This window comes from Pogona vitticeps, chromosome 3 (assembly GCF_051106095.1).
Source record: "Pogona vitticeps strain Pit_001003342236 chromosome 3, PviZW2.1, whole genome shotgun sequence".
NCBI classification, from domain to species: domain Eukaryota; kingdom Metazoa; phylum Chordata; class Lepidosauria; order Squamata; family Agamidae; genus Pogona; species Pogona vitticeps.
Genome location: NC_135785.1, coordinates 157,463,431 through 157,607,609, shown reverse-complemented (window position 1 = coordinate 157,607,609; position 144,179 = coordinate 157,463,431). Strand labels below are relative to the sequence as shown.

Sequence of the window (144,179 nt, the reverse complement as noted above, 5' to 3'; positions counted from 1 at the left end):
CTATGGCGGATTGCCCAGCTGCGTCCATATCTTGATTGGGGGCCCCTCACTACTCTAGTACATACGCTCATAATCTCGAGATTAGACCATTGTAATGCATTCTGTGTGGGGCTGCCTTTAAGGCTAATGCAGAAACTTCAGATGGTCCAGAACACGGCAGCCAGGTTACTTAGTGGCATGAGAAAACACCAACATATCTCCCCCACTCTGGCTGCACTACACTGGTTGCCCATCCGTTTCCGCGTCGACTTCAAAGTGCTAATGATCACTTATAAAGCCCTAAACGGTTTGGGACATCAATATTTGGCAGACCGTCTTCTTCCACCCAGATCTACCCAAATCACCCGTCATTGCCAGCAGGGACGGATGAGGGGTCTGACGCCGAGAGAGGCTTGGAAGCAAAAAACTAGAAACCGGGCCTTCTCGGCGGTCGCCCCTCGGCTGTGGAATGCCCCTCCAGCAGAAATTTGTCTGGCACCCTCGCTGGGTGTTTTTAAAAAACAGTTAAAAACTTGGCTATTTAAGCAGGCCTTCCCTCCAGTCAGGTAAGTCTTTTATTTTTTCTTTCTCTCTTCTTATTCCATTTTGCTAACTTTTAATCCAATTGTATTAATATATTAATTGTATTTTATGATTATTTATATTTTACATTGTCCCATTTTATGTTGTAAGCCGCCCAGAGTAGACATGGTCTAGAGGGGCGGGGTATAAATTTAATAAATAAATAAAATAAATAAATTCTACTACTACTACTACTTCCAGGATTGGGTTCCAGCTCCCTGAAAGGGCTGCTGATTGTTCTGACCCAGGGACATGACAACAAAAAGGTGTGCTCAAACTTACAGTGCATACATTGGCATTTCCTTTGGTTATATTCCCAGCAAATCTGCCACACAATATTTATTTATTTATTTATTTATTTATTTATTTATTTATTTATTTATTTATTTATTTATTTATTTATTTATTTATTTATATCCTGCCTATCTGGTCAATATTCTTCTTATCCAGCCATCTTATCTACCTATGACCTGCTCTGAATGTGAGGACCTGCCATTACAACCCGGAGTTTATTGTTAATCAGATTCCAGTGGGCTTCATCACTATTCCATGCCCTTTTCATGAACTGATTGATTCACCATAAGCATTAGCCGCCATCTCCCCAGCCAATGTCAATGCCCTATGAGTGTGGTGATTCTCTGAGAGCATCCTTGTTGTCCAGGAAATTAGAGGGCATCAGTGTTATGGTAGCTGGCTGCTCATCAACCCACGCTGGCCTCAAACTGTCCACCTGTCTTCTTCTCCTACTGATAGAACACGTGCATAAGCCCAGGACATGCGTTGCCATCAGCCAATACTTCCCTGAACTGTGCTGCCCCTTGTCCACAAAGAAAAAGACTCGCCTAACCTTTTACTATTGACTTCACTTCTCTGTTGAAGCCTTCATCTGCTCTGATAGCTGGGTTCATTTCCTCATCAGCTGCATCTGCCCTGATCCAGTGCATGTCGCTCCCTGAGTCACTGTAGCCAGCTGATGCTGTTCTTGCTTGCCAGCTCTGCTCCTGGTCCCAATTTGTGCTGCTGATGGGCCTGCAATACTTGCAGTGCCCAGGTGCCCCAGAATTCCACCAAGGATTCAATATTTGTCCACAAGTCCTGCAGCTATGGCTCTACCGGAGGCCTAGGCCTGTTCGGCTGATGCTCAAAGGAACTGTTTCTGGGCTGATATGCTAGTAACTAAACACTGGATTTACAATTCTGTTCCCGAAAGAATGGGTTTCTGGACTATCTTCAATAAAAAAAGGTGGACAAGAGTGAAAATCCCAGGCCAGTCTCCTTCCTGTCTTGGCCAGCATGCCTGTTCCCATTGACTGCTGGCTGGGAGCCACAGAGGAATGCCAGGTAGCTGCAGCAACCACCAGCTTCTATATGTTTGTGAGGAAATCCAAAGCTTTTGTTTTTTTCCTTTGAACTAACCCAGGGGACTCAGGTTTGTTCCAACAACACAGAGTATCAAGGATATGAGGTCCTAGTTTGCTTTAACTAACCATGTTGAGAAGAAACCAGATTTCCCCATAACTTTTTTTAATTATGCATAACTAATACTTTAATTTTTCAAAATGAATAATAATAATAAAAAAACAAGCCCAAACTCAATAGAGGATGGTGACCAGTGAAAACAAAGCAGTGAGAATCTGTGCAATAAGTTACTGAGATTTGAAATTTTTTTGTTAACTTTCCTCAGCTGCGTAGAGGAAGTGCAGGGATTCAGAGAGTCTTATAACTATTAGTTCCCAGATAATCCACACCTTTCTCTCATGTAACTGGCACTTAGAATCCCAACAACTCACCGTGAGATATTACTAGTATAAAGAATAAAAATGTTCTGTATGCATTAAAATGTGAATGTAAATTTATAAACAACATGACTGCTTTTAACAATGACTACTTCTTATGTACTTTAACAGACATTTTGCACCAATCATAATCAGCAGACATTAACAAATCATCTGAGGGAAAATAACTTTCAACGGAGAGGTGGGGGCTGTCTTTGAATTCTGACATATGGAGATAACTACAGTGGAACCTCTACTTATGAACATCCCTAGGTACAAACATTTCAAGATACGAACAGGTCCGGCCACCAAATGTTGCCTTTACTTGCGGCCAGAGCTTCAAGGTACAAATGCAAACAGGCAGGGAAAAGGGGCGGGAAATTCAAAAAAATTCTAACCGTTGGTGGCAAAGAGGCTGCTTCTTTGTAGCTCTTTTGCCCCAACGGTTAGGAAAAGGGAGGCTCAGCCTCCCGGGCTTCCAGCATCGCCGCAATCGGTGGGTCTATTCATGAGCAAGCACCACAAAAGCGTGGGTCTACTCACAAGTAAGCTCCCCCGAAGGCCCTGGGCCGGGCTTGTGGATGGGGCGTAGGGCAGTGGCACAGGAGGAGGAAGGAGAAGGGCGGTCGGGGCAGCTTTGGAAGCCCGGAAAGCAGCTGCAGAGGTTTCGGACTGGTAAAGTGCTTCTTTTTCCTTTTAAAAAAGTTATTCTGGGTGGGTTTTGGAGGGTAGGTTTGGGCTGGGGGGGTATGTTTCTATGTTGTTTTGTTTTTTGGTGATTTTTTTTTTGCAGTCGCAGCAAGGGACTTGCGCCTATGTTTATTTCTGGATTTTTAAAAAACTTTTTAATTTCTTTTTTTTTTTGCAGTCCCAGTGTGGGACTTGCTCTGTTTATTTTCTTTTGTGTGTGTGTGTGTGTGTGTGTGTGTGATTCTTTTCATTGGCCAGTTTTCAATGCATTCCTATGGGAAATGGTGCCTCTACTAATGAACATTTTTACTTACGAACGCCGTTCCAATACGGATTACGTTTGTAAGTAGAGGTTCCACTGTATTGGCTAGTGCAAGACAGATTGGCAATTATTCCTTGCCTAGAAAGGTCCCTCCCAATCAAACAAACTAAAAAGCAGCCTGCAATTTGCAATAAGCTCCAACATAAATTTCAACAGGTGGTGATTAAATCCAGATAATTATCCATTCACTGAGTTGCTGTCTATAACAGTTACAAAGTCTTTAATCTATCTGATAAAAATGTTGGGCAAATAACTTTCCAGTGTTGCAAAATCAATTGTTTAGCCTATCTTAAGGGTATATGGAATACATTTTCATTGACTATTGGTTAATTTCCAAGGAACAGGTATAAAGAAAAGAACCTTTTGGCTGAAGAACTTTGGAGAGTCCTTTGGATGCAAAATACTTTTCTTTAGATGTGTCCTGTATCATGATGACATTTAATCCCCAGAAGGAGAAGGAGAAAAAAGTATCCCTACAAAGTTCAAAGATTGTTCTCCAATACAAAGTTAACATAAACAGTACCCCACTTTTAAAAAAGTGATAAGTGGATACAGTATAAGCAGATAACTATTGCTACATGAGAGTGCAGCAGTGATCTTATGCTGGCAGAGCAAATCAATATTCTACAGGGCAGATTCTAAAAGAATCCAGGCTGCAGGGCGTGACATACTGATCCTCAAAACAAGGCATTTCAAAAGGGAAAAACAGCCAGTTTGTTATAAGACTGAGCATGCCTGGAAGAGGCTAGTCAGCAGGAACTTCATGAAATGAAACATTGTATATATTTTTAGGTTGTGGCAAGATGTGTAGAGAAAAAGATCAGAGAAATTCAAGCAGATTGTTTTGGATTGGGTTTACATGGACATCTTAGCTGCCCAAAAGAGTACAGTGGGCTATTCTAGCTGCACATAGGAAAAACGGACTTCAATTTACCACTGAGTGACAGAGCATCCATTTGGGCAAGCCCCTCTTTGTAGTAGCTAATCTACCTCACAGGTTGGTTGTGAATATAAATTGGAGAACTACATCTGCAGTTTGAGTTGCCTGAAGGAATGGTGGGATATACTGTAAATGTAATAATAGAAGCCATAGTAATGTTCAAAAACCTTAAACTTCATATGCAAACTGGAGAGGGAAAACATTGCAGTGGGATCTGTGAATATAACCTTCATTGTTTATATACCATCAGCTGTAGCTTATGGAAAATTCTGCAAATCTAAGAAATATTGCCCTGGCCATTAAGTTGAAAAATTTCAGGCCTGACTTTTTAAATGTCATGGGTGAAAATTTATTGCCACACAGGAAAGGGCACTGGATCACAGTCCTGTTCAGAGTGAAGGAACTAAATTTATTCTGCAAATATTTACATATAACAATTCACAATTACCTTATACCGTAGGGATTCCAAAGTGGCTGATTATAATGAGATCATTATGGCTTAATATTCCAGCTCTGACCCAGCTACATATACTGGATCTAGCCCAGAAGAGCCTAGAACTAGTTGACACATTTAAGAGGTTCACAAAACAAAAAAATTGTTGAGGGCTGAACTATTTATGGCTGTGTCAGGGATTTCAGGTCTGAATGATGCTCCATATTAAAACAGCAACAACTGCTAGAAGTGATTGCATGTAGAAAAGTAGTTTTTCAGGAAAAGGAATTAAGCATGACTTTTCTTCCTGACATGCTGACTTGATTTGATCCGGAGATTTCAACAGGTGCAAAATGTGGCTGCCAGGCTGGTGGTATGAGGAGGTAAGTTTGACCACCCCAGTTCTGGCCCACCTTCATTGGCTTCCTGTGACATCCTGACTCAAGTTAAAGGCTCTTCTCACTATCTTCTCCTCACTACAACGGGGAACCAAGCTCCTAGCCTCTGGCTCTGCAGCCAGGTACCTAAACCACTGAGCAATCCAGCCAGTGATATTTAGGCAGGACTAGTTTTCATAAGCAATCAGCATGCACAGCAGGTGCCTACAATATTAAACCAGCAGTTGTTATAGTGGTAAATTCCCATGTATTCGTGCGTATAAGATATGTGAGCTACAATCCATGGAAATCCATGCTGTAAATAAACGCATTCACCTTTAAGGTGCCACAGGACTGCCTGTTCCTTTCGCTGCAGCAGACTAACATGGATCCCCACCCACACTGCTGTTTTGAACAGGAAGATCTCAGAAGGAACACAACATGCTCTGCCACGGATGGACTGACCTTTGGCAGCTTTGTGTAAATATCACGGCCTGTATCCAATTATGTCACTGCATTAGACTGCAAGGCCCATTTTGCTACAAGCTATATATTTTTTGTGTTAGCGCAAAAGGAAATCGTTCTTCTTTGCATTGCACAAGACAGAACGTTGTTCAACCCCTTGAACTATTTCATGTACAAATCCAGCCATCCAGTCCACTAGCGTTACGGTGGATTTAGACCTATTCAAATTAATAAACAGGTTGGTAGCATGCAATGAAACATTCGTGCTGGTGCCTTACTTGGTTGCATAACAACTTCTACATCTGATTCTACAGGTGAAGGATGCTGGTGAATGCTAGCTGGTGCAGATAGTTAAAGCAGCATGTAAACAAAAACAAACACAGAAAACAAAAAAGAAAACTCACCTGAAAGTGTATGTAAGAGCTGAGAAATGTACCATCCAAGGTGATCAAGAATACCTAAAATATCAAATGAAATTTTATTTTAAGGTTCCAGGTTCATACAGATTTAAAACTATCTCTCATCTCAACTTACTTGGCAAAGTTTTCCTTGTTTGATTATAAACTGTTGTTTCCCAAAAAACAAAACAAAACAAAAAAACCTTCATCCTAGTATGATTTTTATTCCTGTTACCTGTAGGATAATCTGAGAGCATTTCTCTTGGCAGAGTGCAGCAAGATAGTGCTGGATTTGTAGTAGTTAAACAGGAGTAACTACGTCACAGAGTTGTAGCTGGTGAATGTCCTACTTTGTTGCGTCAAGTGGAAGAAAGGCAGAGGAATGCTTGGGTCTGAGCATGAACTGGTCATATTAAGCCTGAGCTGAGGCTGTCCATTTTCTGTTTCTTTCTACCTGGGGGAAAATGTCTAGAGGTGATACCTGCACATCGGCTGAGTGTGTTTGCTCCCTCTCAGCACAAAAGGTCTGCATCCTTTCAGCAGAAAATGTTTGCACACTCTGAATTTTGGAACTATTGGGGGGTCTGTGTGTGCTGTCAAGTCAATTCTGACTCATGGATATCGTTTCCAGGGTTTTCTGGGTACAGAGTACACAGATGTGGTTTACCATTCCCTCCTACTGGGGTATCCTAGGACTGTGCAACTTGCCCAAGGCCACACAGGTTGGGATGCACAGAGGGGAATTGACCTCCTAACCTCAGGCTCTACATCCAGATACCTAACTCATCTAGCTATTCAGCAAGCTCCTCCTTAATGATGGTTCTGCTACTCTGGAAGCTCATAACTAACTGAAAATAGGAAACTTGCATTTATTCCTCCAGGAAATCCACTCAGTGCCTTAGACTAAGTCCTAATCTTGGTTTAAACCCCTTAAAGCTGGCTTTTATGTGTGCATGTCTATTCAGACTTTTGGGAGAATACATGTGAGTCTGCCTGCACCCGCTTGGAAGGGGTAAGATGTAGGAGGAAAGAAGAGGAAGAAGAAGAAATGAATCTAAGGGTAACCAATCTACACACAGATCTAAAAAAGGTAAGAGTGGGGAACAAACACCCTGCTCCGACCATGGGTTGCCTCTGGCACCTTTCCCCCTATGAGCGAGAGTGTGAGGAGAACTTTAAGGTAGGCAAATACAGAAGCAATTTACAAGTGGGTTGAAAAAACCAGCAGGGTTCCTCCAACAGCCCAAGGGGAACTGAGCTGCTTACTGTCTGCAGAAAAGTCAAGGGGAATGGAAAGCAGGAGCCAGGAAAGAGAATGGAATAAAATGGTGTGTCCTATGAGAAGGAACAGCTGGCTGGCTGGACATCTGAATGGAAGCCATCCACACTAGAACATTTTGTTCCAGTCCCAGCCTGACTTTGAAATCTGAATAAAACACACACAGAGACACACACACACACACACATCCCATGCTCTGGACTACTACAGGTGCACAGGAGCGCAAGACAATTCTGGTGTCTGCTCCTCCCTCTCTGAAAGACCAAAAGAGAACACCATCCTGGGCCAGTGAATGGGAACATTTTTGGAAGGGTCCCCAACCCACCCCCTTTTAATTGCACTTAAGGAAGCTATTTATACGTTCGGCAGAAAATTAATCCTCATCCAGTCATTTGAGCAAGAGCTGTAAAAATATTTTTGCTTAAGGAAGGGTATCAGCATTTTAATCTTGCCTGCCTTGATAAAAGGAGGGGGAGGGGAAGAAACTCCTTTTCACAGCAGGAAGCCGAAGAGAAACAAAGTGTTCTTTGTTTGCAAGAATATTGCACCTGTGTTAACTTCGCTGCTGACATCCTTAGTTGAAATTTGATTTTTTCCCCCTTCTCTTCCCCTCCCACTTTCATTATTTCTCATGCTGTGGAATGTGTGGCATGCGAGCCATCTCTCTTGTCCCTGACAAATTTCTTTCTTCAACTGGGAAGGGGGGAAAGAAAAAGAGAGAACGGCTCTTCCTCACTTGCGCTACCACCAGTGAGCCCTCTCCGGGGTGCACCTGTGCCCTGTAACAATATCCTGTCCTTTGCAGGGGCTTCATAGCTGTCTGACAGACCCAGGGGGATCAATTTCCTCCCTTTCGAAAGCACTGGCTTACAGGCCCACTCGGAGGAAGGAGGAGTATTTGAAGGAGACTTGCAACACAACATGCCCAGCATGTCTCTGTGTGGCTTGGATTGCCCTTAGAAAGATAACTAGGTAGGAGCTCCTGCGGTGAAGTTCTGAAGAAAACACAGCTTCCATTTTATGGAGGGCTGCTGTTTTTCACCTGGTAATTTACACCCAGCAATACAGAAAGCCGCATTAGAACAATCCAGTAAATGTGCAAAGACGTGTTCTGATTGACAACTTTGTCTTTCCTAATGAATCTGTGCTTTTGAGTTGAGCCAAGTTGCATACTTGCTGGGGGTGGCGGGGAAGGAGGTCATGCCTATATAAGGTGGTGTTCCTCAACCAGAGAGTAAAGGGGAAGAAAGGGATTAAACCTTTAATGGAAAAGAATATGCAGCATTCTCCTTTAAGAGAGTGATCATTTGTGGCACTGGCTATCATTCTATTGCAACTGTTCTGCAAGACCATCTATAAATTCTTTTCTCCATTGGTTTGCCAAACTACATTTTTTCAACACAATAATTATAGTTTTATTCCACAGAAATGCATCCAATATGTTGGACTGTAAGGTTCTGCTTCAGGAGATGGAGAACAGCTGATGCCGTTCTGGTAACTTTAGGTGGTCTTGGTTAATGGCTGAACCATCAAATGTTCTACTGTTTGCTGCATTGTTATGCTTGTAGTGTCTGCTTCTGAGAAATATAAATGTGGTCCTTGATTTTGTAATGAGTTATTAGGGTCTAAGCTCTCTCTCTCTCTCTCTCCTCCCTGTCCTTCTCAGTACTTTCACTGGCCAGCCTGTGAATTTGTGTCTTGATTTCCTTGTCTGCTTTAAAAACTGACATTTCATCTTTTGAGGCAACCTTGGCAACTTGTCCTATAGCTGGAAGAAGTTGGGAATATCTAGCAGCCAATTCCTAGGATTCACTCTAAGTTATAATCCTAAATAGAGATGGTCAGTTTGTATTTATTTCCCCGGGAAATGAATATGAATTGCAGCACTTCCAATTTTAGGGAAACATTCTTAGTGTCTCAAGGAGGTTAGGTAGAGAACAAGGTGCAATAGTCAGTCATACCCCCAGAAGGTGCAAGTAGTCATTCCAGGAGAATATTAGGAGGGATTGTCTCATGACAATGTTTTCAAAGTATAAAGTGTTCAGGAAGTGATTTATCATTGCCTTATTTTGCCCAGTACTAACAAGAGTTAGCTTGAATGTCAGTGCTGCTGTCCAGGCATAAGACTTTCGTATTTTTTGCACTGCCAGAATTCTGGGAACTGTGGTCAAGAAAGTCCACTGGGGAGTTTTTCAGAACTCACACATGAACCTTGGTAAGTGACTAGAATGGCCATTTATTGTGAAGATGCAGAAAATGGCTGGGAATAACAGCCTATTGAGCAGAGGGACTACTAGTCCCATAATCCCTTGCAGTGCCCCTTACCACATTCTGTGTATGTCTCTTCCTTGGGAAATTATCAAGGAAGATTATATGTCAATAAGACAAATCTGTACTAGCAATACTACTAAGTTAGTAACCTCCTTGAAGGCCACTTGTAGTAATCCTCCATTCTCATATTGTAGCATCACTGTGACAAACTAAGGCAATCTAAGTCTTAGTCTGTCTATGCAGGTAAGAGACAGCTCAGTGTAGCTTGTCGTATGCAGAGTCTTGACATGTAATGTAAATAGAGAAGTTAAAAGAGGAAAGAGTTTAAGAGTTTCTGTGTTCAACCAAGTATCAGAAAGTAAAGGGAGAACATTGATCAGCCTGTCTTCCTAAGGATTGGGACAAGAAAGCATTGGCAAGGAAGCACTCATTAGTTTAGGGCAGCCATCCATGAAATCTATCCACAACCAATTGAAATCCCAAAGATTTCAGTGGCCCTACTAATAATTCTGTGCCATAATGTCAATTCTGACTGATGGTGACCCTTTCTAGGATTTTCTAGGTAGAGAATACTCAGACATGGTTTGCCTCTCCCTTCTTCTGGGGGCATCTTGGGACTTTGCAGTTTGCAAACTACAGGGAATGAAGCCCCTGACTCCTGGTTCCATAGCCAAGAACTACATCTCACTAAGCTATCATGTGAACAGGACTAAACTGGTGGCCAACTCATGAGTGACATTCCTGTACCATCTGTACATATCACTTCTCCTTTCCTTTTGTTTCAGCTTCTTCATCCTTACTACTGTGGTAAAAGGTAAAGCTTCCCCTTGACAATTTTTGTCCAGTCGTGTTCGACTCTAGGGGGCGGTGATCATCCCCGTTTCCAAGCCATAGAGCCAGCGTTTTGTCCGAAGACAATCTTCCATGGTCACATGGCCAGTGCGACTTTAGACACAGAACGCTGTTACCTTCCCACAGAGGTGGTCCCTATTGATCTACTTGCATTTGCATGCTTTTGAACCACTAGGTTGGCAGGAGCTGGGACAAGCAATGGGAGCTCACTCCGTCGCATGGATTCGATCTTACGACTGCTGGTCTTCTGACCCTGCAGCACAGGCTTCTGCGGTTTAGCCCACAGCGCCACCACCTCCCTCTTACTACTGTGATGCTGATACAAAACCAATCCCAACAGATGCAAATGACAATCTGTAGTATTTCATGTGCCATAAGCCATTAAACTGCGGTGAGGCCTTTTCAATTCAACAGTACTCACTCCAGACAAGTTCGGCATGTTGCACGTTCTTTCAAATCTGTTTGAGATTAGGCCTAAAAATAAACTGAAGTGAAAGGAATGTTTTTGTGTTGATATATTAGGGCCAGCTTGAGCTGGAGACTATCTCTGGCAACTCTTCGGTGGACCTCCCTGATGTTTAAGGAACTGCAAGCTCCATTTCAAATCCCTTTCGGAAATTGCCATTTTGATAGAATAACATTACAGACAACCTCTCAAACTTAGCATGTTTGTTTCATGCTCTGCCAGTCAAGTGCTGGAACAATGACAGAACCTCTAGGGCAGGTCACGGCTTGGAAATCATGGAACAATAGATACAGATTGTAATAAAGATGCTTTCTCCCTTTTGAATAGAAATGGTATCCCTTTTTTTCCAGGGGTAGGGAGCTATTCAAGTGTGGTTTTTTTTAATGTATCTTTCCTGGCAAATGAGTTAGGTGGATTTCAGCAGAGTAGTACTCTTCTTAACAAATCGTTATGATGATCACCAAAGTGGTAAAAATATTTTCCATTGTTTCGCTATCAAAATCCAAATCATGAATTCAATTCAAGTTGGCAAGTAGTAAGATTGTTTCCCCAACACCTCCACCACCTTTTTCTCTCTCCCTTATAAATCATCTCAGGGCTGAATTTGCAAGCTTACGGCTGAAATTGTGAGCATACTTATGTGGGAGTCAGATAGTCACTTTCAGATAGCCCACCATTAGTGGATGGAATTCCTTAAGTGCCTATTGTGTGACTATCACAGTAGGAGCTTTTCCTCCCCTCTCAAAGTCTGCAAATTAAATTCATTTGTTTTATGTCTGCTCTCTAGGACACAAACACATTCCTCATTAACTTGTCTGGTTTCTCAGACATAGGATTCAGCCTGAATCACAACTGCAAAATACTAACGTGATTTCAAATAAGCTGTAACATGTAGTTTGACTCTAAGTGGGCATGCATTGGGTTAAATTGATTGAATGATATTTCCGCAGTAGCACACATCATAAGCAGAACAAGTCCCATTGAATTCAAAGAGTTTTACTCCCAGGTAAATGTGTTTAGATTTTTACTCTTGTAATCCAATCCTACACATGTATCTCTAGAAGAAAGTCCAGTTTCTTTCAACAGGATTTAGTGCTAGTTAACTTTTTGTAAGATTACACCTTGAGGCCCAAGCTAGACAGGATGCCAATCATTTAATTAGCAACAGTTTGACTGACATCTAAAGTAAATATCAGAACAGAGGTAGTTTTGATTTGAATCAAAATCTTTCTGGAGAGGGGAGGGGAATGTGAAAGTTTGTGCTTCACAGTGGTCCTTATCTTGACTGGGATAGGATGTGGCTGTAAGCAATTACCTAGTTGGGCCTTGAATTTGTCTTTGGCTATTTTGTTGCTAACATTGTAAGAACTAAACATTTATTTAATTCTAAGTTTTTGTGGTTCTGCTACAGTATTTTGCTACAATGGATAGTGAAAAAGAGCATGCTAAAATATTCTTTCCATTGGGAAAGTACTTTTGTTTACTGAAAAGGAATTTTATTTCAATACTTCAGCGACTCCCTTTTTAATAATAATATAACTTGGATCCTGCCCCCAACATTGGCAGATATAGCCCTGCAGATTCATTCTAATGCTGTATTTCTATGATTTTCTTTGAACTAACTACGTATTTAAAAAGCCAGGTGACTGATCAACTTTTTAAAAATAAGTATGGTAGCCCTCCATTTAAGAAATGTCTCTTTTGCAAATTTTCTTAACAATGTATAATTCACACAGAAAGCTTCTGCACAGCTGGGAAAATATTTAACAGTGCAATCCTATTAGTGTCTGAGGAAGTAAACCTTATTGTATTGAGTGGTGCTTACTTTCATGTAGGGATAGGTGAATTTGTTTCATTTTCTGTAATCATCACACAATTCCAAGTCCACTTTCTCTCCCCCCCCCCCCTTGCTTCCATTTCCAAATCAAAAATTTAGTATTATAATAAAATAAGTATTTCCTAAAATCAGAAAGGTCGGCAAGACATCACCTTGCCGACAAAGGTCTGCATAGTCAAAACTATGGTTTTTTCAGTAGTGATGTATGGAAGTGAGAGCTGGGCCATAAAGAAGGCTGATTGCTGAAGAATTGATGCTTTTGAATTGTGGTGCTGGAGGAGACTCTTGAGAGTCCCCTGGACTGCAAAGAGAACTAACCTATCCTTTTGAAGGAAATCAACCCTGAATGCTCACTGGAAGGACAGATCCTGAAGCTGAAGCTCCAATACTTTGCCCATCTCATGAGAAGAGAAGACTCCCTGGCAAAGCCCCTGATGTTGAACAAGTGTGAAGGCAAGAGGAGAAGTGAATAACAGAGGATGAGATGGTTGGACAGTGTCATCGAAGTTACCAACATGAGTTTGACCAAACTCTGGGAGGCAATGGAAGACAGGAGGGCCTGGCGTGCTCTGGTCCATATGGTCACGAAGAGTTGGATATGACTTAACGACTAAACAACAACAACAACAAAAATCAGAAAACCAAAACTCAGCAAATAAGAAAACTTGATATATTAAAGGATATTTAAAGATAGAACAGTGTATATAGATAGAACAAATATTGTATATTCATGTGTTTCCCAGCTTTTTAATTTAAAAGTAATTTTAATTTGACAGTAGCTGGAATCCGCTTGGTATTTATGTAAGGTGTGTGTACCTGGTTAATCATAATTCATGACTAATTGATGAGATGCCAAGGTGTATCTCTGTTGTTCAGTCAGGTATATAGCCAGGTGTGCAACTCAGACCCACTCTAACACCTCATCAGTTAAATTTCATTTAGTCATGGCAAGTTACACAACTCTTACGTGAACATCAACAGGATTCTGGCCAAAACTACCAAGAGCTTTGACCTATGAAGCTTTTCCTATTGTTTCCCCTCCTTGTACTCTTATGATCCCCAAAGGTTTCCTCTTTATATTACCTTCCATGATTCACATTTGGATAGCAACGATATGCAGAGATGTTGTCCCAGTAATTACTGAATCCCTGGAGCCTAATGGAGACTAATAATAATAATAATAATAATAATAATAATAATAATAATAATAATAATAATAATAATAATAATAATAATAATAATAATAATAATAATAATAAGCCCTGGACTGCACATTTTTGAGAAGTATCATATATCACTCTTACATACTATGGCCTGTGGACTTGGGATAACTTCATAGGAAGATTAAAAGTTCTTAATATTTTTTCCACATTTCTACTTTTCCAAACATTGAGGAAAAGCACATCCTGAGATTGTGTGTATAAGTCATTTGGACATATTTATCAGCTAAATTTATAGCTTGGCTTTTCCAGTTGCAAACGCAAGGCAGTACACACATGGCTCTCCATCTCTATAACAACCCAGTGAGGTAGACCAGTCCAAGGTCATCAGAAAAATCTCTTGCCTCTTTAGGAATCTGATGCTGAATCTCTGAAGCCTGACACAAAAACTCTAACCACTCCACCATACTGGCTTTCGCCCTATCTCTCCTATGGCATTTGTCATGCTCGAAAGATATGGGAACTATGCTAGGAATGGGACGTGAAGTATGCAGTCAGATACTCAACTTCCGTAATATTCTGATTCTCGTATTACTTTTTTAAAAAGGAAAAACACTTCAATAAGGATAGTTTTTTTAAAAAAAAATATTGAAGCTTGCACACAATGAACTGCTTATTTCAGACACTTAACATACTGCTTTAAATAAGAATGTGCATTGTTCAAAATGAGGTCAAAAGAAAACAGAGATTTCTATAAAAGGTCAGCATGTTAATGGCAGTGTGTTTATTTCTGCGCAGACTTAGAAATAATTGGACTGTATTCATCATCATCATCTTAGAACTTCAGAGCCAGTAAGCACACTATGGACCACCACGTCCAGTCCCTGTCAAGAAAGCAGAATTGAACTCCCAACCTCTGGTTTCACAGCCAGATGCTTAAACCACTGAGCTCCATTAGCTCCTCCCACTGTCAGAACTGGCTTCTGTCAGTGGAAGGGGAAGGAGGCAATTCCCTTTCTGTCCTTAAAATCTCGACACCTCTTCAAAAATCAGTGTAGGCTGCTAATCCTGATCTCATGGGGCAGTGAATCTGCTCCACCTTGTAGTGCAAATCTCACAACAGTTATCCATGGTGCTGAACTATATCACCAGAACAGGCTCCTTTAAAATCTGGACTGAAACCTGAATTCATAGCCTGCACAGAACTGGACTTGTTAGTGTCCACCAGCAACAAGGGCTGGAGATCTGGAGGTATGTGGGACCTCCTGGAGCAGAAGTAAGGTTTGTAGTGGAGGGGGGAAGAGTTGAAGATACTGTTGCATGAGCAGGCATCTGTTTTTACAGTGCTGGATTTTTGTCCTACAATTTATATGGAAACACACCAGATCCCACTGTAGTAGGTCAAGGCTGTGACCAGCTGTTCTGTGTATCTTTATACACTACTGTCCACTGCCTTCTGTTGGTGGTAGATAATTTTATGTCCACTGCTCTTCCTTCGTAGGTACCTAAGAAGGTTTTTCTTTCCTAAATCTTTTAAAAATTATATATATATTAGAATTAGTATTATTTATTAATTCTTATTTCAATTTATTTGTGAAGGCTTTCATGGCCAGGATCTAATGGTTGTTGTGGGTTTTTCGGGCTCTTTGGCCATATTCTGAAGGTTGTTCTTCCTAACATTTCGCCAGTCTCTGTGGCCGGCATCACCAGAGGACAGGAGTAGGAACTCTGTGCTCTGGACAGTGTTACTCCTGTCCTCTGAAGATGCCGGCCACAGAGACTGGTGAAACGTTAGGAAGAACAACCTTCAGAACATGGCCAAAGAGCCCAAAAAACCCACAACAACCTTATTTCAATTATTTATGTATATGACACCTTTCTCCCCATAGGGGACTCAAGACAGCTCACAACAGATAAAACAACACAGCACTATAGAAAGATCACATTTTAAAAAACAATTAAAATAAATAAAGCTTTTAAAAATCAAGTATAAAAAAACAATTCAGAAACATTTAAAAACTTGTAATTTAAAACCAGCATTCATCGCTTGGGTTTTCTGTCAGGAGTTAACTTCCTGCTTAAAGACCTGTCTTAAAAGGAAGGTCTTTGCTTGATGACAGAAGATCAAGATGGAGGGGGGGGGGGTAGGCAATCTGGCTTCTGTCGGTAGTGCGTTCAAAAGTCTGGCAGCAGTCACTGAGAATGCCCTCTCCCGTGTCCATACCAAATGGGCTTGGGAAGTTGGTGGAACTGAGAGAAGGGCTTCCCTGGAAGATCTTGAAAGCTGAGAAGGCTCAGTAAGGTAATACGATCCTTCAAATAGCCTTGACCCAAACCATATAGATTTTTATAGGCAATAGCTAGTATTTTGAATTGGGCCTGGTAACATACTGTCAGCCAGTGAAGCTGTTGTAATAATCAGCATTCTGGCTGCAGCATTTTGAACCAGCTGAAGTTTCCAAACACTCTTCAAAGGCAGCCCCATGCAGAGCGCATCGCAGGAATCCAAATAGGATATAACTAAGACATGTGTCACCATGGCTAGATCAGGCCTCTCAAGCAAAGAAGGCAGCTGGCGTGCCAGCTTTAATTGTGCAGATGCACCCCTGGCCACCACTGAAACCTGTCCATCCAAGCTCACGATTGAGTGCAGGAGCACAATCAAACTGCAGACCTGGCTTTTAAGGGAAAGTGTAACCCCATCCAGTACAGGCTGAATCCCTATTCTCTGATGTGTCTTGTGATTGACCAGGAGTACTTCTGGATTGAGTTTCAGATTATTAATAATATTTTCAGCATATAAAATACTGATAGTTTATCAGTGGTAAAATAATGAGTTATTGGGCCTTTTTTCAAAAAAACCCCCACATATGAACAATGACTAAGAACCAACCAATTGGAATGTGATGATACTATATAAGATGCTATAAGTAATTAAAGTCATCACTACTCATTATTTGGTGTGATGGAGGCATATTAAAATAGATGTATGCAAAAGCTGACCTAGTCCTATGGATGTCTAGGAGGAAATAATTCCTTTGTTGAAAAGATAATGTCAATTATTTTTGCAACAGAGTTCCAGGTTTTTCTACAGAACATACTGATGACCATAGAAAGCTAGAACACAAAGGCAGGAAATAAATCAGAAGAAATTATTCTTGCAAAATTTCACCTAGGACACAGTAACAAAGCAAAAGAGTGACTCACAAAGTGCAGGAAAGCCAACAATGTATGCATTGTAAATAAGTGTATTACAAATGCATGCTTCAGGCAGCTGCACAGACAAATGTAAACATGGATGTCACTGGATGTCAAGCAGATATTAGCTCATCAGGATAAAAGAAGGAAAAGATGGAAACAATATACTGAAGGAAAATGGACTGGCTCAAAAAAAGAGAAAGTGCCGCCTTGAATTTCTGAGATTTGAGTAGGGCTATCACTGATATGAGTTTTTGGGGATCACTAATTCATAGGGTCACTGAAAGTTGGAAGCAACTTGATGACACATAATAGAAAAAAGAACAAGTTGTCCTGTTTTCCACACCTTTGAGTGATCTTAATTTTAGGTAAGTTCCTCCACTAGGACCTTTGTCTGTACCATGCCCCTCCACAATTATCTTGATAGTCCTAGAGCAGACCTGGGCAAAGTGTGGCCTGAGGGCCACATACGGCCCGCAAGCCGCTCCTATCCGGCCCGCCGGTCATCACTTCAGTCCGGTGTTCAAACACTTGTTCAAGCCCAAAACAGACTGGATTTCTCTCACTGAACAAGTTGAACATCAAAACCATTTATAGCTTTTTATCTAAAGTTGATCAGTTGCTTATCTTTAATTTTTAAGTAAAGTTGGTTCGGCCCCCGAACAGAGTTCAGATTTTTCATGTGGCCCCCTATAGAAATTAATTGCCCACCCCTGTCCTAGAGGAGACTGCCACTGAAACACTGCTTCCAGTCAAGCAGATGTGAACTGTGCTTCAAATGTTCATTTCCCTCCATAAAGATGGACCACAAAAGCAGTAAACCCTTCAAATGAATTGTCTGGCCCTTTATTTCAGGCATTATTTGAATTACTACATTCCATTTCTTTCTATGAATAGCCCTGTGGATACACCTGACGATTTTATACACAAGATTAATCACTTCTGGGTCAGTTGGAGCCATTTGCTACTGAACTGTCCTTGCTAGTTTTCTATTTTGACTTTTCCTAAGGTTACTGAGTGTTGTTAGAAGAAATACACTATGTGCTGCTATTCTATGGGCCAAATTATGTGCTACAGATAGATTGTCATTATAATCTGATATCTGTTTCAGATATATGATTCCAGCAGGCTGGGCTGTCCATTTGCAAATGAAGCTCATGATTACCTCTTGATGACCAATTACAAAACAAAGCAAGCTAATTTTGCAGACCAGAGGAGATATGACAAGCTGTTGCAGTGACAATCAGATGCTTTCAGCACTTAAAGAGGCTGCTCTCCTAATGATTTGTAATATCTTTTTTGGTCCTAAGATTGTCAACAGTATACATCAAATTCTTCTTTGGATAAATTGGTGATTGAAATGAATAAAGTAATGGTGCTCTTCCCATTACCTTGAATATAATTTCAGATGAAGCGAAACACCTCCCTTTTCACCCAGTCTTGAGCAGATAAGCTGTTAGCAACAGCCCAAGAGTACCCAGCCATCGTGGCACAATCTTCACGGACCGAAACTTTGCAGCCTCTTGAGAGGTTTTTGAGAATTTACTTTCCACTTGTTTTAACCTAACTGAAGATATTTGGGAGCTGCTGGCTTTCTGCCTGTAATTTCTTTCTCACTGTAGTATCTGTAAAGAGGAAAGATGATAGATAATTTCAAAATACTGTATGCATTTGTATATACATATCATTTAGCACAGGCAACTTCTAGGCAATCTTGTAATCCCTTTTACTCTATTGTTTTAGCAATACATTTCTCTTCTTCTTCTTCTTCTTCTTCTTCTTCTTCTTCTTCTTCTTCTTCTTCTTCTTCTTCTTCTTCCTTCTCCTCCTCTAGCAATGTGTATATGGGCACCCTCTCTACTATCTGACTCCTCCATTCTCTGCATGTGGTAACAGCAGGCTGTCACTTCATTCTCCTAGGAGTAGAAAACACACATACTCTTCGCTATCCTGTGAACCAAATTACATTTTAAAGGAAACATGCATTTACTGCGATTAGAGGTTTCTCTCCCTCCAGAGACAGACTTCCTTCAAAGCTCCACGACTGAGCCATGACATTTACCTACAGTTTTAAGTCCAGGTTTACCTCCTGGTGGGCATTCAGAAAACATAAGCAAGCTAATTAGAACTTGTGGAGTGAGGCAAACTGCCGCTAGAAAAGAACCCTTTAAAAAAAAACTGTATGGGGGCTCTGTTTCTAATGGCTTGCTAGCAATAATGTCTGGTTTGGCCCTTTGTGAGCTGCTGCTATACTACTTCATACTGCACTCTGCAGTAAAGTTTCCGCTAATGTGTTCTGAAAGCCAAATGACACTAGAAAGATGCATAAAGCACAGAAGGAGGAGCGGGATGGGTGGGATGGTGACCAGTTTCATTTTGAGCCTCCCCCTCCTTGCTTCTTTGCTGATTAGCACTGCAAACAAGTGAAGTTAGAATCAATGGGTTCTGCAATGCTCTCATACAAAGCCACACGGCAGGCAGAGCTGTACTGAAATCTTAACATGACTGGAGATACGGGAGGCTAAACCTTTACCATCTCTGTGTGCAGAGATTTGGGGGGGGGGGAAGCTGTTGGAGTTTTAGTATGGTGTACAGGCACTTTGTATGGTGCCTTTAAGAGGTTTGGCCAGGAGGGATTTTTTGAGGCTGGAGCAGCTGTCAAGTAATGCAGCAGTAACCAATTGTTCCCTCTCTGCCTCCGATTTTGAAGAGAGCCATGCCTCTCTACTTATAAGTCTTTTCGTGCTTTTTTCAGTATTCTGCAGTTATATAGTCAGAATGCAGCTATGAGTCAAACTCTGTTCACATAACTAGCCCTTTTCGCCTACAAAATACTAATTATGATCTGTTTAGAACTGTAAGTAAAGGGAGTCTTTTATTCTTTTCCTTACCAAATGTCTCAGGGTGAGTTATTAAAGCTTTAAGAGCCAGTTGGTGAGAATTAAAAGGGGTGGTCTACTCTGGAGAATTTGAAGCTAATTCCACTCTGTAGGTCCCTACAATATCTGCTGCATAGTTAGGGGGGTGGGTGGGTTGAAGCCAAAATTTCACAATCTGCCAAGAAAAGCAGGTGTGCTCCTTTTGTGTTTGTGAGACAGGATGACACAGACAGCACACTGTTAGATGTTTAAAGTGGGTTTGTGATCCACCAGCAACGCAATCCCCTCCGAACATCAGAACAAAAATATTTAGGGGGAAATCCTAAAGTGGTGGCAATGGGCAACAACCAAAAACATCCCAGTGAACACTGGGCATGAAGTACTGACTGTTGTGTCAGCTGGAACAGGGAGTGATGTGAGCACATCTGCCTATAAACTTGGATGGAGGATCATACAGTGTGCCATTTTGTCGCAAGGCCATGCTGTGAGATTCAGTTCCACAACTTGTGATTGCATACGCATTCATGTAGGGTAGATGTGGTCAGCAAGCAGCTCATGTGCTGCTTGTGGCAGCCAGTCATTTTTTTTCTTTTGCAGCATCTCAGATTCCCCAATATTTTTGACATTTTGAAAATTCCTGCTGAAAATCAGCAAGACAGGCTCCCCATCACTTTTCATGCTCTGCGGCACGTTCTTCTTTTTCAGCTTAGCTTGCTTGACTGAACAACACTGCAGAGATTAACTGTATTCTTAGCCTTTCTTAAACAGTGTGAAAAACAAATTATGCCTTAATTGCCTAAGGAAGTCCTAAATGCATTTGCTGTGCTTCCGCAGTGAAGACTTCCTGCCTGCCCAACTGTGGGCTGTCTTCTCATTTCTTCTCATCATGTCTTTTTTTGTCAGGAGACAATCTGTACGTCAGAGAATCCTGGGTGGTAGTGCTGTCATGTCTTTTGTGTCTTAATAATAATCTTCGAACTGCAGAGATGGAAGAGACCCTATAGATCATCAAGCCCAGCCCCTGTCAAGGAGGCACAGGGAGGAATCGAACTCCCAACCTCTGGCTCCACAGCCAGAGACCTAAATCACTGACCTATCCAGCAGTTCTATGTAATAACCTTAGAACTGCTGGGTGGGAAGGGACCCTATAGAGTCTAGACCAGCGATGGTGGACCTATGGGATACTCTCTGTGGGCACACGAGCCAGAGGTTGCTGGATCGTTATCCCTGGCAGCCAAACCTGAGGAGGAGGCTGCAGCTGACAGGCAGTGGGCCAGGATCTGGAGCACCTGGTGGTGGAGGACCGGCCAAGCTATAGGCAGTGGTAGGGTTGGGCACGACTGGAGGTGGATCCGGAGTGGGGTCTGGAGGCACCTCTGTGCCTGGGATTCCCCCTTCTGCCGCCACTTCCGCTGCCACCACTTCTGCCACCACCACCGCCACTTGCTGCCCCCTGCACCCACCCACCCACCCCAGTTTGGGCACTCGGGATCAAAAAGGTCCACCATCACTAGTCTAGACCCTGTCGATAAAGTACAGGGGGAAACCAAACTTCCAACCTCTGGCTCTGCAGCCACCAAGTGTTAGGAATGTAAACAGTACTTTAAAAATAACATGGATAAATATAGCTGTGGATTGTAATGAAATGCAAATCATTTTTAAGATGCAAGTTTATTATAAGCATGTTTGTCATAAGTAGTTAATTAAGTAGCTGGACAAGTAGCTGCCATAGATTCACCATCAAATTTATGATTTCATTGCATGGAAACACCTAAATTTTTTTTAAAATCAGGCAATGAAATAAATAATTTTTTTCCATATTGTAGAATTCTAAGATAAATACTTTGATTGTAACAATTTTTACATTGCTATTATATTAAAAATTAAATTAATCAGTTAAAATATGCAAAGTACTGTAGCCTACTTGACCACCTATTTAGCCACACACTTTTGGGAGCATGGCCCTCAGGCTGCTGGCCAATTTGAAAATTTGCCTTGGGCACCTCTGAAATCACACACCCCTGAGGTAGAGAGAGCAGGATGGCAGCTAGAAGTCCTTTCTTAGATTTGCATTTTTTTTCAACTGGGCTTCAGTTGAAATAAATAATTTTTAAAAAATGGGGAAATGAGTTTTGTTTTCATCCACACCTTTATGTGGAAGATTTGAGAAGTCTTCATATGAAGGCTAAAAGAAGAAACCCTTTTAAACTTATGTTTTCAAAATAAAATATATTTCAATAATAATGACTGTGTACCTTTGTCTGATCATATTTTGCTTTTACCTAAAACATCATCTTTTTTTCTTACAAAGCACACATTTGAGATGCATTACTGTGATTGTGGGAATTACAGTTCTTTTCCTATCAGATAAAAGGCCCTTGTTTCCTTTTCTTTTTTTAAAAAAAAACCCGAATGGCAGCTGTTTTGGCAGCTGCAAAGGAGGGTAAACAAAATACCATTTTCAAGTTTCCACATATTTATCATATTACAGGCACCCAGGGACTGAATCAATAAAACAAAAATCTCAAAGTGGGGTTTGGGATCCATTTGTTATCAAGTAGCTGATATATTGAAATATCTAATTCTGAAAAGCAGAGACGTTCTAACAATTAAATTGCAGTGCAGATACCTTCAGGTAAAACAAACAACCTAGTAAAATACTTTTAAGTACAAATAATATCCATTTTTGCAACAATAATGGCAAAAACATCTACTGGTGAGCCAACATTCATTGGTTAGGGAGTAAACTTGTTTTTCAGGAGAGTTAGGTTTACTTTGCCACTGGACTATGCGACTCACAGGATGAACTTGGGCCAGTTACTCTCTTTGTCTGGTTGACCTACTTCACTGGGTTGCTGTGTGACCCAACAGCTACACACACCACCTAGAAAACATGGCTGGCTGGGTGGGGAAGTAAGAGTACAAATGTAACAAACAAATGAATGAACAAATAATAAAACAAAAGAAAAATGCATAGCTTACGTGCAATGATGACCCATAAGGTAAAGGTTCCCCTGGACAATTTTTGTCCAGTTCTGTTTGACTCTAGGGGGCGGTGCTCATCCCCGTTTCCAAGCCATAGAGCCAGCGTTTGTCGGAAGACAATCTTCCGTAGTCACATGGCCAGTGCGACTTAGACACGGAACGCTGTTACCTTCTCACCGAGGTGGTCCCTATTTATCTACTTGCATTTGCATGCTTTCAAACTGCTAGGAACTGGGACAAACGACGGGCGCTCACTCCATCACGTGGTTACGATCTTACAACTGCTGGTCTTCTGACCCTGCAGCACAGGCTTCTGCTGTTTAGCCCTCAGCGCCACCACGTCCTTATGATGACCCATAGCCCTTTCCTTAATATTAGTCAGTATAACTCAGCCTCACAGAACAAATATTAAAAGATGAATAAAGGATAGTGCTGTGATTGTGCCCTTTGTGTCCAGCTCCATACATATATGGAGGTTTCTGCAGTGTATATATGTGGATGCATGATTAGTATACTGTCAGAGACTGAGTATTAGAATGATTGGTGGATTGGTTGTTTTGGTATGGGCTGGTGTGATCTATCTATCTATCTATCTATCTATCTATCTATCTATCTATCTATCTATCTATCTATCTATCTATCTATCTATCTATCTATCTATCTATCTATCTATCTATCTATCTATCTATCATCTGTCTGTCTGTCTGTCTGTCTGTCTGTCTGTCCAGCTCCTTCCATTATCAATTGAACACTGGGCAGGGAAAGTGATTTTATTTATTTATTTATTTATTTATTTATTTATTTATTTATTTATTTATTTATTTATTTATTTATTTATTTATTTGCATCTACTAGACCATCGCAGATGCACTGGATCACTTAGGTAACATTTTTTAAACATTCTTTCCCTTCTTTGTGGTGCCAGTTGAGAAACTGCTTGCAGTCACAGTTTCAATCTGCACACAAGGGAAAGAAAATATTTTCAAACATTTAATCTAAGTTATCAAGTGCATCAGTGATAGTTTACTACTCTAGCTGACACATGCAAATTTCTACTTCTGTCCCTTCAGTGAGGAGCAGGGAAAGTGTTCATTTTGTTGATGTATTGATTAATATCACTTATTAATTCACTTAACATTACCAGAAATTCAAACTGGAAAGAGCCTTGAGAGCTTTGACAGCTGCAGAGCTCTATTTTGGTCCATTCCAATGAGTGTGTATCCTGGGAACAGACTAAACTAGAGCATACCAAGATGCACCAAAAAACAAAAAACAGAATCCCCTGTCAGGGGCTCAAACATGTATGGGTTGGGTGCCCTGGGGGCAAAGTGGTCTGTTTGTCATGTGGTCACTGGAAAAGAGTGAACCAATCTACTCTTGCAATGCACCAAACAGCAGGAGAAATGTGTTGAAATATGTAGCAACCCAGCATGGACTAATTGCTAATGAAGTTCATCACATGATTCCGATTAGAAGAGAAAATCTCTCTAGGAAAACAAACTTGTTTGTTTACTTGCTCTAACCTTTTAAAAGCTCTCTTCTCTTCCTACCCCTTCTTCACTCTGAGCCACATTGTTTTTCAGTTAGTTCTTGTTGCTTGTCCTCCATCTTGTGAGGCAGACATTATGTTGAGCTCTCTCATCAGCCATGAGTTTGAGAGAGATTAAGAAAGGAGAGTCGAAAAAGAATAATTTTTACGAAATATGGGGCAAATTTTTGGAATATGTGTTAAAGGGTTAAAGGAAAAGCTCCAAATCAAGAATCTATGCAGTTTTGGAGAAGAGAACAATAAAAGAAGAAGAAGAAGAAGAAGAAGAAGAAGAAGAAGAAGAAGAAGAAGAAGAAGAAGAAGAAGAAGAAGAAGAAGAAGAAGAAGAAGAAGAAGAAGGCAAAAGGTCCCGTATATGGTGGTGGGGAACACAGTTATTGTATTTGAGTTTATATGTTTCATGTATATGTTTTTGTTTATGTTATAGGTATAGAAAATAAACAATATTTTAAAAAAGAGAGAGAGAAAAACTATTTTCTACCATTTTAACAGACTAAATTAGAATTGGGCACAAACTGCCGATTTGGTGGTTAATTCCCATTCATTTATTCTTGCAACAGGTGTTTGCCGGATAGGCACCCTGCCCCCACTCGGAAGCAGTGGCCTGACCTCCCTGCCCTGCCTTCTTTGGGCACCGCTTCTGAGTGGGCGCTCACCCAAGGGGTTGGGGAGCCAAACCACTGAACTTCTGTTGCAGTGCTAAATGAACAAGGACAAACTGATGAACTGGGAATTCATGTCCATCTCTAGAGTAAATGATTCCATTTTCCACTACTAATGATCCCATGTCTTCATGTCAAATTTTTCAGCACCTAATTTTGTATGCAAATATTGTTTCTTCTTTTTCCTCTTATCTGACTTATTATTTTTGCTGGTCTACTTGGATAAGGTAAATTCTTGGGGAACTTCCTTATAATTCTGTGCCTGTTTATGTATATATGTACTCTGTGTGTACGTGTTTCTCACTTGTTGCTGTGTAACCACACAAAACTAAATATACTAATGCCCATCTAAACAAGCTCCTAGATGTGTTGAGATTTAGTAGAATGGTCTGAAGTATGTATAGATATAATAAATAAACATAGAATTAGAGTTGTTTTTCTCTTCCATTTTAATACCTCTTACCTTTCTCTTATTTCCATTTAACTATTCATCCCAGATGAGCTGCTTTCATTCTAAATACCACTCTTCCTATTATTTGTTTGAATTATAGTTTTATTAAAGGGTATTTAGCAGTCAGCAAGATAGATTTTAACACCCAAATGTACACAGGATATGCAGAAAGAGAAGAAGAAAAAATATTTTTTTACTAAGTGGGCCTTTTCACTCAACAACTAATCTCTTTCTCCCTACACTCTCTCTCTCTCTCTCTCTCTCTCTCTCTCTCTCTCTTTGGGGGCAAGGTGACACTGACTGAGTAACACAGTTAAAGAGGTTTCGAGCGAATATGCTGGTAAAGTGTGTGTGACTACCTGGGAAGAGTGTAGCTCACTAATGTGATAGTAGTGAGAGGGAAATCTTCCTAGGGACACAATAGTTGCTTTCACAATCAGATTTTAACCAATCTGGGGGAACCATTTAGATTTTCTGCCCAGGCACAAAACATCCTGAATTGTCTCTACAAATTTACTTCCTCTCCTAATTTTTCAATATATAGCATGAAAAGGTACAGGAAGTGAAGTCAATTTTCTGTATCTAGTTGGCCACCATGTATGATCGATAGCTACTTTGGGCTTAGAGAAAGAAGTAAACATGGGAGGCAGGGGGAAGAAATGAACCAAAATGGTGTGAAGAGATTCTAGAAATGTATTCGCGAAGGCTTTCACAACCGGGATCTAATGGTTGTTGTGGGTTTTTCGGGCTCTTTGGCCGTGTTCTGAAGGTTGTTCTTCCTAACGTTTCGCCAGTCTCTGTGGCCGGCATCTTCAGAGGACAGCACTGGCATGACCAGAGCACAGAGTGCTGTCCTTTGAAGATGCCGGCCACAGAGACTGGCAAAACGTTAGGAAGAACAACCTTCAGAACACAGCCAAAGAGCCCGAAAAACCCACAACAACCAAATTCTAGAAAGCTTATTCCATAGCTATGTGTAAAAAAGGAAGGAGAGAAAGAAGAAAATAATAAATAAACTAAATTAAGGAACATCAGAGGCTGTGCTACATCAGATCAGATCATCTGAGGGTTGGCAATCACCGACACCCTCATTGCCATCCCCACCTCCAGACTACTGTACTGTGAAAACCCCTGTAACACAAGCAGAAAATTCATGTTTTAATGGTCATCCTGGTTTGTTGCTAAATTTTGACAGCATGAATTTCAATGACCTGTGAGGGACACTGGGGCTACGAAAGAGTCCTGGGGGGCACATGGAGCTGACATATTGCCTGCCTTTGTTGTACAGCATATGAGGGCCTTGTTATGCAACTCTGCGCACCAGTGTAAACATTCTTCCCCAGGAACTGAAGGGCAATAAAGGGAGGAAATACATTCAGAATTCAAGAAAGTGTAGTCCAAACCTTTAGCAACAGCTTGCTCCACATTAAGGTGAAGGGAGTTCTGGACTTGGAAGAAGGAATTTGGGATTGAATTTTGAACCGGCCATCAATTTTCTGGGTGACCTTGTACAATCATTCTCTGCTGAACTTACCTCAAAGGGGCTGCAGTGAAAATAATAGATTAGGAAGGGAGGTTGGAGAATTATGATACTTGTCGTGTTGTATTGCCCTGGCTTCCACCCATCCCTTTAAATCTCCCCCTTCACACCATAATATTCTGGAAACTTTTGCTGAGAGAGGTATGTGTCTCGGTGTGTTTGCTTTTGAAAGCTGAGATTTCTAATCTGACTCATTCCATGCCTCCGCTGGACCTTAGGAAGGTCTTCCCCAGCTCATCATGTCAATTCTGGTGACTGATCACAACCTTAAGGAAAGCCAGAGTCTATATTTCTCTCCTCTCCTCTTACCACTCCATTCCCACTTCCTGCATCCCACACCGGCATACTTAAAGGCTGGCTCCTGCACTGCCGTTCCTTTGTGGCCGCATCACCCACTCCGCAATAAAGTTTCTGCCAACGTGTTCTAAAATTACATAGTTTATGTCTGAGTGGGAATACTATTTGGTGCTGAAGCTGTAGTGTGTGAGTGGTCAGTCTGTTCATACTTTCCTGTGAGTTGGACTATTTCTTGGTCATCACAACTCCTGCCAACAAAAACATCTCATCTTATAAACACAGCTCGTACAATTTTACTGGGCTAAGGGTGGTGGTGGTGGTGGCAAAAGTTAGCACTTTGCCATTTCAGAGCTGCCCGCTAATAGGTTTCTCCAAATGCTTACAAAGTGAGTCATAGTTGGATTCTGCTAATAATGATTCAGAAATTTATCCCCGTTTATTATACAATTTGGTCAGGTTTGATTAGGTAGCACAGAGTGTCCTGCTGCAGGGAATTCCATCCTTGACGCTTTCCAGGAGACAGCTCATTTTGGCCAGCCTGAAAACTCCTGTTCCTGCTGCTGCTTCTCCTTTTCTGCTGCTTCCTTGCTCCTCTCTCTTCGCATAGAACAGTGGTGGTTCTCAGATATTCTTAAAATGCAGCTCTCATCAACCCCAGCCAGCATAGCAGGTGATGAAGCATCATGGGATCTGCAATCCAATAAACATCTGAGGGGGCATAATTATGCAACCCAGGCAGGAGAGCTCTGGAAAATGTAATTTTAAAAAGCTGTTTTGATTAGACATGGGCAGTTAAGTATTTGTGTCCCTGGGGATATGAATGTGAGGTGTGGCATCAAAATTACCACAGAGGCCCATTCCTTCCCCTCAGAACTGTCTAGTCCATTCACTGGGAACCACACGGCACACACATCTGTTGTCATCTATATCATGCCAATCGCAGAAGTACCCTGGCCATCATTTCCCTGCCTCCTCACACAGCTGAACGCTCCACAGCTGAACGGGGAGACCCTTCATCCTGCCTCCTCGCCAGAGTGGTTGGCCATGCGGGGAAGATTGGCCTGTTCTGGGGGGGAGGGAATGGACCTCTGTGGCACCTGTGGTGCCATGCTTCAACTTCGTCTCCACAGGGATACAAATACAAAGCGCTCATGTCTAGTTTTGATGTTTAGAACCTATTTAACCACTGACTGGTCAGCCCAGCAGAATTTTTCCTTGCTGTATCTGCAGTTCCCTTTTAATCCATTGAATGCAGGGACTCTAGAAGAAGAAGAAAAAAGACATTTTATATGTCTCTATTTAGCTATGCTGTCTTGAACTAGGTTATCTTTCCTGGCACAATATCTACTTCCTTTTATATAATTCAATAATACCTGTTATGGGGTGGAATGATAGCTAGTAGAATAACAACAGTAACTGAATGTGGAAAACAAATGCAAGTTAACAATTTTTCTTCAATTGATGTCCTTACAGGGCTGCTCTATAAAGTCACGACTTGCTCGGAAATTGCATTAATTTACATGCATTCTGAAACTGTAACAAATGGGTAGCAGCTGTTGACTTTATTTCATAAATGGGAATTCTTTTGATTTGTTCAGATTGGGTTCTGCGTTAAAAACATATGAACTCAAAAGTTCCAGGAGGACAGTTTGGAAATACCCTCAATCTCTCAAAAAGCTGCCCAAAGCAAAAGGGAAATCAAGCATGATTTGTATCCAGGTGCATTCTGCTTTTGTTCAGTTGGACCATTTCAGAGCATGGGCAGAGAACACATCCCTTCTACAGCTGCACAGGTTTACCTACCGCAGATGCGCGGAGGGTTTTTCAAGGCCCTGTGCTGCCCCTGGAGCTTGTGGAAGTCTCATTGCTAGCCCACAAGATGTTCTTCTCTCAAGCTCTGCACCATTGTTGCCTACTTTTGCACAACCAGAAGGTTCATGAGCATGAATTGTTTCGCTGGTGCTCCATTCTCTACCTTTCTCCAAGAGGCATGATGTGCTCAAGTGCACGCTCTCACTGGCTCTCTCCCTTGTCCCCTCCCCAGTTTCTGGTTTGGGAGCACCGATACAAACATGTGTGTACTAAGCCAGTAAGTCCTGCCACCAGCTAGGAATGGGTGAAGACCAGTCTTAAGCATTTAAAGTCACTGCATGCAGACAAAAAATCAACATTCTCATCTTCCAGAACTATTCGCCCTCAGATCTGTTTCCGTCTCTAGAGATGTGAGAAGCATACAGTAGAAATTTCCTGAGAGTTCAGCCAGTGCCTTGAAACTGATAACTTTAACTATGGGAACTGACTAGCCACCCCTGTGTTAGACTCCTGCACCAGTCTTGTGCAGGACAGTTTTCTCAGGTTTCAGAAAAATTAATACACCATTAATTACAAAACCTGATGATGTGTCCATCTGGATGGACAGATCTTCCGTATGAATTTGGCTGTTGTTAGACTCTAGATACTTTCTCTCTCTCTCTTTCTCTTTCCCAGACAAACATGATTAATGTGAAAAAGACATCTTGTTTCAGAAAATCTAGCAGAATATGTAAGGGGGAAAGAATCTATCCATATTCTTTTCCTTTTCCCCCCTGCTCTTTCAATCTGGCAAAAAAAAAAAGAGTCAACTTTTTAGACTTAACATGAGGGGCTTCTCATCTGAGTAGTTGGTTATGAAAACTACATGCTTGTTCCACTTGTTAATTGATGGCAGAACTTACTCCACTCTTTCTAAGATCTGTTTCTTTGAGGAACCCCAGGGAATAAATTACTACTCACAGGTATTTTTAGCACTTAGTTGATTTCGTGTAAAAAGCTGAATACAATATTGTCCTGTGTAAATCTCCAAGGATTAGCACTTTGATTAAACCTGAGACTTGACATTCTTGCCCAGAAGGAATGGAGAAAAAGAGATTTGCTTTACGTCTGCCTGCACCTTGGAAACACCAAGAGAACTATTTGTTGGCTTTTGGACCTGACAAGCCCAAACGATGAAATCCTTTTGAAGGCAGAAACTAATATTTTCAAGGTAGTTTAAAATCAATTTGAAGGAAACAGCAACTTCGGAATCAAACCGCTGCAGGCTTTAAAGAATCTGCGTTGAAACTGGCTGTGTTCTAACTAACTTGTATCAGGGCTACGTGGGAAGTTACTGGGCACAAGGGTAGGAGCAGAGGTGATTTAATAGTTTTAAAAACCTACTGTATGTGATACTATCTGCCTGGGACCAAAGCTTGGAAAGTTACTTTTTAAAGAAGCATTAATCGGGCTTGAATCCAGTTTGCTTACAGGAGTTTGTGAGGGAAACTGCCTAAGTATTTCTCCCCCTCTGAAAGGCTCTCCTTGATGTGAACAGGCAAGCACTGATTGTTGTGACACTGGTTATGCTACTAATCTTGTGACTCATGGTGTAAATGGGACTGTGTTGGAGAGGGGAAAAACAGCGCACAATGAGTGTTGCGTGTAAAACTGAATACTGTAGGATTTTGGCCTTGGAGTTATAGTTCCAGGCCCTCTGAAGCAATCTTGTAGCTTGCTCTTTTAGCTACATTAAAAAACAACAACCACACAACTTTCACAAATGTTTCTAAATTAGTTACTTTTAGTTACTTTTAAAAAGTGCTACAAGCCCCACTGGTGCTGGAACTTTCAGTTTATTCTAAGGACTGGCTTAGACGTTTTCCAGAGGATGGTATTCATTATATTGGAGGTTGAGGATGAAGGAGTTAAAATATGGTATATTATGAAGAGGAATGTGAAGGAAGACATGGGTGGCATAGTGTAGGAGGGTTTTTTTTTCTGGGAACGTCTTGTAAACATTTTATTTAGCTGCCACCCTCTGAGTCATGGTGTATTTTTGACGTGGCCCTCAAAGCTGTCTGCATTGCCTCCCCAACCCTGTTCTGCTGTAAGCAGAAACAGGAATCATCATTTCAAGCTTCCTCTTTGACTCTTCCTTTCCCACTACCAGTTCTATGCACAGAGAGTGTGTGTGTGTGTGTGTGTGTGTGTGTGTGAGTGAGTGAGTGAGTGAGTGAGTGAGAGAGAGAGAGAGAGAGAGAGAGAGAGAGAGAGAGAGAGAGAGAGAGAGAGAGAGTGAGTATATTAATAGTGTCCATAGGAAATTTTACTCATCAATATGACTAGTGACATGAACCACTCAATTATTATCTGGTAAACATGCCGAGGGCCTCTTGACTAAACCAGCTGTCAGCATTTAGAACAGCCACTCCTTCAGAAAAGGAATGAGGGTCTCCCCTCCCCATCCCCTGTTAAAATCAGAGCTTAGTCAGTAAAAGTTATTAATGGAAAAATGTTTGACTGCAGTCGTGCATTCAGTCAGAACAGGTGTGGAAAGTTGGGTTTTTTTGACTTTTTTTTTTAAAATGTGCTTCAGTAAATGGACCAAAAAAAAGCCCCACATACAGAAAGCACCATTGAATCCCTTGAAGGCTGCTGCTGTAGGAGTATAGTTTAACATTCCCTATTTGCATGATGAGATAATGATGAGGATGGTCGTGGTATGGGATGGGGCATGCAGCTTCACTGTAGGAAACTAAACCTCCATTTTTATGGGCTGCAACTAACAGGTGCTCTACAGAGCCAGCCAGAAGGCTGGTCTCCATTCAACATTGTGCCTAACGTAAGTTGTCACAGAAGGACAAACACTGGAACCTGGGGTCATACAATGAAACTAAATGGTGGTGATTCAGGACAAAGAAAAAGAAGCACATTCTTCAGATAGCACGTAGTTAAACCATGGAATCTGCTTTCTCAAAGTATGGTGATAGCTACCAATTTAGGTTAAAAGTTATATAGTTGGTATATTGTTAGAAGCAGGAACTCATAAAGTGCAGAAAGATGTCTGATTGTCACAGCAAGAGCGTTTCATGTCTCCCATAATTAGCAGCTTGTTTTGTTTGGAGGTTGGTCATCAAGAGATAAACACAGGCATAATTTGCAACTCTGTTTGCTCACGTAGATAGCACTGATAGCTTCTTATGACATACTTTCTGTGCTGTCAGATTTGAGCCCCAGAAAGCTTTAAAAGAGGACCAGACAAATTCATGGGACAAAAAGCTGCCCGTGGCTTTTAGTCATGATGGCTTCATGTAGCCATCAGGCTCTGAGTCAACATGCCTTTTAATGTTCTCTTGCTTGTGGGCATTACAGACTTCATCTCTAGATATGCAGATATTGACATTATATCCCTGCAACCTAAACCTACTGTATCCAAATTTCATAAGGAATTATCAGCCTTGAGTTGCCTGCCCCTAAATTTGGCCCTGCTGAAAAATTGTATCGCTTCAAAACTAAACTCACATCCAGAGTTTTAACCCATGCATCCCTCTTTTTAATATTAAGGTCAAGCTCCTATTGACAGTTCATGTGTCGGTGAGGAAAATCATGTATGATTTATCAGCAAATTGCTACTCATTGATGAAAGACTCGTTGCATTACTATACCCAGGAATGCAACTAGAACCAATTTGCCTTCAAACATAAATCCACACTAGGATTTTGGCCAATGCTTCTTTGTGGATATAATTTAATTTTTTCCCTTTCTTCAGGCTGCAGTGGTACATTATCCATGTGTATGTTAGTGCATACATAGGGTCCCATTTTCTCTGTGTGCCCCCCTCTCCCCCTCCCCTTAACTTATAGTTTGAATTTCTTTTCTATTATGGTTTTGCCCTCCTTCCGGAAACTTCCCCCTGAGTCTATAGCAGCATGTGTTTTCAGTTAATTACATTTGTTCCTGGTTATTTATATTATGGCTGCAGGGAAAGGAAGAGGCCTTACTATCTTTAAATGCAGTTTGAATATCCCCCCACCCCATACACAGATTCAACTAGTGATACATTAATGTACTGTCTTGAGAAAAAAACTGCAGCGACCTTATGTAGAAATGAAGCAAAGCAAACCCCTTCTGACACTGTTTCTTCCTGCTATCCTCTTGTAAATCCTTCTTTCCATATTGCTTAATAATTCCACCTTCCCATGGGATTTTTGAAACTCTCTTGTACAAAAACATAGCAGGAGCTTCAGGAAGATATCACACAAAACAGGAGGCAAGCTGTTAAGGAATAAATACTCATAGAACAAGTAACTGGCCAAGAAAAGAGTGGTGGGGCCTTGGGCTAAGTGTATGGTCCTAGAGCACCCCTCCCTCCAGAAGGAAGGGGATGGTAAACCACTCCTGAGTACCCTATATTGAAGAAACTCTGAAAGCATTGCCATGAGTAGGAATCAATTTGGCAGCATGCAACTATTACTATTCAGACATTATACCTAAATGTAGGTAAAGTTAAAAGGATAGTAGAGATGAGTGGATGCAAATAAGTCCCACCCACTACCTCCCCAACCCTGGAAATGAGGTAAACCTTTATATTGTTTAATACAAAGGTCTGCAGCAAAACCTGTGCTTCCATTAGGAGGGCCTCTTACCACAAAAGCACTGTAAGCACTTCTAGGCTTTGTTGTAGATCTTTGAGTTCAGTGTACAAAGGCTTGAAAGACTTCAGAGTGGGTAGAGAGATGAGAAGTGGGGCATAGTTGCATGCCACACTATCCTCTAAAACCCTGTATGGATTCCCGTTGCTTTGTCCCAGCTCCTCAGCAACCTAGCAGTTTGAAAGCATGCAGATGCGAGTAGATAAATAGGTACCACCTTGGTGGGAAGGTAAAACGGCGTTCGCTAGTCACGCTGGCCACGTGACAACGGAAACTGTCTTTGGACAAGTGCTGGCTCTACGGCTTGAAAACGGGATGAGCCCCCTAGAGTCGGACATGACTAGACTGGAAATGCCAAGAGGAACCTTTACCTATTCACTGAACCATTTTATTCTTCTGTGATTTTCAAAAAATAAAACTCTTTTTTGTTTACAAACATTGCTTATTATTGTACAGATACTGTAGCACTTATAAGATTCTAGACCCTTGAATACAGCTGGACAATGCTATGACACATGGTTTAGGTGGTGTCGATAAAGCTGTGCTTCATCAAAAACACTCTTGCTTTCAAAAAAGGGCAATGTGAAGTCCACCCTTAGTTGTGGTAAAGTTAAAGCAGCAGGGCAAAAGAGAACACTGCCTGCATGCTTCAGCTGGTGAGAAAGATAATGTAAGAGGAGTTCCTTTTAATAAGTTTAAATGGCAACCCCAAATTTATTGCAGGGGTTCGAAGGTGGTTGTTATTTGGGCAATGTTACCCACAAGTAAAAAAGGTGTGCAAGCACCACAGAACGTTGAACTGATAACTTTTAAAGAGCTACGTTCAACTGATTACTCATCCACAAAGCTTACTAGATCACTGTTTCTTAACCTTGGGTTACTCAGGAGTTTTGGACTGCAACTCCCAGAAGCCTTCACCACCAGCTGTCCTGACTGGGGTTTCTGGGAGTTGCAGTTCAAAAGCATCCGAGTAACAAAGGTTAAGAACCACTGTACTAGATGACCTTTAGGCCAGTTGTTTTCTAGTTTAACTTACTTTATAGTTATTGTTGTGTGTGTAAACCAACAATGACAGGGTGAGGTGTCTCTCTCCCCTTCCTGGATCATGGATCGCTGGTGGATGAAAAAAAGAGAGAGAAAGCCCACACATGCTATGTTGGTTTATTTAAAGGAAGGATGACATGAAGTAAAAACAATGTGTGAGCTGTCCCTCAGCTACCACTTATCAAGTCTTGAGTAATGAAAGGAAGGAGGTGTACTCATGTATGAATCAATGTGAACAAAGGTGCCTTCTTGGGTTTAAAGTGTAGGTGCAGAAGGGCTGACTAGTAGCTGTGGAGGATCTTGCTGACTTTAGCATCTGGGGAAACTGGAGTAGGCTGCAGATGTCTTCCTGTGTAATTTTGCTATAAATATTTTTGCTATGAAAACAGGCCTAGGAAGAATGAAATTGCGACACAACCCCTACTCACAGGAAGAGTTGTTTTTTAAAAAAATAATAATTATTCAGTGCATTATTTATAGAATGACTGTCAAACTGACAGGCTTCCCACGGAATCTTTAACTTGCCATCTGTTGCCTCTCCAGTCACTGATCATCTTCTTCCTCTCTTTCCTGCTGCTCCGAAGACTATCAGAGGGATCATGCAGAAAGAGAAATGTCTTCTGGAGGTCTTCCCTCCAGCAGTTTATCCCAAAAGTCACTGTTTTGCAAATCTTTGCTCTCAAGTGAAATTTTTCTTTATCCTCCGCTACTCAGTTTGCAAAAAATATTTTGGTCGCCTGTAAAATGTCAAATAGAAATCTCCCAGGTTGTTGTGGTTTTTTTCCTGAATTTTTTTTTACTCAGTCTATTATTATTATTCAAAAATACCAGCATGGTCCAATCAAAAGTATAAAAACATTGACTGATATTAAATAATAGATACAAGTTTTAACAAAAAAAAATCTAAGTATCTGTTAAATATCAATGTAGTACTGTATATATGTTGTTCCTACTACTGCTGTTTCTTGTAGCTCTGATGATGTTATTTCTGGAATCTTCAACTGCTTATAATACTGTGTGAAATTTCTTGATATTGTTCCCAGAGCCCTGATGACCATGGGGACCACTGAGGTATGTTTCATCCACAAGTGAGATATTTCAGTTGCCAGGTCTCTGTATTTTGTTAGGTTTTCCAGTTTTTTATCTTCAACTCCAGCATCCCCTGGTTTGAAAGAGGCACATTTGTTGACTGAAGAATATTTCAATCACCACAGCATAGATTTGCTCCAAATAAAGTAAAGCAGGCAGGGCAAACAATGCAGTTAAGGTAAAAGAGATTGGTCTTCTATTTTTTTTTCTGATGAACTTCATATTTGTTGCTGCTTGTGATCACTGTGAAGGGCTGTGAGACAAAGAATTTATTTATTTGTTTGTTTGTTTGTTTGTTTATTTAAATCGGGCAGAGCCTCATTGGAAGATTTTGGAGCTTTTGCGGTAGCAATAAGCACATTAGACCATGCCCCTCCCTGTCCGTATAAGTACCTTGGTGCCAAGCGTTCTCTTTCAGTTGTGTCAACCGCTGCTTAATAGTAACAAACAATGGTGTGACAGAGGGGAGGATGGGCGGGATGTGTGAATCACAGAGGTCTACTCAAAGAACTACAGTTACAGGTTGGTAACCTGTCATTCTTCTTTGTGGCCTCTGTGAATCACACCCCAGGTGACTAAAAAGCAGTCTTACTTGGAGGCAGGGTGTCACACCAAGGTAGAGGCTAGAACAGCACATCCATATGCCGCATCAGACTTCTGCCAGAGGTTGAATCTATAATGATGGATAAATGTGGACGGCTGTGCCCAAGTGGCAGAGACGCAGATGTCCAGAAGTGGTACACCATGGAGAAAGGCTGTAGAGGCTACCACTGCCCTGGTGGAGTGAGGGCGAACCACTCTAGGGACTGGTTGTTGAGCAAGTTGATAAGCCAAATGAATGGTTGTGGCAATCCATCTGGAGATAGATTGGCTGATGGCCTTTTGTAGGTAGTTGATGGCTTATGAAGAGATGAGATGACTGTCTAAAAGGTTGAGTATGTTGGAGATAAAAAGCAAGAGCTCTTCTGACATCCAACGTATGGAGTATTTTTTTCTTGATATGAAGAAGGTGAAGGAAAAAATGGAGGACAATTGGCTGGGAAATATGAAATTGAGAGACAATTTTGGGGAGGAAGGAAATGTCCATGAATAACTTCACCTTATCGGGAAAAATTTGTAGATAAGGGTAGTTGTAGCGTAAAGCTACCAATTCACTAGCTCATTGAGCTGAGGTGATGGCTACGAGAAAAGCTGTTTTAAAGGTGAGGAGTCTTAAGTCAGCTGTAGCTAAAGGTTCAAAAGGAGCTTTGGTAAGATGTTTCAAAACAAGAGTTAGTGACCATTGTGGTGAGGGAGGTCAAGTATCGGGGTAGGTATGAGAGAGACCTTTCAGAAAATGTTACATTGTTGGATGTTTGAAGAAGTTTGCTGCTGGAGAATTTGGAGGTTGGTATGATATTAGTGCTGAAAGGTAGACTCTCAAGGGTGAAATGGAGAGGCCCTTGGATTTGAGATGTAGGAGGAAGCAGAGAACAGCGGAAAGTGATGGATTGAAGGAGGATGATGAGGAAGATTTAGTGAAGGATTGAAATTTCTTCCATTTGTACAGGTAGGCTTTCCTTGTGGATGGTTTTTTGGCATGATGAAGAACGTTCATTAATGAGGGGGAATCCTCCATGCTGCCAGGTGCAGAACAGGTAAGCCCGGGTGTAGAACTTGGGAGTTTTTCTGTGTGAGGTGTGGCAGGTGAGGGAGATGGTGGATGTCTGATGAGAGACTGCGGAGAACTGGGAACCAAGTCTGTCTCGGCCACCCAGGGGCTATAATGATGGCATTGGTTTTGTCTTGTTGCAGATGGACGACAATTTTGTGGAGGAGAGGGAATGGCGGAAAAAGGTAGATAAAAGTCTTGGGCCAACAGCCAACAAACGTGTCTCCCTGGGAATGTTTTCCTATTCCCAATTTGCTCTGGAGGCAAAGAGATTGAGAGTTGGTGTGTCACATTTTCAATGTAGTTGGCAGAATACTGATTGATCTAGTTCCTACTTGTGAGCTTGGACATCTGGATGGTTGAGCGAGTCTGCTAGGTCTTTGTCTTGACCAGCGATGTGTAAGGCTCTGAGACAGATGTTGCAGACAGCACTCTCAGAGGTTGACCACTAGGTAGAGGAGACCTGGGGATGGGTGCCACCTTGTTTTAGGATGTAGTACATCACTGTGGTGTTGTCAGTGGTGATCCATACCATTTTTCCTACAAGAAAGTTTCTGAAAGCCTTGCAGGCCTTGAAGACAGCTAATAGCTCCAACTCGTTTATGTAAAGCAGTTTTTCTCCGTGAGACCATTTGGTGTGGACTGTGAGGGATTTCCAAATAATAGCAAGGAGAGACAAGAAGGCCTTCTTAAATGAACAGTGCAAAGAAACAGAGGAAAATAATAGAAAGGGAAAAACCAGAGTTCTGTTCAAGAAAACTGGAGATATTAAAGGAACATTTTGTGCAAAGATGGACATGATGAACAAAAATGGCAGGGACCTCACAGAAGCAGAAGACATCAAGAACAGGTGGCAAGAATACACAGAGGAATTATACCAGAAAGTTCTGGATGTCCTGGACAACTTAGATAATGTGGTTGCTGACCTTGAGCCAGACATTCTGGAGAGTGAAGTCAAGTGGGCCTTAGAAAGCATAGCTAATAACAAGGCCAGTGGAGGTGATGACATCTCAGTTGAACTATTTAAAATCTTAAAGGATGACACTGTTAAGGTGCTACATTCAATATACCAGCACATTTGGAAAACTCAGCAGTGGCCAGAGGATTGGAAAAGATCATTTTACATCCCAATCCCAAAGAAGGGCAGTGCCAAAGAATGCTCCAACTACCGTACAGTTGTACCCATTTCCCACGCTAGCATGCAGATATGTGCCCAAGCATCTTCAGATAAGCCGGCTGTTCTGAGCCAGCCAAAATGGCATAGGGCTACGGAAGTGGTCATGGACTTGGCTGTAGCATCTACAGTATGGCAGGCGGAAAGCATCTGTTGTTGAGCAATGGAGAGACCTTATTGGAAGGTTTGAGCAAGTATCTTTTTATCCTCTGGCAGGGATTCAGTAAAGGTGGACATGTCCCAGAGGAAGCGTTGGTAAGCTTCCATGGCTTCTTGATAATTAGCGACTCGCATGGCGAAGGCTGCGGAAGAGTAAAGCCATCTTACCATGGATGGTAAGATGGCTTTATTTGGTGGTATGAGAGATTGCTGGTGTCGATATCTCGACTGAGAGGCTTCAACAAATATAGAATTTGGAGCTGGTTGTTTTTGGAGGAAAATGGCTCCTGGGTCATGGATTCCATAGAGGTTATCAATCCGCTTAGACATGGTATGGGAGGAAGCTGGTCTTGTCCAGGATCTCTGTGCAGTACTAAGGAGAGATGGCAACATCAATATCTGTACCAGAGTGGTTGTATTTTTAGAGATTGGATCATATAGATCAGTGGTCCCCATCCTTGGGCTTCCAGATGTTCTTGGACTTCAACTCCCAGAAATCCTGGCTAGTAGAGGTGGTGGTGAAGGCTTCTGGAAGTTGTAGTCCAAAAACATCTCGAGGCCCAAGGCTGGGGACCACTGATATAGATGATTGGCTGATTTTGTTGATGGTTGATGGATTTTCAGATCAAGAAATTTAGCCATGCAAATCATAAGTTGGAAATCCTCTGCCAGTGACGGCGGGTTGGTATCAACAATGTCTGACTCTGGAGAGGTAAGTAATACCGATGGAGTCTGCGGCTGAGATCCATGGTCAGAGTCATCGAGGTCACATCTGAAGTCGATGGACTGTCGATCAACTTTGGTGCTGAGAGGCTGAGTTTCATAGTATTGCCACTTATTCATTGAAAAAGATGGATTGAGGATCGTCAACATCGAAAGATGGTGGTTTAGCGTTGATGGACCTTAATTGGTAGGGATGGACGTCGGTGTCAAGCTTGGTGTAGTAATGGTGCAGGGGTCAATGACTTGGGCTTATCAGAGGACGGGAACTGTATTGATGTAACGAGATGGAGCGTGTGTCCATGGACCAAGATGAATATCGAGGATCGTCGATATCAGAGCCTGTGTCTCTATGATGTTGAAACAGAGGTTGCTGATGCGATGGCATAGTAGTAGAATAAACAGACGCTGGCGATGCCGAGCATGAAGAGCGATTTCTGTCATCTATTGTAGTAGGAAAGTATTGGAAGGCTGGGGTTGCAAAAGCCTCACATGCAGATTGAATCTGCTTGACGGTCCGAGGTTTCTTTGATACCAAGTGGGGAGCAGGTTGAGGTATATTCCCCTCTTGGTGATGTGGCCACTTTGACACTGATGGTTGTTGAAAGGTAGGCTGACTACTAGATGGCATTGTCGAACTGGGCAAAACACCTGGTCGACTAGTTGGTGCAGTTTGTTGAGCAGAGCACTGGTCGGGGCAAATGGCAACCCAATGCACATGCTGAGCGTGGAGTTGAACCACACGCAATGAAGGGAGCTGTCGAGATTGTTGATGTCAACGGTTCTGGTTAGGGATTGGTGGGCAAACTGAGGCCATCGAACACGGAATGGTGTCAAGCCATTCGGGATGAGAATCCTCAGGCGATGGACTAATCGAAGGATTGCTGGAAGGAATGGAAGGTTGTGGACTGGGAGTAGAGGAACTGAGCTGTGCTTTGCAGGCTGATGAGCTGATTATGGAAAAAAAAACACCACAGGGAACCGAGCTGTGCTTTGTATGATTGGGGGCAACATTTCCAAATAGACAAGAATTATACCTGAGCCCATTTTGCTTCGGTCTGGCCTTCTATGTCCTTAACCCAGCATTGTACTTTCAGTGCTGCCTACCAAACCTCTTGATGTTGGGTTTGGAGTTTAACCTAGGCTATTATGTCCCACATCTGTACATGTATCATGCTCTTTCATACAGTACATGTAGTTGCTGGAGGCTTACACCCGTGCCAAGGATATACTAGCACACTGATCCCATCACACACATTCCATGAACCTGTAGGGGCAGGAATTCATCTAAGCAGCCCTAAACTAATTTGATGCATGGTTTGGTTTGTCTTCTAGTTTAAAATGAATTATCCCTTTGGATTTTGAATGCCGTTTATGTTTTACAAGTATGGGTAGCAAGAAAATAATGTGTGTTTTCAAAATTAAGTGTTCTTCTGCCTCCTGCCACAGCAGAATACATCTTGTAGGTGGACTATAGACAGTGTAAAGATGCCTGCACTTTTTTTAAAAAAGCAATGCCTGAGACAGTTGGGTCAAACCCTTCAGTTTTTGTCTCTGCTTTCAGAAATGAGCAGGAGATGGCTTTTAAAGGCTTTAAATGAACACAGGTGGGACTATAAAGCTAAACGCCTCACATGGAACATCTGTGGCAGGGTCCCTGATTCCTGTTATCTTTATGAGGTAGTGAGAGCTCTTTTTTTAACCCTTTTGCTCCCAGCCTCTCTCCTCTCCTTTTCCGAACCACTTGGGCCTCAGTACCGTTCATCTCTCATCTGTTTGTCTTGGTCAGATCACAATGGATTATTGTGATGTGTTTGGCACATGGGCTCAAATGTGAAAAGGCTTTTTGCATGGCACTAGATGTGTTGGACAGCTGGTGGAGGGTGTGCAGCTTCTGGAAAGAGATAGGGCAATTAGAGGAATTTTCCGTGTCTCCTCTAAATTATAACCGCATTACAGTTTGCTTTACTGTTCCCTTCTGGTAACAATGGATGCCACATTTGGGAAAAGAAGTAAAAAGTTTCAATGTCACAAAAAATCCAGATTTTACAGGGTGAGTCATGTAATTTTGTCCTGAAATGACACTTGATTCATGAAGTTCAAATACTAATGTATTGATATAAGAACCTGAGATTTCCCTTGTTTGCCAGAGTTCAAGGAAGGCTACATTTAGGAAGCAAGGGTTTTCAGATAGAGGGATTTTAATACATTCCTTCCTCTTTAAACATTAACACCAGGGTTCTAAAAAGACATGGGTACCTGTTTCGACTTCTCTCCCTCTCCTATTCTGCACTCAGCTCTGGGTTAGTGAAGATGGTGACATTCTTTCTTCTTCCTCCACAGAGCCAACAGAAGGGATGGGGATTTTAAAAGAGACCAAGGCTAGCAGTGGGCAAAGTTACTGCCCAAAGTGAAGAGTGCCTGCCTAGTGGGGCAGCTAGGACTAGGCATGGGACTTCCAGATTTTTCTTTTCATCACAATTCCCAGAATTCACTTGGAACCCCCTCAGCTCGAATTCCGTTGTTATTGTTGGTATATGCCCTCATATTGCCCTGATGTATGGTGACTCTATGACTGAGCGATCAAAATGTCCTATCTTCAACAGCCCTGCTCAACTCTTGCAAGCTGAAGCCTGCAGCTTCCTTTAGGGAGTCAAAACATCTCATATTTAGTGGTCCTCTTTTCATGCGGCCTTCTACCTTTCCCAGCATTATTGTCTTTGCCAGAGAGTCCTGCCTTCTCATGATATCCCCAAAGAAGGACAGCCTCAGTTTCAACATTTTGGCCTCCAGAGATATAGTAGTTCAGGTTTGATTTCATCTAGGATCCACTTGTTCATCTTTCTGACAGTCCAGAATATCCACAAAGATTTCATCCAGCACCATATTTCAAATGAATCAATTTTTTTCCTGTGTGCTTTCTTTACTGCCTTTTAATTTCAGGGCTGCTGTCTCCATCTGCAGTGATCATGGAGCCCAAGAAAGTAAAATCTGTCACTGTCACACCTTTGCCATAGCAGATGCATATTTAAGGTAAACCTGACAATCAAATTCCTGTTTTGAATAAAATGAATGCTTTATGGACTAAACACTTCTATAAACAGGGATTGCTGTTCTTGTTTGGAAGAACTGATTCTGCAAATGCACATGTGGGGTGCCATGGGTTAAGGCTCCAAATAGACGAATGGATCCATCCTTGATACACAAACAAGCACATGCTTGTATTCACTGTGATGGAATAAAACCTACCTCATCTTTTAAATCCCCTTCTACTGAATGTTCCACTCCTGGATGTGGCCTATTCAGAACAGAGCAGCTCCCTGAAAAGACTCTAGTATGAATTGGAAATTAATCAGTTTCAAGGAAATGCAGCTGGACATGCGTTAATTTCAAAGTGTCCAGAACGGGCAGTACAGACGCTTTCTTTCTGCTTGTCAGTCCCTCCCTCCAGGCTGAAGTGCACCGAAACTTTCAACACGGCCCTTTAACCCTTCTATTGCCCATTACTGTTGCAGCCTGTTGATCTTATAGTAGGGAGAACTGTTTGTGTCAAGAGGGTTTTCTCATGCTTAAGGTTTCTTAGGCCTGTTTGATTGCTCTGCAATTACAACTGCTCACATTCAATATAGACAGAGGTAGCACTGTTGTTCTTAGAGTGGGTGGGGGAGAGAGAGAGAGAGAGAGAGAGAGAGAGAGAGAGACAGTATATGATTAGAAGTAAGCCCTGGTGTCGTCAGTGAGGCTTACTCTCAGGTAAATAGGAGAGTAAAAGAGGTATAGAGTATATAGGATTCCAGCCTAATATTTTGAGAAATTGCAATCATTTCTATGCCTTTTAAAAAAAAACTTCTAAATGTTTGAACTGTTCTCTCTTTTTTCCTTCATAAATCCTATAGGAGGCATGCTGAATGATCCTGAAACTGAATTTTTTAAAAATAGAAAACTGAATGTCTTTTCTGGGAACAGGTATCTGAACGACAGTGTATGCAGCAGCCTAAACCCCCTTCTGGCAATGGGCTCTTCTGAACTGATTGTTGCAGTTTTTCTTGCCCAAACACTCATATTCAAAAATAAGCCCTATGTTTGCTACAAATTATTTTATTATTTTGAATGTATTTTATTTTCACTGTTGTCACACTTTGTTTTAAGTTGTTGTTGGTTATTCTTATATTTTTGTTTAGAATGATGCCATTTGTAAACTGGCCAGAGTGGCCTTCGTAGCCAGATGGGCGATATAAACATTAAATAAATAAATAAAATCACAAAATAAAGCAAGCTAATTCGCAAATTATAGAAGGTGTGACGAGCTCTTTTTTTCAGCCCTTGACATCCTGTCTGTGATATACGGTTTGACCCTCAGACACGACCTCTTTCTTTTCCTCTGGAGAGAAACCCTTCACAAATCCTATGGCTCTTGGATTGCCTTCCCAGGTACTGTAGAATTGCATCTTCTTTGCTTTCTGTGTCATGTAATCAAAAGCAAAGATGTTAGACACCAGAGCTGTCTTCAGGCTTCCTCTATATGGGATAAATAATCACAAGTGGAGAGGAAGGCACTAGCCATGCCCTTTTCCATTGCTGCTTTGGTCATGTGAAGAACAACGATATCTGAAGCAGAGACACCTGCATGAACGGAGATTGCCTTTGCAAATCTTATCCTCGATGTTCCAGGCTGGGGGGGGGTGTTCTCCTTTTCAGTTTGGGATCTTGTCATGTGAGCAAAGTGACAATGGTGGGGCTAATGGGCTGTCCTCCCACAGTCATCTAAAGCTCTCCTGCCACTTGATGCGGAAAGGAGCAGAGAAACCGCCAGCCCTGCTGTCAAAGGAAGAGCAGTAATGCTAGCATTTTTTCCACTCCCTTGCCCTCCACTGCACATGGAAGGGCAGGTGAGGAAAGGCTGCTGTGGTGGCAGGGCTGCCACCATGAGAGGGAGGCATCTCACCAAAAGGAGAAGGAACAGAACGGAGGGGGCAGGCACATTTTGCACATTTATGCTTTAATAATCTACTTGGTAAGAAAATGCCACTATATTTTTTTAAAACACCCTAAATAATCTTTACTGTATATCTAGATAATTTTAGGTCACTCTTACCATCATGTCTTCATTCTGAGGACCTCAGACAGTAAAGCATTCCCACAAATAGATGGTAGTGGGAAACTTTTGAGAGAAAAGGGGGGCTGAGATGGTGGCTATGGCTGCAAGAAGTAGCAGATTCTCAGATTCAGAGAGAGAGAGAGAGAGAGAGAGAACAATACCAGAGGCAACTACCTCCCTGGGCCCAAAAGCAGGACCAGTATTGTCACCAATTTATGGGTTTAGTTCACACACCCTGCCCCCTAGAGTGGATGGATAGAGCTCACAATAGCACCAAATATGTCCTACGATGTTGGCCTAAAGGTAGAAATGCTAGTCTGTGTCTTCCTTTGCTAAAAGGGATCTGGAGGCAAGCTGCTGGTGCACCACTTAAAAGGCCAAGGAGACCGCACGTTAAAGGCGGTTTCTCTCTCTCTCTCTCTCTCTCTCTCTCTCTCTCTTCTAGGACATTCTGTGCCCTTGAATTACAGAGAAGAAAATGAGACATGATTAAATTCCAGCCATAGTTCTCATTTTTGCCCGTTTCAAGTGGTGCTTACCTTTTCAGTATGCAGAACAGTTTGTTACTGGACGTTAGATTGTTAAATGGATTGGGGACTCTTGATAAATGCTGTTTCAAAGTTATTCACCCCTAGTTTGTGTATATTTACTAAACCTTGGAAGAAATGTTGGATGTTTAATTTGTTGCAAACTGTGCCCTATACCAGGTGAATACGGCAATGGATACTAACAGGCAGAGGATTCCCATTCCTTTAACAGTTGGGTAGAAGAAGCCCCTTCAGTTTTTCTTTTCCTTACATAACAAGTTAAACCTATCAAAATCCCTTCTTCCATGCATCTATGAGTTGAAAAGCCTCTCTTCCATGAGTCAGACCTATTGGCTGAAGGTTCCCCTGGCTGAAGAGAACCAGCAGGTCTTCAAATCTGTCCACAAATCTGCCATTAAATCCCTTACCTTCCCTACTGTTAAAGACTATCTACAAGCCACAGGTATCGTGGCAGCTTGAGGCCACTGTAACAGTCATGGTTACATCCCACAGAATTCGGAGACTTGTAGTTTGATGAAAACCTTATAAATCACATCACTGAGCTCAAGGGCACAGTGGTAGAATTCTCCAGCAGCACATCCCCCAAAACTATGAATCCCAGCATGGCACAGGATGGAGATATGGTATTCAAAGTGATATTAAATGGGTGTAACTGTGAAAGGAAGATGCACTCTAGAGAATGACTCAGGGCACAACTAGATGAGCAAATTATCTTGGTCTGGATTTGGCTGGATTCAGATTTAAACAAGGTCCTAGTGTTAAATGTATTTTGGGATTATCCTTGTGTCTACCCTGTTTGGCCTTTCTTTCCCTTTTTGTCTTTAAAGGGAGAGAAGCATAAGAATTAAAATGTCCCCTCTTGCCTTGTACTGTCTTCTCCTCCATGCTTTGCTTAAGCCACTTTATGAATGTGGAAAATTATAGAACCATAGAAAAGTGAAGTTGGAAGGGGCTTACAAGGCCATCAAGTCCAACCCCTTGCTCAACGCATGAATACAATCGAAGCATATCTACCAGGTGATTCTCTAAGTTTTTCTTGAATGCGTCCAGTGTTAGAACACTCACCAACTCCCGAGGTAACTGGTTCCACTGTTGCACTGCTCTACTTGTCAAATTTGTGGATGACACAAGACTGGGTGGAATAGCTAATACCTTGGAAGACAGGGACGACATTCAAAAAGATCTTGATAGGCATATAATCATGCTTGCATATTCAATAAATGGAAGAAAAAGTAATTCTGGACTCTCAGTGTTCTTCTTGGGCAAAACATATGAAGGATATTCAGAAGGAGAAGGTTTCTTGTGGAAAATAGATCATCTGGCTCACACTGCAAACCCCCATGTGACCCACCCTCAGTCTCCTTTCACACAAATACATAGATGCAGCACGTGTGTGGGGAGGGCAGAGGTCATAAGAAGAAAATAGCAATGAATCCTATCTGGAAGTTGAGTCATGGCAACTGGACTTGTTTCTTATTAGGCTAAAGCGTTTTGCTACTCATCAAACTATCTTCTTCAATCTGAGGAGAGCTGGTAGGAGATCCCTGATACAGTGGTGCCTCGCTTAGCGATGTTAATTCATTCTGAAAAATCGCTGCTAAGCGATTTCATCGCTAAGTGAAACATGGTTTCCCATTGAAATGCATTGAAAACCGGATAATCTGTTCCAATAGGAACGAATTGCTGTCCTTAAGCGAAAATCGCCATAGGAAACATCGTTAAGCGAAACGTGGTTCCCCAATTGAAATGCATTGAAACCTATTCAATGCATCTCAATTGGGGAAAAAAATACAACAACAAATTTAACTTTATAAATAACAGAAAAACATTTAAAAAACAGCAAACATGAGGCTGTTTAAACCATCGTTAAGCGAAACAGGGGACCCAAAATTTAATCGCTATGCAAAGCATGGTCCCAACCATCGCTAAGCGAAAATCGCCCATAGGGACCATCGCTAAATGAAGCGCAAAAACGCTCTGAAAAATTCATCACTAAGCGATTTTGTCGCTAAATGGAGTGCCCGGTAAGCGAGGTACCACTGTATGTCCTCCACATTGGTTTCACTTCAGATCAGGGGGAAGTTAAACCAACATGGAGGATATATCAGGAATCTCCTACCAACTCTTCTCAGACTGAAGAGGTTACTTGGATGAGTAGCAAAATGTTTCAGCCTAGTAAGAAAGAAGTCCAGTTGCCATTACTCAGCTTCCAGAGAACCTCACCTGGATGGCTGAGAATCTTCACAGCAATGAATCCTGTGTAAAGAGCAATCTGCATGGGAAAGGAGAATGGGGACACTGCTCTTACGTTGCTAAATTAATTGCTTCAAAGGAAGATGATTATTTAACTAAAAGCATATTTAATACTGAACCGAACACATTCACCAGACCCCACCTTGCGTTTCTAGGCCTGCTTGTTCTACTCTGATTGGGTTAAAACCCTTTGAATTTTGCTAGTATCTTTTAAAAGAATTCAAAGTATTATTGAAAAGTACATGATTCCAAATTGCCAGTGGTCCAACATAAACAGTCCATGTTTTGAAACCTGCTGGATCTTTCCAGTGGTACATGTTTTGTAGACTGGAGCAATGGGTGTTTCCTGGATTTCTCATCAGCCATGCCTTCAAACCACATTGTGGAGGATACTTTATATGATTTTCTTTCTCCATGTTCTCTATTCTGTCTGTCTGTCTCTCTTATCTATCTGTGTGTCTGTCTGTTTGTCTATCAATTCTTTCAGTGTGAGGATTTGCAGATCAAAAGCCACTTCTGTGTATGAAGCAAAGGACTACTTATGATGAGGGTGGCACAGTGATCAAATAGATGACTTCACTCAGCAATCCATCATGGTGAGTACCTCACATCAGGCAAAACAGCAAGTAAAAGGCAGCCTGTTCAGTTATACACAACAAAATAAAGGTACAGTTATGGGTGGTGTTCAGGATATCAATAAGATATCCTGATAAGAATTAAGTAAACACCCCTTTCAACTGTACCCCAAATTGTGGACAAAAGGTTCAATAAGGACCAGAGAGAAATGGTGTGAATGTATCTGTGTCAGGGGAAATCAACAGGCGAGTCATTACCACAACTGAAGCCCTGCCAGCTGATAGAGTTTGTGCTGGTGGATGGACGGACGTGGGAGGCGTCTTTTTTCACCTTCCCTGTGATAAAAAGGTTTTCCTTCCATTCATTGCAATGGAAAAGAAAATATCTACACCAGCTCAAGGCATGCATGCATAAGGGATCTGCCAGGGGACTATGGACACTTTGGAACCAGCACATCCAAGCCATTCTAACAAGCCCTGAGACCCTACTTTGCTTTGCTTTGCTTTGCTTTGATTCAAGGCTTCTGCTGTTGCAAAAACCATCGATGGTACTCTTAACTATGGATTGGGACTTGCCACCCAATTGCTGGGAAAGTATACATCTCCCCTATCCTGTGCCAACTAGTCAACGGTTCCCTTTCTTCTTACTCATAAGCTCCAGCATCTCTTCCATGAGATGGTGTTAGAGTGTTATGTGCTCTTAGGGTTCAAAAAGTATGACAAAGAGAGGTAACAGCAGCTGGCAATTCTCTTTCAAGAGGTCCAAGTTTGTGTCTCTCACGACACTGTATTTCCAGCCTTTGCCATGCTGAAAAGATTGATGAGGATTTAAAATGATTCATGATATTGCACAGAAGTATGAAAAATGTTGTCTCAAATAAGCAAAAGTGGAGTGAAACCAATATTAAGCAATTCTTTTCTCACTTCTGTGAACCTGACTTGTACTCTTTCCAGGTAAACTTTTACCATGTAATTAAAATCTTTTGTAAGGAGCCCCAAAGCATAAAAGAAAAGTGAAACTGAAGAGAATTGAAGTGTGTATATGTTTTATAGCAATATGCAGTGTTAATTCATTTGAAAACCATACGATGTGTCAGTTACATGTCCTTAGCTGCCTCTTTAATTTTTTTTTAAATCTGGCATCCCTGGCAGGTCATCTGCTCTTGTCCTGAGACCCCTGAAAAGCCCATTGGAATCACCTTCTGCTGAGCCTCAGTGTCCACTGAGGCAGGTCAGCTAGTTCTGGGTCAGGGAGGGAGAGTTGGTTGATGAAGGCCACTTCGGTGACAGGGTAGGGGTATGGGTCTGTTCCCAGCTGGAGAGAATAAAGCTGGAGGAAGAGCAAAGAGTGGAGAAGGAAAAGTAGCCACGGAGACATGGAGGCAGCTGAGGGCGAGGAGGCCTATCTGGATCAGAGGAGGAGGGCACCTGGGTGGAGGAGCAAGAGGAGCTGATCCAGACTCTGACCCAAAAGGAGCAGATACAGTGTAAGTGAAAGAAGGTCAGGCAGTGATACCCCCAGGAGGACGTGGGAGGTCCAGTGGCAAGATGCAGACCACCAGTTCAAGCTGTGAGGTGTGTGGCCTGGCCTATACTTGGGGCCAGCCTCAGTGGAGTTAACAGGAGGCTTAAAAGACACATGAGGAATCCTGAGCTAGTGATGGGAACTGAGCCCAGAGCTGTCGGGGGGGGGGGGGCAGCGGCGGCGAAGGCAAGGTGAAGAGAACCTTGTCTTGAACATGACTGACCTGACAATAAAGACTGCTTTGTCTCCTACTTTGAGTCTAGAGTCCACTAAAGTTACAGCCACAGGTGCTGGCCCCACTGCCCCAACCCAGCCTGTGGGGCAGTGGGACACACAGTGTGCTGCCTCAACTGGCTCACAAGGCGGGATAAAAATGAGTTTATAAACAAACAAACAAACAAAAGATATTATTCTTGAAGGGCAATATGGATTTGAGTAGCCAAACTCCTTTTATAGACAGTCCCACTCCTGCGTCTTTAATGGTAATTTCACAAGCGGAAATATAACAGGCAATGCTGTTCCTGACATGCAGATAAAAGGATCTTAGAGTTGCAGAGCTGGAAGGGATCCTATGGATCATCGAGTCCAGCCCCTGTCAAGACAGTACAGTGGGGAATCGAACTCCCAACTTCTGGCTCTGCAGCCAGAGACTTAAATGCCTGAGATAAAAACGCATTACCCAGTTAAAAGGCTGTATAGGAACAGGAAGACTATAAATGGTCAAGTGTTTATCAATTATGTGAATAACAAAAAAGCTCAGTTGTAGCTATTTTCTTTGAACAGTCATAGACAATTTCCCCCTTCTACTGGAAGTCATTAAAAAAACAAAACAAAGCAAAATAATATGAAACATAGTGCTTTTTTTGCATCAGAGTGGAAAAATGTGGCCATTTATAATGCCCCATAGGAAAGTTAAGACATCATTTTGGTTGGGCTTCAGATGTTCTCTGAAGAGTGCTGTCACTTTAAGAGTATCATTCCAGGATCACATCACACATGCATATTTGTTCTCTCTCTCTCTCTCTCTCTCTCTCTCTCTCTCTTTCTCTCTCTCTTATAACCCTAGTGCCAAGCAGAGACATCTACTATTGCCTCTGGGACATTCTGGCCTTTGCCATAGAGATGAAAGAAAGAAAGAAAGAAAGAAAGAAAGAAAGAAAGAAAGAAAGAAAGAAAGAAAGAAAGAAAGAAAGAAAGAAAGAAAGAAAGAAAGAAAGAAAGAAAGAAAGAAAGAAAGAGGGAGTAGAAGCACAGATACTGTTGTGTTCCAAAGGATGAGTCACTACTTTGCAATAAGTCTGAGATGCTTATTTATTGCTCTTTTTTTTGGCTGATATGAAGCCGAGCTTCATTTCTCAGCAGGAGTAACAGCGAGCAACTCTTCCCCCTCCCCCCCTACACCGACCATTAATCATTGCAAGCCTGTTCCCAAGTGTACACAGAGTGGGAGTTGTGCCTGCCAGTGGCCTTTAGCTGCCTCCAGTTCCATGAAATCACCGAGTGCAGCAACTCCTTTTACGAGAGCTGGGTTTATTTGTAACTGAACAACTTCCTCCACTATTTGATAAGCTCAAATATTTGCTACTGATAGTCAGAGAGTGTCACTTTTATTATCCCTAGGTCGCATGCATGCATGCAGGGAGGCCAGAAGACCTGGTCTGAGTCCTCTTCTGCAACAGAGCATGGTTAACTCCTTGTAAGGTGGCAGCACAAATGTTGGAACAGCAAGCTAAGAATTCATGTCCTCGGTTTTTATACTTCAGATTGGAACTCTGGAACTGGGACTCTTTGTATTGGGAAGGATTTGGAAGCTAAACAGCAGTTTGGGGTTGTCCCCCCACCTCCAGCAGAAGGCCTTCTCTGCCCCCTAGCTTCCTCCCTTCTGCTGATATCCTGAAAATAAATGACAAACTAAAGGACGGAAATGCTTCATGTTGTAAAATGCATCAGTTGCTTTCCAGCAACATAGCAATCAAGGTTACATACAGCCTGTCTAAAACAAATAAAAGATCAGAACCCTATAGAATCTGACTTAAAAGTCTTTGGTAACAAAAACGCTTTCTACTAGGGGAAGCTGCAAGATGACAGATTTCCTTGAGAAACTATGTGAACTGGATGCAACAGTAAGGAAGTCTCCATTCTGAATGCTCTCTGAGTTCTTGGAGAGAGGAGCAAGACAAAGAGCAAAATATGTCTGGGTGATTGTAATAAGGAAGGAATAGACACCTATAGGAGGAGATGCCTATGATGAAGGATAATGGCAGCTGTACTCTGACAGTATCTGACAGGATACAAACTCCCCACCCTTGATTTAAGCCATTTGGCAACTAACTAACTAAATAAATAAATGGTGGGGCATGGATTAGTGAAATCAAAGTGATTTGGGCTGTACTTCTATATACCTTTACTTAAGAGTAAAACTGACTTAAAATAATATTTTGGAATAGCAATGGTTAGAGTTAATCTCCCTCAAATATTCTGAGATTATGTGACATTTCATTGCAAAACCAGTAACATGTTAGGTTCATCAAACAACCTCCCCTTTATATATATAAGAACCTGCTTTGGATCCAGAGCTATTTGTTCACTCCAAGGCCCTCTGTAAGTGAATTTCATACATACAGTAGAAAAGGACATGTGGGTGCATATGTAGTCACTGCAGCCGTTCTTCTATATGGGTTACAACTACAATCATGGTCTAGGACTTTTCTTTGGCAGATCTTCCCCTAAATTCATTTGAAAATGGGAAAACATGCTCCAGTGTGCTACAGTGTTGTGTTATATATGTGTTGTCTCAAATATATTCCAAGTGTGTTACAGATATTCATGTAATTAGTCCTCCTACGCTTAAGAAACAATCCTTTACTATTTAATTAATGGTCTTTCATTTAAAATTACAGCCAGAAAGCTATCCAGGTACTATATGCAGTTGTTTGGTAGAAGTATCTATTTTCCATATGATTATTTATGAAGGGAATGATATTCTAATATATTCTTTATATATCTACAATATATTTTGTAGATCTCTGTCTGTGGTGAAGCTAGTAATAAAAAAAAATCTTCATTTGGGTTTAGAATGCAGTTGGAATATTCACATATAGGACTTGATTGATTTAATCAGATCTGTGGGAATGGGAGAATAGTGAGACTCAAATTAACTACTGAAAATTTCCAGTGGGTGCTATCATGACAGTGCAGGTAGAAAATTGTTGTGAGACACAGAAAGATATGAGAAAAATGTCATGCATATCCAGATGGGTGTACATGCTAGGAGAGCCAGTGTGATGTAGCAGATAGCATTCTGCACTGAGACCATCTGGATTCAAATCACTGGTCAGCCATGGAAACTCACTGGAGGGTGGCAATAGTAAACCATTCCTTGAACATCTAACATACTTCAAAACGCTGGTTAGGGTCACTGTAAATCAGAAGGGATAGGTCATAACAACTGCAGTGCATGCTGGATAATCCCCCTTTATTTTCATTCTTTGTGAGCTTTCTACCAGTGATCCTTTTTCCTGTTTCATTGACGCTGTCTGAACACTTCCAAAGAGGTTTGCTGAAGCAGCCACATGATTAGAAGTACCTACCGAGTATAATGGATATTCTGTAAGTTAATGTACCTTTAGCCACTGAAGCTCTGACAAGTGGGCACCTCATGTCTTCCTTACCTCCCCTGCAGTCACAGCACACCAAGCAGTGCAAATGGCAGTTGTGGGAGAGTGGTTAGGGGGTGATGCTGATTAAAGTTCTCTCCCAAAGACCTCATGGCATTTCTGATGTTGCTGCTTGCTCTGTGGGGCCTGCATATCGGCCCTTCTCTGGAAGCGGAGGGTTGCCTGGCAACAGCTTGGGCAACAGGGTGGAATGCCTCTTCAGCTTGGTGCAAAAAATGCCACAAAGAGACAATGGTCAACTGATACACACTACTGGGAAAAGTGAACAAGGAAGCAACTATCATCTTAATATCCAGGTTATTAAAAACTACAAATGAATGAATGAATGAATGAATGAATGAATGAATGAATGAATGAATGAATGAATGAATGAATGAATGAATGAATGAGTGGCACAGCTCTCTGCTACCTGAGTTTGCTTTTAGAAGCAATGATTCTTAGAGAAACAAAACTTGCATCATGGTTCCATGTCTCTAAGTTGTGGGCATGCTGAAAGGTCACATTAGGGCTGCTTGAGCATAGAAAGGCCAGAGCTTGCTATACAAAATGCTGGCTCCTGCTGTAGGTTAAAGCTATGTTTTATAACAAACTTCATTCTGTACTTTCAATAACAATCATCACGTGCCATCAAGTCACTTACAACTTGTGGTGATCCTTTTCAGGCTAGGAAGTACTCAGAAGTGGTTTATCATTCCCTTCTTCTGGGGGTGTCCTGAGAATCTGGAGCTTGCCCAAGGCCACACATGTTGTCTTGTTTGAGATGCACAGTGAGGAATCGGACTCCCAACGTCTGGCTCTGCAACCAGATACCTAATTCACTGACCTATCCACCTTGCATATACTCTACATATATGACAAAGAGGGTGGGCAATTGTGCATTCCCTAAAGGGGACCAAAAAAAGAGAGGAGGCAATTGTGCATAAAATTAAATATATTAATTTTTATGCATAGATGTACAAATGTACCTTTAACAAATGATTTTTTTTACAATTTTACTATAATTGCAATGGCCCTCACAATGACCAGGACCTATGTACCTACGGAGTCAGATGGGCTGGCATGAGTTTCTCAGTGGTGGGCCCGTGGTTATGGAATTCTCTCATGAGTGGCACTTGTGTGACTCCCATCAACATAAACTTTTTAATAGGCTCTGGAAACCTTATTTGCTTGCCTGCTTAGTCTTAGAGGATATATACAGCTTACTGTAATTTTGGAATTTTAAAAAATCGTTTTCCATTAATTTTGTGATGGTGTTGTGAAGGAACATCTGGAGCTTCTAATCAAAGAAAATTTTATGGAACTTGATAAGGTTTCCTGAACCAGCCACCCTTACTTTTGGAACAGGCATTTCATACTTCCATATCCTGTCTTGTGCCTTGAAATTAATAGCCATTATCCTGGGAGAAAGTTCATATCCAGGCAGCCTGTTTACCCTCAGGGCATGGCTGAAGAGGAATCTGCCTTTTGTTACCTTTGCTTCTCCACTCTATATAGGAACTGGGACACAGTTTTTTGGCCCCTCCTTCTTGGTCTCTCTGGGGTGTCTCTTCTTCTTCTTCTTCTTCTTCTTCTTCTTCTTCTTCTTCTTCTTCTTCTTCTTCTTCTTCTTCTTCTTCTTCTTCTTCTTCTTCTTCTTCTTCTTCTTCTTTTCTTATTATTTCATTTTCATGTAATCTTTTAATAAACTTTATAAAACTTGCAAGTCCAGTCTGCAAAGTAAGTGAGGGAATGCAGTCTTGATATCCAGTCCTAGTCCATTTAGTTATTCTGCTGTTTGTTGTTATTCGAAGGTTCTCCATAAAGAGGGGTGGTGGGCAGAGAAAAGAAGTTCTGGGCAACTGGAAACCCATTTCTGACTGAGACTCCTGTAAATTTGGTCCTAAGACAGACCTTGCACTGAGACAGGGTGGGTGAGAGCGGATGCTCTGTGGGCTAATGGGGAACAGTGGAGGGCCAGTTAAGCTGCTGAAAGCCCGATTAAGTAATGATGCCCTACTCTGAATTAGGCAAAGTAAGTGAATAAATGCAATTTGCACCACAAGAACTAGCAAATTGACTGTAATGAAGGATTCTGTGGGCTTGTTTCTGAGAAAGTAAGCTAAGGTTCACAACACCTTATGCTCCTATTAATCTCTGAGAGCACCTCATCAAATTACCACAGCAGCTTCCACATTTGGCACACTGCACATGTAAATATTGAACAGGATACTGGCCTTAGTGTTTAAAGCACCACAAGACGTTTTCTTTAATCAGTGGTCTATGTTCTTTTCTATCTGCATGCATTTACCTTTGAAACTGTGCTCCTCCTGTTTTCTTGACTCCATTCCAGTGTTTCCTTCTCAACAATTCAATTGCAATCTGGTGATCATTAATAGAGCTGTAAAATATTTCTGTTCTCAGATGCAAATATTTGCACAGATCTGCCCAGAATCAGCTGTGTGGTCCATCTGCTTCTGCCTTTCCTCTTTCTCTGATCTTTCCCACATATTTCTTTTTGGGTCTCTGTTGTCTGTAAGCCTAAGTAGGCATTCGGGGGCAGAACAGGGCCTGGGGCTCTGAGCAGATGAACACGAAAGGGGAGGATAGCTTTCATTTAATACCTCTAACACATCCTCCTTTGCCACAGAAGAATATACTTCTGTTCACAGCACAATTCTTGACAACCTATCTAACTGGTGGGTGTTCTGCTGTACAAGCCGGTGTAAACAATAATAAAAGAATATAGGATTATTATGCAAAACTGAGCAACCAAAATATAAAACCAATAACAACCGAGGAAGATTTTTTTTTGCTACAATAAAACTTTGTTTTGTTGTGTAACACAGTGTTACGAGACTTAAAAAAACACACAATGAACAGTTGAGAGCTGAATAAATTGCTCTTAATTTTTTTTTCTGCCTCCCATTCTTGTCATTTTTCTTCATTGCCTCAAGTTATTGGCTCCATTTTATCTGTACTTCATGCCTATAGCCAACCTTGTCCCTTAGCCAACAGTTCCTCGTGGCTGTCTAGGCCTGCCTGCTGCTCATCCCACCACTTTTTTTGCCACTGCAGACCAATCACTCCAAGCTACCCTTTAAAAATAATGCATTGCAGTGATACTACCAAGACTCCCACAGTGGGAAATTACCATTATAGTTACAACTCTTTCCTTCCTTGTTTCTCGTAAATGAAATAATTACTTTTAAATTAAAATTTAAAAACACCTAAATCTTGCAGGCCACTGACCTATAGCATAAAGCATATCTTCTTCCTATCTACTTTTCCCCACCCACAACATCCACAACATACTAGCTTAGCTGTAAAAATAACTAAAAGTTCCCGTTACATTGCAAAAGGAGTGACATTGTTCCTTACTAAGTTACAGCCATAGTGCAAAGTAAGTATACATTGTTTACTAGAGCAAGGAATTAATAGTTATTTGGAGCTAGCTCCTTCCTGGGGGACGTGGTGGCGCTGCGGGCTAAACCGCAGAAGCCTGTGCTGCAGGGTCAGAAGACCAAGCAGTCGTAAGATCGGATCCACTCGACGGAGTGAGCGCCCGTCGCTTGTCCCAGCTCCCGCCAACCTAGCGGTTCGAAAGCATGCAAATGCAAGTAGATAAATAGGGACCACCTTGGTGGGAAGGTAACAGTCGCACTGGCCATGTGACCACGGAAGATTGTCTTCAGACAAATGCTGGCTCTATGGCTTGGAAATGGGGATGAGCACCACCCCCTAGAGTCAAGCACGACTGGACAAAAAAATTGTCAAGGGGAACCTTTACCTTTACCTTTACCTTTAGCGCCTTCCTAGTTCTGTGCCAAGCTGAAATAATCCTTTCATGCATGGGATCCAAAAGAGGGAGAGAAGGAAGGAGGACAGAAGGCACTGCACTTATTTCGAGTTCCTTGCACCAAACACCATGCAGCTTGCAGGGATGGGGACTCAAGTTGTGGGACTTAAGTTGCACCAGTGACCTGACTTGGAGTTGACTTGGGTTGTATTTTCCCCCCAATGATTTGGGTTCGACTTGCAACTCGGAAGCCACCCACCCACTTCTTTTTTCTGGGGGGGGGCATGTTTTGAAGAAGGACTCAGATTTGAGCCTTGGGACTGGGTACCAAAGACATGGACTAGAGACTCGAACCCAAAGACTTGCCAGCCTCTCAGATTGCTTGTCACCTTGGACTGATTCCTGCTACCATCATGCAAGGGAGCATTACAAGTGCACATGCCACAAAGACAGATCACTGTTATTATATGAAAGAAACAATTAATGGGGGAGGGGAGAATTTATTTTATTTATTTATTTATTTATTCCATTTATACCCCGCCTGTCTGATCAATTGCGACCACTCTAGGCGGCTTACAATGCAAAATACAAAATACAAGAACCATATAAAAAAGGAATTTTTATACAATTTAAAAATTCTATAAGATGGAAAGCAAACAAAATAAATCATAATAGAGAAAGCAAGGGAGAGAGTCAGGAATTAACTGGGGAGGGGGGGAAGGCCTGCCTAAACATCCACGTTTTTAGTTGGTTTTTAAAAATACCCAGTGAGAGAGCTGCGCGAATCTCCGGAGGCAGATTGTTCCAGAGAAAAGCTTTTCCCACATGGCAAAGGTCCAGAACAATCTACCATATTTTTTGCTCCATAAGATGCACCTGACCTTAAGACGCACCTAATTTTTAGAGGAACACAAGGAAAATATATTCTGAACCAAATAGTGTAATAAAATATTTAATAAACTATAACAGAATAACATTTGAACCATGTAAAGTGAACAGCAGTCAACAATGGCATTAATATAGACCATTATCAGCCAGTGATGACTTATACCACTCTACCTATATTTTACATTTCCTTTCATCCACCTCCTCCCCATGCTAATAGAAATGTCTCAATGACAGATGAGATTGTTGTGCAACTCTGCCCAGCTACAGCTCAAGCCTATATTAAGTTAGAAATGGTTTGTCTGATTTGGCACTGCATTGAGAGGTCCATTTTAGTTGTGTGGAAGATAAATAGTGGAATTAAACTATTTAACAGCTGGTTTTCCTTATTTACTTTAGGTTATGCAAAAGAACAGCAACACAAAGCTTAACCTGATCCCATTCACCAGCAGTAGCACATGCTCAGCAAAAGACCAAATCTCGGGTTTCTGACATAATTGAACATTTATAGCATGCAAGGCACAACAGGTTAGGCCACACAAAGCCATGAACAATGTTCTTGACGAGCCAAAAATCCTGAATACAAACTATAGTAGCTGAAATCAGGAAGCAGGTACTGTAATCCAGTTAGAAGTCATGAGGCACAGTTAGTTTCCTTGCTGCAACACTCTTTGGAAATACATTCTCTATTAGATGCCCAGAACTAGATGAAAAGTTTCAAGTTGAATCCAAATTTCCCATAGAAATGCATTGAAAATTAATTAATGCATTTTTATGGGGGGGGAGGTCAGAAACTTTAAAAAACTTAAAACAAAGTCACTTACCAGGCACTGTAGACTGAGCCTTGCTCTTCACAGTGCCTTGGTAGACCCCAGAACAGCCAAAAAAGAACCCCAAACAGCTAAAAGCCAGCAGGCACCCGGCAGATGGCAGCCATTTTGGGCTCTTCTCCACTCTTGCTCCTGATCCTTTCCCCTCCCCTCTCCCCACCTAACAGCTGATCGGCGCTGGTCTGAACACTTCCTAGGCAGCTTTTAAAGCAAGTTTCAACTCAAACGGAGCACCTGTTCACCCAAGCACTAACCCCAAACAAACAGCTTTTAAACTAAATTTTACATTTTAAAACAACAATACCAGACAGTCCCAGGTCTCTCTCCCAGCTCTCTAACTGCTTGGACTAGCAAGGAAACAGACAAGCAGCCTCTTCACTAACTGAAAGTTTGAATTTCCCCGCTTTCCCTGCCTTCTCTGCATATTAGGTATGCTAATATCTGTGCACTGGAGGATTGTGGGAGGAACATCCAGCCCCTGATGGGGGTCCTGTGGTGCACCCCAAAACACTGAGTAGCTCTCTTGGCCTCTTTTAGGACTGGGGCTGTGCAGCCCTGTTCTGATCAGGAGGTGCAGCCTGGGGGTTCACCATGCCTTTGGGGGACAGGGCACAGAAAGGGACAGGAGATTCAGAGGCCATTCCAACTCATACCTGGCAGGGGAAATACCATGATCATCAAAGTGTTTTTCCCAGGGTGAGGCTCATCTGTTGTACTTTGGATGTGCTGACCCCTGTGATTTCCCCAAATGCGGGAAAATCAACTGCCTAAGTGGGGGACTGTGTTTATGGTTTCCTCTGGTCTTTCTAGAATTACTCTTTCCCCTTTTGTCCTTGTCTATTTTCACTGCCTGTTGCCATAGGCCTATTGGCCTTGATAGTTTTCCAGGTGGGCTCCAGGAAGCAGATCCTAGAAAGCTAGCAGTGCAGAATGGTGAGGTCCAAACAGCAAACAGTTTCTGGTGCCAGTTCACAGGCCTCCCAGCATGGCAGTGGGGGATTTCTGGGTGGTGGTGGTTGAATCCCTTTTTTACTGTATTTGTTCCATAAGATGCACATACTTTCTCCCCCACTATTTGGGGGGGGGAAGTGTGTCTTATGGAGCAAAAAATACGGTATATCCTAAACAAAGCATAGGCAGGCCCTTTTGATTGACCATTTGGTCCCAGAATGTAATTAAGGTAAGGATGCAAGATCTTTTGATCAGGGTGCTGACACTGAGACAGTTCAAAAATATGCTGCTGGGAGGAAACCAGTCTATTGATACTGGCTGTTGGGGTGCTGTGAACCATCCTCACTGAGTGTCTCTAGCTATTTCTCTCTGGGCAGAATGCAACAAAAAACAGGCAGGTTCAGTGAAGAACAAATATGACCACCATATGCTCATTAGGGTCTGGATCTTCAGATATTCTGTACCACAATTCTCCTGGGAGCTCTACCTAACTAGGAGGCACCTGACAAACATCTCAGGTGCTTCTGTATCTGGGAGAAAGGCCTAAATTAGATGGTTGGGTGGCTTAGTTAGGCCAACCTTCCAATTTAGGCCTTTTTACCCATCTGTATCACATGGAGGTATTTGTCAGGTAACTGCAGGATAGGTAGAATGGAGAATTGACTATTCGTGGACTGGAAAATCCAAACATCCTTAGTGCTTGCACCTTGCTCTTTGTCCCCATTCCCTGCTCTGCATATGCCAGTTTCATACGACCTATGCTTAACCAATACTGCAGTGAAGCCCCGAGTGCCAGCATTGCTCATTACAAATGTCGTTGGTAGCCCTTGTCATTACCATCCCTGGCCAAAAAAATCCCTGTTGTATTTTGCCATTGTGTAAGGGCAATCATGCAGCAGGTGCTACAGTAGCTGGTTTGCTAGTTGTCTATCCTGCAGCCAGTTGTGTTCTGGTGTGCTGTAGATTGTACAATGAGTTACACAACAGACAGACAACTTACCATGAAAAATGATTGCTAGCTGGTGCAGCAGGCATGCAGCCCCTCAGGAGCAATCTTAGGGCCTCCATGGTAAAACCAGATCAGCCCAGTACAAAACATTGATTTTTCCCCAAACACTTCTGGGTCTTGGGAGTCCCTAAGACTACCTCACCATAAAATGGTCCAGAAAAACTAAGCTGGAAATGCTGTCTGAACACTTCTTCTTTTTCTTTAATTGTTATTTTGTCCATTTCTGGGGTTGGTGTGGCCAGCAGGAGAGGGGCTGGTGTTCTGAATTGTCCAGCCCTGCTCTTTTAATAATAATGTGCCACTCAGTCAATCCTGACTTACAACAATCTTTTCAGGGTTTTCCAGGTAGAGAAGAAACAAGTGGTTTACTATTCCATCCTCTGGAGGCACCTTGGAACTCTGCAACTTGCCCAAGACCACACAGGCTGGCTCTACTCACAGGAGACACAATGGGGACTCAAACTCCCAACCTCCGGCTCCACAGCCAGATACTTAAACCACTGAGCTATGCAGCCTGCTCTATTAGGTTCAATTCAATATATAAACTAAACAAATTATAATATGAAAAGTGTGGAAGTTTTCAGGCTTTTTAAAAATAAGCGGTACAAAGATTAGGAGTTTGGGAAGAAGAAAGAGTAAAGAATAAAAAAAATAGGTCAGATGCTGGAGCCATGAAATCTGCACTTCAATTTAGACCTGAGACAGAGATTGAGAGCCAAACTACACATTACATATAGCCTGTGATTAAAAGATCTGCTGTGGAAATGTTCCATGAAAGCTTACATTGAAATATAGCAGTTAGTCTTTAAGGTGCCACAACATCTTCTTTTGCTTTTGTTTTGTTTTGTGTTTCTTGCTGATATGATTGCCAAAAATATCTGAGCATCACAGCAGGAGCTTTTCATGCCTCCTACAGTTTGAAAATTAGTCTGCTTTGTTTTGGGATTAGTCATCAGAAAGTAAGTACATGCTTCACGTGTGTGACCACTCAGTCACGAAGGTCTACTAGAATCACATCTCTTGAACATTAATGCCTTTTAGCTTCTAGTGATGCACGTGTAACATATATTGTTTATATCATTACAAGGTCTCTAACATCCACCAGCTCTGTGATGTCATCATGGAGGAGTGGAAGAGGACTCCAATGGCAACCTGTGAAGCTCTGGTGAACTTTATGCCCAAGAGAGATAAAGCAGTGCTGGAAAATAATGGTGGCCACACAAAATACTGACACTTTATGCCTAATTTGGACATTGTCACTTAGGGGTGTATTTTGAGAGGACATCACATTTACATTGTTATACAAGCTGTATACTCACTGCTTTACATTGTAGCCAAGTGTCATTTCTTCAGTGTTGTCACATGAAAAGATATACAGTGGTGCCTCACTTAGCGATGTTAATCTGTGCAGCAAAAATCACTGCAAACCGAAAACATCGCTAAGCGATTTTTAAAAGCCCATAGGAATGCATTGAAACCCCTTCAGTGTGTTCCTATGGGCAAAAAAACTCACCTTTAAGCGAAAATCCTCCATACGGCAGCCATTTTCGCTGCCTGGTATGCGAGGAATCCGTCCCAAAACACAGCAGGCGGCCATGTTTTTTTCTGGCAGCCATTTTGGAACTGCCGATCAGCTGTAGGAAAAAGATTGCTATGCAATAATCGGTAAGCGAAACAGCTTACTGATCATCGCAAAGCGATTTTTTCCTATTTAAAACATCGCAATGCGATCGCTTTTTCGATCGCAAATTCTTCATCGCTAAGTGGTTTCGTTGTTAAACGGGGCACTCGTTAAGCGAGGCACCACTGTACTACAATATTTATGAAATGTGAGGGGGTGTACTCTATGATATACTGTAGTTATAGCACACAGAGATGTGATAGTGAGTCTGAAAACAGAAGGCTGGCAGCAACTCAGAGGTCTACTTGTTGCCTTCAAGGAAAAATAAATAATTCAGAGCATTTTTAAGTCCCAGTAATTTACTGGCTTGCTTGTAAGATATTTAAGAAGACTTATTTCTTAAAGGAATGATTCCCGGACATTATCACTAGAGGTATCCTCATGTATACCCCCAATATATTAGAGAAATGTGGCACAAGGGCTTCTGACACTGTTGTCTTCCAGATTTCCACATCTGTAGCTGAAACGATCCTGAAGCTTGTTGAGGCCAACCTAACCTTCATATAGGATAGTACTTACAGCAAGGCTTGGGAAGCAGATTTTAAGTCTCAGGTGATTCTTCCAGTCAATGATTACTCAGTTCTTTTAACGCTGACTGTATACAGCACTTCAAAACGGCTTTCTGGTCTTTCTGTATTTCAGTGGGGCATTCTGTTTCCAGACTACAGATGGGAAACTAAAATATAAATACAACTGCTAGTTCCAACATAGATGTCCACAGGAGGAGCTTATCCCTTCCAGAATCCTAAATGTCTTTATCATTTTAATTAACATGGGCAGGCAGAATGCATTTTAGTGGCAGCACACACAATATGTAGATTATGCTGACTTACCAAAATGCAGACTCTGCCCCCACCCAGGAAAGTTCCTACAAACACCCTGGAGCCCCAGCTAAATGAAACCCCTTGATGAGATGAGACTCAACGGGACTTAAATAAATGTTGACATTCCATCCTGCAGTAGCCTCAGTGAGTCCACAGGGGCTAGCAATTTGATCTAGACCTGTGGCTGAGTGCAAAAATGTTGGTGAATGTGCATCCAAAAATTCAGTGTGCTAGCTGAACCTTCTAACCTTCTAAGTGCTGCACCGCACCGCTTGAATTCTCTTCATTCATTGCTTTCCATGTCTTAGGTTCTAGTGTTTAGTAATAAAGTCTGTGTTACATGGCATCAAGTTCCACTTAACTTATGACAACCCTAATAGGGGTTTGAAAGTATGTGATATTTAAGAAGTGGTTTTACTAATGTTAACCCCTATCTCATCCCTGTGAATTTCCATGCAGAGGAGGGATTTGAACCTGGGTCCCTTAAATCCGTGTTCATCACTCTTTCCACTACACCACATGGATTCTCCATAGGATCTATCGTGTATTACAAAATGGACTTCAAGGGATCCAAAGAAAGCATTGAAGTCTGGTTGCTTTTCTGTTGTTTCTGTTGTTTGGCAGATTTTTTAAATTTTCCAAAATGTCAGGTTTGGGGAGCTATTCAAATGATTGTGACTATTTGCACAGTCGTGATTAATGCGGGCGTTTGCTTCACACAGCCAGTTGCCATCTTTCTTTATTTCTGACTCCTTTATTGCATGCACCTGTTTCAACTAACTGTGAGCCATTTGGAGACTCCAAAACCTCTGATTGGCAGTGAGCCAGGGACAGCCTCTGGTTCTCACACTTCATGTAATCTTGGCCTTCCAGCAATACAGCATGAAAATACTGATAGTACAGAACCTTCCTTTTGTTCTCAACGATAGACTGCGTCAATGTTGCCTGGTTGTTTCCCACCCCCAAAATATTATTTGAGTTGCATTGCCTTTTTTCTTTTAAGTAGTTGGGTAGTCCAAGCCTCTGGGTCATATCAAGTTCAGGAGAGTTTTGCCAGGTTTTAGATTTCATTGTGACTCCTTCATACCATTTGATGGTAATCCTGTTCATCCACTTTTGTAGTATTTGTAGGATCCTGTGTCATACACAAACTAACTCAACAACATGGGTATTATGCGTGTATTTGAATGTCAGCACCATGATTATTACATTTGGCTCTTCTCCCCCACCCACTTTCCCAATGACAACACATTTGTTCTTATTGAAGAGACTGAACTTAGGATCCTCTACATATACAAAAGTGAACAATGTTAGCTATTCCCAGAGCCAGCAGCAATATTGATTCTAGGAAGTGAGTCTAAAAAATAAAATAAAATAACTTCCCCAACCTCTGGCTGTTTCTAGACCATTCAAATGCATTTTATGCACAATGGCCAAAACCTTGTTGCTTAGCACATGAAACTAGGTCCATTGAATCAATGGAGATTTTGTAAGTCAACTCCTCCATAAGTGCCATTGATTCAAATGGGCCTATTCTAACTGCAACTTACTTTAATGTAGCAACTCGAACTGTGACAAATGATGAGAAAGTAAGTCACAGAGTGGGTGCATTTGAATTAATGACACTTATGGAGGACTTGGCTCACTATATCCCCACTGATTCATTCGCCTACTCTAGTGCAATTTACTATGCTAAGCAGCAGGATTTTGACCATTGTCTGGATTTGCCCTACAAGGTAGGTCTAGATTTTGTGTTTACTTGAAAGACATCTGAGTATACTCTAGGGATCGGTTTATTTATTTACGTTGGATTGGATCAAGACTCATTATATATTGAGTAGACTTATTGAAATCAGGAAAGCTGAACTTTGTACATTCTTTGGACTGAGACTATAATAACAATACCCATAAATGCTCTCATCCTCAAAGAAAAAGTCTGTATTGGCATATTCACATATTTAATGGAGAAAAAAATTGAGAATTGCTATGAGATATTTTGTCCCTCCATAAGAGTAGAGATACTGATATTCTTTTCATCTGACAGCATTTGTAGAAGCCTGTAATTTTTATAGGCATACAAAAATGTATTTTGCATCAAGTTAAAAAGCAATGCAAAATACAATCTTTTAATGGGAAAAAACAGGCTTTAACATATGGTGATACTATCAATTGACCTCTTTCTTTTCCAGGGTTTTCTGAACAAAACACAAGAATTTCTGTGCAAAATACCTTTTGGGGGCATGAAAATGAAATTGCAAAATGAAAAAATACGCACAAAGCTCTCATAATCTGTTTTAGTGGAGAGGACAATTGTAACATTTTTCATTCTGTTCCATGAGAATGAAATAAATAAAGATTCAGATGTACGCTGCCGTGTTAATTGAAAAAGAATTATTAATTTAGTCATTGCAAAAAACTTATATATTCTTCTTGTATATTCTTCTGTCTTTATCTAGTTGCTTTCACTCAGGGCCAAAGTAGGAACATGATCATTCACGCAATTGGCAACTGAATACTTTGGGGGTTTTTTAGATACAAATAGAACCAAGGTTGGTGGATACAAAGCTCCCAATCCAGATCAGGCTTCTGTATTTGCCATTGGCATTGGAGGAAAGCTAAGGTCCAGAGTGGGGAAGTAACCATTTCAGTCAGGCTTCAGGCTGTGCCATGGCATTGGTTGCCCTGCTGGATTACCTACTTAGGGAGGACAACAAGGGCAAAATGTCCCTGCTCGTCCTCCTTGATATCTCAGCCACCTTTGATACTGTCGGCTACGGTATCCTCCTGGAGAGGCTCTCCGAGTTGGGGATTGGTGACCTTGCTCTCTCTTGGCTCCGGTCCTTCTTGGAGAGCCGTCCCCAGAGAGTTCAACTTGGGGAGAGTGTATTGGCCCTGTGGTCCCTCAATTGTGGGGTTCAATCATCCCCCCAATGCTGTTTAACATCTGTATGAGGCCGTTTTGGGAGGGTCATCTGAGGATGTGGAGCTTTCTGTCACCAATATGCTGACAATACCCAGCTCTACATCTCCTTTTTTCCATCTGCAATGGATCTCGTTCCATCCCTTGGGCGCTGCCTGGAGGCCGTTCTGCAATGGATGCAGTCAAATGGACTAAGGTTGAACCCAGACAAGATGGAGGTTCTGTGGGTGGGTAGCCCCAATGTCAGTGATTTGGGGAACTCCCTCTCTTTTTTGGGGGGTGACTCTCACCACAAAGAATTTGGTTTGCAATCTGGCAATCCATCTTGACCCGGTGCTTACCATGGAGACCCAGGTAGCATTCGTGGTTCGGTCTGCACACTTACATCTTTGGCGGATCGCCCAGCTGTGTCCCTATCTAGACATTGGGACACTCACCATGCTGGTCCATGTACTCGTAGTCTGAAGAATAGACTACTGTAATGCTCTCTACATGGGGCTTCCTTTGAGACTGATGCGGAAGCTCCAGATGGCACAGAACACTGCGGCCAGGCTATTAACGGGGTGAAAAGATTTCACCATATTTTCCCCACACTGGCCACCTTACACTGGCTACCTATCCACTTCCGCATTGATTTTAAGGTGCTAACCATTACATACAAAGCCCTTAACGGTTTAGGCCCTTGATACCTGGCAGAGTGCCTTCTTTGACCCAATTCTACCCGTATCACCTGTTCCAGTCAGGCCGGGTGGCTGAGGAGCTTAACACCAAGAGAGGTCTAGCTGGAAAAAACTAAAAAGTGGCCCCTCACCTATGGAATGACCTACCTGTAGAGATCCGCATGGCTCCCCCATTGTGGGACTTCAAGACTAACCTGAAGGCATGGCTATACAGGCAGGCCTTCCCTACAGCTATTACCTAGCCTATATCCCTTTCTCTCTTCTTCTTCTTCTTCTTCTTCTTCTTCTTCTTCTTCTTCTTCTTCTTCTTCTTCTTCTTCTTCTTCTTCTTCTTCTTCTTCTTCTTCTTCTTCTTCTTGTCTCTTGCCTAGCAATGCTCTGTCAATTTTCTTTTCATATTTTTGTAACTGAAGTGTGGTGCTTTCCTACAATTTCTATGTACCTGGTGCAGAAATGATATTAATCAGATCATACCTAACATTTCTGTTATCAACATGACAGGCTTAGCATGTTAGCAAGTCTGCAACTTGCTACTGCTAAGTATTTTTCCTTTCATAATAAGGTCAAGGATCAAATCACTTCCTGTTTAAATAATCCAGAAGTCAAATCAGAGTTTGAAGGTCTACCCCAAGCAGACATATTACCCAGCAAAACCTTGCACATTTCTTACAATACAAACTTTGCCTCTCTCAGGTATGCCTGCACAGCACTATGATGTGGTTGAATTTGATAATCACTGTACTTTGCTTGACGGTCAGGTACAGATGTTACAATAGTTCATAAACTGGGAAGTCTGGACTAAAAGATTAGATGAGTTGGGAGTTATCTTAGATTAAGTGCTTTGTAATTGAGAGTCTGTCCTGCAAGGGGAAAAAAGCACTGGGACAGGGGTGGTACCTGCCAGTCATGGTCTGGATCTTTCTGCATATGTTCTTGCTTTTGGTTGGTTCAGTTTAAAGAGAGGTATAGGTTTTGAGCAGCCAGGATTCTTTTTTTAAAATTATATTGGGCATTTACAGAACAGGAAACCAGCTTAGACATCTCCAAAGAAGTACCTATGTTAGTCTGCTGTAAAAGAGAACAGCAAAGAGTTCTGTTTCACCTTCAGGACTGAGTGTGTGTCTACACTACACAATTACAGTCACTTGATATCTCTTTGACTGGATATATGTTATAGCTCCATCCCACAAAATCCTAGGGTTTATAGTCTGGCAAGTTCTCGGAATTTTTTGCTGTCATTCAGAAGCATGTGCTACAACTGTCTAGTCCAAAATGCTAAGTGTTTCACCAAATTTCAAGTTCTAGGACTTCTGGAATAGTTTATCTCTCTTTTAAATGCAAAAGTTAAAGGTGGCTGGCCTAGTACAACAGAAATCATGGACTTACGTCTCTCCATCTCAAGTGACTGATTAAGTCACTGGTAAGTGTGCCAGTATCGGATTATACCTAGCAATGCACACTGGCATGGAAAATAAATAATGGGTCTCCATTTCTGAAAACTCAAGGCTAGCTGCTGTTCAGAGCCTGCCTTTTTGGCTGGAGCTAGCATGCATTTTTAGGTGTAATCTGAAACTCACATACCTTCTAGTAACTTGTTCAGCATATATATTTGAACTATATCTAACAATATCATTTTAATTTCAAAATAATAGTACATTGTGCTAACAAAGGTTGGCCTCAACTGTTGTTGCTATAAGAAGGCTTTTAAAAGCTTATTTATTTCCTCCTGGTGCTAATTTAAATTATTGTATCATGTTTGCTACTGTTAGATATATTTCAAGTATATTGTATTTCAACTGGTTTACATTAAAATTATTTAAATCTAGGGTGCTCTTTAAAGATATTGAATTTAGTGTTTTATACTAAAATTACAATGTTTGCCTTCCAAAGGTAAAACTGATAATAGGATTTTGGTGACTAATGTGGCGATCACCCACGTCATTCATGCCGTTCATATTCATGAACCTATGAGAAGACTGGAGAGGCGGAGTCAGCAGCTACATGAGGCTTGGCAGGAGAAGGAGGAGTCATATAGGGCTGGTTAGTCAGAGAGAGACCTCTCTAGACCAAATGAAATATGTAATTGGTTTAGAACAATTTTATTCAGTGTTGCCAGGGGAACTGCGTTATTTAGTCAAGGTCAAAAATCCTTTAAAAATGTATTACAGGCATCTGAATACAGTGGAACCTCGACTTACGAACGTCCCAACCTACAAACATTTTGACTTACGAATGGCTCCATTTGCAAAAATCTGCATCAACTTGCGAACGGAGCCTCGACCTATGAGCGAAAAAAAGCCAGAGGAAAAGGGAGGAAAATTCAAATTTCCCCTGTCTTTTTTTCGTTCCATTCAAATCGTTGGTGACGAAGAGGCTGCTCTTTTGCCCCAACGGTTAGGAAAAGGGACCCCCAGGTGATCGCAGTGGCAGGGGACCCCTAGGAGGCTTTGGACAGGTAAGTGCTTTTTTTCTTCTTTTTTATAACTGCTTTGGGTGGCTTTTGCAGGGTGGGTTTGGGATGAGGGGGTTATATTTCTGTGCTGTGTTGTTTGTTTTTTGGTGATTATTTTGCAGTCCCAGCGTGGGACTTGCTCCAATGTTTATTTTTGGATTTGTGTGTTTTTGTTTTTTGTTATTTTGCAGTCTCAGCGTGGGACTTGCAGTGTTTTATTTTTTATTTTATTTTTTGTATTTTTTTCTTCCCTTGGAACACATTAATTGGTTTTCAGTCCATTCCTATGGGAAATGGTGCCTCAACCTACAAAATTTTTGACTTGCAAACACTGTTCCAATGCAGATTAAGTTCGTAAGTCAAGGTACCACTGTACGCTGATTCCATCAGTGAGATAAGAGATCCTCGATTTTCTGAGGTAAAAATTGGTAGAAAAGTGTGGGACGACGGGAGGAGAGGGGCCCCTCCCAGTAGAGATTACCTCAGAAGTACCCAAGCTACTGGAAGACATTTTGGAGACAGACCCTCATCTCCAGAGCCCAGTCATCTGAAACCTAATAGTCTGAGGGAGAAGTTAACAAGGCCCTTTGTTTTGAACCCAAGGCCAGTAAACAGTGTTATACATGTGGGGAGGGAGACTCAAAAGACTAGGGATTGTAATCAGCATAAAGGTGGAGATTCCAGTCCCCCTAAGAAGTGTACAGCATAATGTACACAAGTGTTTTGTGTACAGCATAATGAATTAGTTTTGAAATAGTGGTGCTGCTCATGGCAAAAATACCAATGAGATATAGGGGATGGTCAAGAGCTTGGAAAGTGACCCTATCCGATCAAATTCCTGCCCTGTGTTTAATAGGTCTGGATTTAGCTGAGCACGTGCAGAGTGTTTTTGTGACAACTCGCTCTCAGGGAAGGCAAATTGAAGCCACTGAAGGAATGATAGAAATCTTCCTGAAGTAAGAGAAATGAGAGAGACAGCTGATCTGGTTAGTCTGAGATACTCTAAGAATCTATCTTTCATCAAAATGGAAGACCCTACCTTAAATGAATGCTTTGCACAAGTTAAGGAAATTCCACTGACCCCTGAAAATCCTGAACTATGTTCCAATTAAGAGGAAAACCCTGAGATAGTAGAAATGGCTGAGGTGGTCATATCGAAAAGTTCTAATAATACTTCCTTTATTTTAGAACCGAAGGAAGATACCACCCTGATTCCATGTTTAGAGAAAGCCAAAGGATCTCCCTTCCCATTATCTCCTGAACATCCAGAGAGGTTCATAGGCGATAAACACCTGTTATATAGGGAAGTTTTATTAACACCTCGTAGAAGTGGAAATGGACATCTCAAACAGCTAATTGTCCCTATAAAATATAGGGAGAAATCCTTAGACGTAACAGAGCCAAGCTTGTGGGGGTACTCATGGAAAGGAGAATGGCTTGTTTGAGATCCAGGAAAGAGCATTCTGTCCTGAGGACAAACTGGTGAGGTTGAGACCCATAGAGGAGAATGAACTGTGGTTAGCAAAGTCAAATTCTGTGGATTTGTTGCAGCAGAACTGGAGGGCTGAGGAGCCTAGTCGCTCTGCAGCTGCAAACACCCTTAAAACCTTGCAATGCAAACCCCTGCCTAAGAAACCAAATATTAAAGATATAGAACCAGATGATGAAAATCTCAATGCAACTAAAATAAACCAAGTATTTGAGATTACACTTAAAAGAAACCTGTCTGTGAATTTGGAGGTGACCCGTGATAGTGGCCCCCCACCTAGGGAGAACTTTGCAACGAATGTACCTGTTGGTGAATTTGTTAGTGAAGAGGAAGGCATAAGCAATAAGATCTCAAGGAAGAATGCGGTCATAGCTGTGCAGCAGAAGTGGAAGACACCACCTAACCTTCCCACAGCTGAGAAAATTAAGCCACTATTCAGTAAGAGAACAGGCTTAACCCAGAAGAGGTGAGTCGAGGACATCCAGTGGACGTCAGAGTGCTGGGTGATTGTCAATCGTCAAAAGAGAGTGCGGACTTCAAGACCTGGTGTTGTTGCACCGGACTACAACTGGGAGTTCACAATCTGTGTGGATGCATCGAGCGTTGGACTTGGAGCAGTGTTGTGCCAAGCGGATGAAACAGTGGGAATCTACACCCAGTGAGTCTGATCAGCAGGAGACTCCAACCTGGTGAGAGACATTTGTCTGCCATTGAGAGGGCATGCTTCTCGATTGCATGGACACTGCAAAAGCTGAAGCCCTACATTTGGGGAAGGAAGTTCGTCCTTTGCACCAACCATTTCCCTTTGTTGTGGCTACAGACTATGAATTCCAATGACAATAAGCTTGCAAGATGGATGCTAAACCTACTGGACTGTGACTTTGAGATCTGCAGCATAAAAAGGACTCAGAATATGGTTGCTGACGCCTGGTCTCGAAGGCCAAATGGCTAATAGGTGGATAAAAGAGTGTGATGTTGTATTAAATGTTCTGTTTGTGCACTAGTTATGAAATGCAATTAAAATGCAATGTCTCGTTGAATGCTGACAAACTAAGAGGTGTACAGAGATGGGAAATAATGATGGTGAGTAGCATTGTTAATGTAAAGGTAATTTGTATTAATGTGAATAGTGCAAATATTTATAAGTGCATTGATTGTTTTAAAGGTTTTTAGTAATAAGTTTGGTCTAGTACAGTGGTTCTTAACCTTTGTTACTCTGATGCTTTTGAACTGCAACTCCCAGAAACCCCAGTCAGGACAGCTGGTGGTGAAGGCTTCTGGGAGTTGCAGTCCAAAACTCCTGAGTAACCCAACGTTAAGAACCAGTGGTCTAGTAAACACAGTAAGAGAGAGAAAACTAGTATAAAGTATGTATAAGTATATGGTAAATATAATGTGTTATATGTTCAAATATGATAAATGATTTAGGACATAACTGATAAGCATATTATTAGGATAGTGTTTTGTATGTAATGTTCCCTGTATGTTCCCGTTGTTCATGAGGGTAAGTTGTAAGGTTTTCCTTCAGGAACCAAACTTTTTCTTAGGGGGGAAGAATGTGGCGAACGCCCACGTCACTCATGCCATTCATATTCATGAGCTGATTTGATGGGACCTATGAGAGGACTGGAGTTGCGGAGTCAGCAGCTACATGAAGCTTGTTGGGAGAAGGAGGAGTCAAACAGGGCTGGTTAGTGTGTGTGAGAGAGGGAACAGGTATGAGAGATAAAGTTGGTTAGGAAAATAGGTAGAGAAGGTGGTAATGATCTAGCAAGAGAAAAGAAGTATGTACTGTTGATGGTTTGCTTATGTATAATGCGTATCTGAAGAACTTCTGTTATTACAGTGGGGTCTTGACTTGAGAACTTAATCCGTATTGGAAGGCGGTTCTCAAGTCAAAAAGTTCTCAAGTCAAATCTGCATTTCCCATAGGAATGCATTGAAAACCATTTAATCTGTATCTGCTCTTTTCCATCCATAGAAACTAATGGGAAGCTGCTATTCTGCCTTTGAACACTAGAGGGGGATATTTTGTTTCTTTTTTTCTTAGGTCAAGAAAGGTTCAGGGAAGGCAGGGAAAATACAGTCCAGGCAGTACAGTACCAGGCAGTCCGAAGACTCCCAATCCACTCTCTAAACGCTGGGAGGAGTGAGGAAGCAGACAGGCACCCTTTTCACTGGCCAACAGTTAACTGAAAGTTCACTTTTTGCACTTTCCCTGCCTCCCACATGGGGTTTTTTTCAGTTCTTAACTCAAATCTAAGTACTTAAGTCAAGTCAATATTTTCCTATGAGAGCGGTTCTTAAGTCAAAATGTTCTTAACTCAAGCCGTTCTTAAGTCAAGACCCCACTGTATTCAGTCTGCTTCACTCCAATAAATAAGTTCTGTTTCTGTTCACAAGACAAGTGTTCTGATAAACGTCATTTATATTGTGGATCAAGATTATCCACTGGTGGCAGCGAGAAGAAAATGTGATATGAGCCTTTGTGAGGGAAAGACAAGCAGAGGCCACAAGGGCAAATGCCACACTAATCAAGTCTGGAAAAAGAGGGGCAATGTGCACAAATTCAGGCGTAATGGGTCGGCAGTAACACCATTTGGATTTTCTGTGACTGAACAAATATTAACAATTTCAAATAAAAGTGCTAGTACAGAAGAAATTTTAAAAACTCAACTGTCTTTGTTGGTGAATTGATGTGTTTTAATTGTTTAGTACAACAGTCATTTCATAGGAAAATTCCAAGAACAAGGACGGTAATAGCTTTATCGGATCAGTAAGATATTAAAAATAGGGGAGATTCTGAGTTGAACAGGACCATTCTTTGGGCTGGGAATTGCAAAGCTTGAGGGAGGGCGTGATGAAATAGAAGAGTCCAAAAAATCCATCCTGACCAGATGTTTGCAGTGTCAGGCTCAACATTAAAATAATGTCCCAAGATAGAGACTACAAGCCTGTTGCATCAGTTTGAGGTATCAAATTTCTCCTCAGAAAATGTTGGATGAATTGACTTTGTCCTTTCGGTAGATGAAGAGTTGGTCATGTCAACCAGTATATTCTCCACCACTTTGTGTTGAAGTATGTAGCTTCACATCGAGAGACATGACAATACCCATGCTGAAAGAGATGAGTTGACATAGCTGGAGAAAGATATCAAACACAGCCAAAGAGCATTACCTAGTGGATAAAAGAAGATGGAGTCCTCTGATGAAGCAGTCCTAGATCTCTCTTGTGCCCTGCATGGCTAGTTGAGGTATTTCCATAATAATAATAATAAAAAAGTGGGGAGGGAAGGAAAGGAAAAAGAGAAGAGGGGAAGAAGAAGCTTTGTAGTCCTTACTACATGTAGCCGCCTAGAGTGGTCGAAATGACTAAATAGGCAGGGTATAAATACAATAAATAAATAAAATAAATTAATTAATACCCCAGTTCTAAAATAAGGGTGGATATTTGGACTACTCAAATATTAAATACATAAAAACTTCTCTGTGTTTAGAATTTTAGGGGTCCAGTAGGCATAATCACCTTCTGCTTTTTTTAGAAGCAATGCACGGACCACACAGGTTTTTCTTCTCCCTTTTTTGTTGTGGGGAAAACAAGTGCTCTATCCAGAACTGCAGAGGCTTTCCTGGAATCATTGCAAATACATGGTGGTGAGGTGAGAAAGACTGATTAGTCTATCCCTGCTAAATAGCACCAAATAGACAGTTTCTACAAAAAGGGGGTGCTGAGCATTTAATTCTGTCTTGGAAGTCTCCTCCTTAATGTTAATTGTTTGTTAATTATCTGGGATGTGCATAGAAAAGCCACTGAGGCACACACAGAATTGTTTGTATTACTCATCTTCCAGTGGTCCATATTTAATTCTGAAGACATATTCTAGGCCAATTGACATACCAATTCAAAGCCCTGGCACACTACATACCAGTTCACCACATTGGCTATGCCCTTGTGTACCCTGGTATAACTGAAGCTCTGCTGTTTCCTAAGGTCTAAACTGTTGCCATTTGAAGGAATCCTTTGTCCAGAGGAAGACAGGAACAGGGTTTTTACTATCTCACAGCACCTGGACTGATAGGCACCAGAGAAGGAGTTAGTCTCAAAGCAGCTCGGCAGACAGTTTCTCTCCAAGATATAATCAGAAAAGAAACTATACTCTTTCCAGGATATACACAGTTTAGATACAGCCCTTCCTGAAAGGAAATACTGCTCTGTAATTGTTACTAAAAGAGCAAATCTTTGGCCTTCCTGGAACAAGGTCTTGTTGGAACAAAGCCAATGTGAGATCTGTGAGTGTTAGTGTAGAAAATGGTACTGTTTGGGGTAAGAATTATATACTTCGTAAGTCCTCCATTTTGGATCAGGAACACACAGTATATTATTACGCCATGCTCCTGATACTGGCCAGAGAACCTGGGCCAGTTTTCTGCAGAATCTTTCTTCATGATTGCTACCACACACTCAGCAACCCATAAGTGCTGTCTACTTCAGAGCCTCTTAGCCAACACCAGCTAGGTTGGTGGCTATTTTCAACGGAGAACCAGCTCAAATTTCCTGATCTGTATTAAGACATTTTCCTGCTTGCTTTTGCTTGAAAGTTTCTGTATCCAGGTTAAGCACATTTCCATAAAACTATGAATAATGTCAAACATAGTTTGCTCACAAGGGACAAACCAGATTTGATATTGGAGATCCACAAACAGGATCCCTAGTTTTGTCCACCTTTTTGTCTTATGTTTTCAGTTCTTTCCCACTGTGTTGCTTACCCCTCTCACCCACCACTTTACAAACCCTTATATGCTACAGATAGTTAATCAGCACCACGAAAGGTAGATAGGCTGTTTCATTTCTTTCTTCCCCAAGACACATTTAAAACCTTAAAAACCCAAGCATTTTTAACACGGTTTGATCCAGTTGACTCTTTTGAGATGTATATTTAAAGTCATAAAGAAGGTAGATCAAGCTACTCAGTAATCTTCTGATTCTCTGGCTAACCCAATGGAGGGCATCACAGAACAGTATTAGACCACAGAAAAGTCTATTCCTACTAAGGGAAACTTTTTCTACTGAACTTGGATTTCCCCTTCTCAGATCCACAGCACTTTAGCTCATCTGACCTTTCAAAAAACAAACAAACAAAAAACCCAACACTAATAAAGGTAAAAGTTTCCATAATTTTGTCACCATTATTCAGAGGCCATGAAGCTCTGTCAGACCCTCTCTCTGCAATATGCTCTGAGATTTGACTGTTTCAAGTAAGTGTATCTGTAATTGCTTGCCTCCCTTATTTCCCTTATCTACCAAATAAACTCTATTTTTTAAAATGTGAATTTATTTGCTTTTTAAAATGTTAATTCTCATAAAACTCCTCCTTTCGGAATAGTTTCTATGATTATAAAACTATCATTTGTGTACTTAGGACTCATATGTTACTGAATATCTAGCATCTACCCACATACAGCTGCCACCAGGGCTTGGGGAGAGGGTGTTTATATTGTCTTCTGCTTGCTTCTCTCCTGACTTGTCTGTCCCACCTCTGTGACATCACAAAATATCTCTGGTAACACGAGGGTCTTTCCCTGTGACATCACAAAGACCTTCCCTTGGTCTCAGCTTGAAATCCCTCAGGAAATGGAATGTTGCTAACCTGGCAACCTGAGAAGGTGGTTTATCAGCAAGAGGGCTGATAATCTCCCCCACTGAACAAACATGTAGAAGGAGACCAGCAACCAGTCTTTTCTGGGGCAACACAAGTCAAGAAGGGGTCCAAAAATCAGGGAAGTCATTATCCTTCCCAGATCCACAGCACTTCAGCTGATCTGATCTTTCAGAAAACACATAGAAGAGTCTGTTCTTGGCACGCCCACATTGTATTTAGTTGGGTTCTATAACTGCTGCAACTTAAATACATTCAACAGCATTTAGTCACTGGACAGATGGTTCCGGGGGGGGGGCAGAGGAAAGGGAGTAAATTGTGTTTGGCTAGGAAAGGGAAAAAAATCACCCTAGCGACTGATGGATTGATGTCATTGAAATGTTTATTTCTGGACCCAGAAATACAGCGTCAGAGACAAGGTGACTGTTATGACCCTTTAAGTCCTGTCTGTTCCTAGACCCCTAATAGTCCCACTCTGAAATAATGGCTGTCCTATGCCCCATTTCACTGAAAAAGTTCCATCACCTACTGATTGCCCAATACTACTCTCTTCATATCCTACTATTAGGCTTGTTCTCTGCCGCCACCACCAGCAAGTAGGGAGAAGAATGCCAGATTTCAGGTACTCTCCTTGTAGTTCTCCTTGCAGTGTCTGTCACCCTTGAAAAGAACTATATTTCCCAGGGCTCTATGGCAGATAGACTTGTCAAGTCACAAGGCATCAGCTGGAGTCCCTACTTTCTTCAGCCCGGCTCCTTAGAGAAGAAAAATGGGGGATGAATTTTTTTTTCTCAAAACCAGAAACATAACATAAAACAGTATAATTGTAAGTACACAAGTGATTGTTTTGTAATCAGGGAGTTGGTTGTAGATTAGGGCCATAGTACCATTCTAGAGGACCAGAGGAAACCAGGAGCTGCAGCATCATGAAGGCCAACACCTGAGAGAGACGATGCTTTCCTTCCCAGCCAATTCAGATGTTGACTCTCTCCCTATGATATCCATTTCCCTATGTTGATTTAGATGCCCTGGATTCCTCTGTAGTTTCCATTTGGGACAAAATCAAATAATGAAAAGATACTCCCTTTCTAAACTGACAAGAGTACAAGTTTACATTGAGCCACAGGGTCCTGGGCTATTTCCTGTAGACCACAATAGGCTCTTAAAAAGCCATAGCTTGAGGTCTGGAATTACTGCACTAATAAACTTTAAATACAATGCATATGGCAAAACATATGCTTTGTGATTTAATCTGCAACAAAGATCTACAAAAAACAAATACAAAAGAAATGTGGCATTCTTCCATTTTCTCTGCTCTCTCCATTTCCTGTTCAGTGTTTTGTATGCATGCTTTTGTTTCTAGTTCTTCACTATGACCTACATTTTTGCTACTGTATTTCTTTACATAGCAATCCAGAGTCTGCTGCTAATTTCCAGTAAAACCTGGAGTGGGTGGAAGTTGAAATTATATTCACCGCTGTTGGGTGAATGCGGTGTATGTATAGGATTTCCATCAGTAATTGAACATTTTATCTAGCGGTAAAGTTCCTTAAAAGTAATTTTTGATGCACAACATTTTTGTGATCAAAATTGCTGTTGTTATGTGCCATCACGTAACCTCTGACATATGGTGATCCAAAAAATGAGTGATGTCCAAAATGTACTATCATTAACAGTTTGCTGCTCTTGCAAACTTAAAGCTGTGGCTTTATGGAGTCAATCTAGGTCTTCCTCTTTTTCTGATGCCTCCAAGTTTTCCTAGCATTATTGTCTTTTACAGAGAATGCTATCTTTTTATGATGTGCTCAAAGTGCAAGTTTCAGCATTTTTGCCTCTAGAAAGAGTTCTGGCTTGATTTGCTCTAGGAGCTACTTGTTTATCTTTCTGACAGTCCAGGTTATGCAATGACAATCTGTATAATTTTACACGGAAAAATTAGAATGAACTCATTGAGTTTCTCACCATTGGCTGTCCTGGATAGGACTCAAGATAACAAACACTTGGAGTACCCCAGGTCCCACTACTGTACTGTATTATTCATTTAGAAGCCACTGAAGTGTAACATAGCCCCAGTCCTATCCCCTCCCCCAAGAACAACAGTTCCTATGAGGAATTCATAGCAGGGAAACATTGTGGGGCAAAAACACATAACTTTCTGCTACCATTTCTCCCCCTGAGAGCCTCCCCCACCCATGATACCATTCTTGAAAAAAATCATTTTGACTTTAAAAAATCATTTGTGCTTTCTGGGAACAGCAGGGATCAATTTCACCTCATTTCTAGCCATCCCGGCCTGTTTTAGGAATGTGGTGCCCTCTTCAAAAGGGGAAGTGGCTGGACGTCATTTCTGGTTTTGAAGAACAGCTCCTCCCACAGGTCTCAAACAGGCCAGGGGAGGCAAAATAGATGGTGTCCCCTAAAGCAGCCATTCTCAACAGGGGTCATATGGCACATATGGAGGTCATAGACTAGAAATATTGCTGCCTCAGACTCTTCATATACTAATACCTACTTTGTCTGAATATTTCCCTTTTGAATTTTTGATTCTTATTTATTTTATTTATTTATTTATTAGATTTTTACCCTGCCCCTCTAGACAATGTCTACTCGGGGCGGCTTACATAGATAAAAACTCATCAATATAAACATGTATAAAATCATTAAAAAATACAATTACAATTATAACGATTAATTCCAAAACAATACATTATCAAGATGGCAAACAACAACAACAACAACAACTTAATTGACTGGAGGGAAGGCCTGCTTGAATAGTTACGTTTTTAACTGGCTTTTGAAGACACTCAGCTAGGGTGCCAGGCGAATTTCGGTTAGGAGAGTGTTCCACAGCTGAGGGGCGACTGCCGAGAAGGCCCGGTTTTTTGTTTTTTTCTTTCCGGGCCTCCCTCAGCGTTAGGCCCCTCAGCCGTCCCTGCTGGTTAGATTGGGTGATTCGGGTAGATCTAGGTGGAAGAAGACGATCTGCCAAATATTGAGGTCCCAAACCGTTTAGGGATTTATATGTAATCATTAACACTTTGAAGTCAATGCGGAAACGGATGGGCAACCAGTGCAAGGCAGCCAGAGTGGGGGTGATATGCTGATATTTTCTCACCCCACTAAGAAGCTTGGCTGCCGCATTCTGGACCACCTGAAGTTTCCGCATCAACCTCAAAGGCAAATTACAAAACTTAATTACAAAACTGATACAGTGATGAATCAATTCACCTTGCGGTTTGATTTTATTGAGGTGAAGTACAGAAAGACCAGATTCTATAAATGAGGAGGAATACCACAGAAGAGTTTATAGCCCTGAGGTATCAATAAGAAATACATAGGATTTGCTTTTTGCTACAAGAGTGGTCAGTTTGTACCTTCCAGGAATGAACCACAAACTTGAACAGAATTTCTGGGCATATAGCTGATCACTTCTGGGCTTGTGTTGATATGGACAGAAGGGACCCCCTCACCACTGCAGGAGCAAACCTTGCAGTTGTGGCCAGGTATATATTGGAACCACAAAACGAAGCATCCACACCAGAATCAAAGAACATGAGAGACACTGCAGATGAAAACAACCAGAAAAATCGGCAGTAGCTGAACATGCCCTAAAACAAGCTGGACATGAAATTCTATTTCAAAATACTGAAATGCTGGACAACACCAGCAATCACTATGTTAGACTGCACAGGGAAGCCATTGAAATCCACGAGCATCGGCAGAACTTCAACAAGAAAGAAGAAAGTTTGAAACTCAGCAAAACTTGGCTCCCAGCACTGAAAAATACAGCGTGCAAAAGGTCAACGAACTTTACCCATCCACAAGGACCGGTGATCACTACACACAATAGACCGGCTAATGACACCCATCAATCACAGTGACAGATAATCTCTCCTCCTTATCACAACAATACACCCACAACAAAAACACACCGATCACCATAATCACCCATCTCCTGAAAAGGACAAAAGCTGATCTCAAAGCCATAAATACTCAACTCCCAAACAAACTGCACTGGAGCACAGAGGGCTGTCCTCTGAAGATGCCGGTGTGAAGGTTCGAGGTTCAGCCCTCTCCCTTTGCCTAAATAAACAGGAGTCCTTTTTGAACTAAAATCCAAACTGGTGTTTATTTCTTTAGACAAAGGTAAATCGTCTTTATAGGAATATTGTTGAAACTTCTCTTGCGTAACCAACGCGGCTTGCAACAGCAACCAGAATCAAACGGGTGCAATGATTTAACATCCCAAGATCCTGACAGGAAGGGGTCAGGGTCTGGCATATCAGCTTCAGCTCCATCTTCTCTTAATAGCGGTGAGGTCTCGTCATCCTCATCCCCTCACCATACCGGGTCTCTCTCACCTGTGTGCTGTTCCCACGGTCCTGGAGGCACATCATCCTCCGTGCCTCCTCTGCCTTCCATGCTCGACGTTCTTCTGCTTCTCGAGCCACAGCCTCCTTCTCCCTCAGTCTTCGCCTCCACTCTCTCACCTCGGACTCACCCCAATAAGATGGGCGTTGAGGGAGTCCCTTTCGTCAGCGATAGTCAGCCTCCTCCCTGGGTACTTTTCCCTTTTCCCATTTCCCCGCCCATGGGTCTTCTACCCAGATGAGTTCCCAACCACCCGGGATATTGTCGTCCGCTCTATTTATAACAGCCATTCCCGCCTCTGCCAAAGACCGCCTCTTTTCTTACCTTCCCACCAATTCTCTCTCAGTTTGAGTAGCTATACTCAGACCCCGTAGGCTTAACTCCAGCTCCCGGGTGCCTGTCTCCTGATGCACTTTCCTGGGAGGTGTTGGCAGTGGAGTGGTCTGTGCCTCTCTGGAAGTCTTACTTGGGGACAGCACTCCAACAAGAGCTTCTATGCTCTCGTCCCTGGCCACAGAGAATGGCGAAATGTTAGGAAGAACAACTTTCAGAACACGTCCAAAGAGCCTGAAAAACCCACAACAACCATCAAGCCTGTGGCTTCCTTTACTGATTCAGTCCATCTCATATTTGGTCTCTTTTTCTGCTGCCTTCAACCTTGCCCAGCATTGTTGTCTTTCACAGAGAATCATGCCTTCTCATAATGTTCCTGAAGCAGGACAGCCTCAGTTTCAACATTTTTGTCTCCAGAGATAGTTCAGGCTTGATTTGATCTAGGATACATTTGTTTGCCTTTATGGCAGTCCACAGTACGATACAAAAACACAATACAGCTGTGGGGGACTAAATCCTGATCTGTATGGCTCAAATCTTTTCCTTTCTCTTCCTCTCATATCTATGCACCGGGTATCCCTTAAGATCTTATATTACATCTCTGTGATGGGTTTTCATTGCTGTTTAGCCATTGAGAGCTAGTGCTGAAAAACAGGGTACCAAAGTAATTCACAAATAAATCCGACGACCAAATGCTCATCCCTCAGAAAGGGTCTGCACCAGTCCAAACAGGGAAGAATGGCTGTGATTCTTCAGTATCCCTGTGAAGCAGTCTTAAAGAACAGTGATAAATGAACTAGCAACAGTAAAATAAATAGACCACTCTGTGTTTAGAAAATATCTGTCACCTCTACATGCATCCAAGCCCTGAACTGGGCCAGGAATTTTGACATTCCTTTGCAAATTAGACCGGCTTTGTGAATGCAGGTCTCCTTCTTCTTCTTCTTTGGGGCTTTCCATTTTCTTTTCTCCCCCCCCCTTTTTTTTTTTAGCTGAACAGGAGGGCCTTTCAGCTTTAGACTCTGGCAGGGGTTCAAGATCAAAGAGTTGCTTTGAACCCACTTGTTCCAAAAAAGAAATGCCATCCACCTTGTAATTAAAAAACAATTCAGATAGGGAGCGATTCAGAGGACATATAAAAGAACCTACCACCCACCCTTAACATATCATTGCTCTTAAGACCAGAATAGGATACTGTGGCACATCCAAAAGAGGGATAAACTCTATGAATTAACAGTTCCTCAATCTGCCTCCTCTTCCAACACACCCACCCTGTGTCTCTCTCTCATTCTCTTTTTCTTGATCACAGTTGCTGCCATCAAAGCCCTTAAAAAGGAGAGTGTCATTGTTGACGTTGCTGCAAAATGTTGCCTCTGGCCAATTATTTGGCACTACATCTCTTCAATAAATTTGGTCAAACTCCGGGAGGCAGTGGAAGACAGGAGGGCCTGGTGTGCTCTGGTCCATGGGGTCACGAAGAGTCGGACATGACTTAACGACTAAACAACAACAGCATATTTCTTCACTTCCTGTGGCGGATCTATGCTAAATCCTATTATTAGTCTTGCTCTGCAATTGCTGTTGTCTGTTACTGGAAGCATATCTCAAAGGCTACAGTCAGTCTTTTATTACAAATGCGTGAATGAAGGTTTGACCTACTATTAGAGCCATTTCCCCTCTGAGGCTTTTGTGGAAACTACTCAGCTTTTCTCTACAAATTACAAATGTTGTTAAAAGATGAAGCAGGACTCTTCTTTTTCTTCTCCTTCTCTATCTTGGTTACAATAAAAGTGTTGATACTTTTTTTAAAAAAAATTGAAATATCACATGCTTTTGATACATAAAGTATTTAGATATTAAATACTTACCTCAGGCAGTACTTCTGCTGTAATGTAGCAACTACGTATATCCAGGGCTCTGTATGTCAATATTAGCATCAGCAGTGTTGTGTAGGATCCACACACACTCCCAGATAGCAAATTCAACAATGGATAATATAAGGTCCGGAAGCCTTCCTACAACATCCACGGAAACAACACTAATATCTTTGTTATATGATGTACTTGTACATTTGCCAGGCATGAAGAGAACCATGGTGTTGATGAAGGTGAACATTTTCATGATATCACTCTATCTAGAGGTTGAATTGTTCCTTTTGGGGATTACAATGCCCAACCCCATCTCACCAGCCACCCTGAACCATCCAGTTAGTACCTTTCCCAAGTTCTGATTTTGCTACATCACCAGTGGTCTAGTGGTACATTTGGAAATGGAGAGTTCAACAATGCAGGCAACTGGATTGGTCTACATCAATAAATAAGTTCTGGCTATTTTTGTTTCTACCATAAGAAGTAAAGCACTTCTGAGAAATTTATATCTAAAACACTCTGGAAAGGATCTCCCTAAGTCAAAATTAGAGAGTTAGTGCCTCTATCTGACAGTATATAATGATTATGATTGTTTTTATAGGGGTAGTATATGTGATACCTAGTAATAAAAGGTTAAATTATAGCATGGATAGTCATTTTTTGTAGAATCGTATGGGCAAATTGGTCTTCAGTGAGTTATGCCATTTGGCATTCAATATTTTACCATTTTGTGTTATGCTTAGCATACTTTTTCCAGATTTCCAGGAGAAGAGAGTGCACAGTGGATGCAAAACTATTGGTAGAAGTCCAGATGATTTTCAGTAGCTTACCAAGGGATTTTGCCTCTCTTTTTTGTTGTTATGACCATGTCAATGGGGCAGAGATTCTGCACATTTTTCTTTCTTTCAAAGTGCCACCCTCTAAACCCATTAATGAAATCCTCCCTGCTGGTTTCAAGGAGGGATTCTATGAATGGAGGAAGCTTTCAATTAAAAAAAAATTCCCTAAAATGTAGCGTGCTTCAGCACAGCCCTAACTGACTTTGAACAAAAGCAAAACAACAACAACAACTTTGCTTTCTCCCTCTGTTCTATGGAGGAACAGAGGAATGAAGTTTTTAACTTCCTAATTTTCCATTATTATTAAGTGGATTGTGATGGACCACAGAGTTCAGGGAGTTTAGCTGTAACCACACAGCCACACTACGCTGTTGATCCTGGAGTGGGTGAGCTCAAGAGAGTAAAATATGATGATGGCTAAGAGATCCTGCCTGGTACAGGTGCCTCCAAACTTTCTAATAAGACCCAACCAAGCAATGCTTTCAAGGGGTTCCAAAACCCATAAGGTTAAGCACTTCAGACTATGCAAAGTAGAACTGTTCCCCTAAAGCTACAAGCTCCCAATAGCTGGTCAAGGCAAGACAAGACCACAAACCCTCTTGGCCAAAACCCCAGACAATTGAGTGAAGAAATTTTGTACTTTATTACAGATAGTGAAAAAGACCAAAAGGTAAAAGTTTCAAAAAGGCATCAAAAGTATTTGGAACAAATAATGAAAAATTTGAAGCTGAAGCAACAGAGAGAAACACATGAGAAAATAAGAAAGCTACCTAAATTTCCTAACACTTAGACACTAAGATAGCTTCAAGATGGTCTTGGAGCATGCACAAAGTGCATCCCTCCTGGCATGGCATAACAGGACACCAAGAGAGCATAGTGTCTCCGAAGCCCACTAATTTCTAAACTATATACCTTAAACACCACATTCCAGATTTTACAAGATGGTCTGGCAATCAGTTTTCAAGTTCCCTCCAAGTTCATGAAGACCAGAGAATTTTCTGTCCCCTCCCTACACACAGCTGAAGTCATTCTCCAATTAGTACAGTACCAGGGAACAAACCAACTTGGTTTTAAAGTCTTTGCTCAAAAGATAAACTGCAGATGCCACTCCCATTTCATTATTGGCAGAAACTGACCGCACCTATCTCCCAACCAGCAGCTCCCAGACACTAAAAGAAAAGCCTGAACTTTCCAGAAAGAGCCATAACTCATGTTCCCTAATCTCTCACTTTCTTTACAGTTCAGTTGGCTGTTTAAGCCACTAATGATATTGGGAAATTGAAACCAGCTGGGAAATTAAAAGTAGGGGGCTGCATTTTGGTTCAGTCCCAGCAATTGCATATGCTAGAAATGAACCAAAACAGAGTAATATTACTTGCCACTAAAAAAAGAGTAGCCTCTGACAGGGACCCAGGAAGGTGCAGGCAGGAATGTTCTGAGGGTGGGCTAATTTGCTCTAGCAATTGCGTTGTCTGATCACTGGCAAAAGGGAAAACAGCCGACCCCCACAGCGGACCAAATGGGGCTAAATGACCATGTAGTCACCCTCTGAATTGGTGATATTTCAGCTGACTCATGTCTGTCAAAGATTAAAGCAAAAAACCTTGGCTGGGCATGGTATGGTGATTACCTGCCTCACAAATCACTCTGATAAAATACAGGATTCTAGGGTTAACGTTTCTAGGTAAAAGAAGACAAAATAGCAATACCTTATAGGAAAAACACTGAAATGTCTGAGATTACAACAACAGAGAAGGAGATTGACAGCATCACCCTCCCCCATGAAGCCCAAGGGTCTGTCCTGTACATTCTCGTCCTTAGGGTGAGTCTGTGAATGAGGGCACTGGATGGTATATTCCATTGTGGCCACTTTTTGTGGCATTTTGCTTAGCTTCTAGATGGTGGTGGGAGATATTGGTAGCATTCTATATAATGGCAATAGCTTATCATCTAGGTCCTGGTCTCTTGATTGTCAAATTCTGTATTTTGAAAAAGTATTTAGGGGTGTGTGTGTGTGTGTGTGTGTGTGTGTGTTGGTTGCTGGTGTTCTATTGGTTATGAGTAATATGTTTAGATCTTCAGTTTTAGCACATTACAATTTTTCTTCCCCTTAGTTTCTTGTTAGTGCACTGGTGCCAGCACTCCTGAACTACAACACAACTATCTCATAGACTACATAACATATTGTTGTTGTTTTGGTGTGCCATCATCAGACAACACAAGTACCTTATATTCAAGTATCAAATGCAAGGAAGGACATTGGCTGCTTGGTATAATGTCATTCAGTATCCCCTCTCCAACTTCTTGTACAAAGGACACACGTTCCTCAACTGGCAGGACAAAAGAGTTAGCAGCAGCAGCTTTTAAAAACTGGGAGTGGGGAAGGGAACAAGATTTTTTTTAAAAGTATACTTGGTGCATACTTGATGCAAATATTCTATGTTCCTAAAAATCATGGCTCTGTGTACCTCCCCAACATAGAGCCATTTGCCCCAGATGCCCAGAAATGCACAAAACAAGGACTGCTTTTAATTGGTTAAACTGTTAAACAATCTTGAAAATGGAGCACTCCTACACCCACTTGGAGTAAACCTCCTTGAAATTAATTAGATTTACTGTATTTCTGAGTAGACAGGTATTATGAATCAGAAGGGGCAAATTTTAACTGATAGGGTTCCAAACTTATCAAAGGGAACATTAATTTATCTCTAGGTGTTGTTTCGGTTGTCTATTATTGCACTAGGAAATTAAAAACATAATTTTAACAGTGTTCATTCTTCATAACAGTGAGTGTTAACTTACAGTTTAATAATATTCTCTCCATCCTTCAGTATCTCAAAAGGACATCTATGTTAAGAGCCCAGTTTAGCAAATGTACTTAAATTTCATTATTAAACCATTAATCAATTATATTGTGCATGATTAATTCACATTTCAGAAATGGAATCAGTTGAAAGACCTAAAATAAAACAAATCCAAAATATAATGATGATTGTTTGATAATGCAGTAATACTTCTATATGTTGGACCCTAGCACTGTAGCTTGTGTTTTCCTCATTTTTTTCTAAATGGATTTTGCCAGCAAAAGGGATTATACGAGTATGCATTTTTGCCATAATTTCTCTGAAACTACTATCCTTCCACTTCACAAAGTAAACATGAGTGTGTACAGAGAACTTCAAACAGTCTCAATCTCTATAAAAGCATGCATGATCAGTGAGACTTTTGGGCTGTGATATTGGAATGAAGAACTGATAAAGCTAGCTTACAAGTCCTCTTGAGACATAGGTAGCAAACGTATGAAAGGAAATTCAAGAATATATTTGCATGTCCATGGTATTTCAGCCATGTTCCGGGGTTCTCATGCCAATGGATAGAGCAACCCTTTGCACATGTATCTGTACATACGTGGGCCTCTTCAGTCTAATACCAATTGTGCATCAACAGAAGGGAATGAACAATCTCTATGTTGGTATCTATGGAACAGGGCTAGACGGCCACCACATTCTTGAAGGCCTCTTGATACACTGTCTCCCAGTGTGGTGCCCTTCAGATGCTTTGAAACTTAGGAGTCCAACTTCCTTTATTGTATATGTTCATCATTACCGGGACCTCAAGAGGCCTACACTTTCAGATATGTTTTTCTAGCCTAGACTGATTTATCTAGCTCTAGAAACATTACACAGAGGAAACCTTTCCAGATATTTTCACTGTTGATGAAACCCGAGAGGTTCTGCCTGGAATGCATGTGCTTTACCAAGCTGAGTTATATAGACCCTTCCAAGCTGTCATGCTGAGGTCCTGGTGTGTTTTGCTTTTAAGTAGATTGCATTATCCAAGTCTTGCGTGTCTTCAGGAATCCAAAGTTGCACTCAGTTTGAGCAGACCTCAGTCCCCTTAGGTAGAAAATATTTTTTAATTAGCATCAGAAAATGTTCCTCTCTTTTCTTTGAAAATATGAAGCTGAATGACCTGATTTCCTTAAATACTTTGCATTGCCCATTTCCCCAAATGTGACTCTATCTCTCTCTTTCTCTGAGTGAATGTTTTCTTGCATTGAAACTGACAATGTAAATGAAGCAGTGCCGTTGCTGTCTGGTTTTAGTTACAATGTCTGTTTGTTGACATCTCACGTGAAGGCCTGCTGCGTCTCTGGCTCTGTCTACTTCGTTTCCCCTCTAATTAGGCTTTGCCCTCAATTAAGTTAATGATGCAACTTTTTCCTATAGATCATTTGCCCCTTCACTCAATTAGCAGAATACTGAAGGGCGCATCCTTCTTTGGCTAGAGTAATTTGCCTCTGGCATAGGCTGTTCAGTACAGAGTAGTATTAGGAGGGGAAATGAACTATTTACTGGAAATGCATTGCCCTACATAATTGGGCAGGGGAGAGAGGAAAGCTGATGCAGATAAGGAGATGGGTCTGGATTCAGGCCATGGCCAAGGTACGTGGAAAGGACGTGTGGCAAGGAAAAATTGCACATAGAAATGACCTAAGGAGGCAGGTATACAGTTCCATCCCCTAGAGGGTACACATTAATGGAACCTCCCACTGCTTCATATTTCATGGATGCATCCTGGATATTGTTTGTTGCACAGAAGTAGGCAGTGGTCTTTTGCACCTCCAAACAGCAATCAGTAACAGTGCCAAGGCTTTCCTTTATGTGTAACACTCCTGCAAAAAGTGCAGTGTTCTACCAGTGTGGAGGTAATTTGATGCGGCATTTTGGGTGTTGTGCCTACAGCAGGCCATGTCTTACATATTTTGAGGAGACTGAATAAGATTAAGATTTACCTGGTCCATGGTAGGCAATGCATTGCAGATTGCTCCTCAGTGGAAACAGACAAAATGCCATGGGATTAAATCCAGTTGGTTGCTTGTGTGTTTCCTTTCTTTTGCTGCCACAAAAAGATCTGCTTCATAGAGTTTCCGGTTCCTTCATTCCAAGAAGGTTTGGATGGACAGCACATGCACAAGTTACTTTATGGCTATTCTGAGAGCTGTAGCCCCCCCCCCCTGCCCCAGTGACACTTAATCTGTGGGAAGGAATGTGGGGGAGTTGCAATGAGAAGGGGCAGTCATCCCTATGGCACTCTGGTACAAACCCTCATTGTCTACCATTCATCTTTACCAAACTGGCACTATTCAATTTGAAACAGAAATTTCCAGTCAAAAATTCTTGGGCAGAAAGACATTGGTTTCATCTCTTTAGCCCCTGAAGGAAATGCAATAGTCATCCAGAGGAAATCTAAAAACAGTCCCCGAAGATGGTCAATTGTGTTACAGTATGCAGCTAGGAAAGGCCTTATCCTTGAACAAACTAAGGAAATCTATGGCTCCCCTAGTTTAGGAAACTGAGCATAATTTTGGTGTGCATTCAAATGCACATTGTAACATGGAGAATGTGCTTTGAGTAGTGAATGTGTTCAAATGTGCATAACCATCTGCATTCTAGTAACAAGGGTGAGAAATGTGCAAGCCTACAAATGTAGTTGGCCTCCAGTTCTTCTCATTCTTCACCATTGGCTTTGATGGCTAAGGCTAATGGGAATTGTATCCCACAACATCTGGAGGGCTACCCATTCCCCATTGCTATTCTAGCTCATATATATATATCCTAAGTACAAATGTGTAAATGCAATGTGACCCATGTTGATTTACAGCATTTATACAAAGTAATTAGGAGTATTTGCTTGTATATAAGCACACAAATTATTATTTACTGCAACATGGCCAGGATGTAATGAAAACCAGCTATGCCAAGAAGATTAATCTAGTTCAGGAAGAGTCTTGAAAGTGACCTTTGATCTTTAGTTCTCTGTTTATGCAGCAGTCGTTCCTATTATTTCCCCTTGGATATGCACATTCCGAAGATTTAAAGCCAATCATTGCGCAAGACGTTGTTTGTAGTTTAAATGAAGCACTTTGGATGATAAATCTCTGGGGTTTATTCAATAAACAGTCTTAATGATTCATGCTAATGTTGTTTTGATCTTTGTTATACAGTACTGAACCATCCCCACCTTGCTTACTCTAGTACATCAAGTGTTGTAAGGGCCTCCTTTCTCCAGCAAAATTTGGCTAGAAACTGAACACAGCATCAAACATGTCTCTTAGATTTCTGCATCATGCAGAACATAGTTTTAAACAATTTTCAACATAGATCATGACATCAGAAAACAACGTGCATTCTAAGAATGTTCAATTCATTTTTAAAAATCCAGTTTGTCAATGTGGAATGTTGCGCTTCTGTATCCACAGTTCAAAATGTCAGGAAATGTCCTGATATTGTTGCACATCATTGTGCCTGCACTGCCAGCAGGAAAAGGGATGCCAAGCTTTACACAGCAAAGGACAGCCTGAATGTTGACACCACAAAGATGGCAGTCAAAATGTTGTGCAAGATACCCTCTTATGCTCACTATCATGCATACTTGTTGAAAAACAGCCCTGATGATTGCTTTGAGAAAGTGGTTAACTGGTGGGGAAAAAAAAGGAGTCAGCTCCTGGGGTTTTCCCTTGCATGGTGTCACTTTGTGAAAGGTAGTACTATTTCAGAGTATGACCAAAAGCCACAGAGATTCTAGTCACTGCTCAAAGTTTTAGCCATAAACTGATGAATATTTAAGGAGCTGACCCTTAAAATGAAATGTTCATACTTTTGTGTGGATCCATTAGCAGCTTTTTCTGTCATCTACATGGGTTGCTAAGAATGGGTATCCATTGCTGTTTTGGGAACCACCACCCCCAAAACAGCAGAGTCAGAGTCCTTTCCTCCTGTGTGGACGATGCGCTACCTAACTATATAGCTATCTATCTCAATAGCAGTGAGACATTTTCCCGCTGAAATATTCTAGATTGTCCTTATGGAGTCTCTGTTTGCTCATGGTAAAGTAGGATTTCTGGTCTAGAGCAGAAGAAAAATCATACTCCAAAGCTTGCTATTTCCACTGTTTCTTTTTAATTTGCTGTTGTCAGCATGGTTATAATCATCTTCATTATACAGTACAGTACCACACATGTAGGCAAATTCTGCCCTGATGAATTTCCACTAATATTTGAAGGGGTGACAACAGCAGTCAGTCAAGAATATAATATATAATATTAAATTGTTTTTGACTGATAGCAATCCTATGAATTAGTGACCTCTAAAAGATCATATAATTAACAATTCTTCTCAGGTCTTGCAAATTCATGGCTGTGGATTCCTTTCTTTAGTCAAACTATCTTATGGTATTCCTCTTTTCCTACTGCCTTCAATTTTTCACAGCATTCTTGTCCTATTGAGTAAGTCTTGTCTTCTTATGATATCACTCATGTACAATAGTCTAATTTTCATAATTTTTGCTCCTAGAGATTCAGTTTGATTTGACCATTTTCTCTTTTGTTGTTCTCTTCCATGTCTTCATACTGACCATTGTAATAGTTCCCTTAGCCTCTATGTGACAATCACTGAAAAGTTGCAGTTAGGATACCAACCCTATTTTTGTAAGCTTTTATTTTTGCATCTTGTCTTCCATTAACTATTTTGAGAGTTTCTCTCGTCATCCATCTAGGCTTTTCTTTTCCTTTGACAACAGAAATAGATCTTTGCATTTCCCCCTGATATTAGCCCTTGTCTCCACCCACAATACTTCTGATTTGAACAAACATATATTTGCACCAGAATGTTACAGAAAAGTATTGTATGATAGGCGAAGTAAAGCCTTTCTCAATGCATCTCTCTATAAGTCTCATATTCTTATCATATTCGTTCCTGTTAGCAATTTTTATGAATAATCACAGGAACAGTCAAGAGGAAGAGATAATTCAAATGAAATCATGAAATATTTTTATGTATAGATACCTAATCATTGCTAAATAACAAGCACAGGTTTCAAAGATCAAAAACATGTGCTCTTATTCTTTTTCACATACAACAGTTCATATGTGTAGTTACAAACTCTTAGGCAAGAATCAGAAATAACATGTGGGCTGTTCAGACAGGAAAGATAACAATGGAGCCAATATTTGCTTTCCATTTTCAGTGTGCACTCACCTGATTAATGTGAAACTAATATGATTTAAATCACTTAGATGTAAGGGGCCCTATCTCTGAGCTGAAAGTACTTTCATTTGTGTACAGGGGATTGCCAAGTCCCTTACCCAGAGTTCCAGTTTTACTCATACTTCCCCAAAAGCCACTAGAACACGGGGGGGGGGGGAGATTCTCAGAGGACATGTGAAGTGGGACATGGGAAGAGTGGCAAATGGAATGACAACTCCACCCAGAAACATCTAGAAGTACTTTCTGCATGTTATCTTACATTCCTCTCCAAAAGGGAGAAATGCCAGCAAGCTTTGCTTGACAAAGAATATACACAGAATGTGTTCCTCACATTAGAGCTTTCAAACAGGCCCATAATTCTTATATAGACGAGTGAAGAGTAGGACAAAGTATTGAGAAATATATGTGTGGCAGGGTAGACATTGGCCCAGAGCCCTACTTCACATTGACTTTAGCATCTTCCAAAACCTTGCACAGCACCTGTTGAGGGGCAGCATGATGGGCCTATGACTGAAAGAGACCAGGAGTTGCTTTTTTCACAGGGGCTGTAACTGTGATGGCCCATATCCTTCCTCAGGGGGTCACATCAATGGCTGTGTTGACACAGGAATCAAAAGCAACAGATGGCAGGAAAGCTGGTGAATTTTTGGGAAGCAGGGAAAACTATAAAATGAAAGGAATCAAAAGTCGGTGGAAAGAGATCAGTGGGGAAGAGAGGGAAAAGATGCAGTGGATTGTCCCAAGATATTGTGGTACCTAAAGGTTCTCTCCTACTTTGCCTACATAGACTATGACAAGGTGTGCCCTCCTCTCAGGCCCAACACCCAACAGTCTCGCTGCAACTGGGTGTGAGGCCTTCTACACTTGCCAGAGGCAATCTGGGTCCACTTTGGTTGTGCTTAACATCTACATTTACCCAGTTGCCGCACCTGTGGCAGCAATGGCAGTTTAAGAGACTTTGCCAACTTGAGTGGGATCTCTAAGTTGAGGAAGAACAGGAAAATGAGCCACAGCACTGAAAAGACCAGGGATGATATGAACCACTCTGAGGGAAATGGACTTAAACAGCAGGGGGTGAAGCTAAACTACCCTGATAGGACATGGAAGTCAACTGGAATAGAAAGATCCTTTGGAGATCACCCTGTCTCCTGTTCATAGTTAGGGAATAAAAAGGAGTAGCAGGTGTTATCTGCACCTGCTACTCCTCTGTGTGGTGATGATCAGTCCCATGGGCTGATGTTCCCCTTGCCCATGGAGGGACTGGAAACCCACAGAATATAATTTTCCAGAAGGATTTTTAAGGCCTGTGATCCTCAAGAAGAGTTAGGAATTCATGTGTTAACAAAAAGAATTGTACAAAATTTTGGCCATAATTCCTGGGGAATTCTGAGATCTGTAGTCCAAAAACACAGTTCTCAGCAGCTGAAGTTACAGTAGTTACGTTTCCTGTACTACATTACTTTTTTGCATAAGAAGCAATGCTATTTTTGCAAACTAACATAAACTGCAATGTTATTCCATTCATTTTTAATGGAACAAGTAACATTTACCCATCACTTCTAAAATACATTGCAGGAGTGGGAGTAGTGTGTTTGTTTCTGTTTAACCAGTTTTCATTATTTTTCTGTTTTTATAATGTATCTTTGGTAAAACAAAAAGTAATAGTATTACTATGCTGCTCAAGTAACAAGAATTAACAAGTAACACATTATGTTTAGAAGAAAACATTCTAAGCTTTGTTCACGAGCCTGTTGAAGGGCCAGTTGCACATATTCCCAGCCTGATTCTAGGTCTGGGGAATCCTCAGCAGTGTGTCTTCTGGCACTTACAGTGGTAGGTTTATATGGTGGCGCATTTACCTGGTGTTAGCCATGGGCAAATGCAGCTGTACTGTGATCAATGGAAAGCGGCTGAGAGCCACTATTTACATTTCCCATAATGCTTTGATGTTGAAGAGGTGCTGCCATTTTAATTTTCCACATTACCTTGGAGCAATGCTGCACTGGGATACTGAGGAAATTAAAATACTACATTGAAGCTGTCGGATGAGGAACTCAAAGAAAAAGTAGTGGAATAGTGTTGGGCTGGAGAGCGGTTCTGGGCTGCCCATGCCAGCAAAATGAGGAAACCTACTGAGGCTGGAGAATAATGGAAGCCCCTCTCCTTTGTTTTAATAATTGGAAAAACACATGCAATAAGGGTTTTTTTTTTTAATTGCATTATTTTGTTGAATCCTGAAATGGAGCCTCCAAATTGAGTGATTCACATTGAAAAAAGTGGAGTGCACAAAAGTTTTATTTTTTCATTTTTCCCTGTCTTTTTCTAACCTTTCTTCACTTTATGTCTGTTAAATGGCCCAGGATTTTTTTTCATTGAATTGCATAGTGAGGGCTGCAGTTCACAGCCAATCAGAAAAGAAGGAGCAGAGAATTTGAATCTGTAAGAGGGCCTGGATTGGCTGGAACTCAGTGAAGTGTGTTGATTATGTGCTTCAGTCATTTCTTGTGAGTCTGTAAGATGCCCTTCATCTTGGATCCTTTCCTTTTTTTCCCCCTGCTTGATTTTTGACAAGATTTTTTTCCCATTCCTTTGGATTATTTTTGCTGCTGCTACCAAGAACCCTGCCCATACCTGTGTAACTCCTTAGAATTATTATTTTTTGCTTCCTCCTCCCACCCATGATTTATTATATTACTTTTATTGCTGTCCACTGGACTATAAAAACAGAAATGAATACGTGTGTGTGTGTGTGTGTGTGTGTGTGTGTGTGTGTGTGTGTGTGTGTGTGTGTGTGTGTCTCTCTCTCTCTCTCTCTCTCTCTCTCTCTCTCTCTCTCTCTCTCTCTCTCTTGCTTTTCTTGGTTTTTCAGAGAGGTAGCTGTGTCTATGTGCTTTGTTTTATTCCTCCCCCCCCCCCCCCCGTGTGTAGGGAGAGAAAGCTTTCCCTGTTTGGTTGATTTTTTTTGTAAATTATTTTATTAGTTTGCTGTGTATTTATTCTGTAAAGGTGTATATTTTAGAAGGTTTTGAGGGGACCTGCTTTGTTTTGGTGGCTTTTGTCAGTTGTACTATTGCCTGCTTTTGGAGTAGATTGATTCATTGTGCCTTTTCTCTGTTTCTGTTTGTTTGTTCTGTTTTGTTTTTTGGTGTGTTTTTGTAGTCATTTATGGGCTTTTTTTGGATTTAGTATCAGAAAACACAATTTTTTTAAAAAAAGAAACAAAATGACTAAAAAGAGGTAGCCCCTTTCATGTAAAACAAAAGGACTGGTGCATGAAAAAACATGAAAATGAAAGAGGCACTCCCCGAAAGAACCCAAATGGAACAAATATGAGCATTTTTGCCAGATAAATTCGTAATGCTCCTTCCTGGCTTGTATGTGAATACATACTGAAATGAGGTTACTGTAGATAACCCTTAGAATTGTCCTTAGCACAGAAATGAACAACATGTGGAAACAGCTTCTGTGTGCTACACACAGGGAAGTGTACATGATAAGCAGCTTGAGAAATAAGACAATTTATTTGCAGGTAAGTGTTTTCATTCTCCATGAGTCACCCTATATGCTTGTTCATTGTATATCTTTGTGAAGCACAGAAGGAATGCTGCAAATTGTGTTTGCCAAATGGGGAAGAAAATGATTGATTGCCCCAGTATATTTCCAATGGAGAGAGGACACACACACACACATACACGGAAGTGTGAAATCACATTACAGTATTGAACATAAACGGGCATAATTCCAAAGTCAACAGAGCTCTGTTGAGTCTGACTTGTTTGGGATCTGGGCAGTTCTCATGGTTTCATTGAAGTCTTGTGATGTTCTGTTATTGTTTTATTTCCTTTCCCCGCCCCCTGCTCCATATGTGTATGTTTAAAACATTCAGTCCCTAGAAAGACTTTAACCTTATCCCGATGCTATGCTTATGAGCATGTCCCAACACACAGGGAAGAAAAGTGTAGTACTCTACACCAAAGTTAGTAACTGTGTTAATCTGTTGCAGCAAGAAACCAAACCAAACCAGTTTTGTGGCACCTAGAAGACCAGCAAGTTTCATTGGCCATAAAACCCATCTTATCAGATGCGTGATGAAGACTCTATGCTCTCCTCTGCATTGTAGGAGAAAATCTCACCAAACTACAAGTCCCAAGTTTCTACAGGATGATGTTTTGACACCTAAAGGTGACATCAAACTGCTGTAACCGTAAACTGTAAAGTGCAGGTCTGCTCTACATATAATAAGAAACTCTGAACTATCATATTTAGGGCAGAGTGTGAGGATTTTATTTTATTTTATTTTATTTTGCACTACAGCCCATGCCATTTCTGTGATCCTCAACAAAAACTCTGTAACATAAATCAGCCTTATTAGCAGCACGTTGCTGATGGCAGGGATGAATGACCCAAGAAGAGCCTTTGACCAGTGATCTGAGTGAAATCTGACCATGCAGCTTCCTGTTCAGAGTTCATCTACTGCACCAACTCTGTTCAAGGTTAGAGATTAACCAGTGCAGGTTAGTGTTCAGTTCACAGAGGACTTAGTACCATGTTCTGAGGACAGGTAGCTTGTTATGTAGGCCAATCACATAAGAATCCATTATGTGCAGGGGAAGCCTTGCTGACATATGTGTGAGTGATGTGATCATCACAACTTTTACAAGAAGGTGTTCGGGAATCAAACTGTGGCGGAGGAGATGCTCCACTTCTCCTACTCCTGCTTTTGACTGATAAACCCTGAAGTCTGTTTCAAAAGAATAAAATCTCCTGTCCCACAGCATACCGTATGCTTCTAGGGACAGTCGCCTTCCATGGCCAAGCTGTACAGCCCAGGTAATATGGGAACCAGGTATAAATGTTACTCCTTACAAAGAGCAACACAAAGTAGAAACTCTTAGGAGTAAGCATGAGTAGCAAATGAATAATATGAACATTGGCCAAGAGGGGCATTTGTTATAACCAACAGATATGTATTTTGAGCAAACAATGGCAGAGAGATGATCTATTAAAAATGCACAAGTATATTTTTAGTTAATCCCATGATAAATCTCCTGGAGGCTTTATACTGGGGAATTAGAGGTTGGGATGTTTTCCTCCCCAATTTGGCCTGGAAAACCTTCTATCAGTAGCTAGTGTGCATGTTCCCCCCCCCCCCCGCCCCCCAGTTTCCTCTAAGTATTTCAGACTGGTAAGTAATACATACAGACTTAAAGCCTATGTTATGTAGGATACTCATTTTGCAAGTGCCCCAAGGTCCCGAAAGTTCTTGTTTCTGTTGTACTTTAGAGCAAGGAAGGCATTACAGCACTAAAACAGAGAGCCTGTAGAGCTTAATGGCTTAACTTAAATCCTTACATTATTTGAAGGATAGCAGGGAGGAGAACTGCCAGTTCTGGCATGCCCGGGTTTCATCTGGCTTTTGAAAATGTTATTTATTTCTTCTTAGCATGCATCAGCCAGCATGTCAAACTCAGCACCTTGAGAAAGTCTGCAGAATTCATGAGTGGCAGCCATAAGTCGTAATGTCAGGCTACTCATGGCAGACTATTTTGTGAATGTTCCTCCTATCTTTCATTTCACAACAGCCAAAGATACATGGGAGACTAGAAACCTGCCACCTGCTTCCTCAGAAGAACCATCCTCCAAAAGTTGTCTGAGGAGAATTAGATGTGGAGTCATACAGAGAAAGAATGGTGGGAAAGGCCAATGTTAAGCAGCTCCTCTCTACCCCCCCCCCCCAAATGGTTCACTGGCTTCCACAGTGCTTTTTGATGAAAAGGAAACACTTGGAGGAATCATGAAACTTCCCCAATCATTGGCTTTGCAGCTTAATGTGAGTTGGATCCTCATGGTTGATTCAGCCCTCAGAGGTTTGTAAAATGAGTACTCAGCTCACTGCAAGGCAAAGTGTTGCTTGCATTGTAAACTGCCCAGAGAATACTCTGGTATTTTTGGGTGGTATATAAGTCAAGACAACAACAACAACAAACTCTCTTATTCACCCACTCTTTTTGGTAGTTCCTAAAGAGTGATACCAGTACTGGGGATGCCATCTTTCCAGAGGATTGGTTAAATGATCAACATAACCTGAGTGTGGTTGGAAAAAATGTGGCATAAATTATATTTCTAGCTGAATGGAAAACTTTTCTACAATAGTGTTTCTTTGTTTGATAGGAAAATTTCTACCATGTCTTTTTCATGCCTACTTCCTGTGTGCACCAGAAATCACCGTATCAGCATAGAACAATATGATAAAGTGTATCAGTGGAAATCAGTACTACTTCTAGAGAAAGCTCAGGCTTGATTTGATCTAGGACCTGCTTGTTTGTGTCTTCTGGTCATCCATGGTATCTGTAAAACTCTGAACCGGAAGCTGGGCCTAGCTAAACTGTAAAGCTTTCCGGTTTAAGCTTTTTCTCCCAGGTAGGCCACATTTAGTTGTGTGTAAGTCCAGTAGGACAGCTCAATGAGTTAGGCCTCTGGCTGTGGAGCCAGAGTTTGGGAGTTCAGTTCCCTATTGTGCATCCCAGAACAGCCAGCCTGTGTGGCCTTGGGCAAGCTGCGCAGTCCCAGGATATCCCCAGAAGAAGGGAATGCTAAACCACTTCTGTGTACTTGCTATTTAGAAAACTCTGGAGAAGAAAGGGGGCTGACACAAGTCTGAATTAACTTGATGACACACATTGATTATATTAAGTCAGTTAAAGCATTGTGAGAATTGTTGTCCAAGAAACCCCAAACTCCCATTCCTATACCATACTGTCAATCCCCAACACCTGCTGCCTGAGGGGATGCCTCTCTCTACCTATTAATAAGACCAGCCCTTCCCCTGTAATATCCAGATTATCTTCCTTCTCTTAATCAGAAACCTAGCTAAACTGAGTCTTCAGCTCAACCACTGCCATTTTTGCTGCTTACAGGGCTTATAAAGCTGTATAAAGAGATCCTAACTACCTATGTACTCTACTTTGTAGGCAGATGACAAGGCACAACCACCAACCCCATGGACATAATGAACTGCAAATAGCTGATGACCTATCATATGAAGGGAGGGAAACAGATGGCAACAACACAAGGAAAAAGTGAAAACAGCTGGGCCTTTTCTCTTCATATACATGGTAAATATTTGTTTGGCTCTCGTCCCTCTGATATCACAGCTGTGGGAGGAAGTAGCTTGTGGGAAGTATTGACAGAAAATTAGTGTGGAAGGAATCTTTTAAAAGAGGGACAGAAAGGAACAATGTGCAGTAGTCTCAAAGGGTCATACATTCCCTGCTGACTCAAAATGGGGGAAATAAGCAGACTTACCTATAAGAAAAACAAGTAAGATAAGGAGAGAGTCAAGAGGCAGACATGGCATCAGGATTGCTGACTGCTGAAGCTGCCAACTCAAGAGCCTTCCTTGTGGCCTCCTGCCTTGAACGACCATGCCTTTGACAATCTACACATGGATTTTCCAAAGCAAGTCCACTAGGCCTTTACTTTGTGAGACTCACTGGTCACTGTGTCCTTCTATATTCCTGTTACTGTCTTTTTGGTTTTTTTAATGTGATGGGTGAAGATCATTGACCCAAGGCACTTGACTTGTTCTTGCTGTTCTTTCTGGCCCTCCATATCCATTGTTTTCTTTCCTTTGCTGCCCTCTGTGTCTTTGGACTATGCATGTTTGTTTTCTGGGAGCAAATTATCTGAGGCTGGCTTTTTTTAATGACGTACCTGGGTTGCCCCTCAAAGTAAGTACTGCGATATGTTCCTTTTACTTGTGAAAGGTCTCTCTTCAGATAGGAGTAGAAACAGACACATACCCTGATTCTGCCAGGAGATGCTGACTTTTATGGTGGATTTCGGAAATTAAGCAACCATCAAGGAGAGATTAGAAGGCCACAAAAAGCACGTGAAGCTACAAGACATGCTAAAGAACAAAATATGTAACCTATATTACGTGCTGAAGCAAACAGGCCTTCAGATGGCTCAGCCGAAAGCTTGGAAAGAAAAATAAGATTTATGAAGGTTCTTGGAGCTGGGCAAGCCAAAGCACAGGTTAGCTGTGGCCAATCTGGGCCTTTCAGAGGGAGAGGATGATACAATGATCTGTTACTCCCAGGATTCATGGCTTGGTGTAAGTATGAGTGCTCATTCTTAGGAGTGGAAGTTTTCATCCTCCGGAATGTGGCCATCCTATTGGAAATAAATGTGCGAGTCTTGAACGCATGGCCTGCTGAAATCAGTGAGACAAGAAACATGGTTAGGACCTCACAGGCAGACATTGCAGCATTGTGTTGGAGCAGTGTAATTAAAGAACATGATATTTTATGAGATTTTGTGTAATTGGTTTCTTGTTTACACTGCTGTACAGAATAGGAAGCCAAGAACAGAACATCCACATTTTTTTTCTAGAAGCTAGGTAAGATTTTCAACTAACAAATTGGCACCTCCCATGATCGAAGTGGCAGGCGTACCACTCTCTGTATTCTATGGGCCTATATTCTTTGTATGAGTATTGCAAAACACAATAATCTTTATTTTAAAAATGTTTTTCCCCCCACAATGGACAAAACAGCCCAAACATGGATGCTACAAATTGTACACTTCTGAATTCTTTTCATCAATATTGTACTGAAGCAGGAGTTGCTTGCAGGAAAAAGGAAGTATGCAAGTATCTCTTTGAAGCCAAATAGGCCAGGGAAAAGTCCCAGATATATTTATCAACTAAAGTCGGAGATCCACAAAGAAAACAGTTCTGTGTGCACAGTCTTTAAAGTTCTAAACCAAGATGATAAGGATCTGTATCATCCTCCAGGAGAACAGCAGCTCCTACCATCTTCCAGATCTCCTCTTTCTCAACCCATATCTTGAATTACAGACCCTTCCTAAGATTTCCACATCCAGTGGACTTAAGCAAGTAGTCCACAGGGTTTACAGAGAAACAAACAGCAGTCCAACTCAAACATCAAGCTTTGCTTTCTACAGTTGAAGGAGGCACATAGCAGCAGCAGCAGCATTAATATTGCTCAAATATAAAAGGGCTTTTCAGAATTTGCATGCCTTATTAACTATAAAGCCTCTCTCTCAGCTCAGCACTATATTCATGTGCCTACACAACAAAGGATGCCCAAGGAAGAACTGTTGCTTCTAAACACCAGTCAGATCATTTAGGTATCTGTGATAATTTGTCAAAAGTTGATCTACCACAGTTCACAGTGGTGTTTTCTTGTCTTACCCGATTTGCCATCACTTGTAGCCTGTGTGCATCATTTTTGTCAGCAAAACAAAAATCAAAAACACACAAAGGGGAGGGTTTTATCCCACCCACACATCCCCCCCAAAAACAACTGAGGACCTACAAAAAGATGGTAGCAAAAGCCACAAGTTACCGACTACAAAGAAATCCATTTAAATATAACTGTTATAAGACCATCTCGGAGGATGAACAACAGAAATATTTACACCAATAAACTGCAAAGGAGCCATTTAAGAAGCCACAAACGGAAAAATAAATGGATTGTCTGATGGTACATAACTGTTAGTTGACAACAGTCCAACAGACAGATATAAACAGCCTGACAAGCCAAAGCGAGATCAATACAATAACCCTGAGCTTTGCTCCTGTTTCAGAAACATCTTCAGTTGTAAAAGTGACTCCATTTCATAAGCTGATGTCCATTTCATAAACTGATGTTTTCCCTGTCCCACAAGTACTGTGCCTTTATAAAAATTGGACAGCGTCAATCAGGTTGCAAAAGGAAAGATAGAATACAATACATAAATAGCTAAAAGGCAAATAAATAATTAGTCACGACAAGAAATAATTGATAGTAGATCTAGTAATAATTCAGTAGCAAGTAACAGCTAATTAAATGGGTAGATCTTAGCCTGGTGATATATCTCTTGGGAGACAGCATGCTGCAGTCACAAATATGTCTTTATCTCCTATTGTGATATATTAATAAAACAGAGGTTCAGGCTATTTACACTAAAAACATGTAAAGTAGTTTTAACCCAATTGTAGGTCCTAATTAATTAACTCCAGGAATTCTTCAAAGAAGGCTGCTAATCTCTTTTTGTGATGGGAATCCATCTTGTTGCCTTTTATCCAGCCCTCAGCATGCTCACTCAGAGATACGACCTGTTGTGTTTAATAGGGCTTACTCTCAAGGAAGGGCCTAACTCCTGAAATGCCGTTTGCTATTTCACTATCTCACTCATGCACAGAGAAATGTGGAAAGAGCTTATTTGGTCAGCTTTGGAGCTTTGGGAGTAGGGCTCAAAACAGTGGCCTTTATTGATAACATAGTAGTAGCAGTGAGAGCTGCTACCCCACCTTGCAAAGATGTTCCTCAGGGATGATGGGGCATAATTAAAACCGTTGTTCCCAGAAGACCTTTGGAGAACGGAAATAGCCACCTCAATGGACAGCTGCTGGAAACAGCCCCTGCTGTTTTGATATCTTCTTCTTGCATCCAGTGCAACAACAGCAACAGAAACAGAAAATAAAAGAAGAAATCCCACCACCACTATATAACCCCCCCCTCCCCAATTTGGAATTCAAAAGGCTCAGATCACAACTTGCATCTCAACCTTATTTGCAACACATTAGGGGTCAGCTATGGTCATCTCTGTCACCCTACAGGTCCAGAGAAAATATCACTCCCATCATCCCTCCTCACTGATAGGAAATGGAATCCACCAGCTTCTGGAGGGCCACAAGTGTCTCAACTCTACCTTAAAAAAAAAAAATTAAAAGTCAGCAAGCTGAACGCAGTCCATTAAGTGATGATGACTGTCAGGGTCTGACCAGTTTTCTTCAAAAACACAGGCTGTGAGCTATGGCAGCGGGGTGGGGGGAGTGGAAGGAGGAGATGAGTGTGTTGAGAACCTGGCAAGCCAGAATAGGTGCCTGGCGAGTTGCATACAGGTCCTTGGTTTATAGATAGACGGACGTTACCCCTTTTCTTTGAAAGAACTTAGCCAAAGCAACATAGCAACTGTTATGCAGATGCCGTTAGTACTAATATGCAAAAAGTTGAACTGGCGGGCGTGATAGTATAGAGATTACTAATAGGACACAGTGACCTAGAAATTTGTGGAACAAAACTGGATAGATTTGAACAGAATGGAGAACAGCAAGCACTAGAGCATCTGTAGCTTTTTTAATTAAAGCTATATGCCCCCCACTCTCTCTCTCTCTCTCTCTCTCTCTGTGTGTGTGTGTGTGTGTGTGTGTGTGTGTGTGTGTGAGAGAGAGAGAGAGAGAGAGAGAGAGAGAGAGAGATTAGAATAGCATTCTGTAAGTGTCCCTTGCCTGTGTCCCTTTGTGTTTGTTCCTAAGGCTTCTATACTCTCTTGTTTTCCCTGTAAAACAACAAAACACACTATTTTGGGGTTGCTGGTCATGATTCCAGGAATGAGAATTCAACTCTTAAGTACAACAGGCCTTACATAGTAACAGCTTGGCAGTTGTTCAGAAATGCTTTAGCGAAAGAGAAATGGAGGGAGGGGGGAAAGGAGGGAGAGAGAAAGCAAGAGGAAAAGAAAGACCCAGGATGAGATTTGTTGGCAATCAAAAAAAAGGACAAGTCATACCAATATATATAATATATATATGAAATAAAGAAAATAAAGAAAGCATGAAACTTAGAAAAAATGAAATAAATTTGTTTTTCAGTTCCACATGCCAGTGGGAAAGCAGGGAAAGTTTGTCACTAAGTATCATGAATACTAAGGCTGCTTCATTAATGAAAGCTCTTCTCTTCTAAAACGTGCATGTCTAGATGGGAACATTTTAGGTCCAGTGTTGCCAAGCTCTTTTGTTTTCTGCCTTTTGGAAATTAACTCTACCATGGCGTGATGGAGAAGCTGCTCTCATACTCAAAAGGCAGAACGATTCTCCATCTTCGGCTAGGTTTGCCAGCCAGCCAGCAATAAAACTGTGGACTCTCTCAGGTAATTGGTATCAGGATTTTCATAAACAGTAAACCCTTTATTCTGCCTGCTTAATCCATATCACTAGGTTCTGTCCTAATTCTGCTTTTTCTCTAACCAGGTATTAAATTGGTTTCACTTGTTCCCCACTATTGTTCTGTACATCTGCCGGAAAGAACACAAGAAAACCCAGACAGTCCCTATCCTCGGGTTTATAGTTTAAAAGCCACAAAACAAAAAGAAAGGGGCTGAGGAGGGGAAGAGAAAACAATTACATTCAGCACCTTCTCTTTGTGTTACTCGATTGCTACCTTTCTGTCTCTTAAGAATATCTTACCAGCTACTGAGATATAGGAGATGGAAGTAGAGAGAAAAGAAATCTGGTTGAGTGCTTCACCTCATTCAGTAAGATTGAATGTTCTTTCTTTCTTTCTTTCTTTCTTTCTTTCTTTCTTTCTTTCTTTCTTTCTTTCTTTCTTTCTTTCTTTCGGAATGGAACACTGTTCCTCTTTTGTGCACCAAAAAGGTTTCTGCACAACAAAAAGGTTGTTCAGCTTGCGACCCAACAAGGTGGTTCAGGGAAGTTATAGACAGTTACAGATAACTTGGCAGTATGAAGAAAATTGTACGATAGTCAAAATTCCAGTTGTTTAGCAAAGAAGCAACAAAAGGATGCACACAAAAATATTCCACATGTATTTGCATGTTTTTAAGGAGTGATAGAACCTTCACAAGAGAAGCAGTTTTTATATAACCATCTTTAAAAACTAATTTGCAAACATTATGCAAATCACATAATTCAAATGAGGTAAGAGATACCAGGATATGATTACTGCCACTTCTCTTCTTCCAATATGTATCTATAGGCTGTTCAACCCAGTGATCAAATTTCACAAACAGTATGTTCTTCATGCTGCTTAGCAGTACCATATACTTATGATTCTTTAGCCATAAAACCATATCCCAATGGCTTTATTTCAAATCCTCCAAACCTTAATTACACTTTAAAAACCAATGTTCTTGTTTATCTTAAGGCAAGTATTATGTTAGCAAATCTGAAAGTTAGTTCTGAGCAGGACTGTTTTTATAGTACCACAGCTCCTCAGGGGTAGCAGCAGGGAAATTCTGGTGGTTTCTATTCTAAGAAAACTTCCACAACTTGGAGGAAAAGAGAGTTTTATGTCTTTTTTTTCCTCCCCCTCTCCACAGAAGACTCTAGTAATGGCTTTTTTTAATGTTATAATGGGACGCTTTTCTAATGTATTTTGGCAAATATGTTTCTTACAGAAACCTATGTTTCCTGATATGATGCAAATAACTATGGTTGAGTAGGTCAGGGATTACTTATAAAAGAATAGAAGTGGTTGAGGCAAACCTTGGCATTTCCACCATTTCTCTCTCTATAAACCTCACACCAAGGCCCTTGTGTTATGAGGAAGCAGACTAAGCAGGACTAACAGTATCATCGGGCACCGGGAGGTAGGTTGGTAAGATGTCATGGCATACAGGAGGAAAGGAGGTAGATGAGGAAATGCAAGGAAGTGAGAAAGAGAGGGATGGGCAACTGTAGGATGAGTGGGGATAGTGCTTCTCCTCCTGCTGTGGGCAGTGAGAGAATCTGGGCATGTGTGAAGTGGCTTTAAAGCCTAAGCATCCAGGTGGCTTTCTGTGTCTTGTACTTGTGTTGTGTCAGACACCAAAAGGATAGAAATAAAAGATGGAGACTGTGGAGGGCCTTCCCTCTCATTTCAGGGTTTGGTTCTGAGGGAATGGGGTGCTGTTGACCTGGCACATATGAGAACTGGTGATTCTAAATAGAAACAGGTTCTTTATGTCCTGATTAGCATTGCCAATATCTATATGCTTTTATGTAAACATATAAACATAAATACTTCTATGTTGCTACACCACTATTTTTGGGTTTCCAAAAGAACTAAGAATGAAATAAAATCAGAAACAAATACCAATTTAACAGAACACCAACAGCATATGTGATAAAACCAGGTAAAAAAAACAGAGTGAAGCCCAACACTCCCTTCCTGCCCTCATCCCCATTTAAAAGTCCTTGGGAAATCAAAAGGGCTCTGTTTTGGAGTTGAACCTTCCTTGGCAGGACATTCCTCCTTGAAAACGGGGAACCACCACTGGTAAGCCCCTATGCCAATTTACTCCTCAACTCATTGTCACAGGCAGGTTTTTTTTCCCCCATAAAGTCCCAGTCACAGATAGCTGCAAAGATTGGAATCAACACTTCTAGACATGGACCTGGAGCCAGTGAACATGCTGTAATACTGGCAAGATGTGATCCAAGCACATGGTGCCTGTTAGTTGTTTTAGTAATAGTATTTTGTATGAACTGAAGTTTCCTGACCTGAGCACTGTTCAATGGGATTCAGCACATTTATAATGATCAAGCTAAGATGGCACCAAATCATAGAAAGCTGTGGGCAGCCTGGTATTGTTGTTTTTTCCCCACACAGAATGTGTTACAACTTCTCCATTACCTAGTTTTAGATAGTGAAATATGTTTCATGCTGAGGAAAAGCATGGGTAGCCAGAACTGTGAGCTGCAAACCCGTTCCTTAAGGTGGAATACAGCCCTGTCTGGAACACATTCAGTCCCACTTCACAGATCAGGGGGAAAACAAACAAACAAAAAAACACCACAACCCTGCCAGTAATGATTCATCCTGTGGTGTATTAGCCCTTGTCCATCCCATTAGTGATCTCAAAAACCACTTTAACATTTTCAGAATTTCTCCAGAATTTGATAGAGAAGAGAATTAGATGTGGTTCTCATCAGCAGATGGATGACGCAGCACATCAACTCCCACGTTTATCCCATTTAGCTCTTTAACATAGATGTTGAAGAGACCATGGGGCACAAAATAGATCTTTATGGCATACCTTGATATGCCATCCATAAATTCCAAAACACAGCTCACAAACTTATTTTAAAACATATGTCAAAGCTGGCCTGGCCCCACCATTATGTAGAATGAGTCAATTACCTCAGACATTAGATTGGGATGGGCAAGTGTGACACTCCAAATATTTTTGAATTGCAACTACTTGATCCTTCATCATTAGTTGTGCTGGTGGGAATTGTGGGCTTGAAACATCCGGAAAACTGCAGTGACCCACCCCTGCATTAGTTGCTCAGAGGAAGCAGCAAACTCTTGGCATTGAGAGCTGTGTGTTCCTGAGCCCTCTATGTTAGTGTGCTGCCTTCAGCTGCTGTGGAGGATCTGTCCCATATCCATGTTGAAGAAAAGAGTCAACTTTTGAAGAAAGCTTCCACTGGAATGCAGGGAGGGGAAGGCTTGTTCTATGCATCAAGTAGTAAAATGACCCGAGTCAACTCTGAGGCAAAAGAATAGCCATCCTCCCCAACATCACATTCTGAGAATAGTGCCCCATTCAGTCCAGAAGGGTGCACTGATGCTGGTAGTACCCAAAGCTGCTGAGAAGTCCAGAAGAATGTCCTTAAATAAGTCATCTATCAAAATGACCAAGCTCTTTCAGGCAAGAAACTGGACTGCAAAAGGATCGAAGCAATTGGGTTTGCCCAAGAATATCTGGAGTTGCATGGGTTACCTCCTGCTTAATACTTCTGAATGAGTGTGCTGGCCAGGAGCCTCACAGTGCACCCATTTAGAGATGACTGTAAGTCTGAAGAAGGTCATTTGGCCTGGAATATGCTGGCAGGAATGAGGCTGTACTCTGTCTTTCTGGCACCAACCATTTCCTTAGCACTGGAAAATGTGTGGCAAATCCCACCATCCCCTAAACAATCTAGCCAAGGGTGAGGGCTGAGAGAAGCCAGAGTCTCACAACATCTGGAGGGCCACATGTCCTCTGCCTCTGGTGTGAGGAGATTCTTATAGGGCCAGTGACTTTGTAACGTTCAGTATGCCTATGTGTACTTCCATCTTGAATTTTTTTTTCTCTCTTTTCCTTTCTCCTGCCTTTCAAGACGTGGCTTTCTTTGTACATTGACACACATTCTGCTGCATTAGAAACCAGCAGCTTTTAAGAAGCCAAAGCATTTGAGAAGGAATATCCTGAGAATTTCTTCCTACCCAGACCTGTTCTGCTCTGCTTCTCTCCTTTGCCTTTGCTTACCCCCCTCCCCCCCGGCTTGGTGCATACATTTTCATACATTTTCAGCGATCCCTGAAAGAAGAGGATCAGCAGCACTCTGCCCAGGGATGTTCTTGCCCCTAAACTCGGCTTCTTTTGACCAACTCTTTTCAATTGAGAAAATTGCAAAGAACGAGGCTACCTGAGGCTGTGAGCCATGAAAAAAAATGCAGTTGGAGTGTCTTTATTAATATATATATTTATAAAGACACTCCAACTGCATTTTTTCATGGCTCACAGCCTCAGGTAGCCTCGTTCTTTGCAATTTTCTCAATTGAATAAGAGTTGGTCAAAAGAAAAAATGCAGTTGGAGTGGTCTTTCTAAATAAATATATATAAGCTAGGGCTTGCTTCCCTCCCTCCCCACCTTTGTACATCCCCCCTCATCCCCAACAGGCAGGCAGGACAGCAGGCACTGCAGTTCAGGCCACAGAACTGTTTGATTGCTTAAGCCTGGTGGTCACACAATAGGACCAGAAAGAATGGCTGTTTCCTTCCTTCCTGTTGAGTGTTCTGCCTGAGTGAACAAATTGAATAGCATTTCGCTTCACAGCAACACTGGGCTCTGGCACCGGCGAAAACCAACAAAGAGCCATTCTAGGGCATTTCCAACTGTACCTAAGCCAAGCCACTGAGCTGTGGAATCATCCAGGCAGGGGGAGGAAAGCCGCCAAACGCAGACAGTGCTGGAGTGAAGAGGGGCGGGGGAGCAACACAAAGACACAGTAAACATCCAGGTTATTGTTTTGATGTTGGATGGGTGGCTGCTTCTTCCTCTCCCACCACCCACATTTTTCCCCCCTAAGTGGATGAAATGAGCATTCTCTGCATCTTTTCCCTCCAGATTCTTCCTAAATCGTTGGAGATGCCGTGGGGCAGGTGGCTAAGGAAAAGCACAGTCCAGTCCCAACACTTTGAAGTCTCATTGATTTTATATATGTATGCAACAGTCCTGTGCATAGTTTTACATAGGAGCTGGTCCCACTGAACCCTGTAATTCTGACATACTGCCAACTCCACATGAAAAGGATTGTGTTTTAAATGTCTTGCCCTGAAATCAACGATAATTAGAAATATTCACTCTGATTGGATAACACCCTTGGCACCTATATATTAAAGATGGACTTGTGCAAAGAGCAGCAAAAGAAAAAGCACGAGAGAGATTTTGAAATAAAAGTACTTTAAGGATGGATCTGGTTCCAAGAAGAAAAGTACTTCCATTCAGGCTTGACTCCAAACCATTTTTGTTTTTTTGTTTTTTTACATTGCCTCCTTTGTATGTCCTCTCCCTGCCACTTTAAAACAGTTTCTCTCCTCTACTTCCTAGTTTTTGCTAACAAGACTTTCCAATGACATCTGTGTTGAAGTATGGCTGGCACCCTGCCTCCGCCACAGGATTTGAAACCTTAGTTTGAAGAATTTGGTTTGCAAATTGTGATTTGGAGCAGTCAAAAAAATAAACCAAAAAAAACCCCACCAAAAAACAACAACCCCAAAAAAAACCCCACCAGTTGGCAGCTTTATAAGCAAACACTTGCAAGGGCTTTCCGTGGATGCTGTTTGTTTAACCAATCAACTGTATGACTCCTCAAGAGTAGATATCACTGACTGAGAAGAGCTTCCTTCCAACTCAAGTCGTGCAGAGATCTGCTGCTTTCTTCATGTGATTCTTACCACCATCCCGTGTCTTGGACAGAAGGTCAGGGACAAACCTGGGAAAGGATTTTCATCACCAAGTGGCAGGACAACTGAGATGACTGGGTCTTATCCACCGACTGTTTTAAGATACCTCAACAAATGTGTTGTGTACTACATATCCAAGTGGTGTACTGCAAGAAAAAATGATATAATATAAATATGCATCATGGTTGGAAATACAAAGTACTTTCATAAAGGTAATGGGTAGGCCATAGACTAAGAGCCCTAACAATTTTTGTAGGGATGATGCAACATGCAAGTGTCGAAGCTGGGTATATTTACAAAAAAGCAAATGCCTGTATCTCAACAGCTGAGATGCAACACTGCCATTGGTGCTTCCTTCCTCTCGGTTTCAAGGGCCAATAACTTGACTTTTGGCATGGGAAAGAGGCAGGCAGGAGGCAGGCACTCCTGCTAGCACGGCAGGCTAGAAGATCTGAATTTAGTTTTGTTTTGGGGGGGGGAGAGGCTGGGTGGGAGGAAGGATGATAGCTCCCAGAACTCCTCAGCTAGCAAAACCACTGAACATGCTGGCTCAGAAATATCTGGGAGTTACAAAACTCAAAAGTAGTTTCTCCAGGCTCTGTGACAACAGGCCCTTTCCTTGTCAAGGAGGAGACTACCAGTCCCAGAATCCTTAGTGGCAATTATGTGAATGGTAGAGTTTTCCTGGTACCCAGCATGGTGTGGCAGATAAAGTGATGGACTCAGGAGGCCTAGGTACTGAATACTGGCTTAAAACACTGGTTAAATATTTCACTTACCTTGAAAGCCATATTAGGGTCACTACAACTTTGTTTCAACTTGACAACACATAACATAACCCATGATCACCATCTTACAACTGCAGAGCTGGAAGGGACCCTATGGATCATTGCGTCCAGCTCTTGTCAAGGAGGCTCAATGGGGGAATCAAACTCAATGTCTGGCTTTGCAGCCAGAGACCTAATAATCCACTGAGCTATCCAGAAGTAATGTAATGTAACATAACCTTCCTACTGGGATTTCTGAAATATAGTCCCATGCCATCTGGGTCAGGAAAGGAATTCTGTTAGGGATAAGAGAACACGGCACCATTCGGTCCATCGTCATGACCCTTTCCTTGCCTTAAGAACAAGTCCTTGGGCTTTTAGAAAATATCATGATGGTAAGTACTTTTGTGCTTGTGTGCTTGTGTGTGTGTATGTGAATGCTCAAACCAGATGTTCAAAAATAGCTTAATCCTGTTTGGATGAGCCACAAGGTCTCTGTGGATCTTTCCTTAGAGGAAGCTGCCACATGGTATTAGCCCATTTTACTGCACAGACTAGCAGCACTTGGCTGGCTGTTGCAAGTGCCAAGATCCAACAAGTGACGGGGACAGAAGTAGTTTATTTATTCTTGAAGCTCACACTGCAGTCTTATGCATATTCATCTTGCTAGGGTTGGACTGTCAGATTTATATTATACTTAGTCATGAATTTAGAGTCAAGATAGGAGGAGACAGATCTAAAATGGAGGGCATTTCATTCGTTTATCAAACCAAAGCAAAGATAATGTATAAAATATCACTATGTGTGCAACTGATTAACAACAGGTTTTAATATATTCAGCCTAGCCCATACGACTGTAGCTCTCATATCATTTAATAATCGCCTCTGCTTCCCCAATATTTTTTGTAAGGAATGGCCTCCCAATCAACCATCCATTCATACTGTGGCTATTGAATAACAAAGTTAGTTAATGAGAAACTAAACTGAGTTGCATGTAAAAATGATTAGCATAACAAGTACCTAGATGCCCAATAGTAGCAAAGAAATAATAATGTTTTTCTGTTTAGTCATATAATGGTATTTACATTACAATCATATAGCACTAGGCAGAGTGTATGTTTTGTGATTTTAAAACAGCATGCAAGGAGATGCTGAGCTAGGAAGGAAGGAAGGAAGGTCAAACAATTTTTAGCAGCTGACACAGTTTATTTAGTGTCTGCTGATCATGCAGAGGTATGAGGCATTATGAACCTCCACCCTATAATCCAATAACTGAACAGCTTGCTTAATATTCTCTGACTATCAGAGTTAAAGGCTAGTCTAAAGCTAGTCATTTCCTTTTTAAAGTTGAAAGTGGAGATCCTGAAAGTTGATGTGCTGCCAACAACTATGTATGGTAATGACAGATAGATACAGCTAGGACTTGGGAAACTTACGTTTTGACAATGGCCAGAATGCTGTGTGCGCAAAAGAAACTGAACAAACATTTTTGCAAGTTTCTGGCTATCAGTCACATGACTGGTTGTGCAGCCAAGCACACAATCAGGGGCATGATAAGCAGCTGGAATAATCAAGTACTCTGGTTATGCAGTATGAGTGTTACATTGCACAAACCAAACAGGATTCTGATCCGTGGTTTCCCAGAAATCTCTCTGGCCAGGCTGGCTGGGGAATGCTAGGAACTATCGTACAAAAATAATTTTGGATCTGCCTCCATTCCAGCTCTGGCTATATATATATAAAGAGAGAACTCTATTGTTTTAGGATGCAGATACAGAGATGGATTTGTTATGTAGGGCTTGGTGACAACAACTAAAAGTAACAAGGCCCGGAGCCAATGATATGCCAATGATAAGGGACTGCTGCTACAACTTCAGGTTCCCATCAACTCTATTACCCAAGATAATCATCACTGTCATCATCATCATTTTAGAACTGCAGAGATGGGAGAGACCCTATGGATCATCGAGTCCAGCCCTTGTCAAGGAGGCCCAGTGGGCAATCAAATCTAAAACCTCTGGTCTGTAGCCAGATACCTAAATCAGATGTTCTAATCTTGTTCTCACCATCCTCCTGAAGCTGTTTTGTGTTCCCTGTGGCCAGCGAGTGTAGCTACACTACATGATGCCATGTGTTGACTACCTGAGGAAGCTACAATTACGAGAGAGAGAGAGAGAGAGAGAGAGAGAGAGAGAGGAGAATTCACAGTGGAGATATCTCTGGATTGTTGGTCATAATCTTTATTTTGGATTCAAGAAACCATTGAAATACAACTTACCTTGAAAGCAGCATGTATGTTAAAAGAATCACTTATTCATGACCATTGAATATTTATCCAAAAGAAAACTTATCACATGTCTTAAAGCTGCTTAGATCTGATGCCTGTGTTACCAGAGTTACATACTTTCCCATATTATAGTCTGACAGTATTCTAGAAGAGGGAAAATACATAATGCTCTGCAGGAATGCTGCTGAGGAAGTCAAATCATTGTGGAAGGCAGGAATCACGCCCCTCACATGATTTTTGTGTGTGTTAATTTGTTAAAATAATTAATATGTATGGTGCTTTTCAAAAATTTGGAACTTTATTCTCAGAGAGACTTTTTCTTGTCTTTTCGTTTCCTTCTCCCAAATTAAAAGATCTCTTCCTCCTAAAACTGTTATGGTGCTTGGAAAGACAGGTTCACATCTTAAGCAGATCCTTCTGTCACCATGAGGCAAAGGACAACGTGGTGCTTCCCTGCACTGCATGCACAGAAGTCGAGAGGAGTCACAGTTAATTCTTATTTCAATCCTGGCAATGCCATAGGGTCATTGACTTCGCTTAGGGCAGTAGCCTCGTTTAGGACCAGCTGGTGACTCTAATTTTGTGAGAGTGGTGAATCCACCCTGGGTTTTAGTCTGACTTTTATGGGAGCTACCTAACATTTAGAACTTTTTTCCTTCAAGTTGGTTCAGAACTTTGGATAGCTCTTGTAAAATTGATCTGCAGCAGAGTTTCTGCCCTTATGAAATCTGAACCACCAGCCTCCATTGTGCAGAACAGACAATAGGGGCATACACAGTTCAGTTCTCTGAGAGAGGAGAATGACCAGAGGACTCTAAAGGAACAATGAGGACGGAAACCTCTGTCACTGTCACTAGTATCTGCCATGTGGAGCAGTTGCCTCACCCTATCTAATGGCAGGGCTGTTCCTCTTAAGTACTTGTTCCCTTCATGTGTTTCAAACATATAAAACAGACCCAGGGTGATTGGATCCAATGAAAGAGAGACCTCCTGCATATTGAAGCATTATGGCTTTTCAGACTACACACATCTGATGAATGGTTAAAGGCCAGAAAGATAAAGCCTAATATCCTCCCCCCCCCACACACACACACCTCTGTATACTTCCTGGAAGTCAAAGATGATGTGAAGGAGAGGGTTGCGTGGGCAGATGTGCAAACCATAGTGCCATTCCTGCCATATGAGCAGGAGCTAGAGCCATTTCACCACTGAATGCTTATTGTCTGAAGACATTTTAGCAAATCCATTTTTTTCTTCTTAGCCATTTGGCCCTTCTTCACAGCAAGAAGCATTTGATGAATAGTGCCCTCTTCTCTTCCGATAGGCTCACAAAACACAGGTGCTCCAGTATTCTTTGTGTTTCCACTATCATAGGAAAGGCCGCATGGACATAAATAAGTGGAGATGCCAAAGAAGTATGAACCTTTCCCATTATTAGCATGGCTGCTTATAATCTATTTCCTATAGTTCTTCCAGACTCATTCATATAACAGCAGTTGTTTGATTAATTTATTCTTATTATATTTTGCTGCCAGGAAGGGGGGAAGCAGAGTTTCTCCCAAAATGACAAGCCCTGGATACTAGCTCAGCCCATTGGCCTTTATCTAACATGCTAGTCCTAACTACAGCAGAGCCCCTGAATCAGTGTTATATTCATAAGTGCTGTGTTACCATTCAGCTGTCTAGTTAGGATTAGCAACTGGGTGGAGGTTCTTGACTTTGCAAGGAAATCAGGAGTCCAAATTGGCTGCTCTACCTCAGGTAGCAAAATTTCTTGGGTTGACCCTGCTCTACAACTCAAGAAACATCTTGGCAACTCTCTGTCATGTTGCAAAAATGTCTAATTTGCATTGTTAAGCAGCTTTCTGAGTCCAACTCAGAAAGCCTTTGGCTAAAATGTTTGCTTGTTAAATGGCAGGATTCCCCAAGGTGTCCTTTGCTGTGTAATCAGGCGACTCCTGTGCTAACGTAATGAAGAGGGCTCTATCTCCCCCCACAAATCCTTCCTGGTACCCCTCAATAACTTCACTATTTCCCCCCCCCCTTTTCAAGGTTCTTCCCCTCCTGATCTTCCCCTCTCAGAAACAAGCTACTCGCCCTCACCAGACAACAGCAAACGAACCAGCCCAAGCCTCTTTCCAGGAATACAAATTAGGGGCAGGTAGTCGAAGAGGGTTTAGAAAGCTGAAATGGCCAAGTTCACAATTGGAAGGATTAATAGATGAGAGTGGGGTAGCGTGGTCAGTTTTTGTCATTTAAAGTGGCGTCTTTAACTCTTTGCAATCATCCCGCTAGTCCTTTAAAAAACAAGGATGAATTGCAATTAAGTAATGAAGAAGCTGTAGAAAAATGTATTCAATTTGGGAAAGAGAGAGAAGGGTGGACAGAAGAGAGGCAACCAAGATACCTTACCGTAACAAGACAGTGTGGTTACTTTCTGTCCATCATAGTAATATCAGGCTGCAAAGTACAGTGACTAGCTTTAGAGCCAACACTGGAAAATGTGACAATGGCTTCTCTGTAGACAGCAAAAAGAGTGACATCATCAAAGCAGCTGTGGAAAAGTGGTTAGGATGATCACACCTCCTGCAGTTACATCCTTCTAGCTGATTCATATTCATCACATAGGTCTCCATGACCAAATTATTACCCGGTCTCTAATGTACAGTATATTCCACTTTATAGCCATTTTTGAGCACATGCAAACTCTTCCAAACTGAACAAAATCCACCTGTTCCTTTCCTTCTTTAAAACTGAAATGCAGGTATGCTTTCCTATTATCTTGACACAGGTGTCTTGGAACTGGACCTTTATTTATTGGTTGCCAGGTGGAGGTTTTTCACCAAAAGCAGCTTCTCCACAGGATGTCTTTTCCAAAATTTGTAAAACACAACCTACCCTCTTCTGGAGCTATTGTGTCCTTACAGCTAACTGGAAGATCCCAGGAATAAAATGAACTTCCCCTGGGAAGTGCCAGAGAACCAAACTCCGCTCTGTACTCCAAATAAAGTGAGTTAAACATAAACCATGCCAAAGGAAGAGACCGAAAAAAAGGAGAGAGAGAGAGAGAAAGAGAGAAAAAAAGGAAAATTACAGATTTTGTCACTGGATTAACCAAAATAAGACAAACATTGTATAGATGATAGGAAAAATACCAATAATATCAATGATGAATCAGGTGCATTCCAAATGCTCCATCTGGAAAGAAAAGAGAAGATGGACATGGAGTTCTTTTTTATAAAAAAAAACAAAGAAGGAAATGAAAGGTATTAATTTTGCATATTTCTATGCAAGTACTAAAATGTCCTACATTAACGGATGGGAAATGCAATAAAAATAGTAAAAGAGAGTTGTGAAAAGAATCAGAGTAAAAAGATATACTGTAAAGCTTTAAGCTAGAGCTTACAATAGTGTGGTGACTGATTCCTTAAAAATATTTTTATACTTACTGGTTTTAGCTTTTAAATATTGTCTTTTACTGATGTAAGCCCCCTTGGGTCTTTTTTTAAAAGAGGAAGCTGGGATAAAAATATTTTAAATTAAAATGAACGAACAAACAAACAAACAAACAAACAAACAAATAAATAAATAAATAAATAAATAGTTACAATTTGGGCGACAACTTTGAGAACTGCCTAACGGTGACCACTTGGGCTGGGGGGAAGTTTGAAAGTCATTACCTCCCACATCACTGGATCATGCACTTGCTTGGGAGAAAGTATAAAGTGTGTGTGTGTTGGGGGACATATTGAGCTTTCATGACACCCAGACCCGCAGTTCCTTGTCCTTCTAGAGAGGGCAATGTGATCATTTGGATTCACCTCTGTTTCACCCCAGTCCAGTTTCCTGAAGTAGGGCTTAATTAGTTAAAGGAGGTGTTATGGAATTTTAAAAACCAAACCAAACCAAAATAGGAAATCCCATTTCCTATAACTGTGAGGAACCCTTTCATGCAATTAGCCTATTATTTCCATATGTTCCTTCAAGTCACCAGTCCTTAGGTAGCATTAGCTAGCCATGTTCCCTTAAGTTGTTGCTTTCAGCCCAGAGCAAGATATATTGCTTCTTAGAATGAATCTTCTGCAGCACAGAGGTTTAAAAAGACTCCTATTGTACAAGGGTTTGAGCTTATTCACCAAAAGGACAGAAAAGGAGCCACATAGATAAAATTGGCGACTGCTGATTTGTTTCTTTAGTGGCAAATTTAGAAACAACATTGATAATTATAACTGGGAAGAGTGTGAACTGGAGGCCTTTATGTCTGCTTAGTTTGCTGTTATTATGGTGTCCTTTTCCAGTAGACAACTTCAAGTCTCTTGCTGTCCCTTCTTTTGAGTCCTTAAATGAGACATTTACCTGACAGCTTTTCAGTCAGAGGATGCCTTCAGCAGTGGTCCCCAACCTTGGGCCTCCAGATGATCTTGAACTACAACTCCCAGAAGCCTTCACCACCACCTTTGCTGGCCAGGATTTCTGGGAGTCCAAGAACATCTGAAGGCCCAAGGTTGGGTACCACTGAGATAGAAGACTGTCATTTTTAAAATAGAAACATCCTACCTATATATTTTATAGTAAATTTAGAAGTTCCCCCCTTCTTTATTTAATTTAAGTTCATCAATGTTATGTTGTAGGTGTGTTCCAATCAATAAACCCAAATTTTGATTATTATTAACTTGCTGGGATTCATGTTCAAACATCAATCTAAAAAGACACATATGCAAAACACCCTTCACCTGCATACTAATAGTAACAAACACCTTTGACCAGCAGAGCTGGAAGGGACCCTACAGATCATCAAGTCCAGCCCCCTCTCAAGGAGGCACAGTGGGGAATCGAACTCCCAAACTTTGGCTCTGCACTTTTAGCTTTCAGGCACAGTAGGTAAGCCTGCAGAAAATCATTAGGAAGATTGATGCATTGGCATTCTGAATGCAAAATAGCATGGCATGGCATGGCAAGGAAAAAGGCCCTCAGATTGTACAGTACAGTAGTTTTGTTCCTATGTAAGAGTCTGTATGTAAAAAACTAAAAAAATCTAAAGGGAACAAAATCAAAGGAGTCCACACTGTATGTATAGTGCAGTTATAAAGTTTGTTTTAAAAGTGATCTGAAGCTGGAAACTGGGTGTTTTGTATAGCAAAATAAGAATAAAGCTTCCAGAGCAGATTTGTCCTCATTTTACTTGTTTCGTATAATAGAGGTCCCAGAGTGTGGGTTTGTGTAGACAGAGAAACAGACAAGCATGGAGTATACGCAGTCTTGAAAATAGTATTCCCTTCTTCAGAAATGGTATTCACATGAACAGAATAAGGTGAGTAAATTGCAGCTTGTAAAAAAAGTAGACCGTTCTACAGTGCAAGCAATTCTCATCTGGAAACTGTTGCATATCTTATGAATGATCATTAATCTTTACTTTTCTAAAGAAAATAGTCCTTTTTTAGAATGTCCTGATCTCTCTCATTTATCTAGAACAGTGGTTATCAAATCCTCTTCGTCATATATGTGTTTGCAAACAATGTAATCGCTCTGCTCTGGCAGTATATACAGTCACACACACACACACACACACACACACACACACACACACACACACACACACACACACACACACACACACACACACACACACACACACACACACACACACACACACACACACACAAGCACTTCAACCAGCCACTTCCACTCCCTTCACAATCAACAATCTGGCTTTGGTGAAGCTTCTGCAGCCTCTTTCTCCCTGTCCCCCCCCACTCCCGTTCTCCTAGTTGTTAACCCCCAGGGCTGCCTTTGGGCAAAAAACAGTGTCAAAGACTCTTGCAAGTAAAGATGAAATGGCTGCTGTTATTGCAGGAAGCATGCATGGTCTTTAAACAGGGCCAGTCCAAGATGTGTTGTTACCTGAAGTAGTGTAGCAAAGGGCTATACCTCACAGTAACCAAAGCAGGGGTATCTCATGGTACCACAAAATATGAGCCCCCTATGTTCAGAACACAGGCTGTCGGTGGCCAAAAGCAGCCAGGCAATATTTTTTTGGCCCAGGAAGCAGATCTCTTAAGCATCTTTTGATTCCCAGGAATAAAAATAGAATGGCAACAGATTGAATAACTAATATTTTGCTGCTCTGTCACAACAGGGCAAATCTGTGGCCTGAGACAGCACCCTATATAGTGGTAGGATCAACCCTGTCTTTGAAAGATAACCCCCCCAACACACAGAGAGAGACACACAACTATTAACAACAAGAAAAAAAAAGACTTGCACAAATATTTGGAAATACATCAAAGGAAGAAATTCAAAATGATGTGAAGTGCCAAAGGGCGCCAAAGACACTATAACGTTCAGTTTTTCCACACTGAAGAAAGTATGAATATGTATATAGATTCATCCCTTTCATCATGTTTCCATTTTTTATTTACTGTTAAAATTATTTTGAGCTCCTCTTTAAGCAAACCTTCCATGGCTGAATACATAATAAATGAAACAATTAACAGCAATTAAACAGACAAATAGACGAACAAAAAACCCCAAAGCACTTATATAAATAAAAAATGGCTTTCTGCACCTACAGTGAAAATGCCTATGAGAACAAACAGGTTGCTGTCCAGAGGAACCCAGCCCACTACAGAAGCTCACTTCAGAACCACAAGGCCACTACGGTTAAGGCTCTATCTTCCTTTTACTCAACAACCTGACTGCCCTTGTCTATTGGGCAACAGAGAAAGGTGTGTGTTGGTTGCCTCAGAACGTAAGCTGCCTGGTAATCACGGATAGGGTGAGGATTATGGAAGCTGTACCCAAAGTCACCTGAAAAGTATCAGCTTGATGAAGTCTTCTTGGAGAAGAACAAAACTTTGCAGGGCTTTAGCGGATGCGAATAAGGAGATTTGTAGTGCTGCTGTATGGGAGTGAGGAAGTACATATACACAGAGCAAGTTCGCACTTGTTACACCCAAATGCAATCAAATGGGCAACAATCCTATATATATGAACTTGCTCTGAAATGTGTCACAGATTGTCCCACAGCTGGAGACCTAATGATTTGGCGGGTCCAGCCATAGCCCTGCAGGTGCCCTGGCAAGGCAAGAGCAATGGTTCCAACCCGGGGTAACCGAGGTGTTCTTGGACAGCACGTCCCACAAACCCCCAGCCAGCGCTACTGGTGGTAAAGGCTTTTGAGAACTGCAGTCCGAGAACAGTTGGGTCACCCATGGTTGGGAATCACTGGACTAGAGGATTGATGAGACATTCTTAACAGGCTGTGTTCAGCTATGGGTATCAATGCGGAGGGGCAGCAAAGGAGATGCTTGCTCCCCCAGAGTCCCACATTTATTCAATATTTGAATATACACAGACCCGCTGTGGCATTGTGGCATTATGACCATGACTTAGGCTAATATGTCACTACGCAACTTCCTTGCACACCCCATTCTGGCAGACACCCTTGCTTTTTACTCAGGTTGGGGAGCCTGGCCTTAACTGGTCTGCGATTAGATTTGAAGGAACTAACCTAAAGCATTCTCAGCATTTCAGACACAATTAAGGAAGGTGTGTTGGAACCAAGATTTGGCTGGACTTACCAGAAGCCAAGCCCTGTCCCTTTTCTAAAGACTGAGAAAACTGTTGATGAAAAGTTTGAAGGCTCACACCCTATCTGGCTAGCTGTAATGGAAGTTCTCCAGAGAGTCCTTCTTTCGGAGCTGTGCATAATGGGAAAGGACTGGGAATGAATCGGGAAAACCTTTGGAATGGTTTTATCGGAAGAACACTGCTTCCCTTTAGCTTCCCACTTCAACTAAGGGAATTAGAAATGGCATTTTGGCAGGTATTGCACATGTTTTGGTGTTTTGGGTTTTTGTTTGTTTGTTTTTTTGCACTGGAAGGCAATTTGGCTTCCCTCTTTTTTGTGTGGGTGGATCTTTCTCCCCCCAGGGCAACATATTAATGTGTACGGGGGGGGGCAGGACCTCAACTCTTCCTAGAAGGGGACTTGTAGCTGCATGTTTTCCAGTGGATTCTCTCTCAGCCACCTGCACACCTCCCTTCAGTCCTACCCTGGCCAATCAGAGGAGGGCTCCCTCACCGTGTTCAACTCATTTCTTCTGAAGGAATTTTGTTTAGGTGTTTGCTGGTTTTATGAAACATTAACACGACATGAGGTTTTTTTAATATATATATATATATATATATATATCAGTCAATAATACAAAAGAAGTGGCTATAGTCCATTAAAGCTAATGTCAAATAAAATATGTTAATCTTTCAGCTGCCACAAGATGCTGCTGCTGCTGCTGATTTACATAAATCATGCTCTTTTAATGTCTCCTTAGGCAAGCCACTCTCAGCAAGAATATAATAGAGATCTACTTTACAGGGTTGTTGAAAAGATTATAGCAAGGCAATATTACTAGGCTGCAAACATTCATTGGGTCCCTCAAGGTTGCATAAGATGCTGACTCAAGCATTATGGGGCTAGCCAAAGACACAACATGCATGCACACATATATACAAGTGGGTTGATGAGTGAAGGGGGGCAGCATACAGCTTCATGGCTGGGGGTTCCACACCACTAACATATACTTTAAATGCTTGGGAGCATTTTAAAAGTGCTCATAGTCTTTGAATGCTAGCTTCCGGGGCCTGGTGGACTGCATCCAAGGGGACAGAAAGAACCTGAAGGAGTAATCTTAGGTCCTCTGCCCATAATCTTTAAGATTTCTTGGAGAACAGATGAGTCTGTTCTCCAAGAACATCCCTATTTTGGAAAAGAGGAGAGAAAAGGATCCAACTTTTCAACTTGACAGCACTACTAGGAAAGGTTCTAGAACAGATAATTAGGCAGTCAGGTTTCCCAAAAAACAAGCCATGTTTATTCCATCCTATCTCCCCTTTTCAGATAGAATCACACACTTGATAGATGGAATGCAGCAGGCATGGTGTAACAAGATTTCAACAAGGTTTCTGACTATATTCCACTTGATATTCTTGAATGACGAGTTTCAGAAAACAGGGACCACCTTTGCAAAGGCCTTATAAAGTGGCTCCCAATGATAATTTTTCTCCTTATTAAAGTGTCTTTAGGACTGACTCTTTAATCTTTGTGCCCAGGGACCACTGAAAATAAACCCTAAAGAGTTGTCCATTATTATTCAGGTATGTTCAGTGTAACTGAGGTGGAATGTCTCTTAGGCTTATCTCAGTTACAAGTAAGTTACAAGAACAGTGCTTATAGATCCTTAAAAAATCTTACCTTGTTCTTCTTTATTGCTTCAGGCTTAACGCTTCGGAGTGAAAGGATTACAAATTTGACTATAGACAACTTTGAGATTATCAGCATTTTGTGTTGAGCTGCAACCCCAATCCACATGCCACCATTGGATTTGACACAGTATGATTTCGATAGAACACTTTGCAATAGCTTTTATTTGGCAGTTCCAAAAATAATAACAACAACAGCAAAAAACCGTCGTTGGAGCTGAGGTAAAATATGAAACTCAAGCATGACATTTGACAAGTTAAAGTAAATATGATATCTAATGTGGCTAAGTGTTTAGGCCTTAAATTGGAAATGAAGAAGCGTCAGTCTTCCAGATGTTGATGAATTACTCCTCCTGTCACACTTCACTAGTGTCCAAGCTGGCAAGCTGACAGCTGATGGAAAATGGAGTACAGTAATAATCTGTTAAACACAAATTTCCCAGCCTTGCCTTAAGTTCTGTTTTAGAAGCAGTCGTCAAATATCAAAATGTTGATCATGAACTTTCTTTTTATTGCAGAGTAAATTTTAGGACATCATTTCTTTTATATCACTACTGTGAACAATCTTGGTAAATGTTACTTAATGAAACAGGGTTATATTTTAAGGGAACGAGAGATGCAGACAGACCGTATGTGTGCATGCAACCATTATGGGTGAAATTGCTTAGGATGGCAGAAGTAATTCTGTCATGTTTCACTGACATATCCTATTTGATACATAATAGCATGTCATGGGGCTTTTGCTTCTCTGGGGTGTGTCATTTTCTTGGAACAGGAAATCTCACCAGTACAATTTTTATATACAGTGGTGCCTCGCATTACGATGTTAATTTGTTCCCGCGAAATTGCTGTAGAACGAAAACATCGTAATGCGAAAATAAAAAACCCATTGAAACTCATTAAAACCCGTTTAATGTGTTCCAATGGGCTAAAAACTCACCGTCCAGCGAAGATCCTCCATAGGGCAGCCATTTGCAAGGAATCCATCCCAGAAAACAGCAGGGAGCCATTTTATTTACCCGGTGGCTATTTTGAAACCGCTAATCAGCTGTAGGAAAATTGCTGTTTTGCGAAGAATCGGTTCCCGAAGCAGGGCACCGATCATTGCAAAGCGAAAAAAGCCTATTCAGACCATCGTTTCCTTCCTTCCTGGTTGGTAGGGGGCACAGATGATTTGTTGTGTGCTCTTGATTGATTTGATTCTACAATGATAGAGTTTGGTGTGGGATGTTTAGAGAGGAAATCTGTGTCTGGACCGTGAGTTTTATAATGATTTTCTACTCACCATGAAATTTGAAGTGTAGAGGGGGGTTTGTACCATGATTCCTTGACTAAATCAAGCATAGCTGGAATAAAACTCAAACTAAGAGGTGGTGTTTTATCCTGATTCAGGTCATCGAAGACCAGATCCTTTTTCTGAGGCGGTGGCTCTTCGATGTCGAGCTGTAAAGATTTTGCCATTCACATAACCAGTTGAGAATAAGATGTAAAATCTTCTGATGGGGATGGAGGGTGGTTCTCACCAACATCAGAAGGTGGAGTAGGCAGATTAGAGAGTGATTCGTGGGACATACTGGATGTAGAATCTTGAGAGGAAAGAAATGATTGTGAGGATGATTGGTGTGGTGGTTTGGTCACCAATGTCAATGGTAGTGTTTGGCTCGCTTGGGTTGTGGTTGAGATTTTGGTACCAGAAGAGTACGTTTAAGGGCCGATTTTGTAGGGATTGATGTATGGTGAGTCGATGTTGGGTAAGCCGAAGGTGAACGATGTTGATGTTGCAGTGGTGAAGGTGATATGGAGGGTGGATTTCAGGGTGAAGAAGCATATCTCATACTCCTTCATTCATAGTAACAGGCCTGTTCAGCGAGGTCTTCAGAATAGTAAGGATCGTAGTGATGATATGGCTCCCCATAGTAATCTCTGGTCCGATACCAAGATGGTTCAGGATAATAGTACAATTCCTGTGCGAGGGGACATATTGAATTGGAGAAAGGTGTTGTCTTTTCATCCGGTGATGAGATGACTCCGAGCCAGAAACCTGAATAGGTATTGCCCACCCTGATGATCTAGGGCTTGAATGGGCCGAGGCCAGGCTGGAGTGAACATCAGCCAGAGGTAGGCTAGTGCTCAGTGAAAGGCTAGCAATGGGGGCTGCAGCCTGAATCGATGTTAGCTGGGTCACCTCTATCCAAGATCGAATCAGGGGCGCCTCTAGATGACTCCTCGAGGATGGGTGATGGGATTACCATTTGAGGTGGATCTATTTGGGTTGATTTTGTAGACTTTTTAGTTTTCTTAGGTTTAATTTTGTCTTTCTTTTTCTTAGACAAGTCATCCAGATGGGTTGGAGCTTTCGATGTGGAAGTCGAGCTTGACTGCAAAGCAGATTTCGAAGGGTCCTTTTGTCGAGGTGACGGAGTCGCCGGGCTTGGCATCGGGTGAGAGGGTTCTCGACATTCCAAATGCGGAGTTGGAGAAGTTGTTGGATCCATAGAGGCTGGATTAAGAGATCTTTCCCAAAGGTAAGAGCGAAGTCTCAAAGTGAGCTTAGTAAGCTTTTTGCACCCGGGGCAGGAGTGCATTTGGTTTTGTTCTCCTAAGCAGAAGAGGCAACAGTTGTAACCGTCGGTAAGCGGGATCTTGTTCATGCAAAGCGTGCACTGCTTGAAGGGCCCTGGGGGGCATAAAAGTAGGGAGAAAGGGAAGGGAAAAGTGCCGATTGGGGGAGAAGAAAAAATGTGTGAAGAAAAGAAAAAACAAATGGAGGAGATTCAAAAAGGAAGTGGATAACTTACTGGGGAACGTCCAATAAAAGAGATGACTGAAAATATTTTAAAAATGATTGAAATAGATAATTGATCTCAGTACTCGCTCTAGTGTTCCGAAAGAAGTCCAATCGAAGCGGCGGCAAAAAGGAATTGAGGGGACTTTGGGAGGGTGGAGCATGCACTCCATGGGGGAATGTCCTACTAATCACATGTCTTTAAGCTCTAGAAACTTCCAAGACGTCCTGCGCGGGCTCAGAACAACCCAATTGTGTGCATTCACAGAGGCCAAGAAGAAGAAGCAAAACTGTTCACAGCATAATTCATAGGGATTACATGGAATGTACCCTAGTTATCACCTAGATGGTAATGCGGATAATGAGCAACTATTGAACCTGTGACTTAAATCAGGACATCTTCAGGCTGAAACTGAGGGATTCATATATGCAGTCCAAGACTAAGTTATTTGCACTAAATACTGTCAGAAAATAATTGTGAAACAAAGTAATATATGTAGGGTGTAGGGCTTCTTACAAATCTAAAGAAACCACCACCACCATTTTATCATTGCCTAAAGTTGCACTTGGAGTTTTGGCTGAGAGATGAACTGTGAGGTCAACCAGTTTTATCATGAAAGCATGCCGGAAACATATAGCCATGTTCATTACTGTGGGCTTCAGGAGGTACAGGATCATGTCCATCATCTGATATATGTTACATTCCCCCTAAGGGACAGGGTCCGCAGCTTGGGGGTGCTCCTGGATCCCAGTCTAACACTGGAAGCCCAGGTGGACTCAGTGGCCAGAGGTGCCTTCCTTCAGCTGCGGAAATTATAACAGCTATGGCCCTACCTGGACGAGCAGAGTCTCATGACAGTTACACACGCACTGGTAACATCCCGTATAGAATACTGCAATGCACTCTACGTGGGGCTGCCTTTGAAGATGGTCCGGTGACTGCAACTGGTCCAGAATCGAACTGCATGGCTGGTGAGTGGTGCGGGTGCTAGGGAACATATCCAGCCGATTCTGTTTAAGCTACATTGGCTACCAGTTGCTGCTCGGGCCCAATTCAAAGTGCTTGTTTTGACATATAAAACCCTAAACGACTTGGGCCCTGGATACCTGAAGAACCATCTCCTTCCATATGAACCTACCCAGCAGTTAAGATCTAGCCAGGGGGCCCTTTTGAAAGAGCCGTCCCTTAAGGAGATAAGAGGGACAGCTTGTAGACAAAGGGTCTTTTCGGCAGCTGCCGCCAGACTATGGAATGCCCTCCCAACTGAGATTCGTCTGGTGCCGATACTGATAATGTTTCGGCACCAGGTGAAAACCTTCCTGTTCCAGAAGGCTTTTAATTGAAATAATATTAGCTGTGGGTTCGATGGCAATTTTATATACATATATTTTAATTGCATTTTAATTGTTCTGAATTTTTATTGTATTTTAAATGTTGTAAGCCGCCCAGAGACCTTTGGGTAGTGTGGGTGTTATCTAAATTAAATAAATAAACAAATAAATAAATATTCTCCATTCTAGACATCCTGAAGATCAAATTGTTTAGCAAGATTTCTAGGCGGGCAGTATAACATAGAAAAGACTGAAAAAAATGTTATTCTTCTTGCTGGTACATTGTATTTACATTGCAGTGCAGTAGATTAGGAATATATTTCTTATACATGATGTGATCAGGGCCTATGGAGACTCTTTTATCTAATGGTTTGCAGGCTAGCCCATCACCTGATTTCTTTGTTCATAAATGATATATCTGTGTTTATGTTGTGCTGTATGCTGCCTACTGTTTACTTTTTCAAAACACTAAAATGTGCTACTCTCCTTTATAGTGTGATTTATTACAAGGAAATTAATGATACTGAACTAAACTGAAGCTTTCTCATACCACTGCCAACTATGAGACAAGCCCCATTTGAGTTTGCAAAGCTGGATCATGGCCATAGGCTTCAACTGTCAAGAGCAGACCAACTGCAGTTGAATGCATCTTACAATGTGTCTGGCTATTCCACAAAAAAGGAACTGGATTTACAGCTCTAGCCCAGATTAGTTTAATGACATTGGTAGATAACAAAGAGGTTGGATATTTAACTATCATGGTATTTACTGACAAATATGATTTACAAAAGTAGGCCTGAATAAGAGGTTAAAACCATTCAGCTTTCAGCAATCCTTTCCCCTCCAAAAATGTGAAACCTAGAGGGAACAAGCAGGAACTTAGGGAAATTACAGTACACGACCCTAGTAAACCTATAATAAGGATATCAGAAAACAGATGCAGCCTTAATAATGGACATATTAGGAGCTAAGAAACCATGAATGTAGTGGATATGATATCTGAGTAAAGATGTGTAAGAATGGGCTAATAACCAAGGACAGAGTTCAGCCTTTTTGTTTATACCAGTTTCAAGATGAGAGAGTTTAAAATCAATAGGATTTACTACTGCTAAGATAACACCCCAACTAATCAAAGGGTGGCCACGTTTTCTTTTTGCCTCCAGTTACTATAGAGGGGGGGGGGGTTGGGAAGTGCACAGAGAGAACATGATTTAGTATTTTATGTGCAGATCTCTGTCCTTGCATGTCTGCAGATAATTTGTGCATGATTAGTATCCATTCTTGAGTGCCAAACCCAAATGTAGCATACCTGGAAGTCCCGTCCAAGGGCCATTTGTAAAATCAGTTAGCACTTTACAATTTCCAGAAGTCAGAGAGAGAGAGAGAGAGAGAGAGAGAGAGGCAGGCAGGCAGGCGGGCAGGCTGAGAGACAGACAGACAGACAGGCAGGCAGACAGACAGACAGACAGACAGACATTCTCCAGAGATGGGAGTAAACCAAAAGGAAGTTATCATTTCCTAAGGATAAATTTGGGGTCTCCCTCCACAAAAACATGGATTTGCCATGAATTTACTCGGGAGAACTGAAAGGTACTTTGCAGTTCTGGTACCTCTCCTGAAGAGAACACAATGCTATTTAAAGGCAGCTTTTAGACGGTTTGTAGGGCATGGAGATCTATCTATAGGGGGCTTTCTGTTAAGATGGCCAAGTGTCCCAGTTTACAGGCACAGTCTTCCATTTGAAAGGTTCTTAGAGAACATTCCTCAATGTCAGTTTCCTCTGCTTGAAAGGTGACCTGGTCCAAGTCTGGTTTAAGGGAAAAGAATCACATACCCGTAAACAACACTCAGACTGCAGAATGAAGAGGCACAGAGATTGCCTGCCCATAGTATTCTCCTCTGCAGTAAAATGCATAGTAGCTTCTTTACATTAAGTCAATTATTTCTAAGTGTGCAAGCAGACACACTCATTAGCATATGCAGTTTTATGCAAACTGGCAACCTCTTTCATCTGGGAGGGTGATGCCATCTCCTCCTTTTTGACATTTTGAAGTAGCCCCCTACTTTTGAGAGATACTGAACAAATAACAGTTTGGCATGCATGTCTTTTTAAACTACAAATAACAGCCACTGGGAGACAGGGAGAAACAGGTTTAACTCTTTTCACTTTGCTGTAATCCTCATAAAAACCACTCAATTTTTATTTTATTTTCAGACTTTTCTTGATGCCAGCACAGGCTGGATGAACACAGGTCATCCATGACTACATATTGCATTGACAGAACTGCAGAACAATAGTCTTAAATAGCAAATGTGATAAAATGCTACTTATCTTTACAGAGCATTCTTGATATGCAGGAGGTGGACTCCTGCATGCACTAACACTGGAGGAGGGGGCTTTTGCAGCCTAATCTGATTGCCTTTTGCCACTAACTTGATTAATAGAGTTCTTTTCCTGCCTCTAGCGTTTGAGACAACCTCCTGCCCCCTCTTCCTGTTCGTTTTGCTTGTTTCCATTGCCTTTGTTCTTGATATTTCTTCTTCCTTGGACCAAGCAACAAGATTGGGAAGCTCTTCCATTTCCCCATTTTCTGTTCCACTGACTGTAACCACAAAATGGTAATTCTAAGTAAAGATACACTTTTTTTCTACTTTAAACTCTTCTAGAGTACTTTTATCATAGCAAAGTGCGAATTTGTGTGGAAAAGAAACCAAAGAGGCAGGAAGGGGCTGAATCTGAGTCTATCTCTTCATGTTTTCTGTGTTTCCGTTGTCGTTTTTTAACCTCATAATCTGCTAATTCAGAGCAATAAGCAAAATTCCCCAATATTTTTCTACTCTGATAACACAATAGTTTCTGTGAGAGAAATTAGAGTCATTTAAATGCTAAGCATGATAATGAGAACCAGAACATGTCACTTAGAGTAACTATAATCACCCCATGCCACCCATCTAGTCGTTCGACTACTCTGGGCGGCATAAACATACAAAATAAACAATTAAAATAGCATCATTATCAAGATTAAGAAGTAATTCAAGATGGAAAAAAATAAAGCAAATAGATCAAATAGTGCCCGAAGGGAAGGCCTGCCTGAATAGCTTTTAGTTGGCTTTTAAAAATACCCAGGGAAGGGGCCATACGGATCTCTGGAGGTAGATTATTCCATAACCAAGGAGCGACTGCCGAGAAGGCCCAGTTTCTTGTTTTTTCCTTTCGAGCCTCTCTTAGCATTAGGCTCCTCAGTCACCCAACCTCCATTCTACACGACCTTATCCAAGACACTCACATATCAAACTGGTTCAAACTAGTAGACGCCAAACTTTCCACCCTCGATCTATCCCCTGAAATCTTGGCTGACCTCGACCTTTCAAAAGCTCACCTCATCATTAAGTCCAAATTACTGGAACAAGAAACTCGAACCCTCCTATCAAACCTTAATCCCACCTGCTCCCCATCCTACTTCGGGCTCCCCCCCTTAATGGGCCGCCCTGCTAGTTACCTTTTTCACCTGACTGACCCAAGGAAAAGGAGGGCCTTCCTTCTTACTCGTTTTAACATCTTCCCATCTGCTTACCATCTTGGTAGATATTCCAATACTCCCCGACCAAACAGACTATGCACATTCTGTTCCCGTGAACCAGACACAGTAGCCCACATCCTACTTCGTTGTCCCTCTCACTCCGCCCTTAGATCTTCCCTACTAAACCCCTTTCTCCTAACCCTCCCTCCTGCCCTTTCCGATCCCCTCCCAATCCTCCTTAGTGACTCCCTTCCAACTACTACCTATCTCGTGGCGGAATTTCTGTCAACCATTCTTATGAGAAACCACAACCCCCATCCTTCCCAACTTCAGTTCTAATTTGTTCCTTTTAATTTCCTGGTCACACTGTTTACTCCTTTAAATGTAATCAAATGCCAATAAAGGTTTATGTAATGGCAATGGAATGGATAGAGTGATATGGGTAGATTTTGGTGGGCGAAGGCGTTCCATCAGATAGCGAGGTCCTAAACTGTTTAGGGCTTTATATGTGATCATTAAAATTTTGAAATCAATGCGGAAGCGCACGGGCAGCCAATGCAATGCGGCCAGAGTGGGAGAGTGTTTCCTCACCCCAGTAAGAAGTCTGGCCGCTGCATTCTACACCATTTGAAGCCTCCGCATCAGTCTCAAAGGTAGTCCCATGTAGAGTGAATTACAATGGTCAAATGTCAAGATTACAAGCACATGCACTAAAGTGGTGGGCACCCCAACATCAAGACAGGGATGCAGCTAGGCAATCTGCCAAAGGTGGAAATAGGTGGATCGTACCACTGACGCCACCTGGGTTTCAATGGTGAGCACCGGGTCCTGATGTACCCCAGGCTACGAACCTCACTCTTAGCAGTGAGAGTCACCCCCCAAAAGAGAGGGAGTTTCCCAAACCACTGATGGACCACCCACCCTCAGTACCTCCGTCTTGTCCGGGTGCAGCCTCAACCCATTTTCCTGCATCCATTGCAGAACAGTCTCCAGGCAGTGTTGAAGGGACAGAACGGCATCTGCTGTAGCTGATGAAAAGGAGATGCAGAGCTGCGTGTCATCAGCGTATTTATTTATTTATATTTAATTTATATCCCGCCCATTTAGACCAAAGTCTACTCTGGGCAGCTTACAACAATATTAAAATAAAAAACAAAAATATTAATACACTAGAAGATGGTGAAATAAGTTAGGTATTGACAGGAGGGAAGGCCTGTCTGAAGAGCCAGATCTTAAGCTGGCTCTTAAAAATGCCTAGTGAGGGAGCCAGACAAGTTTCTGGGGGCAGATTGTTCCAGAGCCGAGGGGCCACTGCCAAGAAGGCCTGCTTTCTTGTTCTTTCCCTTCGGGCCTCCCTCGGCATTAGGCCCCTCAGCGGCCCCTCCTGGCTAGAGCGAGTGGTACGGGTAGATCTAGGTTGGAGAAGGCATTCCGCCAGATATTGAGGTCCTAAACCATTCAGGGCTTTATATGTCATCATTAATACTTTGAAATCCATGTGGAAATGAACAGGTAGCCAATACAAGGCCGCCAGAGTGGGAGAGATATGTTGATGTTTTCTCGCCCTAGTTAGAAGTCTGGCTGCCACATTCTGCACCATTTGAAGCTTCCGCCTCAATCTCAAAGGTAGCCCCATGTAGAGTGCATTACAGTAGTCTAATCTTGAGACTACAAGCACATGGACCAGAGTGGTGAGGGCCCTGACATAAAGATAGGGATGCAGCTGGATCATCTGCCAAAGATGGAAGTAGGCGGTGTGGACCACTGACACTACCAGAGTTTCCATGGTAAGCGCCGGATCAAGATGTACCCCCAAGCTGCAAACCTCAGTCTACGTGGTGAGAGTCACCCCCCCCCCGAAAGTGAGGGAGTCCCCCAAACCACCAGTGTCTGGGCCACCCACCCTCAAGACCTGCAGGTTCAGCCTCAGACTATTTGCCTGGATCCATCCCAGTACGGCATGCAGACAGTGCTGAAGGAATGGAACAGCATCCACTGTTGTAGGAAAAAAAGGAGATGTACAGCTGGGTGTCATCAGCGTACTGACATGAAGCCCCACACTCCCTGATGATGTGACCCAGCCGCCTCATGTAGATATTAAACAGCATTGGGGAACGGGTCAAACCCTGTGGAACCCCACAACTGAGACTCCATGGGGCCAAACACTCTCCCCAAGCTGAACTCTCTGAGGGCAGTTCTCCAAGAAAGATCGGAGCCAGGCTAATGCCAGACCACCGATTCCCAGCTCAGACAGCCTCCCCAGAAGGATACTGTGGTCGACGGTATCGAAGGCGGCTGAGATATCAAGAAGGACCAATAGAGACATTTTGCCCTGCCGGCCTCCCTCAGGAGGTCATCACACAGGGCGACTAATGCCATTTCCGTACCGTAGCACGGCCTGAAGCCAGGCTGAAATGGATCCAGTGCATTGGTTTCATCCAGAAGGGCCTGAAGCTGGTTAGCCACCACCCTCTCTACCACTTTACAAAGGAAAGAAACATTGGCAACAAGCCTATAATTGCCAATACTGTATTGTCCGCCGCCAAATTTGGTTTCTTCCTAGTGGGCCTAATGAATGTCTCCTTGGGGGTAAGGGGAACCTTTTACTTCTCCTTCTCTATTGGTTCTCTTCCTGCCTTCTCTCACCCATTAAGCTTCTTTTTGGTGTTGCCATGTAGATTTGGATCTGGTTCCATCACAGTGACATGCAATGGTTTTGCAAGGAACTGAGTGAAGAGATCACAGAACCAATGTTTATTTTTTAAAAATCATGGAAAATGAGTGAAGTACCAGATGATTGGAGGAGAGCTAACATTGTCCCAATCTTCAAAAAGGGCAAAAAGGAGGAACCAAGGAATTACAGACCAGTTAGCCTGACATCAATCCCAGGGAAAACATTGGAGCAGATTATAAAGTAGTCACTCTGCAAGTACCTTGAAAACAATGCAGTAATAATTTTTATTTATTTATTTATTTATTTATTGCATTCATACCCCACCTATCTAGTCAATTGACTTCTCTAGAAGCTAACATGAATTTGTAAAGAACCAATCCTGCCAAACTAATGTTATCTCATTTTTTGATTGGGTAACCTCCCTGGTAGATGTGAGAATGCTGTAGACATAATATATATTGACTTCAGTAAAGCCATGATATTATGATTAGCAAACTAATGAGTTGTGGCTGGAGAGAATAAGTGTCAGGTGGATACACAGTTGGTTACACAATCATAGTCAAAGAATGCTAATCAATGATTCCTTCTCAAGCTGGGTGGAGGTAGAAGTGGGGTACCACAAGGTCCTGGGCCTGGTGCTTATCAACATTTTATTAATAACTTGGATGAGGGAGTGCAGGGAATACTTATAAAATTTGCAGATAACGCAAAATTGGATGGAATAGCCAATACCTTGGAAGAGAGGAACAACATTCAAAAAGATCTTGATAAGCTGGAACACTGGGCTGAAAACAGAATTAAATTCAACAGGGATAAGTGCAAAGTACTACACCTATGGGGAAAAGAAAGCAAATGCACACTTACAAGATGGGGGATACTTGGATCAGTAATACTACAAGTGAGAAGGATCTCAGAACTGATGTAGATTAAAAGCTGAATATGAGCCAAAAGTGAGATATGGCTGCAAAAAAATGCAAATACTATTTTAGGATGCATTAACAGAAATATAGTCTCCAAATCCCATGAGGTACTAGTTCCTCTCTTGTTAGGCCTCATCTAGAGTGCTGTGTCCAGTTCTGGATACCACACTTTAAGGAGGATAGCAACAAATTGGAGCCAGTTCAGAGGAGGGCAAAAAGCATGATCAGGGGACTGGAAACCGAGCCATGTGTGGAAAGACTGAACAAACTGGGTATGTTCAGCCTTGAGAAAAGACTGAGGGGCGTGATCTGTTCTCAATAATGGGCTCAAGTTACAGGAAGCCAGGTTTAAGCTGAATATCAGGAAAAAACATCTCGTTAGAGCAGTATGACAATGGAAGCAACTACCTCAAGGGGTGGTATGCACTCCCAACACTGCAGTGTTCTCTTGAACAATGGTTGTCCAATGTTTCAGGAGAACATTGGACAACCATCTATTAGATCTTCTTTGATGGATTCCTGCATAGAGCCAGGGACTCAATGGCCTTATAGGCCCCTTTCAACTCAATTATTCTGTGATGTGATATTTCTTAAAAGAAAATTGCCTTCCACTATATGGTGTACGATGTGAAAATATGAGTCAATGAGCATTATTTCCCTAGTGCAGCTAAATTGAGTTTCCTGTGGTATGCCGGACTGTCTGCCAAGGTAAATGTCTTCCTTCATAGGACATGATATCTTAGCATTGGAGCACCACATTTTGACACCATATTTTCCAGCACAGATCTCTGGAATGGACATTTACTTCTGAACTAAATCAGCTGTTCCTCAATGCTCAGACCCCAACTTAGCGTGTACCACTTTTGAAACCTCTCAGGTAGCATAGTCTTCCTGTCCTGATAGCAAGCCAGTTGATCAGTGACTCTACAGATTGGTCTTTTTGTTATTCAGCCTCATACTGAAGGCACAGTCAATGCCTGGAATTCATTGCCACAAAATATGATTTCTACTGGTACAGAATAGTTTTGTTTTTTAAAAAAGAGTTCAGCATATGCCAGATAAGACTTGTCAATTTTTAAGGTGCTACAAGACTCATTGCTGCTTCGAGAGGAAACTGATTTTCAAGATCTGTTTGCTCTGTCCAGCATAATGTCTGCTTTGGGCACCCAAACTGCCTTGGTGGCCCTGGGGGTGACCTATGCCAAGGAGGTGGGGTTATAACCCTGTGGGTTCCATTGGATCTTTCAGCAGCTACTGATAAGGGTTAAGGCAAATTGTTCAACAATTGGGCCAGACATGTTTATGAAGACTGAAGGGGAATCTTTCAGTAGCTACTGATACCATCAGCCATAGTAGCCTCTCCAGAAGAACATCTCAAATTGCCCTTGATGTGGAGAATGTGGATGCCTAATTCCAGAGAGCAGTGTTGGGTGACTATTACTCCACATAAGTCTTGTTTATTCTAAATGCTTTTCAGAGTTAACATGAAACTGTTGCAAGAGAGTTATCCTTGGATGTTGGCTAAGGTGTCACCAAAATACAGAGGACATCCAGTTGTATCTCTTGATTTATTACAGATGAGGTAACTTATGATTTGAAATAGTATCATGACAGACTAAGTGAGGCCAGTATGAGTGGTTTGTAGGGATGGGATTTTCAGAATTAAAAATCCTATAATTTCAAAAACCCATCACTGGTGTTTTGTCTGTCCAGCTGATGTTTACTCTATGCTGGAGAGGGCTGTGCTCCTTTTAAAAGGACATGCACAGCTCACACATAAGACTCTGAATGTGGCTAGTCACCTGGCTATAAGAAAGGAGGAAATGCTGTTGCATGTTATTTTTAATGTTAAAACGTGATCACCATGTGACAGCCAAACTGCTGGGCAAGTGTTTAATAATGTGCCTAGTTTGGACCTTAGCAGGGAAAGAATTCTTGTCTTGTTCTTGAACCTGGGAACAAAAAACATCACAATCTCCCCTCCAAAAGCCAGACTTTCACTGTTGACCCAGGGAGTCTCTGAGGCTGATTCATTTTATACAAATGGCATTGTTGTGAATACTTGTAATGAATGCCTTGAACTTTTAAAAGGCAGAAAGAGTGGATGGCTTTCTTCACATCTTTTTCATCAATTAATCAGACATTCTGTGCTTGCTGAGCATGTGTGTCCATATACTTAGCTCCACAAATGGAGAAGACATCAGTTTTGCTTTGTACGGTGTCATGAAGGTAGTCTGTCTTGCCTGAGAAAAAGAAATTTAGCAAGAATTTTGTACATCCCTAGCCCTTAGTATGGATGGGGGAGGCCTCCAGGTCATTTTTGAGCAAACTATACCCAAATTTGCAAAATTCAAATGTGTTTCTCTGGAAGGAGTAAAATTGATATATTTGCCCACCAGACTAAACTCTTTTGAGTTTAGTCTGGTGAAACTAGATATTCATGACTTAGATAGGATCTGTAAGATGTGTGACCACTGCAACCTCCATCACTAGTAGGTATTACAAAGCATGCTTCCAGACAGATTACTTCTAGCACTACTGATCAGGTGGTGGTCTCTGGACCTGCATCAAACTGAGGGAAGGAAACAGATCAATTATATGATCACTACACCTGAAAAAACAGATTTTGTACAGCTGGAAAAGAGGTGCAGAAAAAGCCAACTAAAATGACTGAATGTCTAGAGCAGGGGTGTCCAACCTTTCACCTTCCCTGGGCCACATTAGAAGATGAAAATTTGGTTTGGGCTGCGTAGAGGGGTAGCCCTAGCCATCCTCTGCAGCCCCACTCCAAGCACGCTTACTGGCAGCTGCGATCTCAGACAGCAGAGGCTGCCAGCTTTGACTCCGGTGTCTTTATGGGGCCGGGAGGGGGTCCACCTATTGATGGGGATGGCACAATGCAGTCACGCACCCCCCCTGTCCCCTCCCCTTCTGCTCCTTCCTTCCTTCCCTCTCTCCCCCCTACCGTTGTGACATGCCCCGGCCGCATTCCGGCCGCAAGCACCGGCAGTGTAACTTGAAACTTTGGAATTTCTTTTAAAATAAAAAATTGCACTAGGCCGCATTACGAGCCGACCTGGGCCACATGTGGCCCACAGGCCGCAGATTGGACAAGCCTGGTCTAGAGCAACTCGCTTTGAAGAAAGATTTGGGGCTTGTCCTGCACAGGAAAAAGTGGATATAGTGCAACAAAATTGGGTATATAAAAATGAAGCCTGTTGTAGAGAAAGTAGATAGGGAGAAGCTTCGGCTGAAAGGCCTTCAATCTCTAGGTTTGGTTCTTACAACTCTCTTTTTGAGAATATTTGTACCTGCCTTTAAAGAATGCCTTGAACTACTTTTAAAACAAATTTTAATCTGTTTTTAATTTGTTGTAAATCACTTCAAGACTCCTGGTGGGTAGAAACAAAGGATATTAGTTAGCTATACATAGATATATACAAATTTCCCACTCTAGTTGAATGGCTTAAATATCTGGCTGCAGAGCCAGAGGTTTGGAGTTCAGTCCCTCGGTGTGTCTTCTTGACAGGGGCTGGACTCATTCACTGGATCTCTTCTAGCTCCGCAGTTCTAAGATGATGGATGATGATGATAACCTGAGGTCACCCATTGAAATTGACTGGCAGGATATTCAGAACAGATAAAAAGTACATCTTCAAATTTAAGCTGTGGAATTCACTGCCCCAAGATGATGGCTGTCGGTTGTCCTGGCTTTATGCCTCCTAAGGGAGGAGCCAGCCTGTGCAGCCTTGGGCAAACTCCATGCTCCCAGAGTGTCCCCAGAACAGGAGAATAGTAGATCACTATTCCATACCTAGAAAAACTCTGGAAAGGGGTCTAATCTTTTGGCATCATAGCATGTTTTGAGGTGCTTTCATTTCTAATGTTTTCTTTTAGCTAGGAGACTAAAAAAAAAAAAAAAAAAAACTCCCTGTACCTCTGTGAAAGCCTGACACTGATTGTCTGCTAGAAATGAAGAGGGCTTACACCCAGTCCTTCTTTGCCCATTCTCCCAAACTAAAAGTATTTTTGCAATCATAGGAGAAGAGTAATATTGGTAATATTCATTACTATGCACATAGATTTGAGTGATGGCTCTGTTGAGATGCTGCTTTTAGAATATTTTTTACACACCACAGTGTGTTTGGGTGTGAACATGCAAGAGTCCACATTTGCAGACTGATAGTCATGTATTTTCCCTCTCATGTTTTAAAACTAAGTATAGACCTGGGACTTAATTCAATCCTAGTTCAATCCAATATGGCCACCTGTTGTCTTTTACAGAGACCTGCCCTCTGCTTGAAAGGTTGCCAAAGGAACAGTCCTCTTTTTGAAGGCCTACTCCATTTGAGCATTCATAGTCAAAATCTCATTGGTTATATTTTAAATAGAAGGCTTTTGTTTAACATCCAAGTCTGACTTCAAGATAAGCATAATCAGAGGAACCAGGAACTGTAAAGTGGCCCTTCTTCAGCAACTACCTGGATAGCACACTCAGCAAACACATGAGTTACTTGGTTCCATTTTTCCCTATGGGAGAGAGAGATGCATTGTTATTCAGTTTACATTATGATTTTCCCCCTGATTTTGCATCTCCACACACAAACAAGAATATGCAATGTTATGCAAATCCTATGTCCTCCTTTTGGGTGATGTCTGTCTTCTGTTTTGATAAGGCCACCCTGGTCTCACATATATTACATGCACTGAAAGCAAAGGGACTTGGTTTTGACACAGAGTTCATTTCAATGGGTATGGTGGAGGTAGGACTAAAATTAGATGCAACCTCTTGTGTGGATTTGCCAAATTAGTACTCAACCAGTAATGATTTTTAAATTAAGAGCTGGCTTCATATATGTACATCTAGACTTTGAATAACTTGTCCACTGCTATCTTACTGTTTCAGTAGAATATAGGCCTCCTAAACAGATTTTGCAATGTTCTGTTCAAAACACTTGCATTATAATTGATTGTAATGACAAAGCAGCTGGCTGGATAGCTCAGTGGGTTAGCTTATTTGGCTGCAGAGCCAAAGGCTGGCAATTCGATTCCACACTAGGCCTCCTGCAAGAACATCCAGTCTGCGTGGCCTTCAGCAAGTTGCACAGTCCCCGGATGCGCGTAGAAGAAGGGAATAGTAAACTATTTCTGAGTGTTGTCTATGTAAAAAATGCTGGAAAAGGCCACCTTGGAACTGACTTGATGACATATCCTCCTGTATCCTGAGCGGGTCTCCTCCCAACTCTCCTCAGACTCAAGAAGCTACTTGGATGAGTAGTGAAATGTTTCAACCTAACAAGAAATAAGTCCAGTTGCCATGACTCAACTTCCAGAGAAATTGGGAAATATCTGTGAAGATTCTCATTGTAGTTGCTTTTCCAAAGACACATTATCTGAAGAAACTGTTTTCTAGTACTGTACAAGGAAATATCTCATCTAGCTCCCTGTCCCTTCAGTATCCACCAGACAGCAGAAAGTGTAACATGAGCTAACACTTGAAACATGTGATAGTTGTCTTTCACTTAGTAACTCCACCCATCAAACCCTAAAAATAATTGCAGAATCGCAATTACACTACAAAAGGAGTCACTTTATCACCCACCAAGCTATAGCTGTAATGTAGCTGTATGTGCTTTTGGTAAAACAGAATGAAAGTAGCAACTCCCCCCCCCCCCCCCACAAAGGGAATTCAGTAAGAGCTACTATTGGTAACCAGCGACTCTGGCTGCAGCCTTTTACCATATAGACCCCTGTCCACTTAGTTAAATTATGACTCATTGAACAAACAAAACAGGTTAGTCAAAACCATCAGCCATGGATCAAGGCCACACTGTTCAATCCGAACAGGAAACAGATTCACATTTCTTACCTAGCAGCACAGCAATATTCGTGGGAATATGGATTATACAGTTAGTCAATAATCAGGCTTCATTTCTTGGTTGCTAAGATGCATGTGTAATCTTCCTGTTCCCCAAACTGCTATATCTTGATACTCTTAAAAATGCACTTGACTACAACTTATATTGTCCCTATGCTGAGTAGTGATGATGGGACTTGCAGTCCTATGTATCTCAAGGGCACCACACTGGGGATCATTCTCCCAGAGAGTTGCTTTATGGATTCTAAAAGCATAGATTTTCCTGGTTAGTCTCTTCCAATAGGCATTAGTTCTATTTGTATATGAGTACAATATTCTCTGCTATCCACTGCCTATGATTTGAGCAGAAGTGAGTTTGACCCTTTACATTTGCACTGAGAACTGAGAAAGCGTATCTTGGGCAAGTGCAGGAAGGACCACTTGCCTAGCAAGAACTTGCGATACAGCCATAGGCACTGGCTTCCTACATATAAAATGAGCACTAATTACCACTCCGTTTCTACATAGACACAGCAGAAAGCAAATTCACATGGCATCGTACATGCAGATAGCAGAATGCAGAAGCCGGAATTAAGTTTACACCTTTATTAAGTGTAAATCAAACAGGATTTCTGCCTATGTGCTCTCTCTCTCTTTCCCCACCACTCCCTCTTATTACATGCTAACTATCTGATCTATTGATCACACACACAAAGTATAGGCTAGAATGTGGGATATGTTGGAAATTCTGATAGATGCACACAGGAAATCTATTAACACCAGATATGTATAGTGTGTGCTATGTATAGTGCTTGAGCCTGAGGTTTGCCTCCACATGTAGACACTGCGATGGAACACAGAATGCATATCAACCTTGTTCTTTAACAAATTGTACATGTGACTTTCTAAAACAGACATTCCCCCACAACTTTTTTAAAAAGATTTGCTGAAAACAGTTTGTTATAAACAAAATAAGCTTCGGTTCACTTGTACGTATTTGTTTGCCACTGAAGGTTTGAAACTTAAATGTTCCTTAAAAATATGAGAGTTTTATTGACCTCAGTAATATTTGTTTACCCATAGTTAAATCCTGCATTAAATAGATAGAAAAGAACAAACTGTAGATCCCACACATGTTTAACTCAGAATGTGCCCTCTTGATCTCAGTGGAATTGAGGCAGGGTGTTTAGGAATGGAAACAAAAATACTATGTGTTCACCAGTAGAGATACACTCGAAAGATATCATCACACAATTTCATCATTTGCACAGAGGCTGCAAGGGCACTTTGTAGAAAGCCGCTAGACTCCGACACAGAAAAGCTCCTGCTATTTTCCGCTTTTGCAAAACATGCATTAAAATTTCTGTGTGTGCCTTTTTCAGAGCAACAGAGATTAACACATATGTTGGGCATCACACAGTGAAACTGTGTATAAATGTCTTAAAATCTTTTTTTTTTTAAACCTGCAGTGGAGACTATTTTAGCACTTTTCCACTCTGAAACAGAAAGTCCACATGCAAATCACACAGTACGTTTTTATACAGGCAGCTGTTAAGCTTTCTTCATTACAAAGAAGGGCCAAGAAACTCTGGCAAAATTACTTAGGACTATGATTCCCATAATCCCACAGCTGTAAAAGGAACATTTCCAATCTCTGGGCCTAGGCTGCCTTCTACTGTCTTTCATGACCCTTCTTTGCAACTTGCCTTATGCCCGATTATTCCATTTGCAAAATGTCCTTTCAAATTTACAACATTCATATTGAATCCAGGCACAGAAGATGGCTTGAAAGATCTTTTCTTTGTAATTACCCCAAACGGAGGGCCTTTCTTTCCCAAGTGGCTGAGCACTTCTTTTATTTTTGGAAAAAAGAATCTGATTTTTTTTTTAATGAGCTAGACTTTCTTGGCTGTGTCTAAGCAGACAATCAGAATTGACTGTGCTTGGCTTCCATCCTTCAGCATTTGGATTTTAGCCTTTCTTACCTGTCTGATGACTGAAAGGAGAACAAAAAGAGAGACATTCAATGTGCTGCAATCACAGACTTCTAAATGCAACCAGAGGGCTTCCCAGCTTCACATTGCAGATGTTTGTGTCATAACTTTGAATGCCACAATATCCTTAGAACAGCCTCTCTTGTACCTAGAGGGGCTGATGCCCAAAGAAAACTGAGGCCTCAGAGGCACGTGAATGCCTTGGACTTTCCTCTTTTTTTCTTTCTTTCAGAATGATGTCTTTTCTTCCTTCACTGAAATAAATGACACTGTAGGTTGTGTTATGTTTGATCCTGGCAGCCCTTATTCAGACGAGCTGCTGTACTAAAAGAGATTGCCAGAACTCTGTGGACTAGTTGCAAGGAGAAGGTAAGTTTGTCTCATTCTTATTCTATGCAGATTTACTTCTTTTCTAGAGCACACATTTCAGAACAAATGCTGAAACCGTCTTAAGAAACCAAAGAAATAGATGAAAACCCCTCTGAGGTCATAGAAATTAGTATCATGTGTTTAAAAAAACCACAGGCTGTCACATGAAATGTTGCGTTCATTCTCCAGGGTCATCTAATTCATCTATGAGGGCCGTGAGGGATGGGCACTTTCATACATAATATCTCCCTCTTGATCAAACAATTCTCTTTATAAGCAGCAGCTTTCAAGCATCCTAACTTTGTACCCCATCTTGTTTCCTGAGGAAACCTCCATATCGCAAAGACCTGTGGTGCACCATTTCCTACATTTACTGGAATCTAAGTGTAACCATGGTAGCAATGTTATATCTCTGCTGTGCGGCTTCAGAGAGCAGCTTGAAGGGATCTGATAATTCAGTGATGCAGGACCCTGCAATGTAGCAGTTTGCACCTCTCATTAATTATTCCAACCTATCCCAGTATGCCAACATATAGAGAGTTGTTGTCCCAAACAGCTGGAAGGCCAAAGGTTCCCCACCCCTGCAATAACTGAATACTCCTCCACAACAAGAAGACAACCACAAGAACACTCATCAGGATACATAACTGAAACATAGAAACTTTGCACAGCCATTACCATTTCCATGACATTTTAGCTTTCTTAAAGGCAGAAGTTTTTCTTTCATGGATGGAATCTTCATAAAGAAAGCACTCTCCTTTGCAGTCTGAAATGGTTTACGTTGGTGAAGGTGAGAGGTCAGTTATGTAAAAGAACATGCAGACTTCTTCAGCTTCCAGCTTGCCAGCAGAGATGGTGGTGACCTAGAACGCTCAATGGTTTCTTGCAGCTTTGTGCTCATTACATGGGCCCAGAGGGAGGCTGCCTGTCGGAGACATTCACTCACCATTCCTGATTTTCTTGTTTTGGAACCCCCCAGAACAGAACACGAAGATCAATGCAGTCTGTAGCTGCAGCCACTGGCACAATCAGAGAGTGCGGGCAGGTGTACTGCGACAACCAAGGTTCCTTATCCATATGCCACTTGCAACTTCTTAGCCAGCTTCACATTACCTCCCCTCTGGACAACACATGATCATAATATGGCTCACGCACTAAACTGTTCTCTTTATTACAGATTGCTTTTTCTATAGGCAGGGCAGGGAGCCTTTGGCCTTTCCCCAGGTTTTGGAGCACAGTATATCTCCCATAATTCATTCTTTCTTTTTTTCTTTACTGGATTTCTATCCTGCCCATCTAGACCAAAGGTCTACTCTTATTGTTAGTCACTCTGGCTGAGGCTTCAGAGCATAAAAAGTCCAAAACACCCAACGGGGCCCAAAGGTTCCCAACTTCTATTTTACAGACTGATTGGAATATTTATCTTTTGAGGCTGAATGGATTTTCTACACAAACCAAAATCCTGTGTTGGGAAAAAAATTAATGAAAGCGGCAGCAAATTTCAAAATAGTAATTTCACACACATAAACACTTTGGGAGCCAGAACCGCTCTCATTTGTCTATGGAGTGAAACAGATTGCCATGCGTCCTCCTGATCAAAGATCTACATAGGCTTTTTCTGCTTTCCATACATTTCATGCAGGGAATGTATGATATCTAGGGATGTGTTCTTTCCAAGTTTTTAAAGACTCCAATTCCCAGAATTCTCCAGGAATTCTGGGAATTGTAGCCCACAAACCTAAACCAGCACACCTGTAGGTTTGCACTCCCTGCTCCCCCATCATCCAGAGAAGGGCTTCTGCATCATTTGCCTGCATCATTGACTCTCTTGGCCTTCCTGTTCCCTGCTGCTTCCAGTTGTTGATTTGTAAAAAAGGAGGAAAGAAAAAAGAAAAGAAAATTGTGCTGGCGCTTCCTGAAAGTCATAGTCTTGCTGCCCATTAGGTTCTATAAAGGGCAGTTCCCATTGAGACTATAACTTTCAGGAAGCACTGTAGCAGCTTCCTCTTCTTCCAAATCAACAACAAGAAGCAACAGGAAAGCCAGAGGAGCTGGTGGTCCAGGTAAATCATGCCTTTCTTGGACAGGAGGGGGGAACCTACACGTGTGCTGGTTTGAGTCTGTGCTTTCCAATTCCTGGAATGGACTTCTAAGAACTGTAGTCCCAAAACACACAAAAAATCCACCCGTAATGACATCTAAAGTAGGCTGAAAGTTAAGCAGACACCATCATATACAAGCAAATGTGTCTATATCAGTGCAGAAAGCCACCTCACCTTCAAAACACTGCTTAACAATTTCTGATGTAACAGGTAGAAATAAAAACAAAGCAACAGCAGTAACATTCAATATGCCACAGGTTAACCCTTCAACAGAAGGGAACCTCCCTCTATTGCACTGAAATCTCTGCATACCACATGCTAGTCACAAACAGGAAGGCCACAACTACCTGAGCTGTCTGTGAATGCCCACAACTGTGCTGAAATATGTTACTTCTGTGGATTGCAGCCTTTAAAATCTGGTATCCTGGGACATAAAAGTAACGATGTAAAGCTTTGGTCCAACTAAATAAGCAGGCATCTCACTGTGGATTCAGAGGTTGGAAGTCCGATTTCCCCCGTATGCCTCCCTGAAGAAAGAGCCAGCCTATATATCCTTGAGTGAGCTGCACAGTCCCGGAGCACCCCCAGAAATGAAGAATAAACCACTGATA

At 41.6% G+C, this 144,179-nt stretch overlaps 4 long non-coding RNA genes and 1 pseudogene across 6 annotated transcripts; 4 read left to right on the top strand and 1 right to left on the bottom strand.

The window, feature by feature from the left end:
- Window positions 1-42,646: 42,646 nt before the first annotated feature.
- Window positions 42,647-49,468, top strand: LOC144588472 (uncharacterized). Its single transcript, XR_013544050.1, has 2 exons — window positions 42,647-42,703; window positions 43,567-49,468. It is a non-coding gene; the product is annotated as an uncharacterized LOC144588472 (long non-coding RNA).
- Window position 49,469: 1 nt separating this feature from the next.
- On the top strand, window positions 49,470-54,972 carry LOC144588473 (uncharacterized). The gene is made up of 2 exons (XR_013544051.1): window positions 49,470-49,631; window positions 50,736-54,972. It is a non-coding gene; the product is annotated as an uncharacterized LOC144588473 (long non-coding RNA).
- Window positions 54,973-59,481: 4,509 nt separating this feature from the next.
- LOC140706117 (U1 spliceosomal RNA) lies at window positions 59,482-59,636 on the top strand (annotated as a pseudogene).
- A 19,193-nt stretch (window positions 59,637-78,829) lies between these two features.
- Window positions 78,830-122,208, top strand: LOC140705796 (uncharacterized). 2 transcript variants are annotated; one of them, XR_012085316.2, is made up of 3 exons: window positions 78,830-95,486; window positions 98,929-99,072; window positions 122,030-122,208. It is a non-coding gene; the product is annotated as an uncharacterized LOC140705796 (long non-coding RNA). The 2 variants fall into 2 exon arrangements; XR_013544049.1 differs by lacking the exon at window positions 122,030-122,208 and having other exon boundaries at window positions 98,929-100,379.
- LOC140705795 (uncharacterized) lies at window positions 99,620-117,785 on the bottom strand. 2 transcript variants are annotated; one of them, XR_012085315.2, is made up of 4 exons: window positions 115,655-117,785; window positions 115,169-115,274; window positions 109,694-109,848; window positions 99,620-100,172 (listed from the first exon to the last, which is right to left on the bottom strand). It is a non-coding gene; the product is annotated as an uncharacterized LOC140705795 (long non-coding RNA). The 2 variants fall into 2 exon arrangements; XR_012085314.2 differs by lacking the exon at window positions 99,620-100,172 and having other exon boundaries at window positions 102,207-109,848.
- Window positions 122,209-144,179: the final 21,971 nt, after the last annotated feature.